The following is a 102364-nucleotide window of genomic DNA, read 5'->3' on the forward strand; positions in this document are numbered from 1 at the left end:
AGGTCTCGCCTGAGACAGTGCTTTAGCGCTGCTCTGGCGAGACTTATAGTAAGCGACTTTTGGAAGTGGAAACGAGTGCATTTGAGGCCGCCAACTACAGTGCATGTGCTCCGGGCGCGCGCACCATTTGGCAGCCTGAAAGCATTCGTTTTCTTTCACTTTCGCGGCCGCACGGCCGCCCGCGAAAAGTGCTCACCATTTGCCAGCCTGCATTGCCTCTCTCCCCTACCCCCTCTGTGAGAAGTTGGCCTGGTATATGATGCTCACTAGTTAAAGTGATCACCTTGTACCATGCCAAGCAACCCTTATGGTGTGGTTGTAAGTCAACCTTTTTGGACTAGCTGCCCTAGTGGTAGCGCAGGCTAAGCAGTCTTTGAGGCTAAACTCGTGAAGCGTGTTAAGCCAGCTGTTTTACCAAATGCAACCCCCTTTTATACCAATGAAAGGACACCACACAGATATATATTCAAAATATATATGTATTTATTTCTCAAAGTAACCCCTAGTCTCTTTATGAGCACAGGAGCACAAATCGTCAAACAAGATTACAGTAGAATACACAGAAGTTGCACTTTATATGGATAGGCCCTGGTGGCCACTCGAACCATATACTAAAATAGTGGTATAAGTACCACGAACAGAAAAGGGAAAAGGCCTAGGGCCTCTAGAATCGCTGGGCCTACAAGGAGCTAACGTCAGTTAGTGACCAGGAGGTCCACGGGTGGCGTGTGCAGAGCAAATAGTCACACGCGTGCTCCCATAGGTTTCAATGGGTGCGTAAAAAGTACAAAGTTACTGCAAAGAGGATCTTCCGGATGGACTAGGAGCTCAAGATTTGGAACACAGGCACTAGAGATGTAATACTACACTTGGGCACAGGTGTGCCAGCTTTACCTCACCCACAGGAAGCGGGTGCATAGGCCTCGAAGTGCGTCGGGTTTCTTCTATCTGTTCCGTGGAGCCTGAAGACAAAGATGCTGCAGGCGGTCGGTCCGGGAGAGATGCAGTGGATCCAAGAGTGGATCGGAGATGTTGAAGACCTGTAAGCAGAGGGGACAGTGTTCACAGTCACTAGCCAGTGACCAGCGTAGCACCAGGTGGGTACCAGGCAATGTCGGGTGCAAACAGGAAGGAAGGTGTAGCTTGTCTCCGCAGCCACGTGGTCCCTGGAGGTCGACGACGTCCAGGAGTCGGTTCACGAGCTGTCCCACGCAGGCTCTCGCTGTCGGCGGTGTCGGCGACTTGATCGAAGCAAACAAGCCTTGGCAAAAGCAATTGTTGTAGGAGATGAAATAAGCTGATGGTTCTGACCAGCAAGGTCAGAAGGACTGCTCCTTTGGAGGGGAGCAAGGGCCAGTCTGGAGCAACCAGACCAGCGGTGTATTTCTTGAAGTTCGTCGCCAAGATGGCTACTAGCCAGCGGGCCAGCAACCGGTTAGGCGCGTCGAGTGGCAAAATGCAGAAGGGCCCCACGCAGATCGTGGAGATGCTGGAGGGCTCACCTTTGGTGCAGATGCTGCTCGGGTGTTGGGCTTCTCAGATCCCAAAGCACAACTTGGAGGGAGCCTCGGTTGTTGCACTTGTCAGCTTGTCGTGGTCGTTTCAAGATGGCTGGCTCCACGTGTCTCGGTGCCTCCACGGGTCTCCTCTTTTCAGGGACTGTGGATCGGGCGGTGAGAGGTCTGGAGGTCCAGGTCTTGTCAGTCTCTGGGCTCCGGCTCCGGCGGGAGGCGGCGGCAAAGCGGACGTTGATTCGCTGGATGGTGCTTGCGTTAGCAAGGTGGTCACTCCCTGACCACAGGGGAGATTGGCTTCAGTCCTCTGTGCAGCAGAGCGTTGAAGTTCCCGTCTTCTTCTTAGTGTTAAGTTGATTCCAGGATGTCTGAAGTCTTAGGACACAGCTCCTACCTTTAAGCGGATTCTAGGGGCCGGACTACCTGCTAGGTCCCTCCCTATGGGTGGGACCAGGAAGGGGGGTGGTTACACCCCCAATCCTTTGTCCAGCTCGCCCCAGGCCCGGGACTGGTGTGCCCCAGGACCGGTTTGAACTGGCATATGCACCGAGGCTCCTTGTGAGCCACAGGCATGTCTGGTTTCTTTCAAGCCCTACCTGACCAATACACAAAATCCTGTCTGGGGTGGTGCACGCACCTCCCCTGGCAGGAAACCCTTTGTCCACACCTCCCAAGCTGGAAGGACTCCCAGCAGCAGGAGGGCAGACTTGTGTCTGTGGTGGCAGCATCCATTTTGTGGAGCTGAGGCTATGTCTGATTTTACCCGGGTTTCAGGTACTGTACATGTCGTGTCCCTCTAGAAGGGTAGAATGCTAACCCCGTCACCAGAATTGGCGAGGGGTTAGTATTCCAATTCGTATGACACCTTACTCGACATGTTTTGATAAAGCCAAACCAAAGATAGCATTTAACCGCGAGGTTCATAATGCACTTAAGAGTATATGGTATGACGATATCTGGAAACAGTAGAAGGAAGTTGTTCCGACCACTGCAGACAGGCTCAGCTCATGCCAGAGCACCATCTCACATGGAACCAAGCACTCTGCCTTCAGGATTGTTAAGGCCTGCCATAGGAGTGACTTATAGGTTACCAGGTGTCCCATTTAAGGTTAGGTATAGGTATACTACACCTAAGTAAGAGGTGATTACACCAACTTACCCCAGCTGAGTGATCAGCCAGTTGTGTCAAATTGTTAGGCCAAGCCTGGGGTGGCATGATACATGCTCCAGCCCCTGGCAGGCCTTGGGTACACCAATGCCCTGGGTACCTAGTGTACACTGGTACAGGGGCTGACAGGGTGATCCACTTCCAATTGGTTATGCACCTAGGGTGCATAGTTTTAATTTAGTAGAGAGAACAGCAGGCTGGGGGTCTGATTGGCAGGCCCACAGCCTCAATATGTCAAAAACCAGTGAAGCAAAAAAGCAAAAATTTGGGGTGACCATAGGATAGCAGACCCTACTCTCCTACACAACCCCCCCCCAAACGCTGGGACATTAAACTAGCCTTGACCAGTCTCGTCTTCATGTCCTAAGTGGAAGTACCTGGAGAGACCATCTGCATTCCCATGGTCAGTACCTGGCCGGTGCTCCACTGTAAAGTCCATCCCCTGTAGGGAAATGGACCACCTAAGCAGTTTGGGGTTTTCACCCTTCATCTGATTTAGCCACAAGAGGGGCTTATGGTCGGTCTGAATCTTGAAGTGAGTGCCAAACAAGTATGGCCTCAGCTTCTTCAGGGCCCACACCACAGCAAAGGCCTCCCTCTCAATAGCTGACCAATTCTTCTCTCTGGGGGTCAACCTTCTGCTAATAAAAGCAATGGGTTGGTCTTGACCATCTACATTAAGTTGTGACAGCACAGCTCCCACACCCAACTCAGAAGCATCTGTTTGGACAATAAACTCTTTGGAGTAGTCAGGACTTTTCAGGATAGGTGCAGAGCACATGGCCTCCTTCAGGTCATCAAATGCCTTTTGACAGCTTACTGTCCACTGAACCTTTTTGGGCATCTTCTTGGATGTCAGATCATTAAGAGGAGTCACAATGGACCCATAGTTCTTAACAAACTTCCTGTAGTACCCAGTCAAGCCCAAGAAAGCTCGAACTTGAGTCTGGGTGGTTGGAGGGGACCAGTCCTTGATGGATTGTATCTTACTCTCCAGTGGTTGAACTTGGCCTCCACCTACAAGGTGGCCCAAATATACAACCTTACTCTGCCCTATCTGGCACTTAGTAGCCTTGATAGTGAGACCTGCCCTTTGCAGAGCCTCAAGAGCCTTCTTCAGGTGGATCAGGTGATCCTCCCAGGTGGAGCTAAAGACAGCAATGTCATCAAGATATGCTGCGCAAAAGTCATCCAACCCAGTAAGGACTTGGTTCACCAGCCTTTGGAAGGTGGCAGGTGCATTCTTCAGACCAAAGGGCATCACCACAAACTGGTAGTGACCACCTGGGGTTGAGAATGCTGTTTTGGCCTTAGACTCCTCAGCTAATCTGATTTGCCAATAGCCAGCTGTTAAGTCAAATGTGCTCAAAAACTTTGCAGAAGCTAGTTTGTCTATGAGCTCATCTGCCCTTGGAATAGGGTGTGCATCTGTCCTGGTGACAGCATTGAGACCCCTGTAGTCCACACAGAACCTCATCTCTCTCTTGCCATCTTTGGTGTGAGGTTTGGGGACCAGAACCACTGGGCTAGCCCAGGGGCTCTCTGAGGGTTCAATGACACCTAATTCCAGCATTTTATGTACCTCAGCCTTTATACAGTCCCTGACGTGGTCAGGTTGTCTGTAAAGCTTGTTCTTTACAGGCAGACTGTCACCAGTGTCCACCACATGGGTACACCAGTCAGTTTGACTAGGTATCAAGGAAAACATATGTGAAAATGATTGTAGAACCTGTCTACATTCAGTCTGCTGATGGGCAGTGAGGTTGCCTCCAAGGGTCACTCCTTCAACTGAGCCATCTTCAGGGTTCTGAGACAACAGGTCTGGGAGAGGGTCACTCTCTTCCTCCTGTCCCTCATCTGTAGCCATGAGCAAGCCCATGTCTGCCCTGTCAACATATGCTTTAAGCCTGTTAACATGGAGTACCCTGTGGGGACTCCTGGGAGTTCCTAGGTCGACCAAGTAGGTGACCTCTCCCTTCTTTTCCAGGATTGTATGGGGTCCAGACCATTTGTCTTGGAGTGCTGCTGGGGCCACTGGCTCCAACACCCATACCTTCTGTCCTGGCTGAAACTCAACCAAGACAGCCTTTTGGTCATGCCAAGCTTTCTGTAAGGCCTGGCTTGCCTCAAGGTTTTTGGATGCCTTCTCCATATACTCAGCCATCCTGGAGCGGAGACCAAGTACATAGTCCACTATGTCGAGCTTAGGCTTTTTGAGAGGTAACTCCCATCCTTCCTTCACCAAACACAGGGGGCCTCTCACAGGGTGCCCAAACAACAATTCAAAGGGGCTGTAGCCAACTCCTTTTTGTGGGACCTCCCTGTAAGCAAACAGAAGGCAGGGTAGAAGGATGTCCCATCTTCGCCTGAGCTTTTCAGGTAATCCTTTGATCATACCCTTTAGGGTCTTGTTGAATCTCTCAACAAGCCCATTGCATTGTGGGTGATAAGGGGTGGTGAACTTGTAGTTGACACCACATTCCTTCCACATAGCTGTCAAGTATCCTGACATAAAGTTGGTACCTCTGTCAGATACTACCTCCTTAGGAAACCCCACTCTGGAGAATACTCCCAGCAGGGCCCTGGCCACAACAGGAGCTGTAGTGGTCCTAAGGGGAATTGCCTCTGGATACCTGGTGGCATGATCCACTACCACCAGTATAAATCTGTGCCCAGATGCAGTGGGAGGATCCATGGGACCCACTATGTCTATTCCCACTCTTTCAAAGGGGACCCCCACCACAGGTAGTGGTATTAGGGGGGCCTTTGTTGTGCCACCTGATTTGCCACTGGCTTGGCAGGTAACACAGGAGCGACAAAACTCCTTTGTATCTTCATTCATGTGAGGCCAGTGAAAGTGAGGGACAAGCCTGTCCCAAGTCTTATTCTGGCCTAAGTGTCCTGCTAAAGGAATGTCATGGGCCAAGGTGAGAAGGAAGCCCCTAAATTGCAGAGGTATAACCAACCTCCTGGTAGCACCAGGCTTGGGGTCTCTAGCCTCTGAATAAAGGAGCCCTTCATCCCAATACACTTTATGGGTACCTTGAGCATTCCCAGCAGCCTCAGCAGCAGCCAGCTGTCTGAGGGGTTCAAGAGAGGGACAGGATAACTGAGCCTGCCTCAAGTCAGCCCTTGAAGGTCCCCCTGTCCCCAGAAACTCAACCTGATCAGGTTCAAGCTCTTCAGGGACAGTTCCTTCAGGGTCCTCTAGATCAGCTTCCTGGGAAGGCTGATCATCACTCTGAGGCAGGGGGGAAGGCACAGCCTTGACCCTCCTGTTCTTCTTCTTGGTAGGTGCTTGGTCCATTGTTCCAGGATCCAAGACCTGAGGTTCAGTGAGGCACTTTTTGGCCTGTGACCTGGTCACAGCAAGGACATGTGATGATATACCTAACATCTCTGCATGAGTCCTGTACTCCACTTCTGACCATAGAGAACTCTCTAGGTCATTGCCCAACAAACATTCTACTGGGAGGTCTGCACTAACCACAACCCTTTTGAGGCCAGTTACCCCTCCCCATGAGAAGTTAACAACTGCCACACTATGTGAAGTAGTGGCATTGCTGGCATTGGTCACCAGGTAGTTCTCACCTGGTATGTACTGTCCAGGGTCCACAAAGCCTGGTGTCACCATAGTGACACTGGCACATGTGTCCCTGTAGGCTTGAGCCACTTTGTCAATAATTAAAGGAGTCTGTCTGTACTTGCCCAGGTTACTGGGGCTCACAGTCAGGGACAAATCAATGTCCCCATCACAGATCAAAACTGCCTGTGTCAGGGTTCTGTCTAAGTCAGAATCTCCTTCAGTTCCCATAGTGATTCCCACTACACCCTTTGTCTGGGGACCAACACTGCTAACAGTAGTACTGGGAGCAGGTGCCTTAGTGGCAACAGTGTTGGGGGCTCCACCCTTTTTGCAATCACTAGTCCAGTGAGTTGTATTTTTGCAATGATTGCACCAGGGTTTCTTTTGACCTTCTTTCTTCTTTTTGGACTGTTGTTGGGACCCACCCTCCTTAGCAGTAGTTTGGGGCCCTGTTGAAGACTTCTGGTCTTTAGGTTTCTGATCTCCACCCTTTTGGTCTGTTTTCTTCTGATCACCCCCTTGGCCCTGGTTCTGGTTCTTTTGCTTAACCCTGGTTCTGACCCATTTGTCTGCCTTCTTTCCCAATTCTTGGGGAGAGGTCAGATCAGAGTCAACCAAGTGTTGATGCAGTTGCTGGTTTTGACAGTTATTTAAAATCTGTTCTCTCATCATCAAATTATACAATCCTGTAAAATCAGATACCTTACTTCCCAGCAACCAACCCTCCAAAGCCTTAGTGGCACATTCAACATATTCAGACCAGTCCTGAGTCTGTGTCTTTTGGGTGTCTCTGAACATTAACCTGTACTGTTCAGTGGTTAAGCCTAACCCATCTACCAGAACACTCTTCAGGACTCTGTAATTTCTGACATCCTCTTCTCTAACAGTGAGGAGTCTGTCTCTGCCTCTTCCTTCAAAGGAGAGCCAGAGGATTGCTGCCCACTGGTCTTCAGGAACCTGCTGTACTTTGCAGGCTCTCTCAAGAGCAGTTATCCACTTGTGGATGTCATCCCCACTTTTGTAGGGGGGCACAACCTTAGACAGGTTCCTATTATCAAAGACCCTATCTTTGTCCTTAGGGACAATGCTGCCACCAGTGGGTATAGACCCACTCTCTCTAGGTTGCCTAGCCTTGTTCAGTTTTTCTTCCATCAGGGCTACTTCTAGCTCCTGCTTCCTGATCCTCAGCTGGGCTTCCTGCATTCTGGCCTCATGTTCCCTCCTCTGAGGGGTGGTCATCCTTTTCCTGGAGTGACCTTGAGAGCCTCTAGAGCCATGGGAAGCATTGGAGTCACCTGAGCGATTCCTTTGCCTCCCAAGCCCTGTGTTAAGTCCACTGGGGAGATCCAATGGGGTAAACCCATTGTCAGTCCCCAATAGCCTTAGTTTAGCTGGGCCAAGTATAATACTTGGCACTGGGCTAGTTCTCCCTTCATCATCACTACTTTCTGTATCAGCACCTTTATCACTCTCATCCTCTGTGGTATTATTGCCATCTAAGGGGTGACTATTGGAACTGGGTACCTCTGTAGCATCTTCAGAAGGGGGGCCTCCTGTTCCTGACCCTAAGGGGGCTAACTGGGAAGCTTTCTTGAGCTCTCTCTGATTCTCATCATTTTGCAAGAGTTCTCTGAGCTCAGCAGAGGTAGGGTTCTTGGGCTGTTTAAGGCCTCTAAGAGTTGCCAAATGCCTGAGCTCATTCTGGTTAAGGGTAGCAAAGCTGGATGGTGCCCTCTGGGGGTCACTCTCAACAGAGATGGGTACAGTGGACCCCTCTGCCCCGGCCATTGCTCTTAAGTGTGGGTGGATGTTTTGCAATCTACCTACACTTGGGTTTACCTACTAAACCTATCTAGTAGTTGTAGTCAGGGTGTGCTACTCCCTTTGCTCTACAACAACTAAGTTCAGTAGAACTTATGTATATCTAATCTTGTTTTATATGTACCTACAGGTACCTATGTGATCTTTCAATTGGTAACCAAGAGATTACAATGGTAAAACACAGCAAGCTCAAATCCCACCGCTGCCACCAATGTGAGAAGTTGGCCTGGTATATGATGCTCACTAGTTAAAGTGATCACCTTGTACCATGCCAAGCAACCCTTATGGTGTGGTTGTAAGTCAACCTTTTCGGACTAGCTGCCCTAGTGGTAGCGTAGGCTAAGCAGTCTTTGAGGCTAAACTCGTGAAGCGTGTTAAGCCAGCTGTTTTACCAAATGCAACCCCCTTTTATACCAATGAAAGGACACCACACAGATATATATTCAAAATATATATGTATTTATTTCTCAAAGTAACCCCTAGTCTCTTTATGAGCACAGGAGCACAAATCGTCAAACAAGATTACAGTAGAATACACAGAAGTTGCACTTTATATGGATAGGCCCTGGTGGCCACTCGAACCATATACTAAAATAGTGGTATAAGTACCACGAACAGAAAAGGGAAAAGGCCTAGGGCCTCTAGAATCGCTGGGCCTACAAGGAGCTAACGTCAGTTAGTGACCAGGAGGTCCACGGGTGGCGTGTGCAGAGCAAATAGTCACACGCGTGCTCCCATAGGTTTCAATGGGTGCGTAAAAAGTACAAAGTTACTGCAAAGAGGATCTTCCGGATGGACTAGGAGCTCAAGATTTGGAACACAGGCACTAGAGATGTAATACTACACTTGGGCACAGGTGTGCCAACTTTACCTCACCCACAGGAAGCGGGTGCATAGGCCTCGAAGTGCGTCGGGTTTCTTCTATCTGTTCCGTGGAGCCTGAAGACAAAGATGCTGCAGGCGGTCGGTCCGGGAGAGATGCAGTGGATCCAAGAGTGGATCGGAGATGTTGAAGACCTGTAAGCAGAGGGGACAGTGTTCACAGTCACTAGCCAGTGACCAGCGTGGCACCAGGTGGGTACCAGGCAATGTCGGGTGCAAACAGGAAGGAAGATGTAGCTTGTCTCCGCAGCCACGTGGTCCCTGGAGGTCGACGACGTCCAGGAGTCGGTTCACGAGCTGTCCCACGCAGGCTCTCGCTGTCGGCGGTGTCGGCGACTTGATCGAAGCAAACAAGCCTTGGCAAAAGCAATTGTTGTAGGAGATGAAATAAGCTGATGGTTCGGACCAGCAAGGTCAGAAGGACTGCTCCTTTGGAGGGGAGCAAGGGCCAGTCTGGAGCAACCAGACCAGCGGTGTATTTCTTGAAGTTCGTCGCCAAGATGGCTACTAGCCAGCGGGCCAGCAACCGGTTAGGCGCGTCGAGTGGCAAAATGCAGAAGGGCCCCACGCAGATCGTGGAGATGCTGGAGGGCTCACCTTTGGTGCAGATGCTGCTCGGGTGTTGGGCTTCTCAGATCCCAAAGAACAACTTGGAGGGAGCCTCGGTTGTTGCACTTGTCAGCTTGTCGTGGTCGTTTCAAGATGGCTGGCTCCACGTGTCTCGGTGCCTCCACGGGTCTCCTCTTTTCAGGGACTGTGGATCGGGCGGTGAGAGGTCTGGAGGTCCAGGTCTTGTCAGTCTCTGGGCTCGGGCTCCGGCGGGAGGCGGCGGCAAAGCGGACGTTGATTCGCTGGATGGTGCTTGCGTTAGCAAGGTGGTCACTCCCTGACCACAGGGGAGATTGGCTTCAGTCCTCTGTGCAGCAGAGCGTCGAAGTTCCCGTCTTCTTCTTAGTGTTAAGTTGATTCCAGGATGTCTGAAGTCTTAGGACACAGCTCCTACCTTTAAGCGGATTCTAGGGGCCGGACTACCTGCTAGGTCCCTCCCTATGGGTGGGACCAGGAAGGGGGGTGGTTACACCCCCAATCCTTTGTCCAGCTCGCCCCAGGCCCGGGACTGGTGTGCCCCAGGACCGGTTTGAACTGGCATATGCACCGAGGCTCCTTGTGAGCCACAGGCATGTCTGGTTTCTTTCAAGCCCTACCTGACCAATACACAAAATCCTGTCTGGGGTGGTGCACGCACCTCCCCTGGCAGGAAACCCTTTGTCCACACCTCCCAAGCTGGAAGGACTCCCAGCAGCAGGAGGGCAGACTTGTGTCTGTGGTGGCAGCATCCATTTTGTGGAGCTGAGGCTATGTCTGATTTTACCCGGGTTTCAGGTACTGTACATGTCGTGTCCCTCTAGAAGGGTGGAATGCTAACCCCGTCACCAGAATTGGCGAGGGGTTAGTATTCCAATTCGTATGACACCTTACTCGACATGTTTTGATAAAGCCAAACCAAAGATAGCATTTAACCGCGAGGTTCATAATGCACTTAAGAGTATATGGTATGACGATATCTGGAAACAGTAGAAGGAAGTTGTTCCGACCACTGCAGACAGGCTCAGCTCATGCCAGAGCACCATCTCACATGGAACCAAGCACTCTGCCTTCAGGATTGTTAAGGCCTGCCATAGGAGTGACTTATAGGTTACCAGGTGTCCCATTTAAGGTTAGGTATAGGTATACTACACCTAAGTAAGAGGTGATTACACCAACTTACCCCAGCTGAGTGATCAGCCAGTTGTGTCAAATTGTTAGGCCAAGCCTGGGGTGGCATGATACATGCTCCAGCCCCTGGCAGGCCTTGGGTACACCAATGCCCTGGGTACCTAGTGTACACTGGTACAGGGGCTGACAGGGTGATCCACTTCCAATTGGTTATGCACCTAGGGTGCATAGTTTTAATTTAGTAGAGAGAACAGCAGGCTGGGGGTCTGATTGGCAGGCCCACAGCCTCAATATGTCAAAAACCAGTGAAGCAAAAAAGCAAAAATTTGGGGTGACCATAGGATAGCAGACCCTACTCTCCTACACCCTCCCTTATCCCACTTCCTGCTTGTTGTTCTTGTTCTTGAAATGTGCCAATTCCCCTAACAATTGTTTGATGGTGACATCTAAAGTCTAGAACCGCATGACTTCTAATAGAAGGTAATACTCTATGAAACCCTAAACTGAATAGACCGGGCAGAGCACTGGCAAATGCATTATTGCCTCGTTTTGTATTTCCGAGCTTTCACAACCGTAATTATACGGTTTCAGACCCTGATTCACATGCGGTGCAATGACATGTCTGGCAGGCTCCACAACTCTTTAGTGTCTTTGCAAATGGTGGAAACATAAGAACAATCAACCTGCCCCCGCAGTTCTCTCCTCTCACCAGAGCCGTAATTGCACGCCCCTGTTCCGGGTTTATTTAAATATCACACCTCTTATGGAGTCTACCGCAGTCTGAGGAAACGCACAAGGGACTTTGATTTCACTTTGATTACACATGAATCTACAAGACTGCACCCAGACGTTGCTTAAGTGAACAGAAATGATTCACTTTCGTAATTATCCCAAACCACTATTTCCAGAAGCTTCTATCTAGCCCGTTCCATAGAAAACTAGTAAAAGCAGCCACCTGAAAGTCCCTGCTGCTAAAACCCGTGCACTCGTATCTTAGGTCATTAGCCACGTTTGGAAGGGGGGCGTAGCATGAGAAAGAAGTCTTACCGAATAACAACAACTTGGGTAATTGCAGGGCTCTGTCAGCGCTGCCCACACCTATCATTGTGCATGCGCTCAGCTAACTAGCCTGTGGAGATGGCGTCGACAGCAGCAGCGCGGTGTCTGAGGAAATTAGAGACGCTTTTGTGCCGAGCTCAGTGAGAGCGCAGGAATTACCCCTCTCCCCCCCCCTCCCCCTTCCCCCCCAATAGAAACCCATCTGCCTGGGAAAGGCCGCCCAGCCCCCCACTGGGCCATTGGCGGCATCTGAGACAGCCCAAATCGGCCACCACACTGGCCAAAAGGCAATTTAGAGCTGTATCTCCGATACACGCCCATTGCCCGAGTGCCCGCCTTAACAATCGCTCCTGTTTTGCAAGTGAGCTGTGGGCCAATTTTTTTTTTTTTTTTACAACCGGTGGTGCTTTTTGACCAAAATGGCAATAAAGAAATGTAAACAAAGTATGTGCTTTACAAGGCATGGGAGACGGCATCGTGCAGGCAATGTTTGTTGTAAAATTCGGGGAATCCACAGTAAAACCCGGCCCACTCGCCCACAAACAGTCAGACAAGCATTTGCAATGCAATAGGTTTCGCATTTATACGAGTTTGAGCTATTGGCATTGTAAATGACAATGCTTTTTATTTAAGTTTGGTTTTTTTAAAACATAAATAAAAGGCACTGTCATTTACAATGCCAATAGCTCAAACTCGTATAAATGCGAGACCTATTGCATTGCAAATGCTTGTTTTAAGTAGAGTCTTTCTGGGTGGTAAACTTTACTTCCAATGTGAGAAGACAGAACTACTGAGGCATAAGGAGATCACGTGGAGTGCTCAGGATTATACAATTTGGTGACATGAGTGTGCCAGCATTATAACTTGGGTAGCATCATTCTACAGCTGTGAACTTTATCATTAGAGCACACTTCCAAGAGTCGGGAGTGCTAAGCTGCTAAGTGCAATAGCTTCTTTCTGGAGTTCAGATTGTGCACTTTGTCAAGGTAGGTTTGTAACGTATTTTTAGAAGTCCAGTTCCACCTACAAGATTCTTATCCGTCTGTGATTTTGGACCCCACCGTATTGCCCCTATAATTTCCTACTTTTCACTCCCTTTGTGTGATACCTTATTAGTGATTGCGAAACAGCACTTCGTCCTCCTAGACATGTACACCCTTTTCTTTTACTATTTTATTCAATAGAACGTACCTTTTTACAAGATGATATTTGGATATCCACTCTATTCACAAGTGTCTTGTATTTTGTAATTCCCTCTCGCTGAAATTTCCAGCAGCCTTAGATACATAGATATTTTAGTGCTTACGCATCCTTCATTATGTCTGTCTTACACATCTTTGGTGTCTTTATATGTACCCTCTGGTGTCCTAGAAGATGGTGCTTTCGATTGAAGCGTTTGCCACATAAGTTGCACTGATAAGGTCTTTCACCTGTGTGCATACTTTCATGTCTTTGAAGAACTCCCTTTTGAGTGAAGCTTTTTCCACATATCGTACAGTGATACGGTCTCTCCCCCGTGTGAACCCTTTCATGAGTAATAAGCTTGGACATGGTAGAAAAGCTTTTCCCACATTCAGTACAGGTGCGTCTTCCTTTTGCTCTACGTGTTCTCGGAGTTGCTGCCTGACTACTTGTGCGTTCATTTTCAGTGGAAGGAAAGGCTCTGGAACTCGGTACTGTGGTTGGCTCCCATGGAATGAAGTTGTCAGTTGTTATTATACTCTCCTGTGGTTTGCTAATCTCCGGTGGCTCCACATAGCAAGTAGGGTGCTGCGTGGTAGAATATGCTTCTTGGCTGCATCCACTTTTCCATTTGGCGACTTCCTCTCCTTTCCACCCCTGATCGCTTCCTGGTGACATCTGACTCATCGAACTGTTGGCTTTGCGTTTATTTGCAACTGATTTACTAATTGCTGATTTATTATCATGCTTTAAAGAATCAGGCATGATTTTCCTTCTTTTGGTGGTCTCATTACCTGTTGGATTAGAAATTACATTATAATCAGATTTCCACACATGAAATTGTGTTTAACAACAAATCGTTTCAGATAGAATTTTGTTTAGTGCAAGATCGATGTCCATTCCAATAAATATAAAACTAATACATTACAAAATTAACATAATGTCATAATGCAGTAAAATACAAAAGACAAATGAAGAAAGAAAGAAAGAAAAAGAAAGAAAAACGATTACTAAGAGCTAGAAAGCCCCTGGTAAAATCTGTGCAAAGTACTTATTCCACAACAACAGTTTCAGAGATATTCTGAAAGACTGAGGTTTGGGATGGTTCTGACAAAGTACAAATTTCAACAACTGATAGCCTACCCGTAGAAAGGAAAATGTGTCATTACCTTCCAGCTCCTGTACCTAGGTTTCCTCGGGCAGTTACAACATTGATTTTCAACAGGCAGTAAACCAGAGGGTGTACTGCCATCTACTGCGCAATTGTCCAGAGGCAGTCCTTAAAGATCTTTATAGCCGAAACCTGCAGGTAGACTTAAACGTCTTTAGCATAGTAGTGAAGGGGCATCCACCTCTGCAATTAAATAATCCCATCCCTCTATAATAAGCCCAAGAATTACAGGTGGTAGTAATGAACGTGCAAGATCCACTAACGGGAAAACAGTGTGTGAAACGGAAGGAAAGCCAAGCTAGTACACGGCCCCTCAGAGCCAATATTGTTTTGGAAGGTGTGGAACTAAGAGACAGAATAGCACAAAGAGCTACCACCTGCCTGACATCCAGCATTTGGAGTATATCATCTTCAAACACTATTGATTTCCCCTCACTGTGATCATGTTAGCTTTGCACACAATGTCTATCAAAGAAAGATTGCACCTCAAGAGACACTGAGTCATGTAGACAAGACAGGGCATGGAAGGAACTTGGATAACTCTGCAACACATTTCACATATACGACCACAACAGACATCCAAGAATGGCCTTCTTGGACTAAACAGTTATACAAACAGCATAATACAAGCATTTTGATTGGAGGTGCAGGTGCACATGGCTGCACCTGCAACTCCACCCGCATTTATGTCAGACTCTTAGAAGATGTAATGGTCCTGCACTATGTTTATTGAGAAGATTACCATATCAATGGCTTATATATAATTCGCTGCTTTAGGTTTTCATGGTAACTGGACGCATTGTTCATCAGCTTTTCCACCACTTGTGTTTATGCCTTCCAATGCCCTGCTGGAAATCCAGTTACAGCACCCTGCTGCAACCTGTCTGTGTGGACCAGCTACTGCCTTGCCATCAGTTAGTGTTAATATGTGCAAAATGTAGAGCATGATATGTTCCAACCTATCTTGGGACAAACTAAAAATCTATGTAAAAAGAGCAGAATCTAAAACTTCACCTCTTTAGTACTGTATTGATCCTTCTAGAATTTTAAAAAGTTTGGGCTGTCTGTTAAAATGTGCAGATCATACTGGCTCATTAACGGTCAATTCTGGGTATACGTATACAGAAGGCACACAAGAATGTTGATTCTGGGAAGGCAAGAATGCACCAATGAAACATTTAATACTTCTTTTCACCTTCTACTCACCGGAGGAATTTCTCCTACTTTCTCTTCTTTTACTGATCCCATGATCCATGCAAGAATCAACTGCCTCATCTTTTATATGGTATGAAATAACCTCCAGTCCTGTTATATACAAAAGAATATAAAAAAGGTGAAACATGAGGAAATATGTACGACACCTTTAGCAGTCTATGGGTGGGTGTAATCAGATGCTGGCCTATAATCAAAGAACACTCAACATTAGTTAGTTTAACAAACAGCTACATGTGGGTAGGAAAGAGAGGGTATTATAATTCTCCTTTTAAATGCCTCGTAATGGAGACTGAACATCCTCACTGCTGTACAGTATCCTGAAAGAGAAGACACCTTTTAGCGCTCCAAGATAACCTTCTGTGACAATTACCCTTTAACATCCTTACTTCATTTCTCATTACCCTATACACCATTCCCGCGTCGAAGGGTAAAAAGAGCATTATAATATGGTGTTAAATATTTTTCAAAGTACATTTAGTATTCAAACAAAATAGTTACCATATGAAAGGCTGAGGTTAACATAAAAGTTATGGGACCACTGATTAGTAGTAATTTAACATACAATAAATACATTACATATTTTTATATTGGTTTAATAATGTTGAGACCATATTTATAATTGTCTGAGAGGGTAAGCTTTAATGTTCTTGTAAGAGTTATGCCCAGTCTGACAGGGACTTCTTATGTGTCGGATACTATGGACCCAGTGAGGATAACCCTCAATACATTGTAGATCTAGAATTGAGGATGGCAGCAATCTCTGTTCACGTAATTGTAGGTGGGGACTTTAATGTCCTGTTAGACCCTGTGTTAGATCGTTCTACAAGAAGAGAGAGTGTATATGTCCCCAGAATGAGGAACGCTCTGAAAAGCATGATATGTGATTTTAATCTAGTGGATGTATGGAGACATTTGAAGGGTAAGACAAGGGGGTACACATACCATAGCAAAAAACATCACCACTTTTCAAGACTTGACTATTTTTTAGCTGATAGATTCTTTGCTGCAAATATTAATAAGATTAAGCATTTCCCTGCCAATATTTCAGACCATTCACCTGTAATGGTAACCGTACAAGCTTTGGGGCCACAACCACCTAGGAGATGGACTTTAAGGCGTGCACTGCTCCTAGAAGAGGGGGTTGGGATAGCTCTGAAGGAGGCAACAACTGAATATTTTTTCAACAATCAAGATACTGTCCCCTTAGATGTTATTTGGGATGCCTTCAAGGCATATATACGGGGAATCCTAAAAAGCTTAACCTCATTAGAAAACCGGAAAGCACGTATAGAACTAGAGGATATAGAAAAGGAGATTGGGACTTTAGAGGAGGCTCTACATTCCATGAGCTCGGGGGAAGAAAAAACGAGGATGGAAGAGAGGTTAAATGAGGCACAATTGGAATAAATAAAAAAATAGAGCAAATGTGTACAGCTAGATGGCAAGCAGCGAATATAAAGGAATATGAATATGGTGAAAAAGCATGTGCCCCGCTTGCCTGGAAAGCGAGAGTGAAGAGGTCAAGGAATGATATAAAAGAGCTAAAAAGTGAAACAGGAGAAAAGTTGGATAGTTGGGATTCCATGCAGGAGCACATAGTTGCATTATTTTCACAGCTCTATACGGAAAATATTATCGCTGATATCACAAAGACCAGATGTTGGCTTAGCTCACTCGATCTTCCGTTACTAAGTGAAGAAGGAAAAGATATACTAGAAGCACCAATCACCAAAGACGAAATAAAAGGAGCAATAAAAAAGTCTAAAAATGGGAAGGCGGCAGGACTTGATGCTCTCCCGGTAGAAGTATATAAAAACATGGTTGATGAAATATTACCTATCTGGGAGACGTTGTTTAACTCGATATATAGAGGGGGAGTGCAGGCCCCAGAATCATGGCGTGAAGCCTCTGTAGTATTAATATTGAAACCTGCTAGGGACCCGGCTAAGGCAGAATCATACTGGCCAATTTCCCTGCTAAATGCTGACTATAAAATCTTTGTCAGCATTTTGGCAAGGAGGTTATCCAGAGTAATACCTCAACTAGTACATGAGGACCAGAAGGGGTTTATCCCCGGAAGGCAAATGTGTGAGCTGACCCACCAATTAATAGGATGTATTGACATAGCTACAGAAAGATCTGCCCCCTTGGCGGTTGTCACATTGGACGCCGCTAAGGCGTTTGATCGAGTTTGCTGGAAATATATATGGGTAGTTTTAGAACACTTGAGATTTGGGCCACAGTTTATAATCACACTAAAAACATTTAATAACTGCTCTACAGCTAGGATTCTTTTAAATGGAGTCCTTACTGAGAGTTTTAAGATCACAAGAGGGACCCGACAGGGCTATCCAATCTCACCCCTGTTATTTAATTTATATGCCGAGTCATTCGCTCAGGTGCTTCGTCAGGATAGCCAGGTGAAGGCCTTCCGGATAGGAATGTTCGAGAAAAAAAATCTCTCTATACGCGGATGACCTAATCATCTATACAGCAGACCCGGTAACAACAATCCCAAGGATAGAGCAATTGGCGGATCATTATGGGGTCCTGTCTGGATACCTAGTAAACAGAGAAAAAAAACGGGATTATGTGCTGGAACATCCCGGACTGGAGGGGGAATGTACAGAGAGAGATTAGGTATTTAGGGATTAACATTCTCAATGCAGTGCAGGATGTCCCACAGCATAATCTCGAGAGGATCATAAAGGAAATCGAAAAAACATTAACTAGGTGGAAGAATCTTCCGTTAACGGTATATGGTAGGGTCAATTTGATCAAAATGGTCATTCTGCCGAAGCTTACATTTCTTTTTAATTGCATACCTCTAACGTTCCCGAGCAGGTTAATGGATAAAATACAAGGTAAATTGGGCAGTTTTGTTTGGGCAGATAGGGGAGCTCGTATGTCCTGGAAGAAACATAGGCGTAAATTGGTAGAGGGGAGGGCTTGCACTACCAGACACAAAATTATACTGTATGGCATTCCAGTTAAAAGATTGTAGAGTTGTATTATGTACACCAGGGCACAGGGTGTGGGGGGGTTTGTGTGAGTAGATGATTAAAGAGTGGGGTGGGAAAGGATATTTGTTTAAGTTTGGTGCAAAGAAATTTTTCACAAAAGTAAAATTAAAAATGTTGAAGGCAGTCGAGGAAGAGTTATGGAAAAGGAAAGTCAGACAGTCACAGAAAGATGCCGTTGAGTTATGGCGTAAAGAATCTCATAGACGTACAGAAAAAGCACTCCGACAGGAAGAGAAGAATAAAGAGAGTTCAAATAAAGTTCGAGAAAATCTATTAATTGAGGAAGGTATCCGAGTGAAATCAGAACAAGTAGACAGACAAAGAAATGCCCTTATGAATGGTATGTATCCCCTTCTGGCCGAAGGATTACCTAAGGCTACTCCAGAGATACCGAAAGACTTGCCAACCCCATTATTTCCAATAAAGGTACATCCTAAGGGGCATCCTAGAACCGCAGAAGATGTTTTTCTGTCCTCATATTTAGATGACGCAGCTCCCGAGTATGCTAATTCCGCCCCACATAGACCGCCTGTCAGGGAGGTTCAACGCCAAGATCCGGTACCTGTATCTCTACAGCAACGAGTTCCGGCAAGCACATCTGTTTCTACATCTGTCCCTGCAGATACTTCTATAGCTGTGTCCACACCTATAGTTGCTGTATCGCGTTCAACGAATCCTTTCACGCCCGACACCCCAGATGGGGCTACGGGAGGTACCAGCAACACTTTTTCTACGCCACCCAGAATAAATAAACTTACTTTTCAAGAGTCAGGACATTCACGTACACCCAAACTCATAAATGCCCGCACGCTTAAGGAACTTCTTGTAGATTGTAGATATGACCCTGTGCCCGGCAAAGAGGACGAAATGACCCTGGCATCATTACGTATCAGACGAGCCGCGGTGTATCTAGGGAAGTTACCAGGAATGACTGCGCATCTAGATAATATATATCATTTTGTTCAAACAGGGCGAGATTCTGAATGTATTAACAGAGCTATGGAATATCAGAAAGTGGAGATACAGGGGGAACTGTTACGTTTCCTCATAAATTGTGTGATCAGAAATCAAGACCGACCAGGGGTAGACCCGGAAGCAATGCAAATTCTTACCAGATGGAGTCAGAATATATCAGAAGGAAGACATGATAAGCAGAATTGTATAATAGCCATGTGCCGAAAGATCCGAAAAGAAATAGAACGCCTACACGAAGAAAGATTAGCGGTAGACCAGTTCGAACAAAGCGAGGAAGAAGGATCAGGACTGCCCACAGGACAGTCAGACACTATAGCCTATGTAGGTAGAGGAAGATCTTGTAATAGTAATAGATGTCTTATTGACCCGATACGTCCGATATGTCCAGACAATAACAGGGGTTTCCCAACACCCATAGTCCATATAAGGTCTAACGAGCATTCGTTCCAAGCAGCTGACAAATTACTCCGAGAACGAAGGGGTTATCATTTTCTCGATTCTATGGATGAACAAGAATTAGCCAGGTCAGCTGTCCATTGGGTTGACAGTCCCGGAAAATATAGTGATGATACAGTAGCACGCACATTTTTGAATCTCACCCCAGATGAACAGCGTTTAGCTGGGATTTATATGATTCAACAACTCCTTATACTATATCAGAGTCAGCATTCGGACCCTGGTCCCTTACCTGATATATTGACTGAATTACTCATGAATAGATGGAGAGGTTCAGGTACTAAATTAATTAAAGAAATACTAGAATCAAGAAAGCAATACATTCTTTTTGTATGTTCAGAACATGTTTTACTACCCATTAAGGAAAGAACCACGTATTACATGGACAGACAGAATCCTCTACGAGAAGTACACCCAATAAAGGGCGAGGACAATGAGTTTAAACGCGTATTTGTATACACGCCCATATCAAAAATAGAATTGTTAGAAATGAAGAAAGTGGTACCCAGTCATGACAAAGATCCAGCGGGTTTTCACCGAGAAATTAAAGACATGTTACTCATGGGAGAGTATACCTATCCCGACATTATGACAATATTAAAGGTATTAATGCCTGCTGGCATTTATGAGAAACTCAGGGAAAAAGAGTGGGAGGTAGGAGACCAAAAGATAGAATGGTCAGTATTAGAAGCAGAAGAAAAGGCCCGAACTGCAGGAGCAGGACTTGGGGATAAAACTAAAGCACTACAAGGTTTATTAGTACAGGTACTGCCACGTTTATTAACTACGAAAAAGGAAGATTGGGGTACAATTTCAGCCTGTAAACAGAAGCAAGATGAAGACACTAGTGATTACTATGCCCGATTTGAAAAATGTTTTGGTATAAATAGTGGCATAAAAGCAAGTAGCGAATCATACCCACATCTGTTTGTAACAAAATTAGTAGAAAATGCCCTGCCCCAAGTAAAGAATAGAGTATTAAAATTCGAGAGTACCTGGCAAGGTAACACTCCATCACAAATGTTACAAATGTTACAGTACCATCACAATAGAATTAGAGAGGAACAAGAACATGAACACAGACGCATGAAAGACACAAAAATGAAAATGCTAGTTTCTCAGACAGTTCCAGCTGAAGGACATAAAAAGGGTATGACACATTCCGGTGATTCAGCAGGACCTGTAAAAGGGACATGCAATTATTGTAAAAAGCCAGGTCATTACGTACACGATTGTCCAGTTTTGAAACATAATATCGCCATAGGTAATACAAAAGAAAGACCACGGCCACCTAGACAGGATCAGAATGAACAAGGAGCTCCGCAGCACGCACAGTCCATGCCAGCTCCACCACAGTCTGTACAGTTTGTGCCCGCTGCACCAGCGCTGCCCGTTGCTGCCACACAAACCACGACACGACAACTGTACCAGACCGCACAGTATGACTATCCTGATTACCAACGATACGCATGAACCAGCCTAGAGAGGGAAGTTGACTTACCCCTTATCGAGATCCCTGTAGATCAAGAAGGACCTTATGTACATAGTGAATTGTTAGGCCAAGACAGAAAATTTTTACTCGATACAGGGGCAAGTCGAACGACCATAAAACGTAGTGAAGTTCCAGGGGCACCCCTCTCAGGCTCTCAGAATATCTCCCTTGGTTTTTCAGGAAAACCTATTGTTAATGAAGTGTCACAACCTCTTCCACTTACGATAGGACCTTTGACCCGAACTACCGATTTATTGCTTACTAAATCATGTCCAGAAAATCTGTTAGGAATAAAAACACTGAAAGCTCTAGGAGCCATAATATGTTGTTCTCCGGAAGGAGTAAGATTGTTTTTACGTGATTTTAAAGGTCACTATGTATCTAGAGACATGGATCCCCGACTGCAGACTTTACCTACACATCTATGGGCACAAGGCCCTACTGATGTTGGTTGCATGAATATTACACCATATCGAGTCACATTAAAGGCAGGAGTGGTACTACCACGAATGCGACAATACAAGTTACCACCAGATGCTGTAGTGGCTTTGCTGCAAATCATTGACGAGCTCATTGCCCAAGGAGTGGTTGTGGAAACAGACTCCAATGTATGTAATTCACCAATAATTCCGATTCTTAAACGAACAGATCCAAAGGTCCTGCCAGTATATCGATTGGTTATTGATCTGCGCGAATTAAACAAGTGCATTGTGCCACAATTCCCTGTGGTCCCTGATATCTCGTCATTATTGACAGCCATTGATTCCGAAGCAACATTCTTTACTGTAATTGATCTTAAAAACGCCTTTTTCAGCGTCCCAATAGATCCGGAAAGCCAATATTTGTTCGGATTTAGTTTAAATGGACGTAGCTTTAAATTCTCACGCGCACCTCAAGGATTTACAGAAAGCCCCAGCATCTATAGCCAAGCACTGAAACGAGAACTTGACAGTATCCACATGCCAGTTAACACTGCCTTGCTTCAATATGTCGATGATCTGTTGATCACCGCTAGAAGCGAACCCGAATGTGAGAAAGCATCACTGACAGTTTTACAATTTCTAGCTGAAAAGGGACACAAGGTGTCCCCTTCTAAGCTGCAATTCTGTGTCCAGCGAGTTATTTATCTTGGACACTCGCTGTCCAAGGAGGGAAGGCAGCTTACACCCGACCGCATTCAGTTAATAGCTAACATGCAAATACCCAAGACACAAAAGGAGGTGCGGGCTTTCATAGGCCTCACTTCATACTGTAGACAGTGGATCCCTCAATATGCATTTCTAGCAAAATCGCTCATTCAGTTGACAACACAGGAGGCAGCCACATCGACTGTTCTCCCTTGGACTCAGGAACATACACAAGCTTTTGAAAGCCTAAAGAAATCTTTATGTCAAGCACCTGTTTTAGCAACGCCATGTTACAGAAAACAGTTTACCCTCTTTGTTACAGAGCGCGAAGGTACTGCCTTGTCAGTACTCACACAGGAACAAGCAGGAGCACACAAACCATGTGCTTATTTTTCTAGTACATTAGATCCAGTAGCTCAGGCTCTTCCTGCGTGCCTGAAATCAGTGGCAGCGACAGCTTTAGCAATACGACAAAGCGATGCCATAGTGTTAGGACATCCATTGACCGTTCAAGTACCACATGCGGTAGAGGTTCTTGTAAATAGAACGCAAACACAACACTTGACTATAGCGCGACTTACAGGGTACGAACTTACATTGTTCCAGCCACATATAGAAATCAGACGCTGTAACACATTGAATCCTGCCACACTTTTGCCAGTAATCGGAACAGACCCACTAGCCCATGACTGTATTGAAGTTATTACTATAACGACGAAACCCAGACAAGACTTAACCGATGTCCCATTGTCAGATCCAGACCTGACATTGTATGTAGATGGTTCATGTATGAGAACAAATACAGGAGAGTTAGTGGCTGCTTACGCAGTCACAACAGATACTGAAGTCATTGAAACAAATCATATAAATACTTTGTCAGCTCAAGCCGCAGAGCTCATCGCTCTGACACAAGCCTGTATTCAAGCCACAAGTAAAAAAGTCAACATATACACTGATTCACGTTATGCATTCGGAGTTGTACATGACTTCGGCGTGCTGTGGCGAGAGAGAGGTTATTTAACTTCCCACGGTGCCCACATTCAACACGGACCCCTCATTCATGCTTTATTAGATGCGATCCATCTACCGACTGCAATATCAATTATGAAATGTAAAGCTCATACGAAAGTCACTGATATCATTTCTCAAGGCAATGATCTAGCCGACAGAACAGCTAAACAGACTGCTCAAACACAAACATCCGACATGACAAAGATAATAGTCCCAACGCCGACACATTGTATGACAGTTAAAGATCCTACTTTTGACGTAATTGACATCCAGACACATGCTACACCAGATGAAATAAAGAAATGGACCGAATTAGGAGGGATCCAAACGGATCAAGGATGGATTATGAAGGAAAAGTCTGTGTGGTTCCTTCCTGATTCAATGGTCCAAGTTATAATTAACACTATACATAGTCCAGCACATCTAGGAGAAAAAGCTATGCTAGATAGCATTCAACACATTTGGTTCAATAAACATTTACGAGCAGCAGCCAAACAAAAGGTCCGTACCTGTATGATCTGTTGCCAGTTCAACCCAGGAAAAAGCGTTCCCGTAGAACAGGGTGGATTTCATCCTCCTGATCACCCTTTTGAAGTCCTCCAGATGGATTATATCCAGATGGAACGATGTCGAGGATTCAAATACGTTCTCGTAGTTGTTTGTGCTCTGTCCCGTTGGACGGAGGCATACCCGGTTTCAGATTACACTGCCCCGACTACTGCCAAACAGTTGGTTCGAGAATTCTTCCCACGATACGGTTTACCACGTGTTGTTCACTCAGATAACGGCCAGCCGTTCTCATCCGAATTAATGAAACATGTTTCACTTTTGTTAGGTTATCAGTGGAAATTCCACTGTGTCCGACACCCTGAGGCAGCAGGTCTCGTAGAAAGACATAATCAGACCCTGAAAATTAGATTGTCCAAAATATGCAGGGAGAAAGGTGTCGACTGGGTAGTAGCACTACCAGTTGCACTCTTTTACACAAGAATGGTAGCACACTCTCGAACAGGGCTATCCCCGTATGAAGTGATCTTCGGCAGACCACCAAATATGTGGGGGACGCCTATGCCACGAAAAATAACTGATATTGACTGTAATATGCTGACAGATTACTTAGCTTCCTTGATGTCTGCACTACAATCTTGTCGTTCACAGGTAGCTGCAACCTTTCCCGACAACACTGAGGTGAAACCCCTTGACGTAGTTCCGGGGGACCTCGTTCTTGTGAGGAATTTCGACCGAAAGACTCAGCTGGAGCCCAGGTGGAGATCACCCAAATTGGTCCTGCTCACCACAAGGACAGCCGTGAAGATCGAAGGCAGAAAAGGATGGGTGCATTCAAGTCATATCAAGAAATTTCATGGACTTCCTTCGGATGTGAATAGCCCACCTCGTGTGTCTTCACCCATTGACTCAAAACTACCTTTGGCTGAGACCAACAGCAAGGAACTCTATAAACTAAAACTAAGGCCTAGACCGTCGGACGATTTGATTGTTTAAGTCCTCTCCTAGGTGAAGCGGTTGAATCTGTCTCCGACATGTATCCTCCAGACCTGAATCATGGAAAACCACGAAAAGTGATGAAACGACAGGCGTATTGTAAATCACTGCGTAGCCATTGCATAGTGACATTATTAATCTTGTTTTTCTTAAGTCTTTTAATAATTACTGCAAGTATATTGTTGCACATATATTACCCTATTGCCAGAAATGTTTACAATGTTACTGCTGAACATTCTTTTAGTGACTTACCCCCGCATGAATTGTCTTATAGACTTGCGCTGCGCAATAACACTTTCATTAGTATGTTACATCATTCCCACCAGACTAGTAATGCTACTAATTGTTGGGTGTGTGGCCGGCTCCCTCCCTATCAGAATTATGAAGGAGTCCTGCCTTTCTTTCCACATCCGTTTACACATAATGGCTCCTGTGGAGCATGGTTCAGCTTAATCAATTCCATAGACTCAGACACAGCAGTTTATCAAGACCATTGGGTATGGGGAAATTTGAACCTAGTTTTATTCAAGGTCTGTTACCCTGACAAGGAGGGTCGCCCCAAAGGAACAGGAACTGATCTAGAAAATGAAGTATATGGATTAGGTAATTTTACACCTAATCTCATGATTCTAAATGTCGAATCCGAAGTTGAACTAGTTTTACCAACAATGTCAGTATTCCCAGCGAAAGGTGAATTGTGTGTAAGAAAGGTTGGTTCCATACATATGGGCCATAGTAAATGTACTACTATAGTAGAATTCAGTGATCAAGGCAAATCCTCATTCAGAGCTTATCGCCACTCCTACTTTATATGTGGTCAGACTGCATATATGCGTCTACCCCTAGATTGGGATGGTACCTGCTACATTGCATTTCTTTTGCCACCTGTTTTTTTAGCTCCTCCTGATTATCACAGAAATATTCATTTAGTAAATAGTAGAGTAAGGAGAGATCTCCCAATAATCGATTACACTGAAACAGCATGGGAAAAATACACAGATTTCAATAAAGGTCTCTTTCCCTATATAGGTACTGTTACTAATAGTAAGCTGATACGTAGATTAACTAGAACCCTTGAAGCAGTAGTGAATGAAACTCTTTCCGCTTTAGGCAATTTAACAGAAGAGCAGTCTGCTATAAGGATTGTTGTGCTTCAAAATCGTCTTGTCCTTGACGTCATCCTGGCTGATAGGGGCGGAGCTTGTAGGGTCATCGGATCAAGCTGTTGCATTTTCATACCAGAAAATTCGCCATCTGTATATAAGGCCATAACTCGCCTTCATAAGATTGTAAGCCAGATACACCAGAACCCAGGCACCTGGACTTGGTCCGGTTGGTTTTGGAGTATATTATCCACCTTTGGATGGAAGGTCCTATCTTTCCTAGGTATTGGCCTTCTCATACTATTCAGTTGCTGTCTATGTCTACAATGTGGACCAGCGATCTGTGGTCTGTGTGCCACATCGTGTATTCCACCACGAAGAATTCAATCGTCACGGAAGAAGAAAGAAGAACAAATGATGTTATATGAACAGATCAATGGATTGATGAAGATTGATATCTCTTAACGGGCAAGTAGGGGACAAGGAGGGAATGTGGAAATATGGATTTTTCTGATCAGTTATGTCCCCTATCTTGGACCCCAACGGTTCCATGTATGAATCACAAGTACATGTATGTTCCCTCCAGTTCTAGTTATGAAGACGCAAACACATGTGCGTCCACCGCCAACATGTCCTTTGTCAGATCCGCCATGAATAGGCCGGATATTCCATTCTTAAGTATGAAAGGCCACCGGCTTTATATGGTTCACTTATGCCATTTTACAGTCCAGGCAAGTAGGCCCTGATTCTGTCATCGAACTCTTCTTGCCTTCTGCCTCTGAAAGCTCCAGTCTGAGCCTGCAACCGTGACCATGAACTTTGCCTCATTCTCTGCGCGGCTCACGAAGCCTGACATCAGCTTGCTGCCTGCCAAGAACTGTATTTCACCTTCGAAATTATCTGCTCCGTTCCCTGCCCGATGCATTCCTGTCTAGTAGTTTAAGTAAACATTCTTCCAGCTACCGAGCAAAGGCTCGGCTTCTCTGTCCTCATGCAAGTAATTCATAGCCCGGTTACCATGGAAGGTTTCTGCCCCTTGCATCTCATATAGACACTTAGACACTTAGACGCTTGTGCACGCACACACAGTCAGTATAGAATAGATTTTGTCCAAGAGACTTCCCTTTGTGGATAACATAGTTCTTTAAACATGGGATGTTAGATATGATTTGGGATTAGGTTGACTTGACCCTCCAGACTTCTTGTCTCCACATGTAGAGCTAAATGTCAAGCCCCCTTCACCCCCTAGTTGCACGTCAATCACACGTCATGCTGCTGCGCACGCATCTATGCCAAGTATAATCTTATAGATCCACCTATATATGACATCATAACCAATTATGTTCCTTTTTACTCCTCATTACGCCCATTTTCGGTTACGCAGGTGAATCGTCATCTTCCTTATCAATTGTTACGCCTACCGCATTCGCTTCATTGTATTGTATGTTCTATAAAAGTCATTTCTTGTCAATCATGTATGTACTTCACTTCCTGAACCTTCGTGGTGACGGAACTTGGAGCAACCGATTATAATCGTTCATTGGAATAAAGCCCATTCCGAACCTCTAATACCACGGATTCTGCCTCTTATTTACTGAGCTGTTTTATTATGTTTCTGTACCAAATTAAGTCCCGGTAATTAAATTATTTACCACACGCGGATGACCTAATCATCTATACAGCAGACCCGGTAACAACAATCCCAAGGATAGAGCAATTGGCGGATCATTATGGGGTCCTGTCTGGATACCTAGTAAACAGAGAAAAAAAACGGGATTATGTGCTGGAACATCCCGGACTGGAGGGGGAATGTACAGAGAGAGATTAGGTATTTAGGGATTAACATTCTCAATGCAGTGCAGGATGTCCCACAGCATAATCTCGAGAGGATCATAAAGGAAATCGAAAAAACATTAACTAGGTGGAAGAATCTTCCGTTAACGGTATATGGTAGGGTCAATTTGATCAAAATGGTCATTCTGCCGAAGCTTACATTTCTTTTTAATTGCATACCTCTAACGTTCCCGAGCAGGTTAATGGATAAAATACAAGGTAAATTGGGCAGTTTTGTTTGGGCAGATAGGGGAGCTCGTATGTCCTGGAAGAAACATAGGCGTAAATTGGTAGAGAAGAGGGCTTGCACTACCAGACACAAAATTATATTGTATGGCATTCCAGTTAAAAGATTGTAGAGTTTTATTATGTACACCAGGGCACAGGGTGTGGGGGGGTTTGTGTGAGTAGATGATTAAAGAGTGGGGTGGGAAAGGATATTTGTTTAAGTTTGGTGCAAAGAAATTTTTCACAAAAGTAAAATTAAAAATGTTGAAGGCAGCTTTTATTTTGTGGGTAAAGATCAGGAATATATTAGGAATCGGTTATTACTCAGGAGAGGCTCCAATATGGGACTCACCTGGTACGCCTGAATGTTTGCATCCCATGAATGTGAGCGTCCCACTTAGGAGGACAGGAATAGAGGTATGGGGGAACCTGATAGTGATGGATGAAGTGGTCCCATGGGAAATATTATGTAGTAAGACAGGGGGATCTCTGTCTCGGTTTAAATTTCTCCAGTTAAAGTCCTGGGGGGAGGCGAATAGGCATGAGCCTTTGGGAGTTCAAAAAAAAATTAAAGAACGAAACCATAGCGAAGAAGGAAATTAGCGGATGGTACCACGCACTACTGATTTCCGAGGAGAAAAAAATCAAAGCCCCTTACGAAATATGGGACGAGGTGATGCAGATCCCTGAGCCACAAGAATTATGGCAGCTTTCTTTCAAGCTGCTTTACAAAACGGTTAAACCATCAAACTTAAAGAGGAACCACTTCTTCACGGCAAATAGACTCTACTGGACCCCACAAAAACTAGCAACGTTTGTTACTGATGCCCCCCAAATGTCGCCGGTGCGGAGTAATGAGTGCTAATGATAAGCATATGTTTTTTGAATGTCCTCAGTTAGAGGAATACTGGTCTGAGGTAGAAAAGACAATTAATGAAATTCTTGATACAAACATTAAAGTTAGCCTCTTATTAATAATGCTGGGGGTTGAAGATCAGCCATGTAATGACATCGCTATGGATAAACAGGCCTTGTTATTTTATCTACTTCTTCTCGCCAGGCGGGAAATTTGTAAAAAATTGATTGAACCAGCCCCACCACAAGGGATGGACTGGGTACAAGCAGTAAGAAGAACGGCAAAAATGGATATCGATCTGGAGTCCAATATACATTCTAAGATTTGGGTGGCTTTCCAGGACTGGAATGGCACCATAAGTGTGTAACCCCTTCTGTCCAATGATTACACCTGCGTGGTCTGTGCAGCCAGGACGCTGGAAGAGCACGAGCGCAGGAGCTATTGAAATATCGCAAAAGCCTGGGGGGGTGCAGATCGGTGGACAGGCTGTGATTTGCATATAATGGTGGTAGGAGGACAAAAAAAAAAAAAAGAGTTACGACCAGGTATCGTTGTTTTAAAAATAATAAAATTTCATTTCTTTTATAAATTTAAACACTCATCATTCGTTATATTTGGATTTCCATTAGGGCTAACGTAAAGGTATCATAATTAATAATACAGAAATAACAAATTACACTTTAATATTAAATTAATTCTCTAGAATAAGAGTATTTTATTTAATTAACTTAATGTTTCTTTCTGGTAAAACATAGGATTAGGCACTAAAGGGTGTATTACAGACCAGGTAAAAGTAAAATTACATGGTGGTGTGGGAAGTAATGGTGATTTTGATATTAAACATATGATTATGGCCTCTCATTCTATTTCTAACACGTTACTCTATCCCTCACATCGGTCAAAAAGTTGAAAAACCAAGGTTGTCACTTGGATGCAGGTATGAAACTACTGTCCAGATAGTGTCCCTCTCTGTCAGCTGTTTCCAGCAATTAAATTTGAGGTATGGCAATAAAAAAAGCTGATACGCTGCCCTCCCGGCACGCAAAAACAAACAGGTTGAAAGGAGACAGGATACCTTTGAAGGAAGAGATCCAGTGTTTCAGGGCCCATAGAGAGCTGCACTGGCTTCTGAGTCAGGAGTAATTTAGGTTGAAACAGACTTGCATTATCACCTTATCATGAACGTATGGAGCTCATACCACCACTTCTCATGGCTATTCTCGAGGAACACATGAGAGCAGGCATGGAGGGCTCTTTAGTTAAAGGGGCCCACCACCTCTTTTTACGGTGTTAAAAGAAATATCATCTTTGAATGTCTTTCTGAAACATATAAAATCATCCTTATTTTACTAAGGTAATGTAAGATGACTGGCATAAACGGGTCGCACTCGCGTAGGTGTTTTGCGATTTTTCTTTATTTTTGAATAGTTCATAATTAGGGTAAAGGCAGCTGATCTACGCGTTTCGGTCTTAGCATAAGACCTTGGTCACGATCATAGGTGGCAGTTAACAAAAACAGTACAAATACTTTAAAATTAATAATATCATTTCCTGTCTCTTTTTAGGTCGAGGACTACCGGTCTGCCGAAGGCAGAACCGGAAGTCGGAGATTTAATGTTTCCTAGAGTGGCTATTTAGCCCGCCTCTCTTTTTGCTTCTCCTCCATCGGCTGGCTTCCTAAACGGAGGCCAGTCATTGGAGGAGAGAGCCGTCCCTCCAAATAGGCTCCGTCTTTTTCTGATTCGGGGGCGTGTTTCTTGCTGTTCTTTCCACTTTTTAGCAACGCCCTTTTTTAGGCGTGTTTTTTCTGCTTTGCCTCGGAGAAAGGCAGTGGTGTGCTTGCCTTTTGCTCTGCCTTGTTCCTGTGGTCCCAGCGTGTCCAGCGTTCCCAGCGTGTATAGATCATCTCGAGGGCGCCCGAGGGCTTCAGAGCGCGTCTCCCGGAGAGCGAAAACAGTCCCAAGTGCCATCTTCCTTCAGACCCCGCAGGGTAGCAGGGAGGCCTACAGAGTTGCGCCCCGGCAGTCGCTGCAGCCACCACCAGAGTCCCCTCCTTCTACGCGCCGCGTCATCACCAGGGAGCGCGACAATGAGGCCAGGCCGGATCGGCTCCCACTCTCACCCTTTGACGTGCTACAGACCCTCTAGATGTCAAAATCCGGGGGGCAGAAAGGTCTCAGCCCGGAGGGATGCAAAAGCAGATAGGAGATCAGGGGGGGACCTCCACCACCCGTCCGCCGCCCGCACCTGCTCCTCGTAGCGCCAGATCACCCAGCGGGCCAGAACGCCAGGAACGGATCACGCGTCACTCCGGTCCTCCGCGAGCGAGAGGGGCACACCTCCCCATCATCGAGGCGCTCACTGGAGGCAGGATCAAAGGCAGGTTCCACTGGAAGGCGCCTCGCAGCTCTGTTACTATCGGCGTTTGGGCAGCGGAGATGGCATTCTCGTGTCCCCTGGGTCGCTCTAAATCCGCAGCTGCCCTCGGTTGTCTCCCGCGGAAGGAGCCCTGGGGCGAGGAGGTTGAATTAGCCCACCTATGCCTTCACCAGTGTCAGGGAGCGCCCGCTGTACCTCCTCTGATAGCCGCCGCTCCTCCGCCTCCGCTCTAGGCTCGCGCGCCTCGCTGTCGGCAGGGAGTAACCGCCATACCTCCTCTGGTAGCCGCCGCGCCTCCGCTATAGGCCTTCGCGCCTCACTGTCAGCAGGAAGCGGGTCGATCAAGCCGGGCAAGGCGCCATCTTGTTGAAAGGCCCGCTGCACACCACGGCTTAATATGCAAATTTCGGAGCACCCGCTCAAATCTGTGGGTCTCGCCGCTCACCATCAGTCCCCAGGAGTCTCCGACACAGGTAGGAGTGGATGGCATTAGTCAACCAGCCCCCAAATGTGGCTTTGAAACAGACCTATACTGAACATGGTCATGTCTTGTGGGTAGCACAGCTGCTCCTCTCCGAGAATGCCACACCGCAACCTGGTTACAAAACACGCATGGATTTTCTAAAACAAGACTTATCCCCGCATTAGTCTGTATTTGAACATGCATATGGTAATAGCGTCACTATCTGATTTGTACATTGGCTCAAAGTTTTCCATCTAAACCGACTTTTGCACTATACTACACTCTTTCTCACTAACTCTCTACCTCACTCTCTAACTCACTACTCAACTCTCTCTTTCTCACAGCAACACAATATCACTACCACAGTAACTATCTCTCACTCTAACACACTACTTAGAAACTTCACTCTCTCTCTATCTCACTACCTCACTCTATCACTACATCACTATCTATTTCTATCTCACTCTCACTACCTCACTATATCACAACACACTCTCTCAAAACTTCACTACATCACTCTCTCACTACCTCGCAAATTCACTCTCTCTTTCTAACTCACTAATTCACTCTATCTCACTACCTCACTCTCTCTCTCTCTCAAATACACTAAGTCACTTACACTCACTCTTTCACTACATCACTCTATCTCACTACTTCACTACATCACTCTGTTTCTATCTTAATACCTCACAACATCCCTCACTACCTCACTCTCTCTTTCACTACCTCAATCTTTCGCTATCTCACAACATCACTCACTGTTTCTATCTCACTACGTCAGAAAATACCTCACTCACTAACTCACTCTTTCACTACCTCACTCTCTATCTACCTCACTCTCTCACTACCTCACTCTCTCTTTCAATACCTCACTCTCTCTCTATCTCACTACCTCACTCTCTCTCTGCTAATGCAATAGGTATCACATATGCAAAAAAAAACTAATGCCAATAGAAATGACAATGCCATTTATTTAGGGATACAAAAATGATAAAAAAATAATGAGCAATACCAATAGCTCTACCTATAATATTGCCGAGACCATTGCATTGTAAATGCTTGTTTGTCTAAGCCTAAGAGTTGTGGGAGATGTAGTTCACATGAACCATTACTTAATTTCAATCCTTAAGTGCACATGTGTAAATTACATTTCTAACAAACCGTGATAGTGAATTATTAACACACAAATAAATATTTTTTTTCTCTCTTTCAAGGACCGTTGATCTCAATGTCCAACATATTTTACCATTTCAATTTTTTTGCCCATTTTCTCGTGTTCACTTTTATTTTCTCTTTCATTCACTTTTATTTTCTTGATTTTTATAAGTCCCTCCAGTGAGTCTAGTTTTTTTTCATTATATATCTCTTTCATTGAGTCTTCAGGACCCTTTAGATATCTCTGTGAATTATAGTGATAGTGTTCTGTTTCTTTGAAAATTTGCCTTTATTATTTCTCTCTTATCCATATGTTTAATTCTCAGGAAGTTATTACTTTTCAAATATTTGAATTTTACTTCTTAATATGAATGATCAATGTTTTATAAGTGGATATAAAGCTCCTCACTCTGATTCAAACCATTGGGTGTGAGTGTTCTTAAATTAAGAATGTGGTGTGATTCATTTTGCCACAATATTTTTTCCCTGTTTCCGCCACAAGTGTTTTGTGGCGCAGTTTCTATTCCATAGAATTTCATAGCTTTCCAATCACTTCCTTGGTGCTGCTCCATATGTTTGGCCACTGCATTTATTTTATCCTTGTTTATCGTGGCCCGTACATGTTCCAATATTCTCTTTTTGAGTTCGCATACTGTGCTGTCTACATATTTGAGCAGGCATGGACATTCAATAACGTACACCGTGAATTGGCTTTTGCAAGTTATCCGATTTTTGATTTTCCATGGTTTGTTATGGCACTTTACGAAACCTTGAGTTTTGAGCAACTGGTTGTTTTTGGGATATGTGACATTCGGATGCAAAATTTTCCAATTTTTTCGAACAATGGACGTTATTTCTTTTGATTCTTTAGAGAAGTCCATTATTAACCGTATTGGTTCAGGTCCTTGTGTCACATTTTGTTGTTTTGGAATCAGGCATTCTTCCCTTGAATTTTCATTCGATTTCTTTAAGCAAGGACTTGAACCAAGCAACATATATATCTCAACTCCACTTTGCCTCGCAAGGAGCCCACGACCTTGGCAGGGCGGCCAGGGCTTCAGCAGCGAGGCTACCTGAATACACACACCAACAAATCCTCCTTTCATAATAAAAAGAAGTGCACTGGCTCAGGCTGTGCCACTTAAAAAATGTTCAATTCATGAAAATATGCAGAGGCAAGAGGCTCACTATCCCAACGTTTCTGCTCAGACGAACCTTGATCACAGGAAAGTCTCTGTTTTTCAAGTTGCCCATGTGACTTTTAATTAAAAGCGCAGGCCATACTTACCCTCAGAGTGCGCAACGGAAAACCAGTAACAGACTTTAACTGAATGGATAAGAGCAATTAAACAAATATTATTTCAGTATTCAGCGCTAAAAACCTTCTTTCCAATTCATGTTGTTCCCTTTACGAAAAAGTCCAGTGTGCCCCAAATGCACTTTTCCGCTTTTAAATCTTCACTTACTCTTTGAAAAGTCACATCAGCCAGCAATGTAGGAACTTCTTCCATCTGCCTCCCTTACATTCCACGAAGTGAGAAATCCTTTCTTTTTTCAAGGGGCAAGCAGGTCAGGCTCCCACACAATAATCACCAACTCCACACAAGGAGCCCACATTTTGTTGTTTTGGAATCAGGCATTCTTCCCTTGATTTTTCATTTGATTTCTTTAAGCAAGGACTTGAGCCAAGCAACATATATCTCAACTCCACTTTGCCTCACAAGGAGCCCACGACCTTAGCAGGGCGGCCAGTGCTTCAGGAGTGAGGCTTCCTGAATATACACACCAACAAATCTTCCTTTCAAATAAAAAGAAGTGCACCTCTTGCCTCTGCATATCTTCATGGTTGTATGGGTTTTTAAGTAGGTATGTGATGGGTGTGTGGGTGTGTGAGTGGTTGGATGTGTGAGTGTGAGTGGTTATGTGGGCGTATTAGTGCCAAATCCATACTTTCTCCGTTCTTAGGAAATACGCCTGATCTGGGCTACACGCTTGGGGGAACGCCTGTGGCCTGGTGCATCGACCCTTTCGCTATTTGGGGGTCCGGGTGTATTGCACCAAAGCTGACCTCTTCAACAGGAATTTCACCCAGGCTGCCATGGTGATTCAGTCTCAGATGGGATTCTGGAAGACTCTCTCCTTGGCGATATCTGGTAGAATCGCCCTGGTCAAAATGGTGGTTCTTCTCCGCCTTCTCTATTACTTTACCACTTTACCCCTAATCATCTCTCCCCCCTTCTTCAAACAGTGGGAAAGGGTGGTGCGAGATTTCATATGGGGGACATCGTGTCATGGAGTGTCCATGGGAAAGCTTTATCTGCCTACTGAGCTAGGGGGCCTTGCGGTACCCAATTTCGAACACTACTACCTAGCCTCCCAACTGCAATGGATCGCCCGGTGGATGTCCTCCCGTTGCTTATCGGACACGGCCTCTCTGCGGCCTCCGCTGCTGCTGAAAATCCTCTTACCAATTTTCCACCCTTGCTCCAAGCTTAGGCCTCCCGATATTCTTCTTCTTACTATAGCATACAAATGCTTCCGTAGGTGTCTTTTCCTCACTAGAACCACTGTCCCCGAAGTGCCCGCTATCCCACTGTTAGGAACCCCAAGGGGGGACGCCTACACGACGGCGGCTGAGTTACATCAATGGGCCCTGGAAGGGATACAGGATGTGGGGGACCTATTTTTCGGAGGGCACTCTTATTCCGTTCCAGAAACTCATAGCGGATGAGAACCTACACCCTGGGCAGTTTCTATTACACAGAACACTCATAGCTTCACTAGCGTCCAAATGGGGTACACTCGCCTAGGAACCTCCCACACACCACACTTTGCAGGACCTTCACGTGATGGGGAAAGGGAGACACCTTACGCGCTGGTTCGCATCTTCACTTCGACAACATAGGGAGATAGATCACACACCATTTCCCCGACTTGGGAGGCCCATGTACTGCACCTCTTCAGCAGAAACAAGAAATACAGAGCTGCCACACGATTTATAGACCTGGGTCTAATAACAGCCAAGCGCTTGATTACCAAGCAGTGGAAATCTCTCCTGTCGCCCCACCCGTTTGCTTGGCGCCGATCCCTACTTAACTGGGTGAAAGTGGAGGCAGGGAGGACCTACTGGGCATTCGAATGTTTCCCCTGGCACCTCAATGGGATGAAATGGTCTCCGAACTCTTGGGGGTGGACACTAATGCAGGGACTCTAACTACAACACAAAGAGTTATCACTCAGGATATTTTCCCCAATGGCGTGAATGTGGTCTAATGCCGACACCCACGCTGCTTCAACCCCTCTGTCTCAGAGCCCCACTGTCACTAAGTCTTGGCGGCTTTTGACCCCCCAGCTGAGAAAATTCGATTTTCGATCGTGATTGAATTGACCCGCCATTTTATGCTCCGCCGCCATTTTGTGTTGCCCTCACTCAGGCAGCACGACGATCGAAGTCTTTTCTGCTTTTCCTGCAATATTGTGTCGAAATAGCCTTGTGCCTCTGTTTACAAAGCTGGTGTTAGAGACTGGCCGAGTACACTAATCCCTGTCTGGTTTTTCTAATCCCTGTCTTAACTATCTGTTGGTTCACACTATTCTCTTCTGACTTTATCTCATCTTCTGGCCTTCGCTGTCCTCCGCTCGTATTCTCTCATTTCACAACTGTCCTCCAAAACACACAAACGTATCTCGCCACCTGCAAACCAGTTACAGACATGTTAATACTTTAACCTGTGGGAGGGGTGGCAAACACAGTTGGAGGAGAGGCTTCTTCGAGTTACTCGATACTTTTGTTTTCCGACTTTTTCTATTGGCTCTGACTTTCCTTCGGGCTATTCCTACTGGTTTTTCATGTATGTTTTAGGTGTGTTCTTAGTTAATGTATATGTCACCTATGTACTATATAAGATTGTGCGCCACGGAGTGAAGTGGCAGTCTCCTGAGAACATACCGTGTGTACTTCTAGGACAACTGTACTAGCTGCAGCTAATAAAATCTGATCTTTTACGCCGACAGAGTGTCCCCGTGTCTCTGTGTAGCTAAGCAGGAGAACCCAGGAGATTAAGGCGTACCCTGCGCCGCCAGGCCCAAAAGGTTCTGGTTCTTCAACTGGTGCCCAACGTGGGGCGGCTTCAGTGGTAGTGGTTCTGCCTGAAGGTCGTGAGGAACCCCGCAAGAAAATTCTGGAGGAATCACGAGCCACGTCAAGCGACCCCTGTATGTCGAAAGTGGTCCGAAGGTCTTTTTCAGCGCGGTTACTCCTTCCCGACGGCTACTGGCGACTGCTGCCCTGACTGCCGCCCTGCCTTGGCCCTTCCTTTGGTGATGTATGGTAAGGCGAGACGATAGACGGGCCTCTGTTGGCGTAAGAAGACATCCTTAGTTAAGTACTTGGTGGGTCGCTCCCACAATTTTGGTCCTTTGGTTCTTTGTTCCTTTGTTTCTTTGGTCCTTAGATTAGACTATTGCAATAGCCGAAGCCGAGGGGTAAGTGCATTTGTGCTGCGTAAACTGAGTTTTACCCCCTTGAAGTTTGTGAACAGTCCGGTGAAATCACGAGATGCCTGGTCTGGCTAAGTTTGGGAAACTTTGTTGCTTTGGTTGTAATAGGGATTCCCGGCTTGAGGACTCTTGTCCGATTCCTTCGGTTGGAACTCCCACATATGAGCTCTATTCAAAACATGGTGTTGGCCCCATTGCCTTTAACGAGACATGGACCCGATACACAAAGAAAGATGGTGTTTTAAAATGGCCAGAAAATGGTAGTTTCGATTCTGATGTGCTAGATAATTTGGAAGCAGTTTTATTAAAAAGAAAAGCCCGGCCGGCAATGTTTGACTCTTTCCGCCTTTGGCGTAAGGAAGCCAAACAGAGAGAAATTAAACAAGCAAAACGAGATAGGAAAGCACAGGGTATGACAATTATGCAGGCTGCCCAACAATTCAAAGATGATGAGATTGATAATGCAATGGAAATTTCAGAGAGACAGCATCGTATGGCGATAGATAAATGCTATCCGGTGTTGCCTGTTTCCCCTTCCGATAACAAGAAAGATTTAGAAGAAGATCCCCTAATGTCTCATTTATTGAGATTGCCTCCGCCCTATGCACAAGGTGCTAATGCACCCCAGTTGATACAGCCTGTTCCGCCGCCAGTAGTACCTCCGCCTGCTTCGGCTCTTCAACATTTGCCCCTTCCAGTATTACCGCCTCTACCAGTTTTGCCTTTAACTTCAACTTCTTTGCCCTCATCTCCTGATCTTCGATCTCCTTTGCCTTCTGCTCCTCCTGCAATTACCGGTTATCCTTCCGTTAGTTCGCCTAATACTTTGTCCCCTATTCTTATGTCCAATTCTCCGTCTATGCGTAAGCGACTCACGGACACTGTCACTGGTATTTTATCTCCTTTCTTTGAAGCTTTAAATGTGTCTCCGGCTTTTGCGCGAAGGCAGTCTCGTAGTCAGTTCCCAGAGTCTGAAGAACGAGAAAGGTTGGACTCTCTCGCACGTAAATGGATCGAGAGGGGTCCCCAGTACAGTGTGCCCGATATTATGCCTACCTTCTCACAATGGAATGCGCCTACGCAAAGATATGTTTTCAATGTAATGTGTGATACTCTCATTAAAGAATGGGAGGATGTGAATTTGAGTTCGGTTCCACAGGGTCTGTTAGATGTTCAGGCTGACTTCGATAAAGGACTTATTGTGGGTTCTAAGGTTGAGAGAGCTGTAAGGACACTTATTACCTTTAGAACCTTATTGTCCTCTCAGACTTTCCTTGATTCCGATCCGTCGGTTAGACTGACACTGAAAAATTATCCCATGAGAGAGGTTCCTCCAGTGTGGAAGGAGGAAGTTGCGGCTCAAGGTAATAATCCAGCTATTCCTGCTCATTTCCAACGTATATGGGTACATGTCCCCTGGAAGAGATCTGAAGTTTTAGCACTTAAACAGACTCTACCGGATCCTCGTAATAACCCTGCGGGTTATTATAAAGAATTATCACAGACGGTTGATGCTTGCATCATGAATTTTGCTGATATCGATATGTTGATGGGAAATGTAGTCCCACAAGCATTATGGGCTAAGATTCGTAGAGAGAATCATGTTCAAGCATTAGGTGGTGATTGGGCTGCTATAACTGCCGCGGATGCAGCCCAAGTGGGTGGTGCTAAGCCTGATGCTTTGGTTTCAGAACTTCCTGGTAGGATTATTACATTAATGAAAACGATGATGCCTGCCTTGAGAGTTAACTGGGATAAATTAGCGGCATGCAAACAAAAGAAAGATGAAAGTGTCTCTGATTTCTTTACTCGTTTCGAGGAGACATTTATTGATCACAGTGGTCAAGATATGGCTACAGAGGGTGGACAGCGATTATTTGTGGACAAATTTGTATTTAATTTGCTTCCCGAGTTGTCACACAAATTGAAAGATTCTGAAAGTTCATGGGCTGTTTCTTCTTCTGCCCAGATATTGGCTACTGCACAATATTATGAAAATAGAGATAAAGAAGAAAAAGAAAAGCAAGAGAAAAAGACGAAAGAATTGAAAACGAAGGTTCTCTTGCAACAGGCTTATCCTCCTCGCTATGTTCAGCCTCAGTTTCAACAGCCTCCTCAGTTTCAGAGGTTGTATCAAAAACCTGAGCCGTATATTCCGCGACCTTTGTTAGGACCTAATCAATGTGCCTATTTTAGAGAGGAAGGTCATTTTAAGAATAGTTGTCCGGTTTTATTGCAGCGAAGTGGAGCATTATCTGCTCCACGAGGTCGTGGTGGCCTCCAGTCAACAAATAGAGGTAGAGGTCGAGGTGTGTTGACTCAAGAACAGCGTGTCCTTCCTCCTCCTAATTCCGTGAATTACTTTGATCAGCAAAACGCTCGGTCTACACAGTACTACAATGAAGACCATTATGTTGAATGCGAGAATGAAAGTCTTCATGCTAACTAGGACAGCCTTGGACAAAGTAAGGGAGTTGTGTCGATTCCAGTAGATCAGAATGGACCTTATGTTAGTGTCACTACAATGGGTGTTTCAGAGCCATTTTCTTCTAGATACTGGGGCGATGAGAAGTTCTATCATTCATTCTAAACTCCCTGGGGCACCTTTGTCTGGCTTAACGAATGTATCTGTAGGATTTTCTGGCGCCCCTGTTCCTAATCCGGTTTCTTGCCCTTTGCCTATTTCAATTGGCCCTTATGATTTGGAAGCTCCGCTTCTTTTGACGAATGGTTGGGTTTGGACTTATTAAAAAGAATGCATGCTACGATATATTGTTCTCCTTCTGGTGTACCTCTTACTTTAGGACAGAAACTGACTTCTCCAATGTATTTGTCCAAAGATCAGTTTCCACCTGAATTGCTTTCTTTTCCGGCAACGCTTTGGGCCACGGGTCCGAACGATGTGGGCTGTCTTGAGATTCCACCTTATGCTGTCACCCTCAAGCCTAATGTTGAATTGCCACGTATTCCGCAGTATAGAATTTCCACTGAAGGTGAAAAAGCACTTTTGGGAATCATTCATGATTTGATTCAGAAGGATGTGGTTAAGGAAACGAGAGGTAACATATGTAACCGTCCTATTCTTCCTGTTCTTAAACGCACTGATCCTTCTCAGCCTCCTGTTTATCGTTTCGTAATTGATCTTCGAGAGGTAAACAAAATTGTTGTACTACAATTTCCTGTTGTCCCAGATATCACTGCTCTGTTGACAATGATACCTTCCACAGCGACTTGGTTTTCTGTTATCGATCTAAAGAATGCCTTCTTTAGTATTCCCATTGCAGAAGAAAGTAGGGATATTTTTGGCTTCTCTCTTGGAGGCCGAAGCTTCCGGTTTAAGCGCGCACCTCAGGGCTATTGTGAAAGTCCCTCTATTTACAGTCAAGCTTTAAAATGTCATCTTGATACTTTTCATTTGCCATCTGGTGCTGATCTTGTTAATCGCTGCTGATTCAGAAGATATTTGCAAAAATGTGACTGTTGCATTGTTACGCCATTTGTTTAATCTGAATCATAAGGTTTCACCTTCCAAACTACAATATGTTCGTCGAGAGGTTACCTATTTGGGTCATCTCCTATCAAAGGAGGGACGACGATTAACCCCAGAACGAATTCAGGCGATTGTGCAAATGTCTGTGCCATCCACACAAAGGGAGGTACGTGCCTTTCTGGGTATTACTTCTTATTGTAGGCAGTGGATTCCGAACTTTTCTTTGTTAGCTAAACCTCTGTTGGCACTCACTTTGAAAGATACACCTCAGCCCCTTCCATGGACTGACGAATGTCAGAAGAGTTTCGCTGACTTGCGTGCTGCTCTGTGTTCTGCTCCTGTATTGGGTACTCCTGATTACAGTAAGCCGTTCAAGCTCTATGTCCATGAGAGAGGGGGTTGTTCGTTGTCAGTTTTAACGCAGCGTTTTGGAGACAAACAACGGCCATGTGCATATTTTTCGGCTACGTTAGATCCAGTAGCTAAAGCATTGCCTAGTTGTCTTAAAGCGACAGCAGCAGCAGCAATTTCTATTCGACAGTCTGCTGGAGTAGTGTTAGATAACACACTTATTGTTATGGTGCCGCATGCAGTAGATACCTTATTAAACCGAACAAAAACACAACATCTTACGAGTGCTCGTTTGTCTGGATATGAGCTGACGCTTTTGGCTAGTCACGTGCACATCAAACGATGTAACACTTTAAATCCAGCTACTTTGTTGCCTCTTCCAGTAGAGAAAGGTGTTCAAGAACAACATGCTTGTTTCCTCCGTACTGAGGAAGAGACAAAAGGAAGAATTGACTTGAAAGACACGCCGCTAGAAAATCCGGATGGAATTCTATGGGTGGATCGTTCTTGTTTCAAGCTTCCTAATGGAGATACAGTTTCAGTCTATGCTGTTACTACTTTACATACAGTCGTGGAAACAGCACGTATCAGACACAATTCAGCCCAAGCAGCAGAACTGATAGCATTGACGAGAGCATGTGTGTTGTCAAAAGGAAAAAGAGTGAATGTGTATACTGACAGCCAGTATGCGTTTGGTGTAGCGTTCAATTTTGGGCGTCTTTGGAAAGAGAGGGGATTCCTTACTTCCCACGGCACTAAGATACAACATGGTCAATTGGTGACTGATCTTCTTGAGTCACTTTCTTTACCTGCCCAAATAGCAATTGTGAAGTGTAGTGCGCACAAGAAGATTACTGACGATGTTGGTCGAGGAAATGCATTTGCAGATGAAGTAGCAAAAAAGACAGCGAGAGATGCTACAAGTCGAATGTATTTTGCGGGTCCTGCGAATTGGGTTAGAGAGAGAGGAATGTATGAGAATACAGTAGAAAGTGTAAGGTCGATTCAGGAAGAGGCCACAGAGAAAGAATTGAGCAAGTGGAAAGAAAGTACAGGAATGTTAGATGAGATGGGATGTTGGGTGGAATTATCTGAATACCAACGTTGGCTGTTACCAGACGCTTATGTACTACCAGTAGTTACTATGGTGCATGGTCCAGCCCACTTAAGTGCGAAAGGTATATGCAAGCTTCTGGCTCCAGTGTGGCAAAACGAAGGAATCCCAAAGTGTGCAGACAATGTAGTAAAACATTGTATTGTTTGTTTGATGTACAATCCGGGAAAGGGAACCCCAACTCCAGCAGGTCACTTTGCTCCTCCGACATATCCATTTGAGGTGTTGCAGATCGATTACATTCATATGGAACGATGCAACAACCTCAAATATGTTCTGATGGTGATATGTGCCTTTTCTAGGTGGATAGAAGCATACCCTCTAAAAGACAATACAGCCTTATCCACAGCTAAAGTTCTACTAAAAGAATTTTTCCCCAGGTTTGGTTTGCCGCGCATTGTCTGGAATGACAATGGGAGCGAATTTGTGGGCCAAGTCATGCAAAAAGTTTGTGCGGGTCTTGGTATCAAGCAAAAGTTTCATGCGGCAAACCATCCACAGTCAGCGGGTTTAGTGGAATGCTACAATGGAACTTCAAAACTAAAACTAGCGAAAGTACAGGTTAGTACAGGACTTAATTGGCCCGATGCTTTACCCTTGGCCCTTCTATCCACCAGAACTGCTGTACACTCTCGTTTGGGACTTAGCCCTTATGAAGTGGTTTTTGGGCGCCCAGCTAATATATGGGGAGTCCCTCGCCCTAAGAAATACTCAGACTTGCCATATCCAATGTTGATTGATTACTTGCACGACCTTACGACTAAATTGCGTGTTCTCCATCAACAGGTTCAGAGTGCATTGCCGGAGGCTTCCACAGATCCAGGTCATTTCATCCAACCAGGTGACTGGGTTTGCATAAAGAATTTCCAAAGGACGAAGAACTTAGAGCCTCGGTGGAAGGAACCTCATCAGGTTTTGCTTACTACGAGAACAGCAGTGAAAGTCGTAGGAAAGAAAAATTGGATTCACGGCGTGCATTGCAAGAAAGTGCCTTTGCCTCTACCGTTTGATCAATGGATGCGTAAGGGCATTAGTGACTCTGAGAGTGAGAAGGTTCCACGATTTGTACCTTTTAGTGATGCACGCCTGAATGGAACATTGTGTGAGAAAGAGGACGACGACATTCTTCAGGAAGCGATAACACCACATCGTCGCTTGAATACGACAAATCCGCGAACATTCTTCCGAGACCAAACTGCACCTGATAAAGTACACTATAACCTAAGACCTAGACTAAAGAACACTTAAGATTTTCTCTCTCCTATGTAGTATTCTATCCCGGTTGCAGGGTCACAGTAGGAGTCTTGGTTGCGACCTGAGTAGTGGCAATAGGCCTGCAGGACTTGCACTGTCATAGGACGGCAGACAATCGTGAATAAGTGATTGAGGAAGATTGCCGTGAGCATCCACTTAGAAAGATGGAAACTACATTAGGCAAAAGAGAGAGGAAGGATAAAATGAAAAAAGAATCCTGTAGATTAATGTACAGTCGTTTTAGTATAGCTTTATGCATTATTATATTATTGGGTATCCTTTTGGCATGTATAAGTTGGATTATTTATGCTGTGCAGCAAAAAGTTGTCTCTCCTTCTACCTCTTCGTCTTCTTCTACTGTCTCTCCACTTCTATTTCATACCCTTCCTCAACATGAACTCATTAGAAGAACCGAATATTACAACAATTCATTTGTCCAGTTATTACATCAACACCAATTAGTGATCAATACAACTGACTGTTGGGTGTGTGGACTTGCGCCACATACCACAGAAAAAGGAATGCCGTATTTAGTTCTCCCGTTCTCTTATGAGGGTTCTGCTTGGGCTTATTTTGTTATCTTCTCCAATGCCTATCAAAGCAAATTCAGACGATCCGTTAGTTCATATATTGATGGTCCGGATTTAAGTCATAGTTCATTGATAAAGGGAATGGTAGCTATGGCTAAAATCATGGAAAATAGTAAGATTTCCGTTGACGAAAGAAAAGCGTACACTAACTGGAACGTCACCCATATGTCACTAGCCTTAGTGATAAGGTTAAACAGAGAAAATCTTCACCGATTTGGACTATACCACATCAGGGCAATTTCTGTCTACAAATAAATGGTCAGTCTGCTGACACCGTACAAAGAAATAGCTGTTCCCACACATACGTCTACTCCTCTCAGAATTCGCCGCCTCTAGTACCATCTCAGGGTACATATTTCATCTGTCACGATAGGGCTTACACGTGGTTGCCAACTGGTTTTTCTGGTACCTGTTATATAGCTTTCCTTCTTCCCCCTACATACACCGCTTCTGCAAATCATCATCGAAAAAGATATGGCAGAGGGATTATTGATTCTAAAGACACAGCAGGACAAGAGGGAGGAGATTTCCTCAAAGGATTTCTTCCTTTTTGGGGTCCAATGGCCAACAGCAGAAATATAAGGCAACTGGTTTGTGTACCGTGGTGGAGTGTGCAAATTGATCGGGTCAAGTTGTCGTATTTTCATACCTGATGACGCTCCGACTGTATACCAAGCTATCTCTAAATTACATATAATCTCTGAGTCGATTCATCAGGACGAAGGAGATTGGTCATTATTGGAGTGGTTTTGGGGACTACTGTCCAAATGGGGTTGGAAGGTATTGACATTCCTTGGAGTAGTTTTGACCATCATTTTCTCTTGTTGCCTTTGTATGCACTGTGGCCCCGCCATTTGCGACCTTTGTGCTACTGTGTGCATCCCTAAACCCAAGTCACAAAGAATAGAAAATATCAAAATGATGGTACAGCAACAACTCAATGACCTCATGGCCATCGACATTGACTCAGATTAACGTGAGTCTATGTATCTTGCCTGAGTTCTGGCAAAAGGAGGGTCTGAGAAAATTCGATTTTCGATCGTGATTGAATTGACCCGCCATTTAATGCTCCGCCGCCATTTTGTGTTGCCCTCACTCAGGCAGCACGATGATCGAAGTCTTTTCTGCTTTTCCTGCAATATTGTGTCAAAATAGCCTTGTGCCTCTGTTTACAAAGCTGGTGTTAGAGACTGGCCGAGTACACTAATCCCTGTCTGGTTTTTCTAATCCCTGTCTTAACTATCTGTTGGTTCACACTATTCTCTTCTGACTTTATCTCATCTTCTGGCCTTCGCTGTCCTCCGCTCGTATTCTCTCATTTCACAACTGTCCTCCAAAATACACAAACGTATCTCACCACCTGCAAACCAGTTACAGACATGTTAATACTTTAACCTGTGGGAGGGGTGGCAAACACAGTTGGAGGAGAGGTTTCTTCGAGTTACTCGATACTTTTGTTTTCCGACTTTTTCTATTGGCTCTGACTTTCCTTCGGGCTATTCCTACTGGTTTTTCATGTATGTTTTAGGTGTGTTCTTAGTTAATGTATATGTCACCTATGTACTATATAAGATTGTGCGCCCCGGAGTGAAGTGGCAGTCTCCTGAGAACATTCCGTGTGTACTTCTAGGACAACTGTACTAGCTGCAGCTAATAAAATCTGATCTTTTACGCCGACAGAGTGTCCCCGTGTCTCTGTGTAGCTAAGCAGGAGAACCCAGGAGATTAAGGCGTACCCTGCGCCGCCAGGCCCAAAAGGTTCTGGTTCTTCACAGCTACATTGGATGCGGCAGCAGGTCTTGAGCGACTCCCCCCTAACCTTCCTTCACTTTAGTTGTCCTCATTTGGTTGTGCCCTATGTCCCCGGTTGAGTTTGAACTACAATGTACCTGCATTATTCGCATGCCACCTGGTGCCGTGATTTGTCAGTACTGCTCTGTTCTTTTTTAGATATTGCCACACATTTGATGTACTCACCATACCCTGTATCTCCGCTTTCCTGTTGCTAATAGTTATTGTGTACTGTGCTACTGGCAATCAATTTTCCTTCTTTTCCATCGATGACATGAGCACTGTTCTGAATGTATGCTTTATTGGTAATGTGCAACACAAACAGAAAAGGTTAATAAAAACGATTTAAACAAAAAAATAATGTGGGCATATGAGTGGTTGAGTGGATGTGTGAGTAGTTGTATGGGTTTGTAAGTTAGTGTGTGAGTGGTTTTATGGGTGTGAGGCAGGGTGTGTGAGTGTAAGTGAGTGAGTGGGTAGGTAAGTCACTGGCTGTGTGGGTGAGTGAGTGCACGTGTGAGTGCCTATATAGATGAGTGTCTGCATATGTGAGTGGCTATATGGGTGTATGAGTGGGTGTGTGAATGACTGACTAAGTGTGTATGGCTGTATGGGTAAGTGAGTGGCTCTGTGAGTGGCTGTATAGATGAGTGAATGGGTGTGTGAGTTGCTCTAAGGATGAAAGAAGGGGTATGTGAATGGTTGTATAGGTGTGTGTGAGTGAGCGTATGAGTGGTCGTGTGGGTCTGTGAGTGGATGTGTGAGTGGTCCTGTGGATGATGTCATCAGTAATGTCATTTGAGATGTCATCAGTGATGTCACTGACCACGTGATGAGTGATGTAATATGTAAGATCATAAGCAGTGCATTTTGGGGGCGTAAGTTATAACTGTTGAATTTCACTGGTTTTGTATGAGTGAAATCTGAGCCTAACTATAACATCCTTATAACCTTTGGTCTTTTCAGTGAATCTGTAAGGTTTTTTAAATTCTATTTCCTAACTATAACATCACTGTAACCTTTGTTTTTTTCAGTGAATTTCCAAGGTTTTTAATGTTAATTCCAGAATATAACATCCCTGCAATGTTTGGGTTTTGTTTAAGGAATTTCAAAGGTTTTTTAAGTGTCACTTCCTAATCTAGCCTTTGACATTGTGTGAGTGCAAGTGTCTGTATAGGTGTGTGAGTAGTTTTGTGGGTGTAAGGTGCTGTATGGGTTGTGAATGGGTATGTGAGTGGCTGTGTGGGTCTGGGAGTGGGTCTGGGAGTGGATACACGAGTGTCTAAGTGAGTGCCTAAGTGGGTGCATGAGTGTCAGAGTGAGTATATGAGTGGGTCGGTGAGAGAGTGTCTGAGTGGGTTTGAGAGTGCCTCCATGAGTGTGTGAGCCAGTCTGTGAGTGTGTACATGAGTGTCTGAATGAGTCTGTGAGTGGGAGCATGAGTTTCTGTGTGGGTCTGTGAAAGGGTGTGTGAGTCTCTGAGTGGGTCTCTGAGTGGGCGTGTGTGTCTGAGAATGAGTGCGTGAGTCTGAGTAGGTCTGTGAGTCAGTGAGTGAGTCTCTAAGTAGGGCTGTGAGTTGTTGTGAGAGAGTATGAGTAGGCCTGTGAGAACGTGCATGAGTGTCTCTGAGCCTGTGAGTGGGTGTGAGAGTGTCTGAGTGTGTCTATGAGTGGGTGGATGAGTATCTGAGTGGGTCTATGAGTGTGTGGATGACTCTAAGTTGGTCTGTAAGTGGATGTGTGGGTGTCTGAGTGATTGTGTGAGTGGATGTACTAGTGTTTCAGTGGGTCTATGAGAGGGTGTGTCAGTATCTGAGTAAGTCTGAGAGTGAGTGAATGAGGGTCTGAGAGGATCTATGAGTGGATGCATGAGTCTCTGAATGTGTAAGTGAGTGTATGAGTGCCTCTGTGGGGTTGTGAGTGAGTGTGTTAGTACCTCACTGGGTCTGTGAGTGGATGTGCGGGTATCTGAGTGGGTCTGTGAAGGAGTGTGGGAGTCTCTGAGTGGGTTTATGAGTCGATGCATGAGTGGGTCTGTGAATGAATGTGTGCGTCTCTGAGTGTGTGTGTGAGTGCTGCTATTGATTTTGGACATTTGCATACAAAGGGACTCTGCTCTCACTAGGCGATGACAGGAGAGAACCTCCTTGTCACAGTCACTACAGAAGAGATTGCACTCCAATAGATTAACAACGCATTCACCTCGTAAGTCTGGTTAGAGGTCTGTGAATTTACAAATATGACTTCAGGTGTCTGCACATTCAGTTTATATCCTGTTAAATTACCAAATAACGTGCAGTCCCTTAAAGCATTATTAAAGCCTGCACTGCTTTTGGTTTAACAATCATCCACGTAAGCCATGAGTTTAGTTCCTAGTTGTGTATTCCTTGCCAGTACAACTACAGGATTGCCATGAAGTAAACAAACTAATGGCTCCATTTATAATCCATATAAGTAGGGGACAATAGAGCAGTATGTGTCGTTTCTGCCCGGTCAATTAATACGGCAGCCATGTTAGTATGAACTATGGTTTCTCGGACGTAAATTAAGCCATGTTGCCAGGGTGAGATTCATTTTAAAATTTTGGGAGTTAAGCCTGGCAGCAATAATTCTAGTATAAATCTTATAATAAGAGTAGTGCAGCAAAACTGGGTGGTACAAACCTATTTCCTAAGGCTCAGTCACATTGCATGGAAAGAGGCTTCCCTCCCCAGGCCGATTTCGGCCCCAGGGACCCATCCCCCAGGGCCTGGCCATGTTTCCCTATGTGCCCTGGAGCCTACCCAGGGAACCCAGTGTGCTATGGGACCGCAGGGAGAGCCTCAAGGCCCCCGCGGTCCCAGCCAGCCTCTTGCAGGAACCGGCATTGCTGCATGCAGGGAGCTGCTGGAAATGTAGCTCCCTGCATGAAGGAGCAATAGTTTCATCTCTTTCCCTGGCCGCATTTCTACCTCTGCTTCCAGTAAGCGGGGGCACTTTGTCAGCTCCCGCTTGCTGAGAGTGGAATGTTTGCTTTTGTTCGGCGGGAGCCGTCAGCTATATCCCTGAGATGGGCACCCTGGGACATAGCAGGAGCCAGGCCTAGGGCCTGGCAGTCCCCAGGGCTATATATGGTTCAAGAAAGGGTGTTACACAGCCCTCCTTCTTTGTTAGGCATGGCCCCGGGGCGGTGGTGGTTCCCGGGGTGGTATATGGCCCGGGAGGGGGCCCAACAGCCATCCTCCCACTTCAAAATCTGCTTTTGGCCCTGAGGAGGTGGTGATCCCTGGGGTGCGGGGGTCTGTGCAGCTCCCCGCACAATTATTGTATTAGCCCCGGAGAGGTGTTAGTCCCCAGGGCTCAAAGAACCTCTGGATGGGGGCCCCATGCACCCCATACTTTTTTAATAAACTGCCCCTGGGACCTGGCCCACCTGGGGGCCTGTTTCAAAAAAATACTGAAGCTTAAGACTTTACAGATATCATAAATATGTATACATTTCTTCATTAGTGTTCAAACCAATGGGTTCCTTAGTCCATATTCTCAGAATGTACCTACACTCTAGTTGCCTAATTGATCTCTCTCTGAAGCAAGACATTTCAAGGATTTTCACAGAAGCAATCCTTATTCCCTAACTTACAGTGTGCTGGACCCGGTAGAGAAATCTGCACGTGGAGGGGACAGAGAGAAATCACTTTACATTAAGCAATGATTCAACATCATGTAATCTTCCCCAAAGCACTCTTCAAAAGAATTATATCCGGTTTTATAGCTCACTGAACGACAGCAATACTGTGCCTTCCATAACTCCTTCCCCCCACCTTCTGCACAACATTGCACACTTTGCCACCAGAGAGTTGACAGCTTCCCCTGATGCTCTTCCACTCACGCTTCACAATCCATTGCCTGCACCCTACCCTGGCCCAAACCATCTTTATCTACATCAGACTTTGTCCATGGCCATGCACCCTTCCCTCGCCCAAACCATCCATCAATACCAGACGCTGCCCATGTCAATGCAATCTTCTCTGGCCCAAGGCATCTCTCAACACCAGATGCTGCCCATGGCCATGCACCCTTCTCTGGCCCAAACTATCTGTCAACACCAGACGCTGCCCATGGCCATGCACCCTTCCCTGGCACAAAGGATCTCTCAACACCAGAGGCTGCCCATGGCTATGAACCCTTCACTGGCACAAAGCATCTGTCAACAACAGATGCTGCTTGTGGCCATGCACCCTTCCATGGCCAAACCATCTGTCAACACCAGACGCTGCCCATGGCCATGGACTCTTCCTTGGCCCAAATCATTTCTCGACACCAGACGCTGCCCATGGCCATGCACCCTTCCCTAGCCCAAACCATCTCTCGACACCAGATGCTGCCCGTGGCCATACTCCCTACCTCTGGCCCAAAGCATCTCTCGACACCAGACGCTGCCCATGGCCCTGCACCCTACCCTGGCCCAAAGCATCTCTTGACACCAGACACTGCCCATGGCCATGCATCCTTTCATAGCCTAAACCATCTCTCGACACCAGATGCTGCCCGTGGCCATGCACCCTACCCTGGCCCAAAGCATCTCTCGACACCAGACACTGCCCATGGCCCTGCACCCTACCCTGGCCCAAAGCATCTCTTGACACCAGACACTGCCCATGGCCATGCACCATTCCCTGGCCCAAAGCATCTCTCGACACCAGACACTGCTCATGGCCATGCACCCTTCCCTGCCCTAACCATCTCTTGACACCAGATGCTGCCCATAGCCATGCACCCTTCCATGGCCCAAAGCATCTCTCGACACCAGACGCTGCCCATGACCCTGCACCCTTCCCTGCCCAAAGAATCTCTTGACACCATGCACTGCCCATGGCAATGCATCCTTCCCTGACCCAAACAATATCTCGATACCAGGCGCTGCCCATGGCTATGAACCCCCTCACTGGCCCACACCATCTCTCGACACCAGATGCTGCCCATGGCCATGCACCCTTCCATGCCCAAAGCATCTCTCGACACCAGGTACTGCTCATGGCAAAGCATCCTTCTCTGGCCCAAACCATGTTTCGACACCAGGCGCTGCCTATGGCCATGCACCCTTCCATGGTCCAAAGCATCTCTCGACACCAGACACTGCCCATGGCCATGCATCCTTCCCTGCCCAAACCATCTCTCGGCACCCGACACTGCCCATGGCTATGAACCCTTCCCTGGCCCAAACCATCTCTCGATACCAGATGCTGCCTGTGGCCATGCACTCTTCCCTGGACAAACCATCTCTCTACACCAGACGCTGCCCATGGCCATGCACCCTTCCCTGGCCCAAATTATCTCTTGTCACCTGACGCTGCCCATGCCCATGCACCCTTCCCTGACCCAAACCATATCTCGACACCTGACACTGCCCATGGCTATGAACCATTCCCAGGCCAAACCATATCTCGACACCAGAGGCTGCCCATGGCCATGCACCCTTCCCTGACCAAAGCATCTCTTGACACCATGCACTGCCCATGGCAATGCATCCTTCCCTGGCCCAAACAATATCTCGACACCAGGCACTGCCCATGGCTATGAACCCCCTCACTGGCCCACACCATCTCTCGACACCAGATGCTGCCCATGGCCATGCACCCTTCCATGCCCAAAGCATCTCTCGACACCAGGTGCTGCTCATGGCAATGCACCCTTCCCTGGTCCAAACCATGTTTCAACACCAGGCGCTGCCTATGGCTATATACCCTTCACTGGCCCAAAGCATTTCTCAACACCAGCCGCTACCCATGGCCATGCACCCTTCCATCGCCAAACCATCTCTTGACACCAGACCCTGCCCATGGCCCTGCACCCTTCCCAGGCCCAAAGCATCTCTCGACACCAGATGCTGCCCCATGCACCCTTCCCTGGCCCAAAGCATCTTTCGACACCAGATGCTGCCCGTGCACCCTTCCCTGGCCCAAAGCATCTCCTGACACCAGACACTGCCTGTGCACCCTTCCCTGGCAAATACATCTCTTGACACCGGACGCTGCCCATGGCCATGCACCCTTCCCTGCCCCAAAACATCTCTCAACACCAGACGCTGCCCGTGCACCATTCCCTGGCCCAAAGCATCTCTCAACACCAGATGCTGGCCACTGCCATTCACCCTTCCCTGGCCAAACCATCTCTCAACACAAGACACTGCGCCCTCCGCTCACATACTCAATATGCAATGACTTTCACACCGAGCCCTCTCATGCTCTACAGAACAAGCAATACCAGTACACTGAGCTCTCCTGTACTACAAAGAACAGGATTGCTACTACTGATCAACAAGAAGTTTGGTCAAAATGTTAGTAGACTCCTAAATACAAACAACTGCCAGTGCTGAAAGAAATAAAAAATATGCAGCATCTTGAGATTAAATGTTTACCTTACCTGAAGAAAGATTCACCTGTAGACCAATAACAACAACTTACAGATGCAGCAGCACACGAGGAAAGATTAAGATTCTATAAATGGCAGCACAGTGCCAACACAAGTGCATGTCTAACTTGAGTAACTTCTGGGGGGTTTGTTTGCTAATAAACACCAACATAGTGCAAACTCCAGGGCATATGTAACTTTCTAAGAAGGGTTTATCACGTACAAGACCAGCATAGCGCCAAATCACCCAATTACATATAACAGCATAATGAGAATTCAAGCGTTAAGAAAATCTCGCTCCCTAACAACTACCCGTACACTATCAACTCACTCCCTAACAACCACTTCACTTGGGAAGATCTGTAACTCATTAAGACAGGCCACCCCCCTAACCAAAGCCTGAAAAATGCCAGACAGGAGCCGATGTCGTGAGCCAATATCCGGTAGCAGACTGTTCGGTACTACAATCACCGAGGCTTTGGAAACTTACCTAAGTTGGGGTCAGTACTGCTTTCTGTGACTTCTTCACCAAGGTGATCAATAAGGATTGTACTTTGCTCCTGCCCTTTCTTCAAACAGATGTCTGTGGATCAATTTCAAGAGTGAGGCTTTTTTAAGATGCATTTATTTTACACCTACAACCACACTTTATAGTAGTTAGTTTATTGCAGGTAATTAAAACCAAATAGAATTTATACTTGCATCATGATGTAAGTAAAAAATATTTTGACAGTAATAAAATTACATAGATTATGACCAATAATTTTTGACAAAAAGGATTCATAATGTATGAATCAAACTTCACCAGTTGAAAAAGCCTACAAGGCATAATAATTTTTAAAAAAATCTTTAAAATTAAGTAAAACTAATACAATTAAATTCTTCCATAATGTAGATGGGCGTAGAAATGTCTAAATATCATCAATGCATAATGAAATGTAGATATTGAGTTAACAGTGACTACACAGTCTGTTCCTCCAAAACGTTTAACAATAAAACAAATTATATTTCTCTAGATTAGGAAAAACTAACTGCCGAATGCCAAGTGTAATTCCAAGGGTCCTTCTAGATAGGGTGTTTTACACTTACAACATTAATCATAAGAAGCAACCTTAGTATTATTAACATGTTTCCCGCTCTGAGGTACACATACTGTTCAGTGTTCAGGAGTGTTTCTGCCCATGAGGTATAGTGTTGTTGACAAAGGCTTCCTTCGCTGCTAGACCTGTTCTGAGTTGATACAATACCACAATAAAGCATTTTCACTCTTCCTGTTACCCAGAGAGTTTCAGTTATGGAGGTGGCCCATTTAGTCAGTACTTGTGATGAGTGAATATATTTCTGGATTTAGCCACATTAATGGGAGTGGGTGTACCTGTTGGATGTCTGCAACAACTTTTGTTTTCAGTTTGTTAGGAGGGACTTAATGGGCCTATGAGGAGGCTGCTTCTAGTGGGTGCTTCATTTACCGTGGTCTTTCATTAAACTGAGACCAACTTTTCTTCAACACCCAGGGAGTTCCCTTAGATACTTTAGGCACAACTATTTGGTCTGGGCTCCCTGAACATATGTGTAACTAACAGGACTATTTTCTTCACACAGGGCCCTAAAAACACAGTTAGTTTGTAGGCTTCTACTTGTTGCACAACATTTGTAATTTACTGGTGAGTGGGTCTCAGCGTCAGGAATTGCACAAGTGCTCTAGAAAAAATAAATAAAAGGAAACTAAATCACACTCTTAGCTTCACGAGGATAAGTCACTGCCCATAGATGAGCAATGACATAATCCCTATAAAATATATATATAGTTATAATTTCCCATCTCTTTCTTTCTTTACATTTTTGTTAGCATCCACATTCAGAGCCTTTGTAGGTCGTCCGCCTAAAAAGAGGGAACAGAGGTAGGGAATCAACACGGGGCACAGGGGTGAGAACAAAATGCCACGACTGGCGTGAAAGACTGAGATCCAACAGGCAATACACCTATCACCACCACATCTCTCCGCCTCATCAGAGTCTCACATACCCAACGTTACACCGCGCGGCCAAATGCGAACGTTCATCGCGAATGCTGGACCGTGGCTTGAGAAGCGCCTCTTGTGTTTCTGCAGGTGAAGGTGGAGACTGCTTTCCCGTTGATGTGGAGGAAAACAAAAGAATGACAGAGAAACCAACGGGGAACCTGGAGGACGCAATGCCAGCTGGAGGGAAAGCAGGGTGTCCTTGGACGTCTGAGCACTACTAAAATGATCACCTGGCCAGCAGTAAATCTAGAAAGAGGAAGTATGCAAAAGTCGACAGTGAAGCAGACAAAACAGATTGTGAGCCTTCAGCCAAGACCACAACGCCAGAAAAGAGTCGGTGTACATCATGCCTCGCAAGATATAGCAGAGGGTTCAGTGGAAGGCGCAGTCGTCTTAAACTATAAACCATGCACAAGGTGGAGTCTGAGATTTCTACCAATGGGACAGGGTTTTTACGCCAGTGAAAGAAGTAACTTTACTAGGTCCATTCTTAAATAAGAGGGACGAGGAACGGGAAGGCTGGAGTCTTGTGCAACGTGTCAAGAGGGATCACGCGTCTGTGTTTATGGACAGCAGGATCTATCTGATGGATCGGCTAATCCGCTACATCAGGGGAACACTGGTGCTCCTCTGCTACCAGATTCACCGAAGGAGCAAATAACTTCTAAACACCTTCTGTGTACAGATGTAACCAAAGATGCCACCAGAGGGATGGATACAGACGCAACAGCAATGGTCTGTAGCTCTATCTCTTAGAAAACGCTAGCGTAGACGTAAAATGGCAAGTCCAAGCATGTGTTTCTGTGTGATCCACTACCACCAGACATTACCCTATGGAACGGACTGAAAGATCTGTAGCACCAAGCTCATCCAGAAAAGATGGTAGCCAGAAAGGCACTTACAAGAGCTTTGAAACTTGAATCTTTATGAAGTAAAATACATCTTCCATCAGAACTTACATATTTGGCCATTTTTCTAGCAAGGATCACATCAATTTCAGTAGCTCTATGCCTTTGAGTTCTGGGTCAGAAGCCCTGGATTATTTTCATCTTTACAGCTTCATCCAGTGTGAGTCTACCCAAGACAGGTATGAATGCATTTCACAAAAAGAAACCGGAGGGATTGAGATGTCCATGCTTCATATGCAATGAGATGGGACAGGAGAGAGCGAAAGGACAGGGAGGACCAGGGTAGCTAAAGTCAGTGCTGGGACAGTTAGGAGACTGTGAAGCAGCAAAGACACATGTGTTGAATATGAACAAAATAAACTAAGAATATGGACGTAAGCAGCATGTGCTGAGTGCTGCAGTTTACTGTGCACATCGGCCCCTTACTAGGGCTGAAGATGGGTTTGCGGCCCGCCCTCTACGGCGTGGTCCTTACTGCTTCTTCCAGGTGCCGGTGCCGCCCACCCTTTAGTCATTCTTGGTTGAGTTCCATTGCCTCCTCGGCTCTAGGATGCTCTACTTCCACACGCATGAGCCCATGTGCTAATCCAGGCGTCCACCCACCTACCTCTCGGCTCTTCCTGATTCTGCACTCATCATGACATCGATCACACGCTCCCCTCCCTCACAACTGGCTGGAATATTAACACAATCCAAACCAAATCAGAGTGCGGAGGTCTAGATACCGGTATCCAAGAGGGAGCACCAATAAATAGATTGAACACTTTGCACCTAACCGGGCTCCATGACTAAACTCAGATGCAATGTTTTTATAACATATGAGGAGCTAGTCGAAGGATATAAACTCACTCCGACAGCCCAATAAGAGACCCAACTTACTACAGCTGAGATTAGCACTGGAAACTGATTGAATCGTTGAAGACTCTCTAGTGTCATTATGCCGAGATTCCTTTTTAAAACGAAATACCAACAGAAGACCCACATGTTTGGCACAATACCCTGTAAAAACCTATCGCGAGATTGAGAGCAAATGTTTTTATGACCTCAGTTAATATTTGTAGAACAGAAGAAGACTGATGGAACCAAAGGCATAACAGATATCTAGTCCCATGGACCTCACCAGCTGGAAGAACGGTGTGAAGTCGACAAATGGTTTTCACAGGACACGTTACAGTGATGCATAAGAGACCTTCCTTCAGGTGACTTCACATACATACCTTTTAGCAACAGAATAAAGATGGATAATGACCCCACCCCTCCTCAGGATGAAAGACGATGGATAATGTCAAATAATGTAATCATTCATGATAAATTATTCCATGATAACTAATTTACAAAGCAGTTTTCTCTTATATTTTAATGATGTTGATAACATGTCATACAATGTCCAACCATGTTATTCTCAATAACAACACTTATGAAATGAAGAGTCCAAACTTGTTAGGATTCCCTATAAAGAAGCACAAAAAAGCTCATTAAAAATGGTCGTCCTGAATTCCCAGCGGTAGAGTGAAGTTTTCACTTGATCATCACCCTCATGTATAGCACTCGCTGCGGCGGATGTAACACTCCAATCTTTTACGACAGCCTCTCAATCTTCCGAGAAAGAGACAAGTGTCTTAGGTCATAATGTGTGGTTTCAGTGACCTTTTACACTGACAGCTAAAGAGATTGGGGAAGGCTCAGAACCCCTTGCGGTATATCGCAACAAAGTTAGCATGATGAATTCTCAAAGAAATACTGATAGTGATCATATATACCCTTTTTTTCTTACACACATCATCATGATATTTGTAAAAGGGTTGGCATAGCAGGTCTGGTACCCGCTGTCAGTAATTTTGATTGGTTTGTGTTGTCGTGGTATTTTAGAAACGTTCCCATTGGGGGAAGCTGCCGAGCCCTCATCAACCTACAAATACACATTGACTAAAAGCAAAAATATTTTTGGTCTCGAAAAGAACACATTGCCACCGAAGAGTCTGGCACTGAAGAGAAGCACTTTGTGTGTGCACGTGCTCCATGTGAAAGGGCTGAATGGTGTCACTCACACTGAAGATCACCAGTGGCTGGGTTGGGCAGAGCAACTGCCCCATGCTCTGTTCTGTGGAGGGTGGAAGGAAAATGTGAATGACATTATAACAGACCACTGGATGAAGATGGCTGGCAGAAAGCTCTTATAAGTACATTATACATATAATTAGGCTAACGCCAGACCTAAAAATAGAGACAGGAGCAGGAGTGTAGCCTGCACAAGAGCTGTGCTCACCTTTTTTTCTTACTGACCCCATCATAACGCAGTATAAGATTATTATCTTATGTGAATGTGTGTGTTGGTCCAACCTTGAGAGCTTTTCTGGAGGTGCTGTGTGTGTTTCTAACTTTGCCACAAGCTTTCTCCATCTCTCCTTTCTCCCTGTGCACGTTCTAGTTTTTCTAGCTCTCTAGGAGGCCCACCTCTGATTGTTGCTGTTTGTGGCATTTCTCTAAATCTCCAATGTGTCTCTTTTGTTCATCCTGAGAGAGAGAGGGAGAGAGGGGCACAGAGAAAGAGAGAGAAGAAGAGAAAGAGATAGAAGGAGAGAAAGAGACAGAGAGATGGAGACAGAGAGAGGGGGCTGAGAGAGAGAGCAGGGGAGTGTGTGTGTGTGTGAGTCATGGGGTAGCAATGCTGGGGGTGCTCGGGGGAGGAGCTGTGTCTCACTCACCAGACTGCTTCTAGTATTTTTGTTAACCCATCAGTTACCCAAAATAATTGAAACATAACTGCCAAGTGGCATAGGTTATTAAGTCATATAATCTTGACAATCTCTGTCGCTTATGAAACCTTCTAGAATACATCTTGCCTAAAGCATGGACTGAACATTGGAATATGACCTTGAAGATTATTTCCCATGCCATCTTTGTTGCTTCATCTGATCATGTCAAACTCTCGAGGCCTCGTAACAAAAAGGGAAATGAGAATATTGATTGTGTTATTGGTAATTGCACCCAGTAGTAAATATTGCTGAAAGCAAACACAAGGAGATAATGGACGAAGCGCTGAAACCTTTCAGACACTCACCCCTCAGTCACAAATCTGGGTTGAATCCATCATCGTTCTTTAGCTCACTTCGCCACCTCAGTTCAGACCCAACTACATGCAAATCAGTCTTCACCCTGTGCCTCATGGGAACAGTCCAGCCCGAACTGCCAAGCCAGGTCTTCCCTGGACCGGAAACAAGCATCCTGGGACTGGTTTCGGGGTATCACCCCTCATCAGCCAGACTAGCTTGAATCCAGTGGCAAAGTGAGCAAGGGACCCAAGTCTGGGCATACCCTGCCAACTTAGAGCGAACAAAGCAACCACAAGGAGATGATGGACGGAGCGCTGAAACTTTTCAGACACTCACCCCCAGTCACAGATCTGTGTTGAATCCATCATCGTTCTTTAGCTCACTTCGCCACCCCACCTCAGTTCAGACCCAGCCATATGCAAATGAGTCTAGACTCTGTTCTCCATGGGAACAATCCAGCCTGAACTGCCAAGCCAGGTCTTTCCTGGACCGGAAACAAGCATCCTGGGAGTAAATATGGCTGAAGGCAGTTATAAAATCCACTCCGCTGGATTACCACCAGGGGTAAAATTACCACTGGTAGTAGATGCACTCTACTGGAAATTCCTATTACCAGTAAAACCACTGCCCTCAACTAATGGAATTAAACTAAAAAATTAAGATCATCTCTTAGTTTGTCGGTGTAATCATTGCTGCCAGGTCACACGTCATACAGTACGTCACTCACCTGGTGACTGAGCGCTTTGCCTACTCTCCAATTCCTGGTTGTCCGCAGGGATCAGTTCTTCTTTGCCTCTACATCTTAATGAACAAATAGTGGAGGCAATCAGAGGACCTGTCATCAAAAGGAAATAGACAGCATCATTTGGTGACATCCTCAGATGGAAAAGAATGCCCCACAGGTGCCATGAAATGTCTCCCTTTGAGCACAGAAGAGGAGCGCGAGGGAGGCGGGGAGATGAATGATATAAAGCCAGCAGCGTGCAGTGTAAGTAGTGATAACAGGCACAGAGACTGGTGCTTCCCTTTCTAGACTCACTCACAAGACACCATGGTACAGTTGGGTAGAACCAGAGTCAGAAAGTAACACATAACCACAATTAGAAAGAACAGCTCTGCCTTCAAGATGTACTTTTCAAGAACAGTCCCCTGTAAAGCTGAGGGTGCAACTCATAGCCTCAGAAGCTCAAACATAACCGCCCGCCCCTCCACCTAAAAATCAAATAGAGGCCGTGGACCCTTACTAATGCCAGGCCTTCACAGCGCCTACCATGTCTCAGTAAGACAATGACAGCCTCAACCACATGACACTGAAAACCCTCCACGCGTCTGGCCAGCTATAAAAGATATATTACAGTTTAAAGCTATGGAGTCAATTACAATGGCAAACATACTCTGAGCTCCGGATTTACCCTACATCTTGTAGGAATTCGCAAAGGGATTCCAGGCAGGCATAGGCCCATGTAGGTGGGCAATGATTTCTACATCTGTAAATTCAATTTAATGGGTGAGCGAGTGGGCTTTCCAAGGCATGGCTAGCATTCAAAGTGCCTGAATGCCCACAGACATAGACATTTGTCGGCATTCACAAACTCCAAATCTTTCCCTTTTCACCTTGAAAGCTATTGGACTTTTAGTCCATCCAAGGGCCATCTTAAATCCGTTCCCAGGATCAGAAGGGGAATGGATCAACCTCAGAGTTGGTCGAAGGGAGTTGTCCATGCGGAAAATATTTTTCTGCAGAGACAAAAAATGTGCACTTGCAGAGGGGTTCCTATTTCTTCTATGCATAAGTCTCTCATATGGAGAACTCACATCAGAAATAAGATCTCACTGAGAATGTCACATGACCTTCCCAAAAATGGACCTGGAAACCGGCGCACAGTGCAAAGTTCCAGTCATACGCTTAGGAACGTTTACTTATTCCAGAGGGATGGAAAAGAACCTGCAGGCAGAGATCCTTTTTCTGTTAATGGGGCCTCCTGCGTGTGGTGGATAAGTCACTGCAGGGCAGTGTCATGGGCAGACAGTCAGGACATTCCAGCTGACAAAGAGGCCCAAGGCCTAAAGTCTGCCTCTTTCAGCTTCACCAATAACCACTCAGCCAGACACAAATGCTTCAATGGAAGGTCACTGCCTTCCCCTGGATCATCCATCTATACGTCCTCACCACAGCACCAACGACTTCATAGTATGTAAGATTGTACAGAGGAGGTAAATCCCACCATTTTCACACTGCCTGAGACCTTGCCTCAGTTTAATCCTCCTGTGACTCGAAGCCCTGAAGCTGGCCCATCAAACACGTCAGGGCGATGAGGTACTGAAGACCTACTCGTGCTGCCTGGACATGCACCAGGGTCCGACACACGCCAGTGTGATATTTTTCCCTCTTCTGTCCGAGACTTTACCACGCAAGCATCAGTAAATAGTACAATCCGACTGCCTCACCTCTGAGCAGACCTCTGGCATGAGACAACCAGTACTACATCCAACTTCCTTCTCCTAAGCGGAGGAGTAGGCAGCTGTTGGATGCCAATTGACCTGAATCTTTATTCATATTTTTACAGAGTTTCTTAGGGCACAGGATGGCAGAGTAATTTATATCGCAACAAATGTTAGCATCAACTTGCCTCTTATGGTTCTGGGTCCTCCTTGGAGTTGTAGATTGTCCTCAGGCAAGGGCTGCTGAGGCATGGAGAGAACTGTGTGCAATGGGAGGTAGGAAGACTTTAGGCCTTTCTCACCATGTCAGACAGCTCACTGTTGTCAGTTGCCGATGGAAGCTTTGGAAGTTTTTTGTACGGAGCTTTCCGTTTTATGAACAATGCTATCGGGCGAAAGATTGATTACTTTATGGAAGATATTTTTCGGTAAATTTAGTTTTCATTCACCCATGGTTCCAACCTCCACTATCAGCCCTTGCAAGGGATCCATGATGAAATTGTACAGCAAAGAAGGCACAACAGATCCCTGAGGTACTCTACGGAGCATTAGAGCAGGCTCAGATGATTCTGACCAATCTTCACCAACTGTTTCTTATCGAAGAGAGAGGAGATGAAGCAATGGCGCTGTTTCAGAGACTCTTGGACAAAGCTTCTTCGAACTGGACTTTAGCGAGGAGCTGTTTGGCTTCAGTGAGCTCCCAGTGAGCTGGACATGACTGAAGACCTGTCGTGGTGCTCCCCGTTGAATATCTGAAACCCTAAACCAGGTATAAGGGGAGGTTAGGATTGTGTGTTCCCTCACTGGAGTTAAAACATTTGCTAGGTTCTTATTCCGGCCTAACCTCTGCGGTTCGTGGCTCTCTACTTGACACTATGAAGCCGGGCATGATCAAGGTAAACGGCTTGCCAGTAATTATTTATTGCAGGAACTGTGAGACATTGTTAAAAACTACTGGATGATAGGCATGTGGAATTTCTAAAAAGATGTACCTGTCCAAGAGGTGGGACGCTCGCGAAATCCTTCGTTCCTTTTGGTGCCATACAGTGAAGTGAGAAGATATGCTAGTGATCTCATTATAACAGAGCTCTGATAACAGACTCTCTCATTATGCTAGGGTTTATATTATATCAGGGATTGCAGGGCATATTATAATTTGACATTTGAGACAGAAGCACAGATTTTTGGGGATTGTTAAGAATAATCAGGGCCACTGGAATTATGCGATTCTGAGGCCTTCGCGATTCATGCATAATTATAGATTTGCAGCATTCGCCACATAATCCATGATCTGCCGCATAATCTGCAGATTTTAACATAAATAATGTGTTTCTAGCTCAAACGGTTCAAAAGGTACTAAAAATGCAGCAACACTTGTTGCAGCACGGTGGAAAGCCCTTTACAAAGCTGGACTGGTCACCTTTCCGTTGCTTATTGCCATATTTGGGTATTAAATGGGTACTAATGAGGTGTAACCTATGCCCAGGCAGTGTTTCCAAGTTTAAAAATGACAAAACAATGAAGTAATAATTTTACAAAATATGCCACATTATGCCGCATAATTTAACTATTGTTGACACAGAATGTATTCAACCCTGACACATAATTAGGACCTTTACAGCTGCATAAGTTCAGTGGCCCTGAGTATGATTTAGATGGAAAACAATGCACATAATGAGAATGAAGGATAGTGTATAATGAACGGGTTGCTAATATTGTTATCTGGTTTAATACTAAGGACTGAAAATATGGAAATCATTTTGTTACTTGTGTATTTGCTTTTCATTTTAGTTTAAGGTTTGATTTTAAATCAAAAGAAATGTAGCTATATGTCATTATTCCTCACAATTTGGTAGTTTGATTAAATACACCAAAGACAACAGTGAACAATTAAGCATCAACTACACAATCACAAATATACACCTTTCTAAAAACACATGAGTAAATTTAAAAAGGAAAACATAGGTTGGCAGATCACAAAAGAAATTGTAGCTCTAAAATAACAAGACATTATATTGGCACACATTTTGCAAAACCGAATAACACAAACCAAGAAGTTGATAGGTTGTAAACCCTGTTTCTTAAGGGAGGTACTGTACCAAGTGTGATGAAAGCTTGGTGAATTTCCTTCATTACATTCTTATAAAATTCCGTCTGCCATTTGTTTAAAGGTGCCCACTCCTCATCAGAGAAATAGATGGAAGGATCCTGAAATATAACCTGGACATGAAACAAAAATATAGCACTTAATATTAAGTAACTCCAGCGAAATATGACTACAATCTAGCCACTAAAAACACAGATTTCAGTGCACTTCCCCCCATTAATAACCCTGACACCTTATGTTCTTGTTGAGAGCAATGCCTATTGGCTATGAGCCTTCAAATCATTTCCTAAAAGCAAAAGTGTGTACTTAAGAGCTAAGAAGGCAAAATGTTCTATTGCAACCATTATGGAGAGTAACCGGTATGATGGGGGCTCTGTCGGCACAAGCAGGTACCATTAGCAATCCTTCTGACCATCCCTTATGGGACTGTTGTGATTCCTTAGTGTGCCCTTAGAATAATTATCACACCACCTTGAAATCAGAGCTGATGAGACTTCTATGTATTGCGACAGACATTGACATTCAAGTTAGCCTACAGCGGTATTAGTCCCGTTCAGACAGGAGCTTGTGTATGCTCCAAGACCCTTAAAAGATTTGGGATCTCGTGGATGCAGGAAATGGACTCAAAGCCAAGGAATTGGGCGGAAATCAAGTTTTCAGTACAGATGAACACAAGGACGTCTCAAACAAGGTCACGCTTTCAGGACTTACAGAGTTCTCGATGTGAATCATAATGCAATCATTTCATCGAACTCACATTTATTACAATCGTTTGAATGATGTCATTTCCTTTATTTGCTCTTCTCCTTCCTGTCACCACTGACGTAAAACTCACGTGGCTTATGGGGACTGAGGGCTTATATAGTCTGCAGAACTCTACAGTGTTCCCCTTTAACATATTATTATATTAGAATTTAAAATGAACCGCTCTTAATTGTGTCTTCCACCATATTTTTTAATCTCCACTTAAATCCCTGAATCAAACTTCTTAGATGCCAGCACTAGTTTGGCGCTTCTCATATTTCTCAAAAATACAGCTGGCGATAGGAACTCATGTTATCTTTCAAAGCAAATAGACTGGATATCTCACTTAGAGCCAAGAGTGCTAAAGAAATCGATTCATTTTTTAATAATAGAAAACGTTACCTAATGAATAAAATTCAGTTCTGTTATGCTGCACGACTGAGGCAATGCAGGACACATTAGAATGAGTTTATTCCGATGAACTGGGAACTATTAATTGTTTATAGTATTTTAAAGCCAGATGCTCAGATCTTTTGGGTCTGGAAAGGCATGAAATGTGGGAGGATCAATCAAGATCACACACCTACGAAGTTAACAAAATATGGTCTCAAATGCACCAATGAGCAAAAGGGCAGCATCTACCAGGCTGTTTTAGGTCGAGCCTGGGCAGCGCATGCGCTGCTCTGCGAAGCATGCCGTATTTGGTATATGGGCTATCGGGGACTTTAGACACGACCACCGCTTTTGGTTGGTTAGTTGAGCTGCTTTTTATAATTCTTTTTCTCTGATTGGTTAATATTGTCAACATGTCCTGCCTTTCGGTGCTTGGTTCCCTCCCAGCCTACATCACCAATTGAATCTTTTGGTTGGCCAGCTCTGGCCATCTCTTGACTCCACACCCTCCCCCCCTAACATGCAAATGCCGCTTCCATCCATGTCGTTATCTGGAGGGGGAACATTTAGGCCCTTTTCTACAGCCCACTGTCCTGCTGAAGAAGGTCATGGGATCCTGGAGGTAAGATCAAGATTAAACAAGCATTTGCAATGCAATAGGTCTCGCATTACTGAAAGTTTGACCTGTTGGTATTGCAAATAAAAATGCAATGCCAATAGATCAAACCTTTAGTAATGCGAGACCTATTGCAGTAACTGGGAAAAGCTACCTCTAAGGAGAGAGTAATATGATAAGACTCAGACAAAAACCCACCAACCTTCCTGTATGGACTTCCCGAGATGTGACATGGCAGAGTAACCTCCGTGAGCAGTTTAGAACAGGGTAAGAGGAGTATAGGGATAAGGGAAGGTGAGAGAGAGAGAGAAACCCACAACAGCAGCAAGGACGCCACACAAGAGAAACCCTCCGCACACCCGGAGTGAATGGCGCTGTAATGAGAGAGCTCAAGATCTGGGCTGAAGGCCCTGCAATAAAAGTAGCACAATGGCAATCAATATAGATACATAACACGCATGAAAGCAGACAGAGGAATGGAAGGCAGTTTGAACTCACTGAGCATTTCAGAGGAGATGGCAAGATCAAGCCCCAAAGGCCCCAGAAAACACCAGGAGGAAAGTCAGGCAAAGCAACTGTAGTGATGGAACCAAACTGTCCAGGGATACTAGAGAGCAGGATTCTAACTGAGTGAAAGAGGCAAGGCAACAAGGGACAGGAGAAACATGAACCGGGGGCGGGAGCAAAACCATTATTGAGGAAGCGCAATGCGGTGATGAACGAACAGTTGCCACGCACCATCCTGCTAGTTCCTAACCCCTTTAATATTAACAAGGAGGCGCAGTACTCCCGGATCAACACTGTGGATCCTGTCCGATCATGCCCTGACCCCATTAACATTGGCCTGGGGTGGGAGGCTGGATGGATGGCAAACATGGTGTATGCCCTCTGCCTGGCTAGCAGACGCCACATGCAGGGAGGACATGGGGACCGTCATATAAACCTAAACCACTCATAACTGGCGGACCATGGACATCAGGCCGATCAAGTAGGAGGCTCTGAAAGTGGTAGTACGGGAGAAATGCATTAGAATTATCTGTGGAGTGAGTAGAAGGCCTTAGCGGATTTAAAGACCCAAGAGGCCCGATTAGCAAACCTTCAGAAACAGGAGATATACGCAGCTGGGGGGGGGGTGCGCAGCTGCACTGGCGACTCACAGGGAGGTCTGGGGCACACTGGACAAAGCAGGCCTTAAAACCGACTGGTAGTTACTACACGGTGAGGGCGACAAAACAGGTAAACTCCTGCTGTGGATTCTCAGGTGAGAAAGAGAGATACCCCCCATTGTGTCCATATACGGAGTGCACAGGGTCACTTAAAATCCCAGTGGCGGGATTTCCTGACAATTCTACTGGACCACTTAACTTAGTTTACAGAGCTGGGCCCCCGGATGTTGAGGGTAGGATGGAAGAGTTCCCGACCAGGGTGGGGCTTCCCGAGCTACAGAGTTAGAGGAGGAACTCTCTGTAGCGGAGGGCTATCATGCCTACTCCCCGGCTCTTAAGGAAAAACTGTCAGAGGTTTATCTGGAGGCAAGGCACACATGCCTATTGCCACCAACGATGAGCTGAGAGAAGGGGTGGCGTGTCTAATGCTGAAGCCAGGAGGGGGCCCAGTAGATCCTTCCGCGTACAGACCCCGAAGTATGCTCAACACTGATCTCAAAGTGTTGTGCAAAACACCGCTAACGCGATTGGGTGAGGTTGTCTGGGACCTGGTCCACGAGGACCAATGTGGCTTTATGAAGGCACTTAGCACAACGCACAATCTTGCAGACTGGCACGTGTGCTGCACAATCCCATGGCTGAGGAGGGACAGAAGGCCCTGATTTCCATGCATCTTGAAAAAGCATTTGACAAAGTGGAATGGGCCTTTTATTAAGTTGGGGGGTGAGCACTCTGAGCCCTGGCCAGTGGTGAGGGGTACTCGTAAGGGCTGTCCTCTCTCACCCCTATTGTTCGCCTTGGCAATTAAGCCCCTTGCATTGCTACTGGGGGATCCAGGTGGGGAATAACAATCATGTTGTCTCGATATATGCGGATGATGCATTGGTGTACATGCACTCGCCTGGGGAATCTATCCCACTGCTGATGAGGCGCCTGGATAATTTTGGCATACCTCGGGCCTCAAACGTAATGTCCGTAAATCATTAGTGTTCCCCTCGAGAGAGTTGATTGGGAGACAGCCACACCAGCAAACAGCTGAAGGACTCCAGTGGGAACTGGAAGGGTTCGATATTTGGGGATTTTGGTAACTCACACTGAGGTCCAACACCAACGCCAGAATGTGAACAGGGTCAGCCTAGAGAACTCCATTAGCTTTTGGAACAGGCTCCCTTTATCCGTAATGGGCTGGGCAGGACAGCAATAGCAATAATGGTCTTTCTTCCTTGCTGCCTGTATCTCATATAAAATTCTCTGTTTCCACTGACAAATAATTTTTCCAACAGTTGGATAGCCTATTGGTGACGCTCCTATGGGTGGGTAAGCGCAGCAGGGTGGGGCTTACAACACTAAAACGAGACCTGGAGGATGGGGGTTTGGCGGTCCGGATGTACAATTTTATTTGTATGCAGCTCACCCTCAACACACAGCCCGCTGGCTCACGGAGTCGGATAACTGGGAGAAGAGGCTTCGGGGGAATTTGTTTTTTTGGGAGGGAGGAGGAACCCTACCCAAGTTGCTGATGGGGAGATCAGAACACTCGATTCCATCCTGGTCACTCACACTGCGCGGATATGGGGAAAAGTGGCCCAGAAAATAATTTACAAAACTTCCTTCAGTAGGGAATTTAAACTGTGAACCTGGTACTCTTTAGAAGAATTGACTCGACCATGTCTGTGGAACAGTGGTCAGAAAGGGGTGACTTTTATTCAGGGGACACCTTTATATCTTTTCAGGAGGTACAAGACTAATTTGAGGAGGACCAGCTAATTTTCTCCATTATGCCAAGCTGGAGAACACGGCAAAGGACCTCTGGGCGGACTCCCCGGCGGTCCCTCAACCCTCAGGGGTCCTTGATGGGCTCATCGGGTGGGGAGAAGGGCACCATCTAATTATCCGTTTTCACAGAGCCCTTAGAAGCGATATGCAACCACAACAGTACCCTGCGTGGAGAGCTTCGGAGAGAGACCTAGGAATGCTCAACTCTAATAGGGACTGGGAAACTGCGTTAAACCTTGTTCGTACTCTGTCCTGTAACAACAGGATTAAACTCCTGCACTTCTATTTTCTGCATTGCACTTACGTCACTCCATATGGCCTCAACAAAATACACCCTTCAGGGGCTCTGCTTGTGCGGGCTGTGGTGTGGCTGTAGCCACTTTTATACATTTAGCTTGGGAGTGTGCACAGGTTCAAATATACTGGACACATGTAGTGCCAGCCAACTAGTCTTTGGAGTCGCACTGGGGTCCTTGGTTCAACAGATGCAGGTCCAGTCCTTTTCATCCATAAAGAGGGTAGCAGGTAAGCACTGTGGGGCAGCAGTTCCTTCACAGCAGCAGTCCAGCAGAGTGGCAGTCCTCTCAGCAGCACAGCAGTCCTACCTGGCAGAGTCCAGGAGTATACTGAAGAGTTGGAGTCTGAGGTCCAACATTTATACCTGTGACCATTTTGAAGTGGAGAAAGCTTCTAGAGGTTTTCAACCTCTGAGGTGTCAGGCATCCCTTTCCTATCTGTCCTGGCCTCAGCTTGTCTGGTTTCATAATAGACCAGTATCAAACCCTTTGTGTGTGTGCTCATGCAGAGCCTTTGTGATGTGCAAGTGTGGTAGGTGACAACTCCTTCACCTCGTTAACTCAGAACGGTTCATCCTGCCAACACCTGTCTTCCCTATGTCTCACTGTCTGGGAGCAATACACAAAGCCCAACTGCTAGCCAGCTACACCTACTCGTGCTTCAGGAACAGGCTGCAGGCACCAGTGGTTAGTACAAGAAAATGCCAACTTTCTGAAAGTGGCATTTTCAGAACTGTAATTCAAATTCCAACTTTGCCATTGAAGAGGGCTCTTAATTACAATTCTTTAGCCACCACACTCAAACTGTCTGCCTGCGCCTAATTGGAAGCTACAGCTTATTAAGTGTAATAAGGTTACTTCAATTTTATCCTATGGGAGAGGTGAAAAACAAATGTAAAGGTTTTTCACTACTAGGACAAGTAAAACCTTAACGTATGTGTCTAACTTTTTTAATATGCTGCACCTGGCGTCTGGGCTGTTCAGGGCCTACCCTTGGAGTGACTTATATGTACCAAAAAAGGTTTCAGCCTAGCAAAAGGTTTATTTTACCAGGTCGACATGGCAGTTTAAAACTGCACCCACACGGGGACTCCAGCTTCTTGTGGGGGGGGCGGGTTGAAACTTATGTCTTGGAACGTCAACGGATTGGGGGACCGTATCAAACGTGGGGTTGTGTTGCAATATTTGCGCCGATTGGCCCCTGATGTGGTATTTCTTCAAGAGACGCACTTGGTGGGCAATGTATGTCATGCCATGTACAGGGAGGGCTACCGACTGGTTGCACATTCTGGCTTCACCACTGGATCCAGAGGGGTGGGCATCTTGCTGCGATCTTCCCTCCCGCTTGAGATTGACAAAGTTACTCTTGATGATGGAGGGCGCTATGCGTCCTTGACTGGACGGTGGGAGGGTCAGACTCTTTCATTGGTCTCGGTCTATGTTCCCCCGGGCCTCCAGACCTCCACTTTCTCTGATGTGGGTCGTATGTTACTTGAACTTCCTGATAGTCTCTTGCTTGTGGGTGGGGATTTTAATTCCGTGATTTCTGGTGAGTTGGATCGTTACCCTCCCAGAGCCCTCTCTGCCGCCCAGGCGTGGCTCGGCGGGTTCTTGGACACTTTTGGCCTAGTGGACTGCTGGAGGTTGATACATCCGACACAGAGTCAGTACACATTCCACTCCGGGGCTCACGGGAGTCTCTCCAGACTAGATTATTTTCTTATGCCAGCGGCCCAGACCACCCGGGTCCGGGAGGTTAAGCACCTGGCCCGGGGCATTTCCGATCATTCCCCATTGTGGCTCCTCTTCGATACCGGGATGCGATCCGCCGGGCGGGTCGCCCCCATTAACCCCTGGTACCTGCGTGACCCCAAGATCCGCAAGGGTCTCATTAAGTCGCTTGACCAGTACTTTCTTGAGAATGAGGGGTCCGTCTTGTCCTCAGTGTCCTTGTGGGAGGCTTTCAAAACGGTTCTCCGAGGACACGCCCTATCCCTGATCGTGGAGGCCAAGAAATCTAAGAACGGGGAGGTGGTTGCGTTGGAGGCGGAGATATCGGGGTTGGAGGCTGCCTTGGAGACGGCTGTCACTCAGGACGGGCTCCACGCTCTCAGCCTGAAGCAATTCGAATAAAAGTCCCTTGTTACGGATGCTGCTCGGACAATGTACAGGGAGCAGCAGGGTAGGCTGTATGATGCTGGGGATAAGGCGGGTAAATTGATTGCTTGGCTTGATAAGAAGGAGAGAGTGAATCGAGTGGTCCCCGTGCTTCAGACGTCGGAGGGAGTGAGTGTGACTGACCCTGGTGAGATTGTGGAGTGTTTTGCTGATTACTTCCGTGCTGTGTACTCCCCGGTGTCTGATAGGGATGAGGCTGACTCCCGTCACTTGTTGAAGGATATTGCTTTGCCCTGCCTGTCGGTGGATGAGCGTGAGCAGTTAGATGTCCCGTTATCGGTCGACGAGATTGCTACCGCGATTCGTTCCCTTCGCTCAGGCAGGGCTATGGGCCCCAACGGACTCCCTATTGAACTTTACAAACTGCAACCGGATAAAATTGCGCCATTTCTCCGTCGTATGTTTTCGGAGTCGCTTGAACTTGGTTCTCTCCCTGCTGATCAACGTCTGGCCACTATAGTCGTGATTCCCAAGGACGGTAAGCCTCGGGACCGTTGCACCTCGTACAGGCCTATTTCTCTGTTGAACGCCGAGCCGAAAATCCTTGCCAAGGTTCTTGCTAATCGCCTGCTTACTGTTATCTGTGACCTGGTGCATCCGGACCAATCCGGTTTTATCCCGCACCGGAATACGGCCCTTAACTTGCGGCGCCTACATGGCGTACTTGCAAGGGCGGAATATCTTTCAGAGCCGGCCATCTTGGTTTCCTTGGACGCCACGATGGCCTTTGATACGATAGAATGGCCGTATCTTTGGGCCGCCCTGGCAAAGTTTGGATTCGGGGCGGGATTGATTAGTTGGGTTAAACTCTTATACGCTGCTCCGTTGGCTCAGGTTGTCGTTAATGGGAGGGTTTCCCGGCCCTTCGTTCTTGGGAGGGGCACTAGGCAGGGGTGTCCGTTGTCTCCCCTGCTCTTTGCTCTGGCTTTGGAACCGCTCGCTGCTTGGCTTCGTTGGGAACCGTCGATAAGAGGGATCCAGTGGGCCCCTGGCTTCGAGGATCGAGTTTCGTTGTACGCGGATGACATTCTTTTGTACCTCACCTCACCACGCCAGTCACTCAATGTGCTCTTTGACATCCTTACTTCCTTCGGCAAGAACTCTGGTTTGATTATTAACTGGTCCAAATCTAGTGTCTATGCTATATCCGGTGGCTTTCTTCTCTTGCCTTCTCGTTTTCCCATTAAGGCGTCCCACTCCGGCTTTACGTACCTGGGGGTGTACGTCTCATTGGACCCGGCGGTCCGCTACGAGCATAATCTCCTCTCTCCACTTCGGAGATTGAGGTTAGACGTGGCCCGTTGGCGTAAGCTTCCCTTGTCTCCCCTCGGTCGTGCGGCGCTTTTTAAAATGATGTCTCTTCCCCGATTCCTTTACGCACTTCAGAACTCCTTTGATATTATTCCGGCGGCCTACTTCCGGGAAGTGGAGAGCTTACAGAGGAGGCTTGTTTGGGATGGTCGTGCACGTATTGCTCTTGCAAAACTGACTCTCCCCTGGTATGACGGGGGCATTGCGCTCCCGGACATCAGGAGGTACTATTGGGCCTCCCAGCTATCTGCTATTAACCATGCAACGTACGCACCTGGTCCGAATCCGGCTTTCAAAATGGATAGATTTTTGTTGCCTGGCGACAACTTTAACAGAGCGCTTTACTCTCGATCGGCTGTGAGGAACTTAACCGGTCCCACTAAGATTGCTGTGCGCGTGTGGAGGGCTGCGAATGTGGCCATGGGCTGGAATGAGCGTTTGACGGGTGCGACCCCTTTGTTTGCGTCTGAAAGATTGGGAAGCCTCTGGACGACGAAGAGCTTTGAGCGTTGGGACACGATTGGCATCAGTAGAGTAGGTGACCTCTGGGTGAAGGGTGTGGTTAAATCCTTTGCTGCGCTGCAGAGTGAGTACGAATTGAGTGAGAGAGAGTTCTTTCGGTACGTCCAGGTTCGGCACGCCTTGCTCTCGGCCTTCGGGGCTGGGACTGCAGTCCCTGTGTCTTCGCCACTCGAGGACCGCATACTCAACGGTCACTTGCCCGACAGTACTATTTCCCTTATCTATAAAAAACTAATAAACGTTCGGGCGGATCTCCTCGTGCGCCTTCGGGAGGCGTGGACCGGGGATGGTGTGGAACTGGACGATGAGGATTGGCAGTCTGCGCTGTCCTCCCCTAAGGAAGTGGCCATACCCGCGCGTCTCCGTCTTGTCCAGCTTAAAATTCTCCACCGTGTCTACGTGACGGGCCCTTGTTTAGTTTTGATGGGTTTTTCTGAAGACGGGCTCTGTAGGCGCGGCTGTGGGCTCAGCGCCACTTTTCTCCATGTTCTCTGGGAGTGCTGTGAGGTGGCGGAGTATTGGCGCCGGGTGCATGCTGTCATGGAATGCGTCACTGGGGTCGCTTTGTTGCCCGAGGCTCGCCGATGTTTGTTGAACGTGTGGGAGCCTAATGACTATAATGCGGCTCAGACTCGGTGGGCGGCCCTTGGGAACATGATTGCTAAGAGGGACATCGCACAGCGTTGGGGTTCCCGACGGCCTCCCACCGTGTCAGTATGGAAGGAGAGCATGGATTGGTGCATGTGCAGAGAGAAGACTGTGTATGTGTCTCGGGGTAAGCCGGGGGCGTGGGGGAGAATCTGGGGTCAGTGGAACGCGTACCGAGGGAACATCTGCACGCCCCCCCTCGTGGACACATCTGATGCTGCCTTGTCCCCCTGATCCTGAGGTTCCCGGATTATTACGTTTTACCTGTAGACGGTTGTGGCTCTCCCGTCGCCCCCACCTCCCCCTTGCTCATCCTCATTGTCCACCTGAGGGTGGAGTATGTATTGTGTAGTTCCCCGGATGTGGTTAGACGCCCCTTTTTTGATGGTTTCCGCCTTGCTTTTTGGTGTTATTTAAATTTTTTCTTTGTTTGTATTTCTAAAATCTATGTATCCTGATAACCTCTGAGGTGCACTCAGTAATTTGTTAATTCGGCTGGGCCCCAGGGGGCCTGTTGCTGCCTTGATGTTGTTGACCATTTATATATTAGCGGCCGGCCCTGGTGGTTGTAGGCCCATGTTTGTATTGATTTTTATGTACAATAAAGGTTTTCGCAAAACAAAAAAAAACTGCACCCACAGACTGCAATGGTAGGCTTGACACAGGTTTTCCAGGGCTACTTAAGTGGGTGGCACAAGAGTGCTGCAGGCCCACTAGTAGCATTTAATTTACAGGCCTTGGGTACATGGAGCACCACCTTACAAGGGACTTGCAAGTAAATTAAACAGGCCAACTGGGTGTAACCATTCTAACATATTTAAAGGAGAGAGCACATGCACTTTAGCACTGGTTAGCAGTGGTAAAGTGTACAGAGTCCTAAAGCCAACAAATACAGGTTCAGAAAAGAGGAGGGTGAAGGCAAAAAGGCTGGAGATGACCCTGCAGAAAGGGCCAAGTCCAACACTTCCTAACACATAGCTTCACAGGAGCCCAGTGCCAAGCACACTACTACAGAGCATTTAAAAGTGAGACCCAAACCCAAACTTATAGTCACAAATGTATAATCTATTGCAACATCAGGGCACTTTTGAACACTCAAAATGTGATATCAATAATCCCTCATAAGGGCATTACCGGGGTTTATTTTTGGGCATAGTCATCTCAACAAAGTCTATTTTTTGTAAAATGATGTGTTTTTCACTTACGTGTTCTCTTTCGCTGTAAGTAGACTAGGTGATTCTTTTGGAAGTGAGAAAGCTGTAGAAATCCATTGAATAAGAAAATATTCACATGATGGTAGCCAAGCTCTCATGGTTCTCTGGTCCAAGGTTGGAAGGTCACCCAGATCAGTGATAGTCAAAGTACGACCCAGGGGCCGCGTGACCTTTAGATGTGGCCCCCTGGTCAACTGCAGCACTGGGCTGCTGTTTATTTGACTCAGCACTATGATTAAAAAGATGTAACATAAACAGGCAAGCCTTTATTTAAATGTTAATTAAAGGTTAAGAAAGGAAGTAACTAGGTTGTTCTGCACTGCTTAGCTTTAGAAACACCTTCATTTTTAAAAACATCTGGCAGCCAAAGTGTAAATATATAATAAGGTCTCTTCAAAAAATAAAAAGTGTATTTCATTAACATGCAGAACCGTTTCACTTTATAACTACAGATTATATTAGTGCATTGAGAAGTATTTTTATTTTAAGTGATAGTTTTCAAACATAAATTTCGAAAAATGCATTCTTCCTTCCCACCCTTAAAACAATGCCAATAGTGAAATAAAACATTGGTTCCCTGCAGAGGTTGACAAGCTTCTCTCCCAGGCTATCATTAGAGCACTTCACCCCTGCAGGAAAGCATTGCCAAGTTGATGTCCCAGGTCTCTGGGGGCTCAGGGATCAGTGGGGACAGGGGGCAGGGTCTAGCGGCCTTTCAGCAACTTCTTCCCATAAGGCCCAGAAACATGGTGCAGGGCACCTGGAAGGCTTTGATCGGCTGAGAGGCATTCTGTAAGAGTGCGCGCAAGTTGAAGAATGCACCCTACCAGGAGTACCATCACATGACATGCAATTCCGCTGTCCTGCAACACTCCCTATTGAGATATCAAGTTTGAAAGATAAAAATTATTTAAGGAATCTCCCACTTTAACTTGCCTCCACGCCTATGCAATGTAAGGAAATAACTGGCCTCTCTGTACAACCCATGTGATGGTCCCCACAAGCTGGAAGGCACCGCATGTTCACACCCCGTCCAGAGATCCAGGCCCAGACTCACCTCCTCTGACGCCTGATAGAACATGCTTCCTAGCTGCTTCGGGGTGGGTTTCTGCCGTTGTGTCTCAGAAGCAGCAGGAAACAGAGCCCGCGCCTAGAAGCAGCTTCCAGCAGGTGTACACTCCAATGCACACACGCACAGACCCCGCTGTCACTGCAGCCGTGCACCCCAATGCACACACTCACACAGCCCGCTGTCACTACAGGTGTACACTGCAATGCATACACTCAGAGCCCGATGTAACTACAGGCGTGCACTTCAAAGCACACACTCACGGACCCTGCTGTCACTACAGGCATGCACTCCAATGCACACACGCACAGACCCCGCTGTCACTGCAGCCGTGCACCCCAATGCACACACTCACACAGCCCGCTGTCACTACAGGTGTACACTCCAATGCATACACTCACAGAGCCCGATGTAACTATAGGTGTGCACCCCAATGCACACAGTCACAGACTACAGGCGTGCACTTCAAAGCACACACTCACAGACCCTGCTGTCACTACAGGCATGCACTCCAATGCACACACTCACAAAGCCCACTGTCACTACAGGAGTGTACTCCAATGGACGCAATCACAGACACCGCTGTCAATACAGGCGTGTACTCCAATGCACAAGTTCACAGAGCCCACTGCCACTACAGGCGTGCACTCCAATGCACACACTCACAGAGCCCGCTGTAACTATAGGCGTGCACCCCAATGCACACAGTCACAGAGCCCGCTGTAACTACAGGCATGCACTTCAATGCACGCACTCACACAGCCCGCTGTAACTGCAGGTGTGCACTTCAAAGCACACACTCACAGACCCCACTGTCACTACAGGCGTGCACTCCAAAGCACACACTCATAGACCCCGCTGTCACTACAGGTGTGCACCCCAATGCACACAATCACAGAGCCCGCTGTCACTACAGGCGTGCACCCCAATGCACACACTCACAAAGCCCCCTTTAACTGTGGGCGTGCACTCCTATGCACAAAGGCACTGCACTCCAATACAGACACTCACAGACCCCGCTGTCACTACAGGCGTGCACCCCAATGCACACACTCACAGAGCCCACTGTCACTACAGGCATGCACTTCTATGCACACAGGCACTGCACTCCAATGCGGACATTCACAGACTCCGCTGTCACTACAGGCGTGCACACACTCACAGAGCCCACTGTCAATACAGGTATGCACTCCTATGCACACAGGCACTGCATTCCAATGCAGACACTCACAGACCCCGCTGTCACTACAGGTATGCACACAGGCACTGCACTCCAATGCAGACACTCACAGATCCCGCTGTCACTACAGGTATGCACTGCTATGCACACAGGCACTGCACTCCAATGCAGACACTCACAGACCCCGCTGTCACTACAGGTATGCACTCCTATACACACAAGCACTGCACTCCAATGCAGACACTCACAGATCCTGCTGTCACTACACTCGCAGGGAGTGGTGTCGCTTTTGACACGAGGCACACGGGCTCTCTACACGAGCTGAGCTGTGAGACACTGGTCACAACGCATGCGCAGTGAGACACTGCTCCTAAAGGACATGCGTAGAGACACCGATCGTGCAGAGCGTGCGCACTGAGACATTGATAGTACACGATATGCGCACACGCACGCTTCTCGCACAACCACTCACAACTCCAGAACTTCCTCGCGGGACACGCGTACTCGTGCTCTTCCAGTGCGCATGCTCAAGACAGGAGTTACTACTCGTTAGACGAACGCTTTGGCCTACGTGCGAGTCTAAGACATGCGCAGAGGCGCCCTCCAGGACACGCTGTGCGAGCTCAAGACATGCGCACAGATGCCCTCCCGAACACGCTGGTAGCGCGAGCTGCGTGAGACCGGAGCGCGCGCTCTGCTGGTGTTAGTAGCATGTGCTGGCTCATGTATGTGCTGGGAGCTCACGCGTTCAGCATGTGCAAGGACACCCCGATTTGTCAGGGTCTGTCCCTGCAAATTTGTTTGTGTTCCATTCTCTTTTCTAAAGAGGTAGACCTGAGCAGAGACCCGAATGTCTGTTTTTATTTAGTTGTTTGCAGTTTCATATTGAGCAGAATTGGCCCAAAAGCATTAGAGTTTCACGAATGCAAAAGATTACATTTAATAAAGTCAGATATTTTTTTTAAGGCACGAGGAGAGTAAGGGGCCTAATTACAAACTGCATTTAGTAGTACTCTTTGCAGTACAACAAATAATAAAATGCTGTTGTCAAACCTACGTGCCGAGTTTACGCCTCCGCCTCTGTAGGCCCTTTCTCCATGGAGATCTCCGCCTGAATGTGGCGTCTCCGCATAAGTAAGTATACATTTTAGGAGTAAATGTGGGCGGGACAGGCAGTGGCTGGAAAATGGAGACTACATACTACTAAAGGGGAGGGGAGGAGGCAACAGTAAGAACGGTGTTGGACAGTGCTTTAAATGGGAAAAAATAAGTGCAGGTACTCATTAAAATGAGCTAGAGGTGTAGTGAGTGGGCGGAGCCAGAGGCGGGGCTAAGGGCAAGACAAAATGATACTTAACGACTTCTATAATAGTTGCAGCACACAACAAAACACATAATTGTGTGTATATAAACAAAGCAGGTTAACTCATTACACAAAATGAAAGAGAAATGCGATAATATGTTAACATTTCCTTTTTTTGCAATAGTTGCACTTTCTTAATGCCATACTGTTAAATGCACAATACTATATATTTTTGGGCATGTGAGTAGGAAGAAACTGAAAATAACCCCACTTCGAACCAAAGCTCTTATGGCACTAAGCAAATGAAGCAAATCATCATGACCCTCCCCAGAAGATCTCTTGTCTCTTCCATCGATCTATCCATTCATCCTTTCATCCTACCAGTTACCTGCTGATGTCCACCATTTACTCTTTTCATTCTGTTGTCTAATCAGTTTTTCATCCATCATTCAGTTTTTCACCATTCCGCCTGTCCAACCTTCATATCCAAATCTATCCATCCATCTTTAGACCTATCCATTCATCATTTCACTCATACATCTCTTTAGCCACCCTTTCGCTCATCCATCAATCCTTTCTATCATCTATTCATCAACCCTTTCACTCCTTTATACCATCCACCCTTTCATTCCATCCACCCTTTCACTCAATCCCTCCTTTCACTCATCCATCATCCACCTTTTCATCCATCCCCCTCCCTTTCATTCATCCATCCAATCTTTCACTTATCCACCCATATCCGCCCTTTTATCCAATCATCCACCCTCTTTCACCCATCCATCCATTTACTCACTCATCCATCCACTCATCCATCCATTCATACATCCACCCTTGCTTACTCATCTATCCACTCACTCATTCACCCACTAACCCTCTCTACTACATTATTTATTAATCTTTGTCACCGAGCAGATATGTACACACAAAGTGCCACCCATTTTTCTTACCAAAAACAGGCATACAAATGTAGGCAAATACACAAACATAAGCAGACACACAAAAGAGTCCGGTATGTTAAAAGCCATGTAATACTCTTCACCATGGCTTTTTTAATTGCCACTGCCAGGGAACTGCCTTGATTGCTGTGTTTGTGCAAATGCAGAGGATAGTGTGAATGTGGATGACAGCAAAGGGCCTGAATGGACCCAATAGCTGCCAAGGTTTCAGTCTCCTTTGTGACATTTTCATATTTTCATTGTAATTATGAGTGACATTTCAACGACTATGAGTGACACTTTCTCACTAGCAAAATTAAGCAATTAAGACGAGGGAATCATATAAATATCAGAAAAGACATCCATTAGAGTATAGCTGCTAATGTTTCAGATTGCTTATGTGTGACATTTTTTATAGATTCAGTGGATTTACGAGAGTCAGGCAACAACTAGATGTGTGACACTTAGAGTGGCACTTTCTTGCGAGCATAATCATGGTATGAAGTCAATGGAAATAGACAAATATCAGAAATCACACTCATTTAAGCAACAAGGAAGTCAAACTCTGCAGTAGGTTCTTTTGAAGCTATTATTCAATTTCTAAAAAAATCAGCCCCCTCCACCCCAACCTCAGCTTCAGGTGCGGCTGAACCACATGTAACGAAGGGCTCTCTGTGACAAAAGCAGTAACCCACTGAGCTATCCACATACAATACAGTACAATACAATATGCTTTTTTGAAGGAGGCAAATTAACCCTCTACCCTACTTAATGATGAGAGTGAAAACTGCCAGTAGAGAAAACTCTGACCTCTCTACAGCGGGAACAATAATCACATGACTTATCTCTGACTTAGCAAGTCTACCTGTGCTGGGAAATAAAGGGTGCTGCTTCGTAGTGCACTGCCGAGCAGGGATGTTAAACACTTTGCGCTGCTAATAAATCAGCAGAACTGCTACTTTAGACAAAAGGTAGTGCTGGCGTGGTGAGTCTGGGGCAGAAGTTGGGCTCTGCTGGGCACAGCAATAGCACAGTCCAGGTCAGGAGAAGGCGAGGAGGTGATCGATTCTGGAACAGCGGCTTCCTCCTTTAACTTCATGTAGCAGGGGAATTCCTGGGTGCCCTGGACCCCGGCTGGCAGGCAGGAACTGCAACATCCTGCCACAGCCTGGGCGCCGACCCGGTCATGGATCCTCAGCAACAGTGTGACAGAGCAAGAAGGGAGCCAGGCACATCTAAAGGAAAGTGTTAGGAATGTGTGGTTGGCGGCGCTAGTTTTCAGCTTCTTTGGCATAAGAAAGACTTCTATGCACAGACCCGGTAATTGAGGCATGTGGCGTTAGGAAGGTAGGTGCCTCACTGCAGAAAGCAGTTAGATTGGCGCTCCAGGGGCCTCTTCGATCGCATTGTCTGGGCATGAACCCTCTGATCCAGAGAAAGTACGGGAAGTGTGAGAATCCGCCCTTGCCCCTGATAAAATGTTTATGTTTAAAGTCCTCCACTGACTTTACCCTACCTGAAGTGCTGTGCTTTGAAAATCACACGTGCACACTAGCAGGTAAAATGAATCTCGACCCTGCTTTGTCAAGCACAGCGTAGATGGTGAGCACCGAACATTATTCAACTGCGCCCTGCTGAATAGCTCAGCTGGGGCTCAGATCGGGGACGGGAGACAGAAGCGGCACCTTTGCTGCCAGAGACAAGTTCCACTCCTGCTCACCAGCACTCACAGCCACTAAACCTACCTTGTCATGAGTACCGGTACTCTCCAAGGCAGCAGAGAAGTGCCGGTACTCACAGTGATAAATTTAAGAAGTGCCGGTACTCAGTACCGGTGAGTACCGGCCCATTTAAAGCACTGGTGTTGGATCCGCTGACATCATTGACAGTGGCGTAACATTAGCCCCCGCGATGTGTGGGGGCCACGATCTCCAGGGGGTCCCCTCTGGCAATGTGTGCACAGACCACAGGCCCCTGGCCTGAGAGCCCCTGACTGGGTCCGGTCCTCCATGTGCTTTGCAGGGGGCCCCCTCTGGCAATGTGCACAGACTGCAGGCCCCTGGCCTGAGAGCTCCTGACTGGGTCCGGTCCTCCATGTGCTTTGCAGGGGGCCCCCTCTGGCAATGTGTGCACAGACTGCAGGCCCCTGGCCTGAGAGCTCCTGACTGGGTCCAGTCCTCCATGTACTTTGCAGGGGGCCCCCTCTGGCAATGTGTGCACAGACTACAGGCCCCTGGCCTGAGAGCTCCTGACTGGGTCCAGTCCTCCATGTGCTTTGCAGGAGCCCCCCTTTGGCAATGTGTGCACAGACTGCAGGCCCCTGACCTGAGAGCTCCTGACTGGGTCCGGTCCTCCATGTGCTTTGCAGGGGCCCCCCTCTGGCAATGTGTGCACAGACTACAGGCCCCTGGGCTGAGAACTCCTGCATGGTCCGGTCCTCCATGTGCTTTTCAGGGGCCCCCCTCTGGCAATGTGTGCACAGACTACAGGCCCCTGACCTGAGAGCTCCTGCGTGGTCCGGTCCTCCATGTGCTTTGCAGGGGCCCCCCTCTGGCAATGTGTGCACAGACTGCAGGCCCCTGGCCTGAGAGCTCCTGACTGGGTCCGGTCCTCCATGTACTTTGCAGGGGGCCCCCTCTGGCAATGTGTGCACAGACTGCAGGCCCCTGGCCTGAGAGCTCCTGACTGGGTCCAGTCCTCCATTTGCTTTGCAGGGGCCCCTCTCTGGCAATGTGTGCACAGTCTGCAGGCCCCAGAGCTCCTGCGTGGTCCGGTCCTCCATGTGCTTTGCAGGGGCCCCCCTCTGGCAATGTGTGCACAGACAGCCTGAGAGCTCCTGACTGGGTCCGGTCCTCCATGTGCTTTGCAGGGGCCCCCCTCTGGCAATGTGTGCACAGACTACAGGCCCCTGGCCTGAGAGCTCCTGACTGGGTCCGGTCCTCCATGTGCTTTGCAGGGGCCCCCCTCTGGCAATGTGTGCACAGACTACAGGCCCCTGGGCTGAGATCTCCTGCGTGGTCCGGTCCTCCATGTGCTTTGCAGGGGCCCCCGCTGGCAATGTGTGCACAGACTGCAGGCCCCTGGCCTAAGAGCTCCTGACTGGCTCCGGTCCTCCATGTGCTTTGCAGGGGGCCCCCTCTGGCAATGTATGCACAGACTACAGGCCCCTGGCCTGAGAGCTCCTGCATGGTCCGGTCCTCCATGTGCTTTGCAGGGGCCCCCCTCTGGCAATGTGTGCACAGACTACAGGCCCCTGACCTGAGAGCTCCTGCGTGGTCCGGTCCTCCATGTGCTTTGCAGGGGCCCCCCTCTGGCAATGTGTGCACAGACTGCAGGCCCCTGGCCCGAGAGCTCCTGACTGGGTCCGGTCCTCCATGTACTTTGCAGGGGGCCCCCTCTGGCAATGTGTGCACAGACTGCAGGCCCCTAGCCTGAGAGCTCCTGCGTGGTCCGGTCCTCCATGTGCTTTGCAGGCCCCCCCCCCTCTGGCAATGTGCGCACAGACTACAGGCCCCTGACCTGAGAGCTCCTGCATGGTCCGGTCCTCCATGTGCTTTGCAGGGGCCCCCCTCTGGCAATGTGTGCACAGACTGCAGGCCCCAGGCCTGAGAGCTCCTGCGTGATCCGGTCCTCCATGAGCTTTGCAGGGGCCCCCCTCTAGCAATGTGTGCACAGACTGCAGGCCCCTGACCTGAGAGCTCCTGCGTGGTCTGGTCCTCCATGTACTTTGCAGGTGCCCCCCTCTGGCAATGTGTGCACAGTCTGCAGGCCCCTGACCTGAGAGCTCCTGACTGAGTCCGGTCCTCCATGTGCTTTGCAGGGGGCCCCCTCTGGCAATGTGTGCACAGACGGCAGGCCTCTGGTCTGAGAGCTCCTGCGTGGTCCGGTCCTCCATGTGCTTTGCAGGAGCCCCCCTTTGGCAATGTGTGCACAGACGGCAGGCCCCTGGCCTGAGAGCTCCTGCGTGATCCGGTCTTCCATGTGCTTTGCAGGGAGCCCCCTCTGGCAATGTGTGCACAGACTGCAGGCCCCTGACCTGAGAGCTCCTGACTGGGTCCGGTCCTCCATGTGCTTTGCAGGGGGCCCCTTCTGGCAATGTGTGCACAGACTGCAGGCCCCTGGCCTGAGAGCTCCTGCGTGGTCCGGTCCTCCATGTGCTTTGCAGGGGCCCCCCTCTAGCAATGAGTGCACAGACTGCAGGCCCCTGGCCTGAGAGCTCCTGCGTGGTCCGGTCCTCCATGTGCTTTGCAGGGGCCCCCCTCTAGCAATGTGTGCACAGACTGCAGGCTCCTGACTAGGTCCGGTCCTCCATGTACTTTGCAGGGGGCCCATTCTGGCAATGTGTGCACAGACTGCAGGCCCCTGGCCTGAGAGCTCCTGACTGGGTCCGGTCCTCCATGTACATTGCAGGGGGCCCATTCTGGCAATGTGTGCACAGACTGCAGGCCCCTGGCCTGAGAGCTCCTGAGTGGGTCCGGTCCTCCATGTGCTTTGCAGGGGGCCCCCTCTGGCAATGTGTGCAAAGACTGGAGGCCCCTGGCCTGAGAGCTCCTGACTGGGTCCAGTCCTCCATGTGCTTTGCAGGGCCCCCCCTCTGGCAATGTGTGCACAGACTGCAGGCCCCTGACCTGAGAGCTCCTGCGTGGTCCGGTCCTCCATGGGCTTTGCAGGGGCCCCCCTCTGGCAATGTGTGCACAGACTGCAGGCCCCTGACCTGAGAACTCCTGCGTGGTCCGGATCTCCATGTGCTTTGCAGTGGCCCCCTCTGGCAATGTGTGCACAGACTGCAGGCCCCTGGCCTGAGAGCTCCTGACTGAGAACTCCAACACTAAGGAGCAGGCTGCGGGAAATCAATGTCCCAAATTATAAAGCAGGAGATAAAGTGGGACCACTGTCATAGTCAGTTTGAATAGACATGCAGCGAGTTGCATCATATGACTATCCGTCTTGTTGCCTAGTTACAGGAAGGCAGCGCAACACATGCACTGTCAGCGCTAAGGACTAGCATAGCGCAAGAGAGTTTTATCTAAGGTAAGTGGAATAAGTAGCACAAAAATATACATTATGTAAGTAGAGGTGAAACAAGCAGCATAAAAGCACAAAAATATAGCTTCTACCTGAAATAAAAGGCAACAGTTTAAGTTAATTGAACATTTATCCATAACATTACAAACAAAACTGAAGGGATGATTGCACTGGTGCCCATCATAAACAAATATGAAGAACCTCTGATAAAATGGGAGGATTGGAAGGAAGGTTTTGGGGTCTATGTCGTAGCCGTAAGCAGTGAGATATTTACCACCTCATGCAAATTAGCTATGCTTAAACATTGTCTTAGAGCAGAAGACCGATGGATTCTGAAGCATCCACCACCACTTCAAGTAATGGAGGATGAAGCAGAGGAAATGGATGCCTTTGAGGTGGCCTTACAGTGGTTTCACATAAACTATGGGAAGAAAAGAAATTAGGTGCTGGAAAGATTCGAGTTTCTAAGATGAGGTCCCACAACAGGTTGAATCAGTAGACAATTTTATGGTGCATTTACGTTTATTGGCTTCAACTTGCAACTTTAAAAGCTTACTTGATGACATGTAATAGACCAGTTGGTGCAGAAAGTGAACAATAAGAGAATCCAAGAGAAATTGCCGAATACAGAAAATGTATTTTTTGCAAAAAGCAATTGATTTTGTAAGGAGTGCTAAAGGAAATGGCATCTGGCAATGATGATAAGATAGCTAGTGTACAAAAAAAACATACAAGGATAATGTTGAACGGATGTAGGAAGCTGGCTCTGTAGATGGTATGCCACTAGGTGGTTTTACCATTCACAGAGTCCAGGAGGCTCTCCAAAAGTATACAGGGCTCAATGAAACCCAAAGTGCTCTAGTAGTCGTAGTGTGGGCGAGCAGCCTTAGGCCTAACACAGATGAGTGTAAGACATTTATTGGATAACATTGACCAATAATGGACACACGACTCAAAAAGGAGATCCACACCAATTTTAGTAAAAAAAGTTTTGTTTGTATTTTATTTTAAAGACCAAGATCTTCACAACATTTCATTTTAAAAAGTCAACACATAGTGCAGTTTCTGAACAGTTCAATGATACCCTAGGAAGTTGTGGAGGTCAGCCAATACTGGATTTGAGGTCTGGATCGCTGGGTCGACTTCACTGGACAGGTGGGTCACTTGGACTCGGGCCGTGGGCGTCGGGTGCAGTGTGGGCAGGAGACACAAATCCATCTGGATCCAGAGTCCTTGTAGCAGGTTTCTTCTGGACAGGGTTACTGTCCTCAGGAGATAGGAGTCTTTTTCGAAGGCAGCAGTCCTCCCAGGTTTTTTAGAGGTTGCTGGCTGCAAGACAGGTTGCAGGGTCAAAGCTGGAGACAGGCCGGTAGGGCTGCAGCCAGGGCAGACACCGTCTTCAGCCTTCTCTGCAGAGATGTCTTCTTTCTTCTTAGGTCATCGCCGATCTAATTTTCAGGTCTCGGGGAGCCACAAAAATTCAAAATGTAGGGGCATTTTAGTGGAGTAGCAGGTAGGGCCAATGGCCACCTTACCTAGGGCGACTACACCCTCAATTATTCCGCACTCCTGTGGGAGGGGCCCCCTGATTGAAGGGGTCTCTCCATCTTTATGATGGCGGGAACTGAAAGATGTCCTTCACCACCTTAGGGGTGGAGTTGGCAGAGGTGGGCACACCTCCTATTCGTCTAGGTTCTCCCACCTAAAGTGGGGGTGTAAACCGGGGGTCTGCCATCTGCTGCAGAGGCTGGGGGCCGCATTACAAAGGCGGCAGGCATTCAAAGTTTCCCCTTCGAGCACTGGCCCACCTTGGGGGAGGAGGTGTGACACCACTGCCCAGGATGTGCATTGTTTCTGATCCCAGAGAGCAGAGGGTCCCGAAACATGTCTGTGTTTGGCAGGCTGCTAAAAAGCAGTCAGTGAACAAACCAGGGTCAGTAGGTTTCAGGGGGCTCCTCTGAGGTGCCCACTGAGTACATGGTTTAATAAATATCACCCTAGCATCCATGTGGAATTATTACAAGGAGTTGTTTGGTACCAACACTCCTGGTTTCAGTGAAGCCATCATGGCGCTGGGGAATTAGAGTTGTCAAGTTCACAGCCCATGTACTCTCTATGGCTTCCCTGGCACTTACAATATTAAGGAATAGACCCTAATACTGTGAGGGCACATCTGCTCAAGCAGATATACCCACACATGTGATATAATCCACCCTGCCTTAGGGCTGGTAAGGCCTGCTAGAGGTGTGACTTACCAATATCTTGGGGAGTCCTAGTTGCCATGGCAGTGTTCCATGTCGACTTTGTTGTATCTGCACCGAGCCATGCATGCTGCAGTGGCAGTCTTCATGGCCTAGGTGAGGGGTCCTAATGCCCCAGGTACCTATGTACCTTTTACAAGAGACTTACAGTGGGCCTGAAGGGCCAATTGTGGATCAGTTTTAGGGTAAGAACATTGGTACTGGAACCTGGACAGCAGGGCCCTGTACTCTACAGTCAAAGTTGCATCAAAAGCCAGGCAAAAAGTGTGTGTGTGTGTGGGGGGGGGGGTACTGCAACAGAACCCCATTATTTCACAGGAGACAAAACCAGGCGGGATATAAGTCTGTTGAAGTCAGTACAAGGACATAATTTGTTATAAATGTGGGCTGAAAGGTTATTTCACATCTGATGCCATTTGTCTTGCTGTTGTAGAAATGTGCAGGAAGTGCAAGTTAAAAGGTAATTTTGTGAGAATCTACAATGGTAATAGTGTGAATTGTTTTGCGAAGTTCAAAAACTCAATTGCAGCAGTGGGAATTGATGACACAGACAACATTCCAGAAGAGATTGTATTACAAATTAACAAATTGGGAACTGTCATAAACAAAGTCAATCCCTTTTACACCCTATCAACTGTGTGGAAGTGCAGGTTATGGCTTATTCAGATGCCCGCTTTACTTTGTGGAAACATAGTAGGTTTTATTTCCTAATCGAGTGTTGTACCCGCTGGCGTATGGCAACAATCAAAAGTATATATTGCTAAATGTGTATCCAGTTTGTTGGGTTGGCCCCAGCTAAGGGAACTGTTTATATGCTTAGATGCTAATCACCCAGCCCAAGTTTTGAGTGCGGAGGCTAAAGGTGAATGCCTTGAATGAAGCCAGGTGGGAGCAGAAATTCCCAGACATTTTTTAAGGAAGAGTTAGGCTTCCTCAAGGGTTTCACAAACAAGACTGCATTGAAGGACATGGCAATTCCTTAGGTCCACAAGGTACCCTCTGTACCTCTTGTAATGAGGGAACCTTTGAGGAAAGAACTGCGTAGGTTGTGAGATGAGAAGTTTATTAAAGAAAAGGAACTGTCAGAGGGGTTGTCTCATTGTTTTGGCTCAAAGTCCAGGTGGATTTTGCTAATGTGTGCAGATCTCTGGTTTACCATTTGGTTTGGCATCGGCACCACCCATCTTCCAAATATCTATACATCAATTATTCTGTGATGTGTCTAATGTGACTTATTTAAAAAAAGATAATATTCTTGTCTTTGGCAAAAACAGGGAAACTCATGATAAGGTTTGAAAAAAGGGGTTGAGTATCTTGCAGAAAAGTGGATTAACCATCATATAGGAGAAATGCAAGATTGGTGTGAAAGGTGCGGCATACCTGGGGCATTGGTTGGATGAGTGTAGATTATCACCTAAAATCAAATTGGCAAAAGCCATCTGTAAGAAATTGTGTTACTGGTTGTGGGGGTGAAACCCTACTCAAGTAGTAACCTCAGGATGATATCAGAAGCAAAATATAAATTAAGTTGTGCTCCAGCCTTTGGTAGCTTGGCACAGGGCAGTTAGGCTTAACTCAGAGGCGATGTGTAAAGTATTTGTGCAACACTTCAAACAGTAACAAAGTGAAAACACACTACAAAAAAGGTCCCACACCAGATTAGAAAAAAAGTAATTTTTAATATATAAAACCAGACCAAAATGACAAAAATCCAATCAGTGGTACCAGAGATATGTAATTTTAAAGATGTTTGAGAAAATAGCACCAAAGCAAGCGAGGCTGCGCTGCAAGGTCCTGCATCATCGTTGAGGATCCAGTCAACTAAGGCTTGCAATGCGAAGTCCGCTGTCGAGGATGTGCCGCACAGCTGAGGCAATGCGTTGGTTTGAGAAGCTGTGAGGCCGTACTGCAGAGTCCTGGTTCCTGGTAAGTCCACGCAGCAGAGATGATGTCTGTTCTGCTCGGGGTTGCACGAGGAGATGTGTCAGTTTTGCTAGCTAGCCCCCTAACGGTTGAAGAGCTAGCTACTGCCCTGGCCAACCTAACCCAGGCAAAGCGTTGCGCCCCAGCGGCTTTCCCTGGGAATATTTCAAAGCATATCAGTCTCGACTTGGCGCCACCAATCTACAGGTGATTCCTACCGCCTTAGAAGAGAAGCAGCTTCCTTCAGACTGGAGACACGCTGAAGTAGCGGTCTTCCTCAAACCGGGCTGACCCCCAGAGTGTCACTCATCATACCGTCCAATGTCCCTATTAAATAAAGAAGGCAAAATACCCGCCAAAGCCTCGGCCAACCGACTCATGCCCCACATAACCAATTTAGTACAACCGGACCAGAATGGCTTAATGCCTCGCCACAATATTCGCCGCGCCCACAATGCAACATCGGCAGTAGATCGCCTGGGCCGCCCTATTACTAGCTGACATAGATAAGGCCTTCGACTCTGTCAGTGGGACTTATTCATTCACGTTTCTGCAACGTCTTAATATGGGTGCCAGATTCCTATCATACATAAGTCTGCTATATACAGATTTCACTGGTTCGGTGCGAGTGGTGGGCTCGGTCTCTCCCAGATTTCCTATCCAATGCGGAACTCGCCAGGAATGTCCCATGTCCCCATATTTATTTGCCCTGGCCATGGAGCCACTAGTTGCCTGGGTCAGAATGGACGCGCTTGTTTGAGGCTTCAAATGGTCGTGGGATGTCTCAGACCACATAGCACTTTATGTCGATGACGTCTTATTTTTCCTCACCGACCCGGATAGAACTGGCCCTAGAATACTTTGAATCATGCAGATATTTGGAGAGACGACAGGTTTATATATGAACGCCAGCAAGTCTATCCTATGGCCACTGCGGGGGGTACGTGATCTTGGCACATGGTCGACCGATCTGACCATTGCTACGGAAGGGTTATGATATCTAGGCGGTTTCCTGTCCGCCTCTCAGCCCATCTCATGGGAACACAACCTTGCACCATTGACGGAACAGGTAAAAGTAGAGGTGAAATCCTGGTCACACTTGCCCCTGTCGCTATATGGATGGTACGCCATCTTAAAGATGGTGTCCCTTCCCCAGCCGCCTGGTTTAGGCACATAAATGCATTATTGGGTCAATTCTTATGGGGCAGGGGCACGGCCCGAGTGGCCCTGCGCACCTGTTTCCAGTCTACATATTGTGTGGGCACTGCAGCTGGGGTGCTCCGCGGATTACGACCCGTCCTGAAGTTTTTTGATCCCCCTACCAGGCAGCTGGTGGTGCAAACAACTATAATATCTCGCTTGGACTATGCCAGCTCTCTCCTGGTAGGAGCGAACCAGGCTGACATTAGCCGACTCCAACGGGTCCAAAATGCAGCAGCTAGAGCTATAGTCGGCTTGCCCAGGTCTTGCTCTGTTTCCAGTACTCTTAGATCCCTGCACTGGCTACCGGTTAAAACTAGAATTAATTTCAAAGTTTTATGTGTGGCCTTTAAGATTCTGAAGGGCCTAGCGCCTCGGATTCTTTCTAACCTTCTGTCTTTTTACGTTCCCACCCGCTCCCTGAGATCATTGGGCCAAGCGTTTGCGGTGGTTCCTAGGTTTAAGCTTAGTCGAGCGGGAGGTCGGTCCTTTAGGGTAAAAGCAGCATTGCTGTGGAACTCTCTCCCGTTGGAGATACGCATGATGGAGGATCTCCTCCCGTTTCGCAAAGCCATAAAAACCTTTTTATTTTAACTTTCCCTACAGATGTTATGTTCTACTGCTTTTACTGTTGTGTTAGGTGTTGCTACGTCTACTTTGTCATGCGCCAGGACGCCTCTTAGCTGGGGCAGCTGCGCGCAATATAAATACTCCTAACATAACATAACATAACATTAAATCATACTATGCAGCCTCTCACCTGCTGGTGCTGAAAGAATGTTGGTACGGTGACAGGGACGATCCTGCAAATGCAGTGGAGCGCTGGGCGATGGGGTGTGGAAATCTGAAATAATTTCCGTTAGCATAAGCTGAAGCCATTTTGTTTGTGGCATCCATTTTGTTAGCTATGAAATTCTTCCATCTTCACTGTTGCTTGCCCTTCTATTCTGCTTGAGTCATCAGCTTTAGTTAACTCCTTCTGTACTGAGCCAAAGCAATGTACGTGCTGAGAAAAGGCCTGTAGCTGCTAAAATGCACCTGGTTAAAGATACAACTGTCAACTATTTTCTGCTGTTGTAAACAGTTCTGTTCCCCCTCCCACTTTGCTAAGTGATCACCCATCTGCCCATGTTTGTAGGTAGCTATTTCTGTGTAGGCCTGTACCTTCTATTTGTATCTACATGCTTACTCTGCAACAAAGTGTGTATAAAAGCACCACGGTCTGTGTATTCAATGTACTACCTCCTGCAACACTTGAGGGTGTTGTATGGATGTGGTCCCACTCATGCGTGATTAATAAACTTATTTGAATTCCAGCTTCAGTGCCAATCTCTATTTTGTTGGTCTTCGGACCCGTGGACAATAGAAGTGTGACCCCTGCACCGGTGTGCTCATTAAAAGGCACATTTCCACAGTGGGGCACGTCTCTCCACACATTTCTATACAGTGGGCCGGGGCTCCGGGCCCTGCCACCAGCGACAGGAGTGGTGTTCAGGGTACGGAGACAATCACTGCGTCGAATGGGATGGTGGGGTTCATCTGACACAAGAGACACCGCTGTGGCACAATGGCCTTCTACCTCAGATGGTCACATTAGCCGGGTTCCGAGGATGGAATGATATTGGCATATCCACATTGTAGTAGTTATGCATGGCTCGACTCAAATCCTTCCAGGAGCTCCAAAGGGAATTTGCTATGCCTCACAATCGGTTTTATAAATATCTACAATTTCATCACTCTCTGTCCCCATACATTAAAAACCTCAATACTCTTCCGGAGTTGAATTCACAGGAAGGTAAATTGCTCATGGAAGACCTGGGAGACCATAAAATCACTAAGATATACCAGTCTCTTGTTACAACTAGCCCTATCTCACTTGATGCCCTCTGAATGACCTGGCAGGGAGATCTGGGTCTGATAGAGGACGACAACGAATGGAGACAACGACGACGACTGGGCTGAGGCCCTAGAATCGCCACACGGCACGTCTATTTCTTCTTGTCTATGCCTCATCCAGTTCAAATCTACACTGTGTATATTTTACCTGACATAGGCTCTGGAGGGCCGGCCTGGTAGCATCCCCTACATTCCTACGTTGTGGCACCAGTGAGGGTACCTTTATACACACGATTTGGTTATGTAGTGAACTCACAAAGTTCTGGCTGGGGTCATGGCATGCCTTTCCGAGGTGTTGGCCTGGGATCTCCCCGTGCTACCGAATTTTTTTTTTTAAACACACCACGGATAAAAATGGGGACGACAGGTATAAACAACACCTACTGTTCTTGGACCTTACCCTTGCAAAACAATATACAGCCAGATTGAGGAAGCCCCCATCCCCATCCCCCTATGCTGGGTGTATGGAAAAAAAGCATAGATTTTTGCATGGGCCTTGAATTACCAATATACAAAGCAAGGGGATGCCCACAGAAACACCGTAAGATCTGGCAGCGATGGGCAGATTCCTGAAGCCCTCATTTGGAGCATCTGACCCCTGTAGAATTATATGTAGAGAATGAACCTAGATAGGGATGCTGGGTTGTATACCACTGTATGATTTAATTGCATTGGAGACATTAGGGTGAGAGAGGGCGAAAGCTGGGCCGCACAGCAGGGACACTGCACATTTAGTTGTTTTATTAAATGCTATTTTGTTTATGATATTTTGTAGATATTACTGCCATACATATTTACATTGACCTTTATATGCGTGAATTAGGAATATGTGGCTGAAAACACATATAAAATGTGTTTTGAAAAAAAAAAAAAATGAACAACCACTGAAATTTGCCAGTTATTGTTTAGTGAACAAACTAACTTGCATCCCATCATGCACTGCTTATAACCTCACATATTACATCACTCATGACTCGTTAAATGACATAATTGAAGCCATCACTGATGACATCTGAAATGACATCATCCTCGGTACTGCCATTCACATTACTCGATAAGCCTTTACATCGTTTTCGAAAAGAAATTTCTAGTGGGCATAGAGTTACTGGGTGTAAACAGGTGGATGCATAGAACAGAAAACCATAGCAAGTGTGGTTGTGCATGTTGTAAGTTATTTGGTGTACCAATTAAAAACCAGTATAGTTTGGGGTGCAAGTAGTACCCCGTGTTAAACAGGGGAAAGTCTAAGCATGCACCTGATGCGTGTTGCAGAGGAATGTTTCAAAGTAGGTTGCTGCTTAAAGATAAAGTCAATTCCAAAAACGTATGCGAGAAAAGCCGAAGCTTCAGTTGAAAATCGATTATCCATCAGTGGATGTCTGGGCAAGTGCGCCTATTATATGGTTGTAATACAGTGCTATGCACAAATTCGATTCAACAAGGAGCATTATAAGGTGTGGATATTTATTTCCAGAATTTCACTGAAGACTTTGAGGCATTGCAGATTGTTGAATAATCTAGAATGTAGGGGTGATCCACTTAGACGTAGTTTGTCCCGCTTGTGTTGTAATAATGGTTCCAAGGCTGTGTGCCATTGCGTTCATCTCAAGAATGTGTGTAGTGTATTTTTATTAAGCTACAGAACATTGTCAATTGGACCTGAAAGAAGGTGTCTTCCCTTATTTCTCATCATTCACTTCTCATTATCTAGCATATTACATCACTCATTACATGTTCTATGACATCACTGATAACATCACTGCAACAGCTGACATTACATCATTGATGTATCTCACAAAAGAGGGTCAACATGAAGAACAATGCTACACAATAGAAAAATTCTACTCAATAGAAAACTCCTATCCTATCTAGCTGTAATAGATACCATCCTGTTATCTAGTTATCGCGATGTTGTGGTGTCTTCATTAGGCTACCTAAATTGCTATATGTTCACACTATTTTTAAGCTTCTACTAGAAAAACAGACATGGTCAGATACCCGGTAGAAGGTTGAGCTGGCACATAAAAACCACACTTAGGTAAGCACGCTTTTGTAGCATGAATTATACCTGATAAGTGGTGCTCTTATAGAAAACTGAAGGTTGTTGTTAAGTTGGGATGTATTATTATTGTTTTACAGAGCCCCCTGACCGATCATATTGATCTACGCAACAGCATGATGGTCAAGGAATAGAGGCCTAAGTATCACTTTTATTATTCTTTACACTTGATACCGCAGAGTGACTGTTTTTGATCCTGATGAATGCCCCGAACGCTTAAGTCATCATGGCAGAAACATGTTGATCATACAAGAGGGTATATATCTATAACCCTTCATTCACTTGCATTTTAATCACTACCACTTAGGAAGGAGGAATAAAGTTATGACCCCTAAGTAGTCGGTTTTTAACACACTAGCTTCACTTATTCTTTAGCACTCTGCCCCTCCTCACCATTTCGAGTTGGTAGAACAATCACGTGCTCTGCACACCTGCTCCTTCCCCCTTGGGTTAAGTCGTAGCCCACACAGGGTACCTTGCGGTCCCTGTGTGTTGGAGGAACCCAATGATGAAGCATGTCACCCTCGGGTGAGTGAGGGTTTTCGTCCACAACAAGGTTGTGCCCTTCTACTTCTTACCTCCCCCTTCACTAGATCTGACAATGTTTTTATTTTATTGTGCTACACTATATATTGTGTGAGAGAATGACATCATTGATGACAACAATGTGCATGGCGGGGCATGAGTTATAGTTACTTTAGGGCTTGAGTTCTAATTACATGAGATTACTAGATCTGGTGAATTTCAGTGGTTTTGTCAGCTTAAATCACAAATGCCCAACGGGTGTAGAGGCAACCAGAACATCCTATGCACCCTCTAAAGCCCCAGCAGGCAACGAAAACATCCACCACCTTTTGACGAGGTTTACGCTGTACAGATACCGCATACCTGCATACAACCATTAGACTGTGGGTTCAGCTTCTGTCACAGGACTGGAGGCTAGCAGAAACATCTGGAATTATGGTTCCTAGGACTACAGATCCAAACTGAAGCAAAGTCTAACTGACGTACCACAGGCAGATATTTTATTGCTTAAGGCAACCAGAGCATCCAACGTGTTCTGGGTCGGGCATCAAACCAGTGGCACATGTAGAGATGCCCAGAACAGTCACAAGAAACAACAACACATCAGACTTACACCGCAAACAGATTAAAAGCCTGTACAACAGCTGGAGTCACTGAAAAGAATGAATGGGCAATGGGATGAAGCTGGAGTTGAGGAACTACTTTTAAAAGGCACGCATAAATCCTCTCTTCATACTGGAATGGAGCGAGCACAAAATGCAGCCATTACACGGTAAGATTGGAAGGGTAGTAGAGGAGGGAATCCAAGATCTGAGGGAACTCTCCCGAGTTGATCAATAAAGTCAAAGCACATCATGCAGGATGACAACTGGATGTCTGCTCCCAGAGCCACATCAAGCGGGAGAAGAGGCGCTTTATTCCACTACTAACTGAGGTAACACATCCTCCCCTAGTCCCATCCCACCGAAGGCACAAGAAAAACTGGTGAACACATTTACAAGCCCACCTAGAAGCGCTCTACGGACAATAAGGTGGCAATATTTGTGGATCCATGAAAATGGTGAGAATGTGCCAAGAACCACACACAGGAACATTATTTCATCTCATGACTTTTTGAAGGAAGACATTGGCTTGGCAGAGTGATGAAAGCGAGCCTAGACTATGGTATTTGCAGGAAAAGAATCTTCAAGGAGAGTCTGCGTCTCAGATTGAAGTTTCTAATTCTAAAGCAGTGACTGCTGGGACGAACCTGCCAGAGACACGAGGAAGAAGCAAAGGAGATCCACCCAACATGTACTGAACAAAACCTTTAAAAACAAATACTGTCCCCTCACCACAATGTTAACTTAAATAAGCAAAGCAATACTAAAAAACAAATCCTATATTTTGGTTTAGTTGACAGAACACCGGTTTTTAATCAATAAGAAATCTCTTCCTTGGTCACACTTGATCCTGTTTGAAAAAGGCAATATATTATTCCAAATATAATACCTTCTTGGGAATCTGTGGTAAAAACAATGTCCTGCAGGAAAGAGTTTACGAAACAGACTTAGTTTCTTTTAATAAAAGAAAAAGCAGATGTAGTCAGAAGGTGTTTTCACTGTGCACACTTTCTTCTCTGTTCAACGTGTAACATCTTTCATCTGTTGATGCTGAGGCAGGGCTGAGAACACCCAATGTGCTGTAAATCCAACGCCAAAGAAGACGATGCTGAGTGATGGGCCAGGCAAACAGGCAACAAACTGCTGGCAGTACGTACGGGGTGTAGAGGAACAACAGTAGAACAGAAGAAGTTTCGCTTCTACCAGACTCTGATAGAGGTGAGCTCGAAGTTGATGCCCACAGGAAGTGTGAAGGCGCAGTGTGAGAAGCAGCATTCGCGCAAGGCAAGCCAGGCACATAGAGGTGGAGACACGCAGACACAGACTAACACAATGATGACCAGCCCTGAGCGCTCACGAGGAACAGAAATGTCAAGCACCACAGCGACTTCCACAACAAACCACCGCCATGAACCTGGAAACAACTGCAATAGACATCCAGATACGTGGAGAGACATTCTCAATTAAAAACACAAAATGTACCACAAACCAGCATTTAAACTAACTGGATACATAATGCACCTAATGCTCACATTATGGGACGGGACATCAAAGGAAAACTCCAGCTTCTAGAAGTAGGTGTGCTGTGAAATACAAACATTTGGGAGGAATAGAAAACTAAGGAACTAAGGTGAAGAAAATATAGAAAGGCTAGACCTAAGAGTCCTGCTTCACAAACAAAACATCAATGCTAACATACAGAAAGTTAATGAAATCACAAAACTCTACTCGATGCCTGCAAAAAGACCAATATAGTAGATAACTCTCAATTAAATGTCATTGAAGAGGGTGGAGGCCACTGTTCTGAAAGCAACTTATCCCCCCCCCCCCCGCCCCTCGACACACGCAAACTGAGGTTTTCGATTACTCCCAAAGACATAAGATGAAAAAGAAAAGGGCATTTAAAGAAAGATTACTGATAAATAGCCATTCAGAGATGCCGCCAAAAACTGACCTCATTTTCTACACCGAATGCGATTAGGTCGGGCATAAAACTATATGTTCCTTCTTCACTAAAGGGCTTGCAAGTTACATGGCTTCCAGGTCAAAATCTAAGAGGAATAGAGAGAAACAGATATGCAGACCACTCATTTATATCCAACCCACAGAGAAAATAGATAGTTTTGAAGAACTATTCTCAAGATTCAAATTTGAAAGGACGATGGAAGCTCAAACTCATACTAAAGGGGAAGGTGAAAGTATAACCTGATCTCAGGGAAACAAAATCCATAACCAACACATTCCTCTCGCACCCTCACCAGGAGGAGAAAGGCTGAAAAGGACTGCGTGACCTCTAACCCAATGAATATTTGAATCTTAATAATCTCCAGAAAAGAAGCTTTCCAAAAAAGGCATGGACTGTGACAATTAAGTTAAACAAAACATAGATAGGAGGCACTCAAGTAAAAGTTAAGAGGTTAGAGATATCGCTTAACAAGAGCAGTGACTTAATTCTGAATGCCTCATTTATTTTTTAAAAACAGCACAAGCAAAGTATTCTAAATAGAACTTCTTCAAGGCGAAAGTAAATTCTTCAGCCCCGCTTAATTGAATCTTCCTAAAAGAAGTATTGTGTAAAAATTACAAAGAGGGGGCGTGGCTTGGACAGCCAACATGGCAGACGCAGCCTAACCGGGCTCCGCACGTCCACGTCGAATTTCGCTATTAATCCTGACAACAGGCGCCCCCAAGCATCCCTGGGTACGGGACTGAGAGAGCGATCCTGCCGGACGGGGGTGGAGGTCGGCTCCCCCCTCTGCTCGAGGTCCCTGCATCAGCCGACGCACCTGGAACCTTCTTGTGGGGCCTGCCGCCGGGACCATCCGCCGACGTCGGTGGCGGCCCGCGGGGACTGAGACCATCGAGTGTGCATCCCGACACACACAGTCTTCGGTGGCGCTGGCCGCGAGGGCCGCCTGCAAACATCTGACAGTCGGAGTGGAGGTGCTGGGAGTGACCAGGGCCAAGTGGAGTTGAGACGCAGCCCCCTGAAGTGAGCGCACTGCAGCGGTGGGGTCTGTGGCCTGGTGGGGCTCCACCGACTGGCCAACAGCTGCGGCCCGATCCTGCCTGTTATTCCCCCGTGAAACAGGCCCGGAGGAGGCCCTCGCAGTAAAAGTATCCTGCTGGTTCGGATCAACACTCCAGACCATGTCAACACTAACTGGTTCGGGCCTCCGTCCTGTCTACGATCTACACGGTGAGACTGCCGCACTTCGTGTGGTGGGGGGCCATACCCCTTGCAGGCCGGCATGCATTTGGAAGGCCACGGGTCCGAAGTGGCAGCCATTTGAACTGTGCCCGACCCCCCCTCTCTCTCTGGTGGGACTCTCAGGCGGAGGCCGCCGGAACAGGTGTCCTGAGATCCCCACGATCTGCCCCTGCATAGCGACCACATCGACCCCCAGTACGATGGGCAGAGACAAGCAGGGTGGTGCTGGTCCCAAACAAGGCACCCTGGATCAATTTACTGCTCCCACTGGGGGTTCAATGGGCGGTGAGGGTGCGAGCTCGGCACCCGATAATGCGGCCCTCCTCGCGGGCATTAACAATGCCAGAGACACGCTGGATGCCAAGATTGGCGCAGTAGGGTTGGAGCTGTCCTTTCTGCCCCAGGATCTTCATAAAGCCGTGGATCGCATCACAAGACGGAGACAAGGGTCTCGACCGTGGAGAACAGTGGCCACACTTCAAAAAAAAGTCAATAAACTCTCTATGGTGTCATAAGAGCTGGCCTCCAGGGTGGAGAACGCAGAGGGCCGGGCGCGATGCAACAACCTGCACTCCGTGGGCCAGCCGGAGGGGTGTGAGGGTGCCTCTATGACCCACTTCATTACTCAGTGGCTCAGCAACCTCATGCCACCAGACCTGCTGTCCCCCCTGCTTTGTGGTGGAGCGCGCTCACCGGGCCCTCGCTCAAAAACCTCCCCCAGTGAAAATCCCAGGCCAAGATACTAAACTACGCCGACTGGGACGTCATATTGCGACATGCCAGGACACACAAAGACTGCTTTCAACATGACTCAAGGCCCATCATGGTATTCCCGGACTATATGCGCCTGGTCCAGCAACAACGCCAGTCCTTCTTGGCCGCAAAACGCAAGCTGCACGATATGAACTTGCAATACATGCTCCTATACCCGGCCAGAATGAGAGTGATTTTCAATTCCAAATCCTTCTTCTTCGACACTCCGGAGGCCGCCTTCGCCTGGGTCGAGGAGCGCCCGCGACTCCGAACGGGCTCACCATCGCTGCAGGACTCAGACTTCTCCAGTGGATCGTGACGGAACAGGCCCGGCAGACTAAAGCCAAGAGGCAGCATGACTCCGGATTCGACAGACTGTCAACAAGTCTAGAGAGACCCCCCTGATCTGCTTGGCACACCGCTATCAACAGCTAGCAGACACTGATCATTGTTAACCAATGTTTTTTTTTCTTTCTTTTTTCAGCATTTGCCTCTGTGCGGGCACGGACGCCAGGCCATGAGACTCCCTGGCCAAAGACTCTTGGCTCGCCCTCTTTTTCTTAATGTTTTGTGGGTGGGGTGGGTACTTTTGGGGTGAGGCTTTGTGGTTCCCCGGTTGGGAGCCTGCTGTGCCTCATGCCGCGACAGATGCTCCTAGTTCATGGAAGTGTCGGGTGGGGGGTGGTGGGGTGTTTCTTAGGATGGTCATCTCTTCTATGCAGACATGTTATCTAGATCAGGCTTCCTCCATTGTTGTCCCCTTAGTGATACAGGATGACACTGTGTGATGTACCCCCTCTTGGGGATCTGAATATGGTCTCATGGAACGTTCGGGGCCTCCAGAATAAGCTCAAACGTGGTGCGGTCTTCCATCAGGCCAAAAGGTATGGGGCGGAGGTCCTTCTATTGCAAGAGACCCACCTGTTAGGCACCAAAGCCCCTTGTCTGGCCAGGTTCGGTTTCCACCACATTTATCACATAGGGTTCACCAGAGGTTCCCGGGGGGTGGCCATTTTAATTAATCGCATGGTCCAGTTCCAACACATATCACACAGGGCTGATCCCGGGGGCAGATTTCTCTTCGTCACATGCATGCTTCACAGTGACCGGGTCACTCTCGGCAGTATATATGCCCCCCCCTCACTGGGACCGGGTTTCATAGACAGGATTACAGGTGTCTGGTGGGACCTCCAGGAGGGCCTGATACTTCTGGGGGGGGACTGGAACGACACAATGGGGCAGCTGGATCAACAGCGTAACTCGACCACTCAATCAGCACCACATCCCACTGAGTTGAGCTCTCTGGCCTCCACCCTTGGCTGGGCGGATGTTTGGCAGGACTATCATCCCTCCGACCGGGGTTACACATACCTCTCTACGGTCCGTGGGTCGCAATCCAGACTCGATTACTTTTTCGTTCGCAGCATATACATCCACTGCACGTAACACACGTAACACACCACCCCCGTGGACTCTCAGATCATTCCCCGGTTGCCCTGCGATTTCACACGAGCTCCCGCAAACCTCTTTTTCGCTGGCGTATGTCCTCCTAGCACCTCCGTTGTCCGGAGTAGCAGGATATGCTTCGCACAACTATCTCACAGTATTTGCAGTCTAACGGCCCCTCCGCCCCGTCTCGATGCATATTGTGGGAGGCCTTAAAGCCTACCGTCCGAGGTGCGAGATAAGTTATCGCACCAATGAAAAAGTTCACGGCGGGTGCAATTGGAGGCTTTAGAGTCGCGTCAGGTGGTCCTAGCAGCGCAGCTCAATAGGGACCCTAGCCCTGTTATCCGGCGCAATCTGCTGCTGGTGCAGCAGGAACTGCAGCAATTAATGAGTGAGGCCAAAGAAATTTGGGAGGCGTCGCAACATCGGGTATACCAATGGGGAGCTAAATCAAGTAGAATGCTCCATCGACTATGTCAGACGGATAAATCCCCGACGACGGTTCCTACTATCCGCGGTGCTGACGGGTCTCTCTATACATCACCAGAGGGGGTAGCTAGGGAATTTGCGTAGCATTGTACGTCCCTATATGCTCGGCAAGAGCAGATTTCGCCCGCACTAATCGCGTGATTCCTCCGAGACATCCCGCCACGGAAACTCCCGTATTCCCTGCGAGACCACCTGGAGGCCGCCATTACGTTAGATGAGCTGACAGGGGCCCTCAATACGCTCCACCTGGTACGGGCCCCTGGCCCCAACGGATTCACCATGGAATTCTTCCGGCCGAACGTACATCTGTTAGGCCCTCACCTCCTGGCTGCAATCCAAGCGGCCGTGGACGCCTCCATATTACCCCAAGACTGGCGACGTGCCAAAATAGTCCTCTTCCTCAAGCCTGGGCGCCCTCCTGAGGACCCCTCCTCCTACCGTCCCATTTCCCTTATTAATTTTGAGCCTAAGTTGCTGGGAAAGGTCCTTGCCAATCCCCTCCATACCTGCATCTTAGATTTGATTCACCCCGACCAGTCGGGATTTATTCCCCAGAGAGCAACTCGTCATAATTTCCCAGGGTACACAACACCTTAGCAGCCGCTCCAGCATTGGGCCGACCGGCCGCATTGCTCTTGGCCGATATAGATAAAGCCTTTGACTCCCTCAGTTGGGTGTACCTTTTTCAGTTGCTGGAGGCCATCAACTTCGGACCGCAATTTCTTGCTTATGTATGTTTATTATATACGGACTTAACAGCATCAGTGCGGATAGCCGGGCACCACTCCTGCCCCATCCCTATCCAGAGGGGTGCTAGGCAGGGCTGCCCCCTGTCTCCCTTACTGTTTGCCCTCGTGGTTGAACCCTTGGCAGCGTGGGTTAGAAATGACCCGATCCTTCGAGCCTTCGAATGGTTGCAGTCGCACTCAGACCGTATTGCGCTATATGTGGATGACGTCCTTTTCTTCATTACAGACCCTTGGTTTTCAGGGCCTCGCATCCTGGAGATTCTGAGGGTGTTCGGGAGCACTACAGGCTTACACACAAACCCAGCCAAATCCATACTCTATCCAGTTTGCGGTCATCAGGGCAGAGATACGTGGGCTTCGCAACTCTCCCGCGCCACAGAGGGTTCTAAAAACCTTGCCATTTTTGTTTCACCGTGCCCCAAAATCTCCTGGGTCCATCATATCACCCCCACTGTTGGCCAGCCTCAACGGTGAAACTGTGATATGGTCTCCTCTTCCCTTGTCCCTGTATGGGCGCTCGGCCATCTTCAAAATGGTATCGCTGCCCGGTATCCTGTACCACCTCCAAAATGTCCCTTATCACATCCGGTGCTCCTGGTTTGCACAGGTCAACACCATTCAAAATTAATTTCTCTAGAACGGTGGGGCGATTAGAGTCGCTCTTCGCACATGTGTACAATCACACTAGCTTGTGGTCAACGAATGGTGGTATAATTCCCCTGCCGACCCAGCGTACGCGATTGAGCATGCAGCAATGGCACAGAACCCCCTTCCTCCACCTCCTGTACAGCTCAGCGCGACTTGACTTTCTGCCTCCTACAGGTAAAGTCTTAATACTGCTCAGGCGGGTGCTGGTCCGATAGATGGGATGGCACGGGCTACCCCACTATGGCAGGGGACCGACCTACGTCCTGTGGCCGCTCTGGATGGGTTCCAGGGTTGGGACCTGGTGGGGATGTTGACCCTTGGGAATGTGATGCGAGGTACCACCCTGAAGTCCTATCAACAACTGCAAAAGGAATACAACCTCCACAAAACACAATTCTACAAATGTCTCAGTTTACGCCATGTACTCACCCCCCTGGTCTGCTCCCTTGAGACCCCTCTGGAGTTTCCCCCATTGGAGGGCCGACTGTTAATGGGGGATTTAGACCTTCACAAGAAATGACAGATCTATCAGACCCTAATGACCCACACACAGACAACACTCGACAAGACGTGACAGGCTTGGCAGGCCGACATCCCTCACTCCTGTCCTCCAGGTGCGGCGGTCTCTACCAGATACCGCCTGATACAGTTTAAATACCTACACAGGGCTTATTATACGCGGACTAGACTGTGTCGGATGGGAGGGATTCCATCCCCTGCTTGTTTGCGGTGTGAGCGAGATGAGGGGACTTTCTTGCATACCGTTTGGAGCTGCACAGTTTTGCAGCCTTTCTAGCGCAGAATTAGATCCTGCCTCCAGGAGGTGCCCGCTTGGGAACTCCCGATGGACCCGAGACTCTTCCTTTTACATAGCACGGACGATATAGGGGGGAAATGTCTGTAAGCAACACTTATTGTTTTTAGCCCTCACCATAGCCAAGCGTGACATAGGACAGCTATGGAAAGGGACTTCTCCCCATACATTGGGTAATTGGAAGACCGAGCTGGACAGATGCATGGGGGCCGAAGAGGCAGTGTTCCTTGCTCAAGGTTACCCTGCTAAACATAGAAAAATCTAGACCCGCTGGCCGTCCTATCGAGGAATCGAGCTCCCCCCCCCCATCACCCACCGACCCCTGAATGGAGCCCTGTCACTTACTGTATATTGTTTTTATATGTACATTGCTTTGAAAATCCCGTATGTGATGGCAATGGCGTTTTACGGCCTTTTAACTAATCTGCATGTCCTGAGATCTAGAACTGTCTGCATCAGGTTTGTTTTGGTCAAAAT

The 102364-nt window shown here is 46.8% G+C and overlaps 1 protein-coding gene across 2 annotated transcripts; it reads right to left on the bottom strand.

Moving 5' to 3' along the window:
* Nucleotides 1-12904: 12904 nt before the first annotated feature.
* On the bottom strand, nucleotides 12905-76403 carry LOC146813465 (uncharacterized). Of its 2 annotated transcripts, XM_085620232.1 has the most exons (6): nucleotides 74854-76403; nucleotides 62925-63045; nucleotides 59111-59218; nucleotides 52889-52981; nucleotides 15306-15404; nucleotides 12905-13722 (listed from the first exon to the last, which is right to left on the bottom strand). In XM_085620232.1, exons 1-6 carry the CDS (start codon nucleotides 74875-74877, stop codon nucleotides 13049-13051), a joined length of 1119 nt encoding a protein of 372 aa, XP_085476358.1. In that variant the 5' UTR covers nucleotides 74878-76403; the 3' UTR covers nucleotides 12905-13048. The 2 variants fall into 2 exon arrangements, with proteins under 2 accessions (XP_085476358.1, XP_085476359.1); XM_085620233.1 differs by lacking the exon at nucleotides 59111-59218 and having other exon boundaries at nucleotides 74854-75026.
* Between the last annotated feature and the right edge of the window lie 25961 nt (nucleotides 76404-102364).

Source organism: Triturus cristatus, chromosome 7 (genome assembly GCF_964204655.1).
Source record: "Triturus cristatus chromosome 7, aTriCri1.1, whole genome shotgun sequence".
NCBI classification, from domain to species: Eukaryota; Metazoa; Chordata; class Amphibia; order Caudata; family Salamandridae; genus Triturus; species Triturus cristatus.

Excerpts from the sequence above, each read along its gene's own strand:
- LOC146813465 (XM_085620232.1), bottom strand. The coding sequence starts at position 74,877 with ATGTTCTATCAGGCGTCAGAGGAG. Across the intron at positions 15,405-52,888 it reads CAGTACTGACCCCAACTTAG|GACTGGAGGTTATTTCATAC; the intron begins GTAAGTTTCCAA and ends TGTATATAACAG. Across the intron at positions 13,723-15,305 it reads AAGTAGGAGAAATTCCTCCG|GTAATGAGACCACCAAAAGA; the intron begins GTGAGTAGAAGG and ends CTAATCCAACAG.